At 37.7% G+C, this 144179-nt stretch overlaps 1 protein-coding gene across 1 annotated transcript; it reads right to left on the minus strand.

The window, feature by feature from the left end:
- Positions 1–16867: 16867 nt before the first annotated feature.
- Positions 16868–99547, minus strand: LOC145669503 (G1/S-specific cyclin-D2-like). Its single transcript, XM_081737684.1, has 4 exons — positions 98918–99547; positions 94860–95075; positions 73502–73658; positions 16868–22927 (listed from the first exon to the last, which is right to left on the minus strand). Exons 1-4 carry the CDS (start codon positions 99110–99112, stop codon positions 22599–22601), a joined length of 897 nt encoding a protein of 298 aa, XP_081593810.1. The 5' UTR covers positions 99113–99547; the 3' UTR covers positions 16868–22598.
- Positions 99548–144179: the final 44632 nt, after the last annotated feature.

Below are 144179 nucleotides of genomic sequence, written 5' to 3' on the forward strand. Positions count from 1 at the left end.
CAACTCTACAGACTTTTAGAAATAGTGATACTTTTTAGCCATGGTATCTGTAAACTATTGGGAATAAACAAATGTAAATCAAAGGGAAAAGATGAACTGTCGTAGGGGGCACAGTGGATCAGTGGTAGAGCAATTACTTCTGGTGCATGGGGTCCCTGGTTCGATCCCCGATCATATAAGTTTATGGCGGACAACATCCTGTCCGTAGGTTTTCTCGGGGTATTCTCGTTTTCTTCCACTTTCTCATTTCAGAAATTCTTCCATCATCATTCACTTGCCTTAATCATCTTCCTCCCTGAGGCGAGAGGACATATACGTGGGACGTTAAACTGAAAGATAAATTGTTGTAAATACAGTGTAGAGAAACAGAAACGAACGTAGGGAGTGGGTCTTTGGGGGTCCGAACCCCTCCTTCCGAAATTCCAACTTAAAAATTTTTAGTCTAATTTTTAGGGGTAATTTTTCACAACTTCTAACATAATTTATCCTCATATTGAAAATGAAATGAAATTTTTGAGTTTTACGTCCCACGGTTATGCCGGTTAGGCTAAAGGAGACGTTGATGATGAGTAATGAATGAAATGGTGGAATGAAAAAAGTGGGAGAAAACGGGAGAACCCCGAGAAAACCCACACACACGGTGTTTGTCCACCACAAAGTTCACTTGGCGAGTGCTGGGATCGAACCGAGGACCCCAAGGACCTATCCTCATATTGAATTTAGACTCCACGGAAAACCTTTGGGTCCTCCCGCAATAAAATTTCGATGTACGTTCCTGACGCGGAACTAAAGGTAGGGCTAATGAACTTTTAGCAGTAAGGAAAGCAAATTCCTTAATTATTATTATTATTATTATTATTATTATTATTATTATTATTATTATTATTATTATTATTATTATTATTATTATTATTATTATCTTTCTTTTGAATTTTATTTTTTAAAAGAATTAAACATGTTCTCTTCTCAATGTCCTTGCTATTTTTCAATATTATTTATTTTTTTTATTTTATTTTATTTTTTTTTTATTTATTACTAGCTGTAAGGATCCGTTGTTGCCAACTCGAACATCGTAATATAAAAGAGAGGGGAAAAGTCCTTGTTCTCTTTCTCGGTATTTATCCTGTAGTATTATATAAACTGCTCATCCACGAGGTGATGGGTGTTGCATACAAGGAAGGCGTTATCTAAAACCGCAAGAAAATGAGAATACGTTCTCGCGTACATTTTCAGCATCCAGAATATGGCAAAGCAGCATCTCGACGTGCAAAACCTCGTAACTCATCAAAACCAAACTTTTGAGGAAAGCAATAAAATCGGTCTGCTTTTACAATATCTTATATGCGATACGAGGTTTTAAAAGTTAGTTTTCCTCGTTTTTTATTGGATTTTCGTTTACGAGCTTTTCCACACATGTAGATTCATATGTGGGGAATTGAATGCAACCAAAATCTAAAATTCCATAAAAAGCGAAGATACGAGGTTTTGAACTTTCGCCATCTTCTGTTGTTGTGTGCTCGTCGTATATTTTATAAAGCATGAACGCATACTTTCACTTCTTTGTGCACTAGTGGATTGCATCCGTCAATTCAATCTTCAATAGGCGTAAATAATAAGCTACTCATTTTGTTCTCAATTTGAAACAGACCAAATGGAAAACTCAGAACTACGATTTTAAGAACCATACATCCTAGCAGAGATTCCAGTGTCATTATTAATTTTAATTTTCTGTTTTCTTAGGAATTTGATTTGTTTCACATTAAGTCTCTCCTTGGTCTAATTCTAACAAATTCCATTTCCTCAAAATTCGGCAATCAACTGTATGAATCGGTAGTGTTCTCTGATCGAACGTCGTAATTATAACTGATACTCTGTATTATTGGCGGGTCACTTGTCCCAAATATAGAAGCTTCCGTGCTCTACTCTCTTCAGCTAACCTCTTCGTCTTAACGTTCGATTTTTCTGTATTAATATCGTCCATCAGAGTACTTGTATTTTATCTTGGCACGCTTCCCGCCAGTGCACTTGGTTGACTTTTAAAGTACTTTCTGCTAGCACTCACGTGAACGTTTTAACACTACAGTACTCGCATGAAATTGTTGAAACATCAGTGGTCGCGCGGATTACGATTGTAGTCCATTTGATAAATACATATATCTTAGTGGTTATCCAATCGGTATTTTTTACATTATTTTTGTGGGTTTTCACAAGCAATAAAGAACACATTTCAGTGCAAACATTTTGTTTTTTAATACACAAAAAGAATTAGAAGACAAAATTTTAGAATGCGTATGCAATTTACTATATTTTTGTAAATGTTCGTTTATTTTCTCACTATTTGATTAAAAATTGAAATAAAAGAGGAAATTAGCATTTAAAGTGTTAAAAACGGTTATAAAAATAAAAAGAAGTTGTTAAATTGTTTGCAAGTTTAACTTTTACACTTCAAAACAAGGTCAAAAGTAGGCAAAATTTTGGATGTTTGTCATAAGAGTCAGTACAAAGAGTGTGCTTGTTGTCAGAGCAGATCCACTTACTGCACCTGAAACATCTTTTTCGGGTACCCATGTTTCTTCATCTTCCACAAAAAGGTTTGAAAGTTCCATAGCCACAGATTGCAGGAAGTTTCTATGGTTTATCATAGCATCATTGTTATTTGCTTTCAAAACAATGAGAGCGTTTACTTCAGTAACGTTTAACACGTGGAAGATGAGAGTGAGTGGCAATCTTTGCGAATTCCTGGCTGTATCACACTGGCGACACAATTTGTCCAATATGTTAACTCCAAATTTAGTGTTGTTCTATCTTAATAACTATACAGTGTAGGTATGATGTTATGACGCTGTGTTTGCGTATTTCTTGGGTGCAGTAGATCAATATACCATTTGGTAATTCTGTCCTTTCCAATGTAAAATTCTCCGTGAAACCTGTCTTCCTGGATAACACCGTTCCTTTCTTCATCTTCTATTTCTTCCAAATAGTCACTACCACTTTCTTCAGAGTCACTACTCGACAACATCTTCCTCTATTTCATCTTAGTCTTCTATACTCAAAACACTTTCGTCGTCACTTTCAGTTTCTGTTAGCCATTGTCGTATCTGTTCTTGCTCTGACATTTTAAACTAACATATATCACATATATTTGAGCGAATAACGCGAAATATTACATTCAAAACAAGAACAGTTAAAACGTTAGACAGAAAACAAACTATCACGTCAGTACTCGTACGGATTACAATAGTAGTCCATGCGAAAATAACAATCCTTATAACATCAGTACGTTGACTTTGGGTGCTATCACTCGACTAATGGTGTTCTAGAAATGGGGAAGGAAGGTAGACTACCGCTCAAGGTCGCAAGTGTTGTCAACCCTCAGATACCAGAAAACTGAAACCCACTGGACTACAATAGTAATCCGCGCGAGCAGTGTAGTGTTAATCCAATAGACGTCTTATTGGCTTTGTTGTGTAGGTGACGTTAGATGTCTGCCAGCCTATCAAATGAGGTCATTACTATTTGGCGGGCAGTTGAAATGCTTAGTTGCCACACGCGAAACAGTGACTTGTAATTGGGGTGGTGTTTCGCTGTTTCCTAGCGTATTAGAACTCGCAATTTAACTGTGGCGTGGCAACAACACGTTGCAGACAGATCCATCCTTTAGGCGGGAAGCGTGCCAAGATAAAACAAACGTACTCTAATTGTAGCTATTGTCGCCTCTCTTTTTTTTTTCTGACAACATATGTTCTAACATATCCCTCATGATACAGTTCCTTCTCAGCGAATGTCCCAACATGTATATTTCCTTCCTTTTAATTACAATTGAAATTGTTATTTTCTCACCAACTATTTTTTGGAGCGAAACACCTCCTTATTAGATTTAGCTTTCGGTTATCCGGATACTCCCTCGAGATATCTAAACCATTGTTAACCAAATTCGGAATAATGATTCGACAGCGCGTGCTGAGTATCGTAAAGGGTCGAATGTACCGATCGGACATACCATAGAGGAATAATCATCGAAAAACGGGATGCCAATAAACTTAACCTTGGAAAAGTATTTGGCCCACGAATTCTCGTTGTAAACCATGGACAATAGAATTTTAAGGATTAAAAATAGAGTGAAGCCCTTTTCGTTTTGTTCTGTGAGCAATTGTTCAAAGCGAAGTTTCTCTTTACTCGACTTAGGCGTTCATTTGTACTGATACTCCTGTGAGAGCCTAAAATGTTCTTAACAATTGTTCAAAGCGAAGTTCCTCTTTACTCGACTTAGGCGTTCATTTGTCCTGATACTCCTGCGAGAGCCTAAAATGTTCTTAACAATTGTTCAAAGCGAAGTTCCTCTTTACTCGACTTAGGCGTTCATTTGTCCTGATACTCCTGCGAGAGCCTAAAATGTTCTTAACAATTGTTCAAAGCGAAGTTCCTCTTTACTCGACTTAGGCATTCATTTGTCCTGATACTCCTGCGAGAGCCTAAAATGTTCTTAACAATTGTTCAAAGCGAAATTCCTCTTTGTTCGACTTAGGCGTTCATTTGTCCTGATACTCCTGTGAGAGCCTAAAATGTTCTTAACAATTGTTCAAAGCGAAGTTCCTCTTTACTCGACTTAGGCGTTCATTTGTCCTGATACTCCTGCGAGAGCCTAAAATGTTCTTAACAATTGTTCAAAGCGAAGTTCCTCTTTACTCGACTTAGGCGTTCATTTGTCCTGATACTCCTGCGAGAGCCTAAAATGTTCTTAACGAAATTTAGCATGGTAATCCGAGAGAGCGCACTGAGTGTCATGAGGGGTCGCATGTCCCGATTGGACATAGCATTGAGGAATAATAACCGAAAAACGGGAATAATCAATAAACGTCAATCGCTTCGCTCCATAATTGCAATTATTGTATGTATAGTTAGCAATTTCTCATTTGTGTTCCCTTTCTCCCAACTAGTTTTGTCCATTCATCTCCACAACCACATTTTGCAAATCAATAATATTTTTTTAGTCGCTTTAGCGTAATGTTCATGTTTCCTCCCCATTCTCCACACCAAATATTTTATAAGTCTTTTTCTTAACTCTTTTACAAAATATACTTTACTTCTTCTTCCCAAATTCTTCATCCGCCATTATCCTTGCAATTATTTCACGTTCTCACTTCACGTTATCACTAAATAGTACTCTTACTACCCAGCTATTGAAAGCTAACCATATGTCCTATTTATTTCCTCCTATTTCTATAGCACTGATAGTGGAGAACGAAAAGAATTTGAAGGAAGCACTTTCACACCCTGAATGACCAACTGGAAAGAAACGTGCAAAATGAATATAAATAAGAAGAAAACCAAAGTGATAAAGTGCACAAGAGCAGGACAGGGAAGGGCAAGCGTATGGCTAGAGGAAGAGAAAATCGAAGATGTTAAGACGTTCCCCTATTTAAAAAGTCTAATATCCTCGGATGAAAGAAGTGAAAAAGTCGCAGGCTAAACAATAGCGCAGACTAAACAAGCATTCAATAGGAAAAGAGGACTGCTAACATCAAGAAATTTGTTGTTGGACGTTCGTAAACGATTTATTAAGACCCTGGTATGGAGCGTGGGACTTTACGGATCAGAGACGTGGACATCGAGAAAAGTTGAAATATCCAAGCTGGAAACATTTTAAATCTAGTATTGGCGCAGAATGATGAGCATATCATGGACCGAAAGGTAAAGGAATGAAGACGTACTAAGGAAAGCTAACGAAGGATGACAGATCATGAAGATAATAGGAAAAAGAAGAAACAGCATGCTTGGCCATCTTATTCGACACTCTGATTAGATCACTATGCTGATAAAGGGAAAGGCAGAAGAAAAACCAGGAAGAGGAAGACAAGGATAGAATATCGAGATGCAGTTATGAAGAAGAGATCTTATCAACTCCCAAGAAAGAGGGAAGTTTTAACATTTCCATATTGCTTATTAACCAATGGTTGAGAAAAGAAAGAAGGACTTCTATACTTAATACCTTCCGCTTTGTCCCAATCGCCATTTCTTTTGTCTTTCTAACGTTTCTATTCATTTTCTTCGCAGCTTTTCCTCAAGTTGACTAACGTCTTATTAATTCCCTTTTCAGAGTAAACGCTCTTGTCTGTTATTTATTTATTTAACTCATATTGGCAGGGGCAACGCCCAAGGCGTTGGTTTTCCTTTTTCATTTGATTATTTCACTCATTACTTTACTTTCAAATATTTTGTAAAAACATCCTATCGTACGAAGAATGGACATTTCGCCTAGTTTTAAATAAAACAAAAATACTTCACCATGCATTGTAATTTTTTCAGTTTTTTTCTTTTTTCTTTTTCTTCCTTTCTTAACTTCGTTCACAAATTTAGACAATGTGGTTCTGCTTCAACCAACACCTATGCCACATCCTTTTTGGTACTAGCCCGACATTCGTTTCGACAACAGAAGTATATGTAACATGTATGCTCTCTCAATAAGATTGCATTGGACCTAGTGTTGCACATGAGACGAGACAAGATTTTTCTCATTTCGCCTGGATTTTTATTTGTCGAAATCTCGTCTCGTTTCGATTCTTGGTATTTCTAGTCTCGTCTCGAAATGTTTATCATTTCGTTTTGTAAATTTATGTACAAAATTTATGACTATTTTTTTTCGTTACTCTCATTTAGGGGCTATCAGAATCCTCCCAGGGCACTAAAGGTCCACGAAGGGTGTGGTATACCAACATGTAAACAATATTTATTATGGGATTATATTTTACAATCATTTGCGTATTTTTAAACTTTGGAAATCCTCTTCATTGTGTTTGTACAATCACTTTATCTATTTACATTTCCTTTACTATCAATCATTACATTTCAACCAGTGGCGTATTTAGGGGGCTATCGGGCTCAAGTCAAAACCCCGAAATAAATTTGTTAGTTTTTAACATTCCACGTACAACAACAATTCTCCTTACCATTTCTAAGAATTTCATTGACTTTCCATTTTCTTGTGCTCTTTCTTCAGAAATAATTCTCTATTTGACAAATTTCATTCCATGTAAGAACTAGGTTCTTTTTTTCTTTCTTTCGACCGTTCTACTCTCCTGTTGCGTTTTCTATGTTGTTACTTTCTTTCGTTTCTCTGATCATACTTTCGACCGTTGTTAGTTGTGATTCAAGTCGGCCGTCGTCAGTAACACCAAAACTAAGAGGAGCTGATAAGGGAAACTGGTGTTCCACAACAACTTCCACAGATATCAACATAACGGAACTTTCGTTATTATAGCAAACGAATATTTACATCGTTTAGTTATAAAGAAAGGTAAATATTTGAATTAAAAACATCAAGATGGGAAATAAGTAGCCAGGGAAATTAGGTAGGCCAAGGGGATACTTGCTTTTTTCCTCTATGAATAGAATAAAAGGTTAGATGCACCAGTAAAATTTTCTGTGTATCATATCACATAAGATTTATCAATATGCAAACGCCGGCCCAAACGCCAAAATACGTGTCTCCTACTTTGGTCTCCCGTCGAGCGAACCTTCCGTCCAGCGGGCGGTGCCCGTAACACATATCCCGACCCCAGCCAACCTCGTCAGTGTTAGAGTGTGGGGTCCTTCGTTCGATCTCAGCTCGCGCCAAGTGAACTTTGTGGTGGACAAACACCGTGTGCGTGGGTTTTCTCTAGGTTCTCCCGTTTCCTCCCTCTTTCTGCGTTCCACCATTTCATTCATTTCTCATCATCGTCGTCTCCTTTAGCCTAACCGGCAAATACGTGGGACGTAAGACTTAAAGATTTCATGAGCTCCTTCGTAGCTAAGCGGTTAGCGTACGCGCCTTTGGCGTGGGAGACCCGGGTTCGATTCCCGGCGGGAGCTCATGTGGTTCAGATTCCACGTTAATCAGTAGGTCCACGTCTCATATAGCGTCGCTGCTGAAAGGGACGCTAAACTAAAAATCAACTAAATCAATTAAAGATTTCATTTCATTTCATTTTCACATAATTACCGTAAAATTTGCTGTGTTTTAATTTCACCTTGATGAGGTCTCTTAACGTTGCCCAGGAAGCTCGAGAAATTTCTCTCTTCTTGTTTCGAATTTGAAAATCTACTTATTTGTCTCGTGAGCAATTCTAATTGGAACGCTAGGCAAATATTAAACTTTCTGAACAAATATATAACAAAATAACCAGGTTAACTTTCAAATGTTTTAAGTTTGGAAAGAGCTCTTACGTACAAAATTTCACGATTATCTTTTTTTTTTTTTTTTTTTTTTTTGTTTTGGTGTTTCGAAGCACCGTGTGACTCTGTCTTTATTCAATGACATTTATACAAGAAGTGTCAAAAGACTCAACGCAACTTCTTTTGTGCTGAAAAGGAAAGGACAGTGTCACAAAGAATAACAACAGGAAAATGTAAGAAAGGGGGGAAAAAAAGTTTTACACCTTTATTTTAAGGAAAGTTACGGCAACCAAGGATGAACCTGCGAGAGAATTGACAAGTTCATAGAAAAGCTTTTTTTGGGGGGGGGGGAAGGGGAGATGCCTAATGTAAAAGTGCACAGCGGGAGTCAAAACAGTGAAAAGGGGGCCAAGAAAGAAGGAAAACTTCATCTTTTCATGATTTTGGGGTATAACTGTTTGTGACCAGAAAGTTACAAAAAAGCAAACAACCTGATTCCAGCCAGACAGTTTCTCCCCTGACGCCGTGTGCCAGACTTTGCATGGTCAAAACAAGAAACGATGAGGTAAAAGAAACTTCTTTGGGGAAAAAAGATGACACTTTTCACATTCCATGTTTTTCTAAGTATATGAATATAAGTTTCTCTGGTTTCTCCGCACTATTTTTGAGGGTTCATTGCTCCGTTTGCCTATGTCAATAACACTTTATACAGCTATTTTGCAGCATATGTCTGTCACTGAAGAACATAAGCCATGCTCTTGATTGCCAATTGAAATAGCTCAAGAGAGCCTCCGAACTTTTATATTATTATTATTATTATTATTATTATTATTATTATTATTATTATTATTATTATTATTATTATTATTATTATTATTATTATTATTATTATTATTAGGGTCTATTATTATTATTATTATTATTATTATTATTATTATTATTATTATTATTTAGCGTCCCTTTTCATTACAGAGCTTATAATAAGACGTGGACATGCAGTTTGAGGAAGAATCTAAACTACTTTAATTGTTCCACCGGGAATCAAACCCGAGACCCAATACATCAAAGCTGCGCTTTTTAGGCACTGAACCCACTGGGAGGGAAACATAAGGAAATAGTAATTACACAAGAGACATAGCAAATACCTAATACACCGCCTGTTGATATTTATCAGACCTTGATGGTGTTCACAGGAGTGCAGACAGCGAGTTGCTTTTGGGAAAGTGCATTACTTTCTCAAGAGGCTGGTTTTTTACATTATGCTTTATTTTTTGTTTAATTATGCTTTATTTTTTTCCAAATTATACTTTATTATGCTTTATTGTTAATTTCAATCATGGTTTTACATTAATCGTATTAATGTATAAATATTTACTATACATTAAATATTCTAAATATCTTCAACAATTTATTAATACTTTATGCAACCAGTTCCTTTCATATTTAATGAACTTTCTACTTAATGGACTGTAAAGAGGTTTGCATTACTCGAGTCAGTTTTTTCTATCACTTGTGTACGCCTTAGAGGTGCATATATACAGAAAGGGAAAGTAAAAGATGCCACCATAAAGTACAGAAAGTGCTCAAGTTCAAAAGGTACACATAATATAACATGGAGTTCTTGTGTACTATTCATTGTTGGCGGAAAGTTTTCTTCTTTTCCTTTTTTCTTTTCTCCACATCAAAGGATTACAACGAAAAGTTTATGGAAATAAAAGTAATCTTTGGATTGTTGCATTATGTTCTCAATAATTTTGTATTGTAAATATTGGTTTTAAAAATATTAATACAGTATGTTAAACTTGCAGTTAAACAGAATTTTCCGGGATTAGTATATCTCTCCGGCGTTTGTATCATGGCCAAATGATAATAAAAAACCAAGGATATCCATTTCTCCAGTCTAAGATAGATCATTGTTGTTTGGAGTGATTTGCTCAATGAACACCTCATATCATTGACATAATTAATTGTGTGTGTAATGTATTTGCCAGAGTTGGCGTGGGTCAATGAAAACTTGACCCACGACCCACTGACCCACCACCCACCGTGACCCACTCTGACCCGCGACCCACCATGACCCATCACCCACCATGACCCACCATGACCCACCACCCACCATGAACCACTCTCATCCACTGTGACCTATTCTGACTAACCAAAATCCATCGTCATCAACTCTAAACATGATCCACGGCCTCTTCTGTACTGACTAAAGAGTTTACATTTGTAATAAAACAAGACAGTAAAATTGTCACTAATCGGAGTTTGAATTTCTAGTCAATCGCTCAAGCACCACTCTGTTAGAATAACGGTGGATCTGACCTTTATGATATAAAATGGTAAAGTGTTTGTTAGTGAAGAAATTGAAATAATTCGAGGTGGGGGGAAATTAGTGTGTGTAGTTAGCCCATAATATACTTGTACTAAGAGAGTATTCTTGCAAGTGTTAATTTCTGCACGCATTCCAAAAGAAACTTCTATTCGCAGGATAATACCCCTGTACAATATGGAAAAGGTTATGGTTTCTCAGTTCACAGTATTTCTCTCACAAAAAACTTGAAAAATCAGTTGTTCATAGTTTATAAAGGTGCTCGGGTACCCTATGTGAGAGCATCTTTATAAAGTATGCTCATAATTGTAATTTGTATAATCACTAAAACACCACGTTAAATTTAAGTTACAAATATGCATAATTGCAATTATTATGAATATTTATTCAAAGTAGTTTACCTAAAGCAAAGAAGAGACTTACTAAAAAATAGGTACAAAGTTCAATAACACAAATAAGCCATTAATAATACAAGTATACATTTTCTATAACTACTAACTTTCCACCTTAAAACAAATCTGAAATCGGGTTTATTTCCTGTTGGTAACTTTTTCGTGGTAAATCATCCGCAGCGGAATGATGTCCATCCTTCAGTCAATAAATAACTAGCTCGTGTACTTTGAGCTTGTCTAGCGGTGGGCCATTAACATTGATGAACAAAAAGTTAGACAATGTTTGAGCACTTAGTCTATTTCTAATATCAGTCATCTGTAAATTCATAAGGGGAAATCCCCGTTCGCACTGTCGTGGAACTTGATAATAATTCTACCCGATTTTTGCAAATCCTCATCGACAATCTGCTTGTTAGACTTAAGTCTGATAGCGATTTTCCTTAATCAGTTTTGAAATACTCAGCAAGAAGTATAATCTCTCTATCACCATACAACATCTTTTCCATATCGACCATGTCAGTTGGCAATGTCGACTCATGGAGAACAGAAACTTCATCTACCACGCCTTCAATAGGGAATCTTGTGAATAAATTATCAATTAAAGCCTGATAAACTGATGATTTCTTATTTGTTTATAAATTTAATTTTTGTAATTACACATGAAGGTTTGATGCCATTACCAAGTTCCCTCCCCTGTCTAGAAAGCGAAAGGGAACGAGGTTCCTGGAGTGTTCAGAGGTGAATGGGAATTTCCCTCCTTCTTCAACTTCAATTACCACACTGCTGTTTGCCATGTGCCAAATTACGATGAATTTAAATTAAATTATCATAGTATAATTATTTCCTTGTTGAATTATCAATACTTTTCAGTGGAAAAAAGGATGAAATTTGAAAGTTCCAAATCAAGGTAAGTAGACCAACGTAAAGGGAAAAAAGTGTAAAATTTTCCATATAATTATGCGTACAATCCAAACTTAAAATTTCCGTGTAATTAAGCTTACAGTACAAATTTTATGCCTATTTTAGTCACAAGTTTTTGAGTTGATTGCCCTGTGCTGTAAGAGCTCCATATAATAAACATAAGCTTCAGCTATTATTATAGTAGAAAGCAATGAATATATGAAGCCAAGCACTGTATTTTTTGTTTCTGATTTTTTTCTTAAATAACATCGATCGTTTTCGATCATTTTTACAAACCAACTCACTACCAATTTTCCATATATAGAAAGTGCCCTCTCCCCCACACACATATAAAGGAGAATTTTAAAAAATGCTAGGACACATTCTGTTTATTTTCAATAAAGAGTTAATACACTGAATTTCAGCTTCGTAAGTTTAACGGCTTGCGAGATACTCATTTTTTGGATCCTCACTACTTCCTTAGGATATTATGCATTATAATAAAAGCAATATAACACCCCAGTTTGGATTAAGGCCTAACTATATACCAAAAGTAATTTCATTTGACTTTGCAATTTGACTGTGATGATCAGGCACATATAGTTACATTCAATTTTTATATAATAATTTATATATTACAGTGATTCAAAAATGTATTTTTTCCAGTAGTTAGCTCCTCTAAAAACTCACAGATCTTGAAAGCCAAGTAGTACTAGAAGTCCTATTGCTATTATTACTATTAAAATACCAATATCCAAAAGTGCCCGAAGTTCTTTTTTCACTTGGTTAGATATACTCACCTCAGGTAAGTAGACAGAAACAAGTGGAAAAAGGAAGGGAAATGAAGGTCTTGAAAGTAAAACGAAGACAAATTTACCAGTCTTCAGAAGATACTCTCTACAATGCAGTGAGCAGAGAGGGTCGGTAGATCATACTGAGTCGGTGGGTCGCAGTGGGTCATGGTGGGTGGTGGATCGCAGTGGGTCACGGTGGGTGGTGGGTCACAGTGGGTCATGGTGGGTGGTGGGTCGCAGTGGGTCACGGTGGGTGGTGGGTCGCAGTGGGTCACATGCTGTTGACCCACGACCCACTGACCCACTCCAACTCTGTTACATACCATATGCAATATGAAAGAAAACACTGGTCACACATGAATTAGAAACTCCAACCGGAAGTAGGCTCAAATCTTGCAAATGGTGCGAGATATTGAAAAAATAATCGAAAAAATATCCCCTTTATCGTATCCCTTGCCAATTCTTATCAAGATTTCTTACTTACGTCTGTAAAGAGACATGTACAGGTGTTGTGAGGAATGACAAGGAGATTCATGCTCATACTTCAATGATGCTGAGCTCCGTGGCTAAGCGGTTAGCGTTCGCACCTTTGGCGCGGGAATCCCGGGTTCGATTCCCGGCGGGAGCTCATGTGGTTCGGATTCCACGTTAATCAGTAGGTCCACGTCTCGTATAGCCTCGCTGCTGAACGGGGCATTAAACTCAAAATCAACTCATTTAATGATGTTCTATGTAGAGAGAGCAGGTTCAACTAATATAGTAATATATTAATGGAAAGTGTGAAACTATATTTATGTCTGTAAACAATTTTGTTCGCCTCCGCTCACTCTCTCAGTTAATTCTGAAGTGACACTGTTGTTTTATGGAAAGCTCTCTGTTCTCGAGTAATAAAAATGTTTTTCTGAAATCTAAAAACACCCTCTTTTTTTCTCTCTCGAGTGTGCCCTATAATGCTAGGTTTGACGTCTAAAACACGTAGGTTTCAATTTTCTTCTCTATGAGTAGTTGTTTATGGTTTCTTTTCTGTTGATTTTTGTTTTCTTTTTAAGTAGTTGATTTATTTTTGTTTTCTTGTTTGTTGTTTTCTTTTCTGTATTTTACAGATAAAAAAAACGATTCTGTTGATTTATTCTTAAATTATTAACATACATATTTTTATTTTTTATTTTGCTTAACATTGTGAAATTGTAAGTACATAAGTAAGTATTAATTCGTTCGTTATTCAACGTTAATATACTCTTGGTCAGAAAAAAAAAGTGTCCTGTCCTTTAAATGCTGTATAGTACCGTTAACAAATTAGATCTGTATTTTTTCGGGGGGGGGGGACGATGTTGATAAATTACGTTTAAAGATAATAGTCAATATCACCAATATCTTCGTTGCATCAACAATACTGGTTATCTGATGAGATAGTAAGACTATTCATGGCTTTGGATTGATTATTTTATTAAAAAGAACTGACCAAAGCTTAAAATCCACTGTATTTTAAATTATAATATGTAATGGTTTTGGATATCTAACCGGAGATTTTCATTTGCGTTCAATAGGGTCTGAAGAAGGATATGCTAGATATCCGAAACCGTTACATATTATAATTTAAAATACAGTGGGTTTTAAGGTTTGGTCAGTTCTTTTTATTAAAATCTGACGAGATGTTTTGAAAAGTATAGCCGGAGATAATTGTTTTCATAATGTAAGTGTCAGGAGTTGTAAATGAATTCTTTTGGATTATTTCAATTTTTGCTAAGGTTTAGTCTTTGCAGTCCAGCTGTTTCAGTAGAATTGAGACGTTTCGGGTAGTAACTGTGAACTCAACAAAGATTTGCTTTGTAAACATCCATAATAATTGTCAATTTTAAAGTTATAATCGCTAAGGAGAACACGAATGTCTTCCTTGCCACAGCACAGTTTGATATTTCACTTGAACACCTCAGTGGTAGAGACCTGCACGGGCCGGGCTTGTGCGGGCCGACTCTGTTATTTCTGTGGGCCGGGCCGACACTAATTTCTCTTCAGGTCGGACCGGGCTGGGGCCGATTAATTGCTATTCTTTAATAATGATCGACTTTCGTTAAACGATAATTAGAATAAAGGCAAATATTGAAGAAGTGTGCCCGTGAAAAATGTTACAAAATGAAACTTTTAAAATTTATCGGGCCCGGGCCGGGCTTGGGCCAAGAATTTTTTTTAAAAAAGCTTATCGGGCCGGGCCGGGCCGAAAATCTCCAAAACTATTCGGCCCGGCAGGTCTCTACTCAGCGGGGGCCACGATGTCTGAATGGTAGAGCACTTTCCTCTGATGAGTGAGGTGCATGGTTCAATTCCCGGCTAAGTAACTTTGTGGTGGACAACTTCGTTTCCGTGAGTTTTCTCGGGTTACTATCGTTTCCTTTCACATTTACATTCCACCAATTCTTTCACCATCAGTCACTTGTCTTAATCATCCGTCTTTCTTAGTCTAAAGTGCTTAATAGTGCGACCTTAAGCTGAAATATTGCATGACAATTTCCGAGTTTAGATTGCACATAACTTTTTGTAGGGTTTGTCCTTACCATCCGAGATCGAACTCTAGACTCCTCACATTAGAGGTAAGCGTTCCACCATTAAATGTCTGTCTTCTACCTATTAGTTTTAATCTGTACTTAAGAGGCCTCATCCCGGCGAAATTAAAATACCGCTAATTTTACAGTAAATATGTGATATCTTTAAATAGATAAAAGATAATTTAAATATGGAACAAGAGCGCCCTAGACAATATTATTTTGCGTGAGGTACCGTTATTACAAGTCACCTAGTGGCTTTCCGTTTTCAGCTGTTTAGAAACGCGAAAATAAATGCTGATTTTCAAAATGGCTCGAAATCGAAAGCAGATAAGTGAGTCGTGATAACGGTATCTCATGCAAAATAATATTGTCTAGGCCGCTCTTGTTCCACATTTCGATTATCTTTTATCTATTTGAAGATATCACATAATGACTAAAATTAGCGTTATTTTAATTTCGCCGGGATGCGGCCTCTTAAATCGGGTTATAATACCCAGTATCTGACAACAGAATCTTGTTCATCTGAAAGAGTTGCTTGTGCCTCAGTTTGATCTCCTCCCTAGTACATATAGGTTTGATTCTTGAGAAACGCGAAAGACTTTACAATATAGTAATGAGAGTTTATTTTTTTTACTTCATTTGTAGGTAACCTTTGTTGCTATGTACAGTTAGGGATTAGCACGAGACAAGAATTGATTATGTGTCATAATAGTAATGACTCGTCTCGAAAAATGTATGTATTCCTATTGAATGAGTTATGTCTCATCTCGAAAAATGTATATGTTCCTGTTGGATTAGATGTCTCGTCTCGGAAAATTTAAAAATGTTCCTATTGAGTACGCTCTGTCTCGTCTCGAAAAATATATACGCTCCTATTGGCAGAGTTCTGTCTCGTCTCGAAAAATTCATATGTTCCTATTCGATGAGTTCTATCTCGTCTCGAAAAATGTGTATGTTCGTACTCTATGAGTTCTTTCTTGTCTCGAAATATTCATATTTTCCTATTGGATGAGTTGTGTCTCGTCTCGAAAAATGTATTTGTTTCTATTGAATGAGCTCTTTTTCGTCTCGAATCTCGGCACAAAAATTTTGTCTCGTGCTCAACTGTATTTCGTAGGATCTAGGGAAAGAAATTATTAAATCATTTAAGTCTAATAAGGAAAAAAAACAATCTTGTAAAATATATATATATATAATTTTTATTACAAATATATATATACTTTTTGAACATGTAATATTGAATCCACGGATATTCATTTCCAACAGTGTTTTCGCAAAAAAAAAAAAAAAAAGTTTTTTCATTCATATAAATAATTACCAGACTTTGTCTCACAAATTTCTCACAATAAGCAAAAAAACAACAATTTTTCAGGTTTGTTATTTAGATTGTACCACGGATACAGAAAAACTGGATGCAGAATTGATAAACTGAAGCTAAAATTTGCTAACACGGTTACAGAAAAGTTGTGTTGTTTTACCTTTTTCTTACTTTTTTCTGTTTTTTTTTCTCTCTTAGAGGTTTGCAAAATGTTTGCGCAGTTGTTTTCCAAAACTTTTTTTTTTCATATTTTTCACAAAGCTTTTTTTAAATAATAATATCGATTTGTTTGTATATATGCCAAGACGCTATTACTAATGCCGTAATGTATCTACGTGACACCGAAGAAGTTTTCAGTACCACCTAAACTACAGAACAAATGTTATGATTAATTAAAGAAATCTTTGCTTTCATTGGAACACTGTGTATATTAAAAATTAAAAAAAAATAACTTTATTAAATAGTCCGTAACAACATATCGGAGATCACAACACTGAATTATCTTCACCATTACAACACAACATTCAGTTTACCTGTTATCCATGGATTTGACAGAAAAATATTGTTCGCATACATATGTATGTTTTCTTTCTACACAAACCCACACAAATAAATGGAGAAAAAAACAACACAATTAATAATTAATGCAACTGTAAATTTCCAGGCTATTTTTCTCAGGAGATCGTTTTCTGGTTAAACTACTTTTTTTAAAAAAAGATCATTGGACAGATTTTGAAGAAATCACATATTTACGTTTTAACAAAGTTAAACAAACAAAAAATGGATACGAATTGTGGAAAAAAATTTTAAAAGGAAATTTTATAAATTATTACGTACAGTATTTTTTACCGTTTATAAATAGATAATAAAAGTTTAAAATATTATTAGACCTGATATACAGAGCGGTCCAAATGTCTTGCCATCCCTGTAACAGTATTGGAAACGTATGTGAAAAAGTTGTAATTCTGCACATTTTGTAGCAGCGGCGTATATTGTTACGAGAAATCTGGGTTGCGATGCGGAGCCTTTTGATATCATCCTATTTCTTTAACGGCCCTGTTAATCAGAATTTGTACCTCACCTTATTAAGGGAGTGGTTTGTTCCACAGTTCCAGATGTTATATATTAATGTGAATGGTTTTAACAAGATGATGCACCACTCCCATTGTGCTATTGCTGTCAAGGAATACCTGAATGGATATGGCAAGGATCATAATTTCCGTGCTTCGAAATGATATTCCTCTCAGAAGTCCAGATCTCGCGTTTTGTTACGAAAAATTTCTGTGGAATGATATCAAGGGACGTGTTTTCCAAGAGTGATACTACATAACTCAACACTTGAGACAGCCTTTGCAACAATTATCAAGGTAACGCTTCAAGTATCACATAAGACAGGATGCTGCATATTTTTTTTTAAAACCACGAAATGACTGTTCATTTCAGATATTCTGGGTATGTGACAGTGACAGTGATCAAGTAAATCCGGTACATGTGCCTGGTACTATTTTGAGCAACAAAAATGACTGTCTTCATTACAGACTTTCTGGATATGTGACAGTGACAGTGATCAAGTAAATCCGGTACATGTGAAATGAAATGAAATCTTAAAGTTTTACGTCCTACGATTATGCCGGTTAGGCTAAAGAAGACGGTGATAATGAGAAATGAATGAAATCGTGGAATAAAGAAAGTGGAAGGATACGGGAGAAACCCGGGAAAACCCATGCAGACGGTGTTTGCCCACTACAAAGTTCATTGGCGCGAGCTGAGATCGAACCAAGGACCCCATACATCAGAGGTGAACGCTCTATCACTGAGCCACCGCGGTCCCTCCGGTACATGTGGATGGTACTATTTTGAGCCACGAAAATGATTGTGTTCATTACAGACCTGCTGGATATGTGACAGTGAGAGTGATCAATTAAATCCGGTGAATGTGCCTGGAATCATTCTACACCTTACTACAAGGATGACAAGATATTTGGACCAGAGTGTAGATAATAAGTCATTACGAAGAAAGGAAAAAAAGATCCGTATTAAAATATAGACACAAATAACTAGATTCAACATACAATACAAATTAACTGCAATTATATAAAAGTTACACATACATTATACTTTATAGTTCACAAAAAAGACTAGATCAGGTACTTTAGATACCTGTATAAATTGTGTATACCTGCTGGTATGTAAATATATTTATAATATATTTTATAATATTATTTTTTCTTTTAATTCATCTTTTTAATTACTATGTAACATTTCATATAAAAAAAAGACATTACATAAAATTATTTGAATAATATTAATAATAAAAAATATTTACAAATAATATACAACATGAGAATCTTTCACGTTTTTTTCTATTATAATAATAATAATAATAATAAACGAGAAAAACACACTGGTTTACTTGGTTTCATTTTTTTTAAGCTTAAAAATAATAACTTTGGTTCAATCTGTATAAAGCTGATATACAATAAAACAAAATTGTCTGAGGGAAAAGAAAAGAAAATCTCAAAAGAGACACACATTCGTGGAATAACATAATGTTCCAACAGTTTTTTTTTTCTTTTGTGGAGTTACAAAATTGTATTAAAGATTTTTTTTTTTTTTTAGAAATATTTCATATAAGGCACTACAATAATAAGGCTCCTGAATTTCAAATTAGGGGAATCTCTTAATTATTTGTTGAATGCTCTGGGCACCCATGTATATAAGAGGACAGGGGAGGGGCAGGGCAGCCTCCCCTGTAGGTTACTGTAAGTTATGCTAACGGGGTAGTAAGGATAGGGATGCGCACGAGACAAGATTTGTGCCTGTCTCGTCTCGAAAATGTACTGTAAAAGTGATGTCTCGACTCGAAAAATGTATATTTCACTATTGGAAGAGTCGTGTCTCGACTCGAATTTTGTGAGGAAAATCCTGTCTCGACTCGTCTCGTGCGCATCCCTAATTAAGGACACAAAACAATTCCCATTTAAATTTGTTGAACTCCGAAATATTATTGTATGAATGATTGCAAACAGTGGCGTACGTAGAATTTTGTCAAGGATGGGAAAATTTAAGTTCTCAATTTCATTTCCTTTAAGGGAAAGCGTAATATTTGTATATGCGAGGGAGGATCAGAAAGTAAGGTTACAGGACCGATATTTCTGGAGTTTTTTTAATACATGAAGTTGGCAACTATGCAGAGTTTCAGCCATGCGCCATCTACGGCGTTAGTTGTAAGTAAACACAAATGGCGATTGGTTTGGAAGACTGATCCTGAGAAGTCCGGTCAGTTATTCGATTTCTGTGGGCGAAACATGTAACCGCGGCTAAAATTCACGGACAGCTGGTAGAGCTTTACGGAGAGATTTAATTTGACGTCAGCAAAATTGTGATTGTAATGTCGCAGAATTGTGTCGAAAGTTTGCGGCTGGTAGAGGAAAACGTCACTGACAAAGAGCGCAGCGGCCGACGCACCCGCCAGATTTGAACAGAGCTCGCGTGGAAGAGCAGATTGAGGACAACAGGAGGATCGACTGCAGGAAGCTACTTTCACCTGTTTGCGCAATTGGAGAAGCACTTAGGAGTCCGTCGCTTTGCTTCCGACGAGGAGGTGAAACACTTCGTGACAACGTAACTGAGTACGCAGGGACAGGATTTTTACCAGGAGGGAATCTTCAAACTCATCCCACGATGCGACAGGTGCCTCGGCCGATATAGAAACTACGTCGAAAAGTAACCTAATGTATGTACTTTCTGTTGGCTGTATTGGTTGTATGAAATAATATGTTTACGTTTCACTGCAGGCTTTGTAAACTTACTTTCCGATCACTTCCCGTATAAAAATAGACAAATTTATTTTTTTAAAAAAATCTTACTCAAGGGGATTTAAATCTCCGTAAACCCTTTCTTCCATACACCACTGGTACCACATCTAACTTGTCTTGACTGTAATACTTATCGTCGCATGAGAACCAGAGAAACGTAACTCCATTTTCGTAGATTTACAGACGAGAAGACAAAAATATTATTTTCTTAGAAAGATGTGTTTTTAATAAGATGGTAATTGAGCTACATTACAACAGATGATCGACAAAGAGAACAGACGGCGTTACGTTCCATTTACAACCAATGGGGCTTTCAAAATTATGTCCAAACATGAAGAAAACGAAAACCACATTTTTGGAGTTACGTTCCTCTCGCTCTCATGCGACGTTATTTAGTATACGGTAAGGCACACAATATTTTTTTAAAAATAACTTTCCATAAACGTTTCTCCAAATAACGAAATCAATAACCATGCTACGTTTGGAACATTACATCTTATAGCTGTACCCAAGAAAATATGTCTAACCTATCTCGTTTCGTAATATCTGCACGTAACTTTTCGTTTTAAGAGAAAAAGAAAAATAATCAAAAATTGTAAATTATTATCTGAGATCATTCAATAAATGCAAACATTTTTATACGTAGCATCAACTACGTAATACAACTTAAAATCATTTTTTTTTTCTTAGAAAAAGATCTTTCTTTTTCTAACTTATTACTTTTAAAAATCTTGTCATTAACATGTTTATAATTAAAATTAATGATAAACTGGACACTGAAAAATTGACAAATACATTTAAAAAGAGATAAATACACACTTAATAGATTGAGATCATTAAATTTGAGGTAACTTAATGCTTTTTTATTTTTTACCTTAATCACCTACCTTGTTCTTATAATAATTATTACAGCATTCTTTTACCTGTAATTATTTTTTTTCTTTCGTTTTCGTTCCCTACAAATATCTACATCACTGGTTTCTAAGTTTTCTGTACAAGTGATCAGCAGGCCCATATCCACAAGGGGACACGGAGGACCGGACCCCCATAAATTAGCATGGTAGGCTTGCAAATGAATTATAATATGGTTGGATGGGGTCCCCCCTAACTTCTACCAGCCTCCCTTACATTTTTGGGCTGGCTACAGGCCTGGTGATCAACCGCTCTATGTATGTATTAAAAATAGATCTACCCTGAAGAACAGTCGAGGTATATCTGACAGTTTAAACTATAATAATAGATATATATTTATATACAACATGATATTTTAAATTATTGGGCACAATTGTATTTTAAATTAATAGAGCCTCTAATTTACAGTCTATGTAAGGCTTTTTAAAAAAGGAGAGATAGAAAAAATATTTTACAAAGTTGTTATCCAAGTAATTTCAACACCATATCCAAAAAATTTCTTTAAATACTACGGTAAATTTTCTTAAGAAATTCGTCATGGAACATGGCTTACATGAGTACTATACACTGTTTTAAGTGTACTTAAATAAGTCTTTAAGAAAAAAAAACGAGAAGCATTTTATAAATTAATCTTAAGCTTGGTTGCCATGCTGCGAGAATCTTGTAGCTGTCATTAAAAAAATCTTGCATCTTCATTTTTCTATTTACTGGTTACACACTTAAAACTTTCTGAAAGCAAAAAAGAAATCTCCACCGATGCAACACTGCACTCCAGTGGACAAATAGTGAAGCGCTTCCCCTCTCCTTCCAAAAGAATTCGTTGTTTCGGAAGCGGCAAAACTTTTTTTTTTTATGTCAGTGGGAGGGCGATAGCAGGTAGCAAGCAAGACGATTCAGAGAATTGAACGTGGTTTGACTCCTCGCAAGATGAAAAAAAAAAATTGTTCCATGTCCCTTTCAAGGCTATGTTTACATGGAGAAATATTGAAGGGTTGTAAGATTTTTTTTTTTTTTTTTAATGGCAGATACAAGATTCTTGGAGAATGGCAACCTAGCTTTAGTGTCAATACTGGGAAAGAGATAGTTTTGTCTTTTGATAGAGAAGATTTTAGAATATGAAGATTAAATCGCAAAAAACAGCACCACGTATTTGAATAACATATTACAGAATATTACTGTTGTCACCAGGAGTAAAAGTTCGCCGTTCCCCGACTTCCAAAATATCTATGGCGTCCCTCCATTTCCTAAAGAATTACAATGGGCAAAGATAGACACGGGAGACGGGGTGACGTCATGCGTCCCCCTGCCTCTTCAGACCCACTTTTTTTACCCCCTAGTTATTACCATAATTAAACAGACCGCACACTTACGCTGCCAAAGAATAATGTAATACCTAATGACTGAAGCTGTCCACTTATCGCATGGACAAGTGTTATTTTCAGAAGTGGACATCTTGAATGTCTGTCGGTGTCTCTGGCTGCCCATTCTCTCCATCCAACGCCGAGGTCTGATGCTTTGTGGTAGGCACTGACGACAATTTTGAAGATGACACCGTTTGCTGTTCTTGTTGCTGTAAAGTTGCCATCTCCGTGGCTACCAGACATTCGATGCGTTTCACGACGTATTCCACTTGGCTAGGATCCACTTCTGTCATCGCACACACTTCCACAATAGCTTCAGAGGCGTAGGGCAGATTCAGTCCTCGGACGGCGGAGCTGATGCTGGCTGTTGCAAGTAATGACGGCAGGCTTTGGATGAAGTCTGGTTCTGGAAAGACACAAATTAAGAAATGATTAATAGATTAATATATAGTGTATATAAAATAATAGCAAATACTTTTATATATGTTTCTTTATCTAGGTTATCGCAAACACAAAACGGCTAAGAAACCATGGCTTACAAAATAGATATTGCAGAAAATGAGGGAAAGGAAGACGTGGAAATAGAAGATACAGAAGAGGACAGAAAGATGTACAGAAAATTAAACGATGAATTACGAAGAGAAACAGAGGACACACAAGAATTAGAAGGAGTTGGGAAATATGAGGAAATGTACAAGGAAGGGAAAACTATGGAGCTTCGGAGATATTAAGGGATATTCTGATGGCAGTAGAAAATAAGAATGGGAAGGTAGTCAGCGAGCGAAGGAAGTCTTAGGAAGATGAAAGGAATATGCTGAGAACTTATATAAGAGTGGGGATAGATCATGTGGCTTAGATGCTGAAGTAAAAAATGAAGTAAGCGAAGATTATAAAAGATTTTGTACTCTTCGGGATGGCTTTGAAAAACCTATATCTGAGATTAAGAATGGAAAGGAAACTGGGATAGATAATATACCAATCGAATTCATTAAGAATATGGGAGACAAGGTCAAGAAAGAATTATTCCGACTCTGCAATAAAATATATAAAGCAGAAGAGCAGCGAAAAGACTTCCTGACGACGATCACCATACCGATGGCTAAGAAACCGAATCCAAAGAGATGTGAAGATTATAGAACTATTAGCCTCATATACAGCAAAAATTTTGCTTCGAATTCTAAACAAAAGTTTGTAGGGAAAAGTAAATCCAAAAAGTTGAGGAGAAATAATTTAGGATCAGGAGAGGTAATAGCACAAGAGATTGAATTGCATTATCAAGTGTGATCGGAGAAAAGTGTAGAAAAAAAGGAAAGGTGTATGTTGTATGCATTGATATAGAGAAGGCCTTTGACAGATTGATTGGGAATCATTGTTGGGTGTTCTAAAGAAGTTTGGATTGGAATGGAAAGATCGAAGACTCATAAGAAACTTATATATGAACCAACAACTAAGTGTTGGAATAGGTGAGAAAATAACAGAGAAGAGTGCAATTGTAAGGGGAGTTGGACAAGGATTCTGTCTTTCACATACATTATTTAATATCTACCTAGAAGAGATAGTGAATAAAAGCCTACATAATCAAGACGGTACTTCCGTAGAAGGTAGAATGATGATATGGCACTTGTAGCGGAATATGGAGAGAAAAATCAATAATATGTTAGAAAACTTAAGGAAGAGCTGTGAAGAATATGGGATGAAAATAAATGTTGGAAAGACAAAAGCCATGGTGATTAGTATGAAGTGGTGGCTGTCAAATATAGAAATAGGAGGGGAGAAAATAGAACAGGTGACTAGTTTCCGATAGTGATGATATGAAGTGTGAACGTGAAATAAAAACAACAATAGGAATGGCGAAAGCCTTTAGGAGGAAGAAAATACTATTTTGTGGGACCTTGAATAAAGAGTTGAGAAAAAGACTACAAAATGTTTCGTGTGAATTATTGTACTGTATGGGACGGAAATATGGACATTACACAAAAGATAAAAAATGACTGGAAGCTTGGAAATGTGGATATGAAGAAGAATGGAGAGAGTTAGTTGTGTCGAACGGAAAACGAATGAGAGGGTTTAGCAGAAACGCTATAAATTGATAAAGTAATTACCAGTATACAAACACAATGAAAAGTATCTATCGAATTTTAAATATACACAAGTCATTACACAAATGTACTCCAACAATAAATATGATTTAAATGTTGTTATACCACACCGTCCGTGGACCTCTGGTGAAATGAAAAGAAATTTTTTAGTTTAACGTTCTACAGGATGGTCCAAAAGTAGATATACACCCCCTGCATTGATCAAGTATAACATTCTATCTTATAGGTTTATTTGCTTCGGCTGTTCCGAGCTTAAGATAAAAGTAAAAAGACATTAGGAACAAATAATAAAGTAACTAAGTCTATCTGATCGATAGCAATAAGAAATGATATAAAAAGCAATGAGTTGATCAGCACGGAACTGTATACCTACTTCTTGGCCACCCTGCATGATTATGACCTTTAGGCTAAAAGAGACAGATGACTGTGAAATTAAAATGTTTGTGTTTTCTCACCGGGAATCGAACTCATGTCCTCCAAAGGTAACCTCTTGTGACGCGAAAAGATTCTAATAACTTATAAATGAAATTCAGAAAAAAAAATCTGGGTTTAAATTTTGTAGATAAATTTTCAACCTGACAAGAAATAAAATTAAGACGAGAGCATGAAAAAATAAGCATTTTACAAAATCGAGACGAGACCAGAGCTTATCTGGTGGGTAACAATAGCAACCAGTTGTAAACATTCAACATTCGAACGTTGTCTCACAAAATATAACTGATATAACTTACGTATTTTACAACTAAATGTTTTATGTAAGACAGTTACTCATCTCTTTAAAGTGCTTACAAAATCATAGCAGGAAATAAGATTCCCACACTTGTGTGTTGTTGGGAATATTTTTCTAGGCCGTCGTCCCCGTTTCACGTATTCACTTTTATATAGACGAAAACTTGTGTTTACATCTGAAAGTTTAAATCCCAGCGACTGACAAAAGGAACCGGGGGCCTTCGCGTAACAAAGAGCTGTTCCTTTCTTTGGGTCCCTGAAGCGTTTTCGAACACCTGCGCCACGCCAACACAAGAGATAGGTACACATACAAGACAGAGTAAGAGGAGAAGGAGAGAGAGGGGAATTCCGGCTTGGTCTTTTAAAAATGGCTGCCTCCTCAAGGCTAACCACGTGACAGCTGTGATCCACAGACAACGTTGCATTTTTTTCTCAGAACAGTTATTTAACTTCTAGATTTCTTTTTTAAATTTAAAAGAACGTATTTCTTCTTTTTCTTGAAGCTTCATTTACAGTATGTTCTGCAAATTCCCTTTTACTGTCAATAAAGTCTACTGAATTCATTTGTTTTATCCTGCAAAATACTGGGGTGTGTATAACCTAAACCACAATTTAAATGTATATTGTAAATTTATTTTACTAGACCGATGGACGGGGCTTAATGTAAATTCTCCTGCTAGTCTCTCAGTTTCCAAAAACATTATTGATAATTTTTAATGTTGTATTGTGGCGAGTGGTGTGTTACTCACGAGACGAGACATTTCTCGTCTCGTCTCGTCTCATTTTCAAATTCCAAACAATACGAGAAATATAATAATTCTTGAACCTGGTGACACAGCAAATGAAATTAAAATCTTTGAGTTTTACGTCCTACGGTTATGCCAGCTAGGCTAAACGACACGGTTATGTTGAGAAACGAATGAAATGGTGGGATGATGAAAATGGGAGAACCCTGAAGAAAGCCACGCATACGGTGTTTGTCCACCACAAAAAGCTCACTTGGCCTGAGCTGGGATCGATCCCTACCATTGAGCCACCGCGATCCCCGTGTAAAACCAATCTGGAGATCTTGGAGATCTGCAACACTGTTTTAGTGTTACTTGATGCATAGTGTAAAAATTGTACGATTTGATAAATTAATTGTACGAACACAACGAAAAACATTTATCAATGTTTAAAGATATACGCACACAAAGGGCATTAGTTAGATATTAAATCGTGCCCAATGCTTTTAATATATCATTTCTTCATTTTAGTGCATTTTCTAAATCACTTTTTATATATATATATATAATAAAATATTTTAACTTTTAATGTGTTTGTGATGTGCTTCTAGCTTCACAGTGAGAAACAAATCTAATTCACAAAACACCCCCTGGATGTTATACTGCACATGCCAACAACAAAGCAATTTTGGTTGCATAAAGAACAGGATGTGTAGTTTACTAGAGAGACTTGGAATTCATATTTAACAGTAAAACGTTACACTAGAGCGAAAAATTTGTGAAAATATTGTATTGTCGTGAAAGTGAAATTAAATATTTTAATTTAACGTCCAACCCTGTTAAGTTAAGGGAGACGATGATTAATGCAAGTGAAAGATAATGGAATAATTTGTAGAATGAGAATGTGGGAGGAAACAGGAGTACAATGAAAAAACCCACGGAGACAAACTGAGAAATACCCAACAAAAATTATTGTAAATACATACGAGCATTAAAAATATTGTATATACGCATAGTACACAAATTCTTTTATATATAGGGTGGTTCATTTGTAAAGATAATAGTAAATATCTCAGAAAATGCCAAAGGTAAAGAAGGGAAATTTAGCACCAAGAAATTATATGAAGGAAGACAACGTCCCAGATACTTTGTAACATCATCGGATGAACAGTGTTGCCAACCCAATATAAAGTTATGTTATTTCAATTCAACTTTACGTATTTCAATTCAACAGATCAAACGAAAATTTAAAATATTACATTTACTATTCAATGTTGCAAACTAAGGATGTTATAGTATCACAAACATCCAGAGTTTGGAAAGTTCTATCACGCGTACAGCACAATAAAGATAGACAAAATAATGCACATCGAAAGTACCTTGGCGTTTCATACCATAGTAATGGTATGACTTGTTTCGAATAAATAGGAAAAAAGTTACAAGGGCATCAAATTTTCATTTTTTTAGAAAAGGTTTGTTTAAAAAAATACTTAAATAAGTATAACATCTAATTACTTGTATCGTTTGCAATTGGCAAACAGATCAGCACCACTTCGCCGTTTACAGCGCTTCGATATCTCAAACCGTTCCGGAGATAAGCATTGGTAAACTTGCAACACCACAGAAAATGTGGCATATTTGTGGAAAATATTTTTAAAAAATGATTGTTGTTCACTTTTTCTTTTACAGAATTACAGTAATAGCTTTCAGTAGCTGTAATTACAACTAATTCTCGAAATTACATAATTTAAGCAATGTTACGGTTTTCTGAGATATTTACCCTTACTACTACCATAGTAAATGGAGCACCTTCTATAAGTTATCAACAAATTGGATATTTTGAGAATTTAGGGAAAGGGGGGAGGAATTTGCTAACTCAAATCTAAGAATTCTCAAAAGGGTAACTTCTTTCTTTTTATAACTCGTATTTTTTGCAACCACAAAGGCGGTGTTAAATTAGTGACCCACAAAGAAACGTAGACCACACTTCAAGATGATGCGAAAACACATGAAGAACAACGTACAGGAGAACAAAAAAAGACAACAGTAATTTTCCCATTCCCTGTTATGTTAGTGTTGTGCGTAGATTTTCGTTCTAATAAGATTTTTCTTGGAAGGTTATTAAAGTTCCGTTGAAAGGCAATACTTCTGCTGGATTCTTGTGGCCTCAGCCCTAACATAAATCATTAGATATCCAGGGCGTAAAGACGAAAAAGACATTCACTGCGTTTTAACGTTTCAAGGAAGGAAAACTTCTGTCATAAAATTCTCGTTTGCTTCGCGGACACAAAACCATCTTTTAAAGCATGAAACTTTTTTTAACCGACTACTAACAAGCCTTGATTCTGTGACATCTGAAAGCAAAAGATTAACCCCAAAATAATAGTGTTGACCTCCAAAATTTCAAAGATTATGTAGTACACTGCCACTGTTTTAGTGTTATTTTTTTAACTCCATTCTTTGAAACTACAGTATATGATTCAAACTTCTAAAATCAAAATCATATATTGCTTTCTAAACGTTGGGGAACAGGGTGGCCCAGTGGTAGAGTGCTTACGTCTAGAGCGTGAATCCCTGGTTTGATCCCCGCTCAAGTAAGTTTGTGGTGGATAAAATCGTGTCTGTGGGTTTTCTCGGGGTACTCCCACTTTCTCATTCCACTAAATCTTCTATCAGCATTCGCTTAATTTAAGAATTTTAAAAAGGAAATATGTATAGTTGTATGGTTACCAAACGTCAACATTTATCTATTCGTCTAGGGTTCCCTGAACCTGAAAGCAAAAGCCACGCATATTTTCAATGATGTCCACTCTACTTGAAATTTCTGGCGGTTCTCGCAAGGAGGGAAGTGAAGAAAATACATATCATGTTCCACTCTGAGCTTGAGTCTGAAATCAGAAATTGATTACCGGTATTTTTAATAACCTTTCTTGGGTCTATAACGTTATAGGCAGACCGACGAAGTAGAGATGGTAATTTTGCAAGTATAGCTCATTCAGGTTGAAGCTCTCTGTTCTCAATGGAGTTTGAGCTTGCACTAGCTACATCTCGAGCTCATAAGGGCTCAGGGGCTCAAGATGACTTAAAGTCAAACTATAAAAATGAAATGAAAATTTTCAGTTTTACGTCCCACTGTTATGTAGGTTAGGCTAAAGGAGACGGTGATGATGAGAGATGAATGAAATGGTGAAGTGAAGAAAGTGGGAAAAAACGGGAGAACCCCGGGAAAACCCATGCACACAGTGTTTGTCCACCAGAAAGTTCACTTGGTGGGAGCAGGGTTTGAACCCCGGACTCCAAACACCAGAGGTGAACGCTCTACCACTGAGCCACCGCAGCCCCCACAAACTTTAATGTGGGTCAATTACTGAATGAGCTCAAGCCCGAACGAAATGAAATCTTTCAGTTTTACGTCTCACGTTTATGCCGGCTAGGCTAAAAGAGACGGTGATGATAAGGAATGAATGCAATGGTGGAATGAATAAAGTGGGAGGAAACGGGAGAAAACCGAGAAAACCCATGAACACGGTGTTTGTCCACCACAAAGCCCACTCACTTGACGCGAGTTGGGATCGAACCAGGAACCCAACGCACCAGAGATGAACGCTCTATCACTGAAGCCACCGTGCACCTCAAGCCCGAACGAGCCCGGACTCTCGAAGTTGGACACCTCTGAAAAGGACACATAAATTTCATGTACGTGACGTCACTACTTTGAAAATAAGTGTGGGAGAATACATACATACAAACATACATACCTATGCTACATATTTCATTCATATACATATACACTATATCTATGCATTCCCTGTCTGAAACACCCCTCACCATTGAAAAATTGTAGAGATAAGCAACAGAATTACCATAACAATATCAGAAAATAAATAAGAGTCTCATTCTTATAACTCAGTACGCAAAAAATCTTTTTTTTTTTTTTTTTTTTTTTTCGGGAGCTGCATTGTTGAGCGAACGAGTTTCTGCGCTATTTACAAAACTAGAGCAGAGTTCTACACCAAGTGAATGGGTAATTGCAATTCTGTCTTTCTCTCGCATCCCGGATGATGAATGCTTCTCAAAACATCCCTTCATCAGCCCTTGTGGGCGTACGAGGGAAACCCAGCACATCCGGTCAACGCAAACCATTCGATCCTTCTTGTTAACGGGACAAGATGCGACAGAACCAGCTTTCATGGATTTCTCTATCTAAATGATTCGCCGAGCTTCATTTGTATAAAGGAATACATACATATTATATGTATAAAAATGATAGTGCGTATGGAGATTGTATGTTCCCATCCCGATACAGGTTTGGTGAGGGCCTAGAGCGTGAGAATGGGAGAAGAAGTTGGGTCTCTTCACGGCTCTTGCAAAGTGTTTCTTTCAACTCCTTTTCTATTCGCTTTCTTTCTTCACATCTTAAAACTACCTGCCTACCCAGTTTGGTCCCTTAGTATAGTAAATAGTACGGGAAAATTCATTAGTTGAAAAAAAAAGTGCCGAATACACTGTGTGTACAATTATTTGTTGAATCGACTACTCTTCTTGCGTTTTACTGAAGCGCATAAGCAATCTTGTCTGAGAAGCAATTTTAATTTTTTCGTTTCCTTTGTCTATCTTTCCTTCTCTCTCTCTCTCTCTCTCTGTCTCTCTCTCTCTCTCTATTTATCCATTTCTCACCATTCAATTCCTGTATACTGACTGGTCAATGCCTAGATAGAACTTCTTAAGTTTTACCTACAGACATGAAATTTTCACAGTTTATAAGGGTTTTAGAAGGAAGGGTTTCTACAAATTTCACCTGGAAAGGATGAAATGGGAGGGCTGTTGCAATTATTTATAATATGTCTGTATCTCGACATGTAATTTGGTTATTAGGACTTTTCATTTAAAATAATTAAACTAATGTTTCAGCCAGTGTTGCCAGATTTACCTACAAGTAGTTGATTAGCCAATTTTTTAAAGCGCTCTAGCTACCAAAATTTCAAATAGGGCGACACGCTACTTTTTGGGCTAAAGCTCTTAAAACTGCGTTATTTTATTATTATTATTATTTTCATATATAAAATCAAAAAAACGTTGTTAGTTCTATACAATACAACAAAAGTTTTGTTTATTCAGTATTCTATTTGCAATGAAAAATAATTTTACTAAAACCAACATTTCTATAATAGTTCAGTTCTTATTTTAAGTATCTTTTAATCTTCATATCTGGTAACATTGGACTTTTGTTGAGTTTGCTCTGTTGCAGCATTATTAACCATGTTACTATCTTAGTTAATGCCTAGGCTTGGTAGTTGAACGGAACTGAGTGAATGTGAACATTGCATATTTACTTGCATTACATCATTACCCATATTAAGAGACCCCATCACGACGAAATTAAAATACCGCTAATTTTACAGTAATTATGTGATATCTTCAAATAGATAAAAGATAATCGAAATGTGGAACAAGATTGCCCTAGACAATATTATTTTACACGAGATACCGTTATTATGACTCACTTATCTGCTTTCGATTTCCAGCCATTTTAGAAAATCGGTTTTTATTTTCGCGTTTCTAAATGGCTGGAAACGGAAAGCCACTAGGTGACTTGTGATAACGGTATCTCATGTAAAATAGTATTGTCTAGGGCGATCTTGTTCCACATCTCGATTATCTTTTATCTATTTGAAGATATCAGATAATTACTCTAAAATTAGCGGTAGTTTAATTTAAAAAGTGATTCGGGCTCATTATCACACGAGCTTGGGCCGGGCCCGGGCTGAAAGTTCCGGCCCGTGCAGGCCTCTATCATATAGCCACGAAAGACCTAGCTTAAAGAGTACTGGTACACGGTGTGTGGCATCCTCACAAAAAAAAAAAAAAAAAAAATCCACTTCTAAGAATAAAAGCATTTAAAATACATTACATTATGAAGTCTATCCCCACTTACCAATATATTGTATATTCCCTATATCAATACCTATTGCTACGGTAAATTAGCTCAGAATGGGGAAAAAAAGAGGGGCGCAATCAATCAGAAGGGAACTTATTTAAAAAAGGGGGGAAAGAAGTTAGATTATAATACGTGGGAAAAAGTCACAGAAGCTGTGAGGAAATAGAAACTTCACAAAAGTCGATTTTTCAAATAAGTTACAGGTAACAAGAGGAATAATTTCATCCTCGTAGCTATTTTTTTAAGTTCTGCTTATTCACTCAGAAAGAATCCCTCCACACATGACTACGTATGTTTGAAAGTCAAATCTTTGCCCATAAACGCAATGTTGCTTGAAGCAGAAATTGGGGAGTTACAACAGATAACCAGTGGCGGATCTAGAAGTTAAAACCTGGGGGGGGGGGAGCAGCCAGAACCGAGACTATGATAACTATATCATTCATGGGACCTGCAGAAGCTTGCAACTTAACTCTCTTCCGATGGATATTATGGCTAGATTGGATGTTGACATTGTGGACCTCAAGTATTGTTTTATACCTTGCATAACGGGAAAAGTGCAACTGAAAATATATCTAATGTTTCAAAAAATTTTCAATAAAGAATAAAACGCAACACTCACTATAAAATTTCAAAAATATATAAATAATAGCTTCAATTATTTCTGACAGTCAAAAAACTAAGGGGCCTAAGTACCCCCGGCCCCGGACTAGATCTGCCACTGCAGATAAGTACGTTTTTGTATTCCTAATTTACATTCAGTAAGGTTTATTTCCATTCAAATCAATTGTTCTTTACGTAGTAGTATGATATTTTTTTCACCTTTGTCTACCAAAGGGCTTCCCAAATAGAATTATAACACTTTGTATATAGCTCATGAGTAATGCAATGCAAGCAACAAGTATTGTCGTAAGATGTCTCGATTTTACTATAGTCTGTCCGTTATAACCAACAACCTCTAATATGATACTTAAGATGATAACAGTATAACGCGCTCTGGTTATGACACGCAGCCGAATTTCCAGAAAGAGGTAGATTGCTGATTAATTTGTCCTTGCCTGCTGTAATCTTCAGACTATGAGTTAAAACTTAATTTAGTTATGTTTTTATTTTGAGCATGAGTTAAATCTAACTCCTTCTCAAACTATGAGTTAAAACTTAATTTAGTTCTTTTTTTATTTTGAGCTAACTCCTTCTCAAACTATGAGTTTAAACTTAATTTAGTTCTTTTTTTTATTTTGAGCATGAGTTAAATCTAACTCTTTCTCAAAATATGAGTTAAAACTTAATTTAGTTCATTTTTTTATTTTGAGTATGAGTTAAGCTCGTGGTAAAGCGCTTACTTCTGATATGTGGGGTTCCTGGTTCGTTCCCCGGTCAAGTAAGTTTGTGGGCTCGTGGATTTTCTCACGTTGCTCCCGTTTCCTCCCACTTCTTCATTCCACCAATTTTTACATCAACATTCATTTGCTTTAATCGTCGTCTCCCTTAACCGAAAAAAGGGAATAACGTGGAAAGTTAAGCTGAATGATTTTTGGTAAATTTAGATCACTGCCGTGCCGTAGAAAATCAGCGCCCGGGGTGAGAGTATACGACGGCACTTCGTACATATAAGTGATGTCAACAAGCCCAATCGCGAAGTGCCAGCATGATTGGCGCAAAGTGTAAGAAAATTTTCAAAAATAAACCCTATAATTACTTTTCCTTGATTTTGAGCATTTTTTATTACTTTTTTCCTTCCATTTTATATATGTGTACAAGAATAAATCTGACCCTGGTCAAACTAAATAGGCCTATTAGATTGAAAAATACTGGTGTTGATCTAAAATTTTCAAAATAACTTCTCTCTCTCTCTTCTTTTTTCCGCCCGAATTTTGCGCCCCTTAATTCGGCGCCCGAAGCCGACGCCCTTTCGCTTCCCCCCACAGCACAACACTGATTTAGAGCAAACGAACATAAATGATTTTGAATAGTTTTGTAATTAACACTTTTCGTAATGAATTTTTATTTAACCATACATATATATACTTGTCGAACAATTTGTTTGAATGTTAATTATATGGAATTACATACACTGTAACTGTACTAACTGAAATATTTTAGAAACCATGTTTTTTGGGCTTCTCTTCTTCTTCTTCTTTTTAAAAAATAATAGAATTCAGTTCTCCTTCCAAAAAACACCTAACTTTATTATTTTGTAAGCTAGAGTGCTGTTCGAAACGTCTGGCCTGTCAAATACAATAATCAAAGAATAAAAAGATTACAATCTTTATTTGGTCTTTCTGAACTAAACTAAACTCAATTTCCGTTTTTTTCTAACATAACCCAGCATGTGGTTAATGGCGTTTCAACACGAGTAAAATTCCTTAAACAACGCTACTGCCATATTCAAGAGTGGTTTCGTGATCATTGTTATTATAAAAGTTAATAAATATTAAAAGATTTATAGCCCAATTTTTATTTATTTTCTTTAGAAAAGAAAAATAAGTTAACTTCATATAAATTTCAGCTAACGATACATTATTTTTCTCTAATTTGCCAAAACATCTTAAATATTACCCTGTGGATCACATAAGTCCATCATTTTTGTAATAATTTCCTACTGTTTTCCAACCCCCTCTTTTAGCTGCCGCTTAATTATGCTAAGGGTTGGTTATTATTTTTTTTCTTTAAGAAAGGACAGAGTAAACAGGTACACTCTCCAAACACACCAAAAAAAGATAACTTTTGACGAAAAAATATATAGTTAGCGTTAAAAAAAATTGGACGTGGAAAAAGTTTAGAATAATAGGCAAGAGTGAACGTACAACCAATCTAATGGCAGGTGTTTCGTTTACCAGAACAACCGGGTTGTTGTACACCACCACAACCAGACGGCCATTTCCTGCTCCAGGCAAAACTACTCGCACTCTGCTTTGCATGATCTTGATATAAGTATTACGTAGGCACGTGCCCCGTGAGGGAGGAAAGTTGTTATAAAAGGGATAAAAAAAAAAAAAAAATACACGGACGCACACACATACACGCACATATACATATATTTTTAAATCCTTTTTCTTCATATTATCAAGTGGTTATACGCACAATTTCAACACCGTGTCCATTCCGAAATGGTTTCTCTTTATTATTTTATGCCTGTTTCGAAGTTTTCTACGTAGCTTCTGGCTTTACATGAGAACTTTAAAACACTAATTTAATAGCTTTTCTTCTTCTTGTGCCCACGGCCCAAAATTATGTTTTGCCCAATTTTGGAACACATAAAAATGAAACGCCTCATAATTTAGATAAAAATCTGGTTCGGTATGTTTCATTACGTGTGTGATACAATAAACACCATTGTGATAGGTCATAATATGTGATGTACTGTACTGTACATAGGGAAAACGTATAGAATAAGAATTCATACGTTAAACTCCTGCGTGGGCTTTGTTCTGTAAGTACTTGAATTCAATTCCAGGTAGGGACATGAGTATTTTTGGTATTAACTCGTGATCATAAACACAAGTGGGGAACTAACTGGGTTTTATTTGTCTTTAAATAACGAATTCATTTATTTAAAAAGATGCAATAGAGTAGGGTTTCTCAAACAGGGCGTCGCGAAGATAAGCGGAAGAGCTAAGTGTAATTAGATACCGGAAAATATTTTTAAATATTATTTTGAATTTTGTTCTGATAAGCACATTTTTATTTTTATATATACTGTCAAGTAAAGGTCTACTAAACATTTCCAACAGGTGCAGAGTTTTTAAAAATCAAACCAAAACTTGTGACAGGTTCGCTAGCAAGCAAGAGGATGTGATAAAATGGGGGTCCTGATAGAAATCAGGTTGAGAACCACTGCAATAGAGTTTACGTTGGTAAGATTGTTTAGAATTTGACCTCCTTTCAGTTTCGTGGCTATACTTACTTGAGAACTGGACTTAACAGCTTACAATGGAATTCGAGCGACCGTAAGGCGTTCAAGTTTCACATGGCTGTCCCACTGGGAACTGAACTCGCAACCAAGTGCACCAAAAAGATTGTGCGCTCGCTAGCCAGTAAGCAAGTAGAGAGGGCCATAGAGTTTAGTAGTTGATATCCTTATTAGATCATTTACTGGATCGTGTGCTCTTTAGATGGCATGAATCCTTCACAGGCAAAACTCCGAAGATATTATTATTATTATTATTATTATTATTATTATTATTATTAGTAGTAGTAGTAGTAGTAGTAGTAGTAGTAGTAGTAGTAGTAGTAGTAGTAGTAGTAAAAAGAAATGAAGTTTGTAGTTTTACGATTATGAAAGCAATGGTGGAATGATAATGTAGGAAGAAATGGACACGATGTTGTCCTCCACGAACACACATGAGCTCGAATCGAACCCGGAACCCCTAGCTACATAAGCAAACGCTCTACTACTAACTACGGTTGCGAACACTGAAAAATAAAATTACCGGCGCCTGGTCATAATCCTAAAAATGTATTAAGAATAATTGTATTTTAAAACCTAGCCTGTCAGAAATACTGGCCGGCCGGTGAAATAGCGATCTGTTAACAACTCTACCACTGACCCACTAAATCCTTATTATTAGTAGTAATAGTAGTGATAGTAGTAGTAGTAAGTGAAATCTTTCAGTTTTACGTCCCACGGGTATGCTGTGTAGGCTAAAGGGAACGATGATGATGAGAAATAAATGGAATGGTGGAATTAATAAAGTGAGAGAAAACGGGAAAACCCCGAGAAAACTCGCGCACATGGTGTTTGTCCACCACAAAGGTCACTTGGCAAGAGCTGGGATGGAACCAGGGACCCCACGCACCAGAACTGAATCACCACTGAGCCACCACGGGCCCTAGTAGAAGTAGTAGTAGTAGTAAAAATTCTCTGTATATCATTTTCATATACTTGTAAACTGTAATTATAATTACATTGTTCTAATTATACTAAAATAATCCGTATATGATATGATACTATTACAAATGAAGACAGCATATTAATAAAATCCTTTGCACCAAAACAATAATGCCTTGCACTAAAATATCAGCCGTAGACGATAAAAATAATCCTGCAAAGTCCTGTAACCACATTAATATCCGGTGACGAACACCCAGGAAATATCCCAGACTTTTGTGTTTCCTTGAACTTTGCGCCACTCTCCTCCCACCTTCCCCACAATATGTCCTCAACAATTTTTTTTCATCTACCTACCTATGTACTTTTCTTTCTTTCTTCTTTTTTTTTTAAAAAAAGAGGGGCAAGCAGAAGAGAAGTTTATTTTTTGACCTATTCTGACATGTTTCATGCTTTATATATAAATAATTTGTCATTGTGTCTACTTCTGAGCGGGGACCAGGGAAGGAGGAGGATTACCGTAGTTGAAAAAGTGAAGATTGCTTATCACACAGTTGAGACAAAAGACGGACGGAAGTTACGCAGAGGGGAGAAGAGAGGGCGCCACTTGGCACGTGCCGTTGGCAGCAAACAGATGACTGACAACGACCGCCCTCAGGTATCTATAAGCATACTCCCTCGTTGTTGCAAAAGGGGAAAGAATATGTTGATAGAGAAAATTATGAGAGCAGAAATTTACAGTGTCGCCATCTACGACGTTTAGAACATAAAATTATGACCATAAAGCTGGAAACAGTTTGGTGAGAATTTATTATACATTAGCACATCACAGATTTAGTCATAAATATTATTATATACAGTAACATAATAAATTACCGGGGACAATACAAAAAAATTTTGAATTATTTACCAAGTGTGGGAGTATTTTGACAGTGGCGAATCTAGCCCATGGTTGGGAGTGACAAAAATAGTTTAAGCTATTATTTATTTAGTTTTGAAAGTTTATAGTAAACTCATTATATAATTGTCTGGGTTCTGACTGCCCCCCCCCCCCATCAGCTTTTGTCTTTTCGAGCCGTCACTGGTTTTGAAACATATTACTGTGACAACGAACTTACGAAAGAAAAAAAGTCCTGATTGCCGTATTAGTGAAAGGTTGGATTAGCGAAAGTATAGTATGTTTATCAAGGTTTCAGTTTTAGGCTTTCTTGCAGAAAATTTTGTCCCGGAAAAGAGAACAAAATGAAAAATGGAGGGGGCTGCACTAAGACACGACTTGCTCAAGTATATATACTCTGCACAAGAATGATATGTAATCGTCATTTTATTTAATCTAAGAAAGGGAGTTTGTTAACTCTGAGGCGGGGTAAAGGGTCCTTCGAAGTATGTCTGAAGGAAACGCTGTCCAGATGTACAGGTCTTGTAACTAATTATACTAAAATCATTTAACAAACTATAATATTGAAAACAAAACTGAAACGAAGTCGGCTAGAAGTACCATAACTGCATTCGCCTGGTAGAACCAAAGAAAAATCTTGGAATAAAACCTCTTACCGGAATCCGAATCCGGGACCTCACGTCTTCAAAGCTAAGACACTAACCACTACTAACTCGATATTTCTCTTAAAATTAATCATGCAATCTTTTAAAGTCAACGGACAGTTATGTTCAAAAATGTCTAGAACGTGTCTCTTAACTTTGTATAGGGAATTTTAATGCTTCGGCGTGAATCTCAATCGGCGCCAGAAGATTCACGTTTGCGTGAAGAATATAGGATTTACCGAAGATAGTTCTTGGGCCTACAAAGATTCGGCGTAAGAAAATTCGTTATACGGAAATTTCGGTGTGGGGAAAGTTAGATGTAAAGTTGATTCGGTGGACATCTAAAAACTAACATGTAGGAGTTATGAAATGTTAAAATCCGTCGAATTCTCAAATTCAAATTATTTCACGATTACATTTTTTCCCCTTATAACAGACAGTAAAAGTGTGTTCAACACAAAGTTTGAATTTAAATCTAATACGCTTCTTTATCCTCAAAGTAAAGTTTCTAATGGATCCTACGGTCAACTACAACGAATTTTTCTTTATACTTGGCATTCCCCACACCGAGTTTTATGCACACCAAATTTTCCGTGAAGCGAATTTTCTTACACCGAATTTTCATACACCTAATTTTCCTGCTCAGCAAGTTCTTTCGTTTCCTTATATGGTTACACATAATTTAGAGGCTTTTTTTTTAATACTCAAGAGCTTTGAATATGGCAACACTGCGAAAAACTTAAAAAAGTGTTTCTATTTTCTCCCCTTTCTTTACCCCCATATGACTCCCAAATTTTCTTCATCCTTCACTGAATTTCGTTCATTAAGAGTATTTTAAAACATCACGAGAGGAAGAACATGCCCCTTCGAAAGGGATGTAAAAGGAAGTATCCATACTATAAGAAGTGTTGTGAATATAATTCTCCACTCCTCCCTCTTCCCCATCACATATACACGCGTGCTTATACATCACACACTAACTGCAGATATTCCACTGTCGCTACCTAAGTAATTAGGAGTCAAGTTGAGAGGGCGAAGGTGGGGGTGGGGTTGGTTGAGGGAAGAGATACCGACCTATATAACAGCTGACGTCACATTTTACACAATTTCCCGTTAACAAAACTTACCCAGAGAAGTTTTTTGGTTATACATACGAGGGAAGAAACAGCATAAACAAGGGACATTTTGTATGAATTATTTTACACCTGCTTCCTAATTCTTACCTTATTCTAATATTACGAGAATAGGTAATAATATTAATCTTAATATATAATAATATAATGTTATGTATTATAAATTTTATTTATTCATTTATTATTTCTTTTTTTTATTTACAAACTATGCTATGCATAAATATAGCTATGATTTTTCTTTTATAGAACTGCTATGTTCGTCTGTCCTCTCAACAGGCATCCGAGAAAAAATGGCCAAGAATAGAGAAAATGAAATGAAATGTTTGTTTAACGTCTCCCACGATCATGCTCTTTACACCAATAGAGACGATGAGTGAAGCAAGTGAGCGATGATGGATGAATTGGTGGAATGATAAAGTGGAAGGAAACGGACGTACCCCCGAGAAAACCTACGGACACGATGTGTCCACCACAAACTTACTTAGCCGGGGATTGTAGACCTCTTGTGACGCGGAAGGATATCGATAACTTCTAGGTCAAATTAAGAAAGAAAATCACGATGTATATATATTTTGTACTTAAATTTACAAAGGGAGACGAGATGAAACGAAGGGAAAAATATACTTCTCGTCTTGTGAGTAACATTAGATGTTAATAGGGATTAAGAGTCTTCATCCCGGCGAAATTAAAATACCGCTAATTTTACAGTAATTACGTGATATCTTCAAATAGATAAAAAAAAATAATCGAAATATGGAACAAGAGCGCCCTAGACAATATTATTTTACATGAGATACCGTTATCACGACACACTTATCTGCTTTCGATTTCGAGCCATTTTGAAAATCGGCATTTATTTTCGCGTTTCTAAACAGCTGAAAACGGAAAGCCACTAGATGACTTGTGATAACGGTTCCTCACGCAAAATAATATTGCCTAGGGAGCTCTTGTTCCATATTTCAATTATCTTTTATCTATTTGAAGATATCACATAACTACTGTAAAATTAGCGGTATTTTAATATCGCCGGGATGAAGACTCTTAACCAATCAAAGTATCATACGATATGAAAATGTTTGTTTCAAGTTGCAGCAACTGTTTTCAGAGAGGTAAACTGCGTTTTAACATTGCAAACCTTAAGGTGCCATAAAATACCTCAAGCATCTACATACTAACTACAGAATGAAATGTAAATATTACTTTTTTTCTTATTCCTCATGTGTGATCTTTATTCCTTTGGGTTAAAAATTTCGAAGCAAAGGAAGAGATAACCGACATAGCACATGAACGTCCACCGGACGTCCGAGACTAATCCCGCAATGAACAACGGGACATCCCGGGATCGTCCGAATTTGCTCCCGGGACATCCACAGGATCTCCGCGAGATATCCAGATGTCCGCTACTATCCCCGAAAATGGAATATTCAACGGGTCCTCAAAGGGATATCCACTAGCAAATCGTGGAATAATGTGGTCCTAGGTATGTCCGGTATGGGATTTCCCTGGGATCTCCTGTCCCATCCGGGACGTTCCGTGGACATCCTACGTGGGAATCCTTTAGAACGTCTAATACAGGACGTCCATGGGATGTCTACTCATTGTCCCGATAATCCCGAGAACTGTATGGCATAATTGGAATCAAAATCGGAAGTTCTAGGGACGTCGTGTGCTATGTAGGAAAAAGGGAACAAAATGAAATCCGTGATCTTCAAAACAAAAACACTTCTATTTACATTTCTGTACCAGTACATTTTATTATTAAATTGCAAATACTATAAAAGCACCGATTTTCATGTTGTACATACCCTTTCGGCTCCTTACTATTAGTGCTATATTTATAAAAAGAAAAAAAAAGTATTCTTTTTTACTCTTATTGCAATCTTCCCTGAAGGTACACCTCACTCCGGACCGACATTACACACACACATGTATAATTACGTTTCATAAAAATGTATATGTGTACCTGTGTCTGGTTTTCCACGAAGGGTCAAGTTCATCGAATTTTCTAACATGCAGTCCTTTACACATACGTACATATTCTCGTCTCTCTCTCTCCCCCATTCCCCATCCTCTGAAATTCCCTTTTCTGTAGCGTGTTCCACTGACCAGGTGCACCATATCCAGACGATTTCACGTACGACTATATATGCTGGATTTTTTATTATTATTATTATTATTATTCCTACTACTGTACCACGAGCTGCCATGTTCATTTCATCATAACAATTATACTTACCTCTCCTTTCGTCTTCGTTAAAAGTATCAATTTATTATTATTATTATTATTATAACTATTGCTTCCTGTTCTGACGTTTTCTCTTTTTTTAAAAAATGCATATTAAATCCTTCGATTACTGTGAACAACTATTATATATGAAGAAAATTAAAAAGCTACCGACAGCCATAAAATTGTCTATCGTTTTCGGGACACGTGATCTTCAAAAAATAATGTTCTGTCTGTCAGAACAACCTAAACTGCTGGCTTCACTAGCAATCAATAAAGAAAATTATTATTTAATGCCATGTTGTATGAAAATTGAGCGTTCCACTATGTTAAACTCTTATATAATAATAATAATAATAATAATAATAATAATAATAATAATAATAATAATAATAATAATAATAATAATAATAATAATAATAATAATAATAATAAACGTCAATTTATTGGTTGATTCATATTTACCTCGTTCGTTACTAGCGAGGCAACATAGAACCAAATCTGCAGTTTAAAATATGGTCAAAACTACTAGATAGTTTGTATGTTCCCTCGCCGAGCATCGAACTCGAAACCTCGCAGGCAGCACGGTGGCTCAGTGGTAGAGCGTTTACTTCTGGTGCGCGAGGTCCCTAGTTCGATTCCCGGCTAAATAAATTTGTGGTGGACAACATTGTTTCCGTGGGTTTTCTCGGGTTTTTCCCACTTTTTCCCACAATTTTATTCCACCGACTGTTCCATCATTATTCACTTGCCTCAATCTAATCTCTATAGGGTCTAAAGCAGCGTTTCTCAACCTTTTTCCCTTTGAGGCACACCAAAGTACGTTTTAAACTTTCGCGACATCCCTGCACGTGATTTGTCTCTCGATACAAAAAAAAAAAAAAACAACATAAAAACACATACAATACATTTAAAAAAAATATGGAACGACCATAGGATACAAATCTCACAAGCAAATTAGTAAGACTCTTGGATAGAAGCATATTAACATTTTTTAATATATATATATACAGTGGCGGATCCAGGATATGATCAAGGGAGGGGCTAAACCATAATTTGCCGTTTTATCCAGTGTAAAGTAGAATTGAAGCCCATTTTATCCAGTGTAAACCTGAGCGTCAAGGGGGGGCTATAGCCCCGTAGTCCCCCCTTGGATCCGCCCTTGTATATATATATATATATATATATATATATATATATATATATATATATATATATATATATATATATATATATATATATATAACTCTTAAGCAGGAATATGAGAAAGAAATATTGGAAGACATTAAAAATCTCGCGACACAGAGGTTGAGAAACGCTAGTCTAAAGGGCATAATCGTGGGACGTTAAATTGAAATATTTCATTTATTTATTTATTTTTTTTTCAAGCTATCAACTACACCAGCAAGAAGGGCTATAAAAACAATTGCAAAATATACCGTTACATTCTTCAGCCAAGAACAGACAAAAAAAAAAAAAAAATCAGATGTACGAATACCCAAACTCCTAAAGGAACTCTTGCGAAAATACAAGAAAGAAAGAAAAAAAGACCCTTCCGCATTTGGTTGAAGTATTTGGAATTGTTCTTTTATTTTCCATTATCAACCCCCTCGCTTTCACGTCATTCTCTTCTGATAGAAAATTGTCTTAGGAAGAAAGAAAAGAAGAGAATAGACAACCCAACGGGAAGAAAAGCAGAATCATTAAAAATACACACACACACACACACGCAGGTATACGTACTGCCGGGGGAAATAATTTCAGCAGATGAAATCCTTTAAAAATTTTCCACTCAAGGTGGCCATAGGACCAAGAAAAGTAGGCCATCCACGATAATGCAATACTATTTTGCCACAGACCGTCTGGGTTTTACTTTCCTTGTTTTTCTTCTTTCCTTTAAACTCGTATCAACATTAATTTTGGTCAAAACATAAGGAAAGGGGTTGAGTGATTGTTTTACTGTTTTAACATCACTATAGTTGTTGTTTATTATGGTTATTATTTCATAAGTAGGACAACAAAACCCTTCTCCCCTAGTTTTTGTTCTTCGAGGAACGCCCACTCGCTAAGGCGGAAGTTCTTCAGCGGAAGTACCTTTATGTCGTTATATATATTTTCCTTTAATATTAGGAACCTATATCTTGATCTATTTAAATACATCAAAATGTACACTATATAGAAAGAGAGATTTTACATATAAAAGTATAAACTTTGCCATCGTGTTCATGTGTTTATAATTCTTGTAGGAAATGGAATATTCGGCTTACTCTGGTCTGAAATGTTCATATGCTTCAAAGATTAACTCGATTTTACTATAGTCTGAAATGTTCGTATGCTTTAAGAGTTAACTTGTCTTTGTTGTAGTCAGAAATGTTAACTCAGTCCTACTCTATCCGAAATGTTCTTATGCCTCAAGGATTAACTCGATTTTACTCTAGTCTGAAATGTTCGTATATCCTAAGGATTGACTCACCTCTACTATAGTCTAAAATGTTCGTACGCTTTAAGAGTTAACTTGCCTTTGTTGTAGTGAGAAATGTTCGGATGCATTGAGGATTAACTCGATTCTACTCTAGTCTGAAATGTTCGTATATGTTAAGGATTAACACGCTTCTAGTAAAGTCTGAAATGTTCGTATGCTTAAAGAGTTAACTTACCTTTATTCTAGTCAGAAACGTTCAAGTGCATTAAGGATTAACTCAGTTCTATTCTAGTCCGAAATGTGTTTATGCTTCAAGGATTAATTCGATTTTACTCTAGTCTGAAACGTTCGTATATGCTAAGGATTAACTCACCTCTACTATGGTCTAAACTGTTCATATGCTTTAAGAGTTAACTTGCCTTTGTTGTAGTCAGAAATGTTCGAATGCGTTAAGGATTAACTCAGTCATACTCTAGTCTGAATTGTTCTTATTCTTCAAGGGTTAACTCGACTTTACTCCTACCTATTTTTAGCTATTTTCAGTCCTTAAGGTATACTACCACTTCAGACTAGAAAGAGCCGAGTTAATGCTTAAGAAATACAGTCTAGAGTAAAATCGAGTTAACTCTTCATGCATAAGAACATTCTTTAACAAAGACAAGTTAACTCTTTAAGTACATGAACATTTCAGACCATAGTAGAGGCGAGTTAATCCTTAACATATACGAACGTTTCGGACTTCGAGCCCTTCTGCTCAAGTATGGCTCAAATACGCATTTATACGGCCAATAAAAATCGTATTTTCTAATTCAAAAGTGTCAGAAATGTGTTTATATATTATTAGACGTGTAAAAAATATTCCAGAATTAAAATAAAATGGCAGGTCATAGAAGTCCGAGCTTTATTACATAATAACATTTATTTTATATAAAACGAATATCATTTATGTAAAAAGAATAACATTTATTTTATACAAAACGAATAATATTTATTTTATGTAAAACGAATAACATTTATTTTATGTGAAACGAATAACATTTATTTTATGTACAACGAATAACATTTATTTTATGTAAAACGAATAACATTTATTTTATAAAAAGAAATGGCTAAATGAGTGTGAGCATTCCCACGGTATTAATTTGATTCAAACATGTCAGGAAAACAAATGTAAATTCATTTGAATCACTTAAGTTTATTTTAATATATGTCTTCAGTGTTTAATAGACATATTTTAGAATACACATTTCTAAAGAGATATAGTTACAGACCAAAATAAGATCTGAGGAATGAGGATCAGTATTAACAAAAACACATCGTTTTATTTTATATTAAAGAATAGTTTGAGAAAAGACAATCATTGAATGCGGTTTGCATAAGATAACCTGCTTAAGGCTCGTAGGGAGAACCATGGTTCATAAATTTACTTAATAAACAGATCTTATTTAAATATTACTGAACAGTTTATAGCCATTAAAACTACTTCTTTGTACCAAAAAAGCTATTACGGCTATTCATACCGTAAATTCTTTTAACTTAATACGTTTTACATATGCTCCATTACCATTTAATTTCTGCATAATTGACTTTGCCTCTAAAGGGATAACTTACGCTCCCCTTGGGAGATCGTAATATAACATAAAAATTTAATGGTTAATTAAGGAATTTATGCGGATGTAATGATAATCAACCAGAAAATATTATTTGCTTCTTTTCTCTTGATTCAAATAAGACTCTTTTTTAACTATAGTAGCAAAAATTGATCAAAGTTCATGACAAAAGGGGATGGTAAGTTATGTAATTACTTTGCGAGATTTGAAATTTGCTCGCGGGAGACAAGTCATTACATGTCGTAAAGGTACTAACTATGCCAGGCAATGGGAACAAGAACTTTGTTTCATTATATTTTATGGTGGGTACAGCCATTTTACATTACCAGTGGCGTAGACGAGGGGCGGAAGGGTAAGATGAGCGTCGGAAAGAAATTATGGAGGACTTCACCTATTGACTTGAGAGCATTCGTCCCTCATCCAAAGCGTAGACGACAACGTTTCCATTCTCTAATGGTAATTGTGACTTACAGAAAGAAGGCTTCCGTTGCTTTTTATATAGCAGGGACGTGAAAGAGAACCCATACAGAGATATGACTGTAGAAACGATAAAAAAAGGCAGACATACTATGAAGATGGTCCATTATTTATATCCACCATCTGGTGTCCAGGTAATTCCAATCAGTGCTGCCAGAACATGTAATTTTATTCTACAATATCGTTTATTTATTTATTTTTTATAATGTTTTTATTCAGTTTTGGAGTACGAAAGGCATCACTAATTGAAACTCACCCTAATAGCATTCTTTTCACGAAAATGTACTCATCTGGTGATCTTCAAACTTTAAACCACAATCTTCCACAATGGTGAATGAGGTTGTGGTTCCTCACATAGGAACAAGATTAGATATATTTTACAAGAGTAGAAGTGGTGTTGGGAGAAAAAGAGCTAAAATATCGATAAGTGGAACAGTACTGAGTCTGGTCAGAGGAAAGATGGGTGACAGTACTCACAAGATATTTTTGGCATTGTGACAGTTTAGGAGCTACTTACAAGAATGAAGTAACGTTTAGAAAGCCAGTATTAACGATAAGGACAGCCGATGTGATGACTACACATCATCCCCAAAGATATGAGTGCCACAAAGTTGGTTGCTAGGTCCTGGATTCCTCAGAGCTGTTGCGCCAGGAGTATAGTTGTTGTAGGGAAGAAGCTAACTCACTATCTGCTAGCCTCCATTTTCAAACAATTTATTTGCCCCAAACTTAACCTAACGTCCATCCGCGATCTCTCCGTCTTACTTAACCTCAACCTAATAGAATTTCTGAGTTCTCATTGTCTCACTGCCCCTAATGAGAAGGACAACTTGGTCTGAGTCCTATCTTGCAAATAGCCCAAGCTATGAATAAAATATCCTATTTCTGTTTGTCTATCACAGTTAACTTGGCGCAAGCTGGGATCGAACCAGAGACCTTACGCATCAGAGGTACTACATAGCCACTGCGACCTCCATGAGAAATTTCAATTAAAAATACATGTTCAAGATCCACGTAAATTTCTGAAACGAATTAATGACGTGAGGATTGTATTTATTAACACGCGTGAAACGAAATATTAATTGATGTATGTTAATTGGGTATTTTCCCCCTTAATTTTGCGTGGACTCTGTATTAGATTGCACTCATATGTTCACCATTTTCGTCTGTCTGGCATCATAATATGTGAAACTCTTGCCAACCCTGTTTTATTACATTTGAGTACGTAACAATTGAATTTTGCACTATTCAAAAAATTTTATGGCTAAAGATCTTTCTCTTTTATTATATGTACTATACGTCATTTCTCTTTTTCATGTGAAATGGCTGTACAGAACATTTTGTCTGTAGGAGACTTTTGTGTTCCTCATATGCTCGTCTCTCCCTTCCCCTCCCCGCCCCAACTCCTAGCTTCTCTGATTGTCGTCTTGGAAAAACAGGGCACGCGTTCAATGACATAACTTCTTCTTTGCCCCCTTCTTTGAGATTTTTTTTTCTTCTCTGCTCACCCCTGGGGTTCTTCGTACTGCTTATCTCACCACAAGCCTTCCGAATGGATCAAGGTGCTTGCTTCAAGAGACGGGACATATTACTGAGAGAGAGGGAGATCTTTTTTTTTTTTTTCATTTTGCTTCCTATACCTTTTGGAAATCTTTTATAAAAAGAAGTCTTTTGAACCCTAGCCCAGAGGGAGGAGTTGATAAGAAGGAAAAGAGTGGGGGGGAAGAGTTCTTTTGCTGGTTCTTAAGACTCGGTTGAGGTAACCTGAATAGCTCTTGGCGATACAGAAGGCCAGTGTGGACTTCAAAGAGGGGAGACTTGGAATTGTACTCCACGCAGGACGAGAGAAAAATCTGCTTTAGCATGATGGAGACCCGACTGCAATACCCGAGACGTCAATATTGCCAACTGAATAATTCATAAAATAAACGATGCATATTATTTATTTATTCAGAAAGATTTAGTCCATGTTCCATATGTTACAGATTAACTATATGTTTTCTACATGTTATAAAGTCAGATCATGAAGAGGCCTAATCACTGCGAAATTAAAAATACCGCTAATTTTACAGTAATTATATGATATCTTCAAATAGATAAAAGATAATCGAAATGTGGAACGAGAGCTCGCTAGACAATATTATTGTACATGACGTACAGTTATCATGAGTCACCTAGTAGCTTACCGTTTCCAGCCATTTAGAAACGCGAAAATAAATGCCGATGTTCTAAATGACTGGAAATCGAAAGCAGATAAGTGAGTCGTGATAACGGTATCTCATGTAAAATAATATTGTTTCGCGAGCTCTTGTTCCACTTTTCGATTATCTTTTATCTATTTGAAGATATCACATAATTACTGTAAAATTAGCTGTTTTTTAATTTCGCCATAATGGGGCCTCTTAAGATCTCCGTTTAATTATTAAAATCTTTTTCAAGTGCAGTAATTTGATTGATTTTTGCTTTGCATGGTTGTACAATACCGGGGTTATGAAGAACGTATTACTTAAGACGGGATGTTGAAACTTGAACTTGGTGTAGTTGGATGGTGGACAGATTATCATTCAAGATTACTTTGCCCAGAGTAGACCGTGCCCCACCACACTATTTCTTCTCCAAGACCCTTGATTTGCATATCAATATTAGAGCCACGATGGGTCTTACTACGAACATAAGGATCCGAGTTAATTCTCCTGTGGGAGCAGGATTTTTTTCTCGTTCTACCTTTGTACCAATGCAGCTCTGAAATTATCTCTAAAAAGGACACTGTTGGACTGAGGTAAAGATGGTGATGTATTTTGTTTTTGTACTAGAAGAGATCGTCTACAACACGTTACTCAGTTGACATACTACTTTGGGATGATTACTACTTCAAGCTCTTCCATAATATCCTGAATAACAAATGACTTAGCTGAACACAGAATCGGTATCATCTACAAGTCGAATACTAACTTCCATAACCTTCATAAAATTTCGTATACTTGTGTTTGCATAGCATAACATTCACCACCCTTTGCTAAGGCATGTGGCTACTTGTACACTAGGGACGTCATTATATTCTAAGCCTAAAGGTGGCGCAACTATCGTGGGGTGACAAAACATGGTGAAGCGATTGCATCATCCTTCCTTAGCATAAGAACAAAAGTATAAGATGTTTCCATAAGGTGCGGAACGTTGATACTTAGCCGTGTCTACGAAAGTTGAACGACTATGATCCTCTTCACAGAGCCACTGTTTCCAAAGCTGCTAACCAACAGTATGTAGTAATTTCAGCGTCTTCCCCATCTACTATATTGTCCAGAGGGTATATGTAGAAAAAGTTGGAATCCGCACTGTTGCATAGCAGTTTTGGAAACAATGGTTCCGTGCAAGGAGCATTGTCATTCAGCTTTCGTACGGATATCAACGTTCCGTATTTTACCAAAACCGAATAACAAATGGCAGCACGTTCTACTTTTGTTCTTATGCGAAGGAAGGATGATCCAATCCCTTCATTGTGTTTCGTCATCCAACGATTGTTGCGCCATTCTTAGGCTTAGAATATAGTGAACGCCACTGCGGTGACAGTTCTAGCCAACTCTACCTATCATAACTTAGTACTTCTTATGGGTCGACAAAGATAACGTCGATTACGTCATCTCCTTAAAATGTTGAAGTCGTGGAAGTGTGAAGGCTTACCCTTAGCCCAGTTTTTGAGATTCCAAGGCCTGTCCCAAATAGAGGACGACCTTTAGAACATTACATGTTGAGAAAGGATTCGTAGGTCTAACAATATAGTTGAACTGGGAATCAAAACAGATTTTTCTGCACGAAAAAGGAGAATACCAACTTAACCGCTACAAACATATCAAATGAAATGAAACTCTTAGTTTTTCGTCCCACTTTTGTAGAATTAAGGGATGGGGTAATTAATGAAAATGAATGTAAATGAAATAATTAGTGGAATGATAATATGGGAGAATCCTGAGAAAATTCGAGGATACAATGTTACTCATCACAAACTCACTTAACCTGGGTTCAAACCATGGACCCCGCGTACCAGGGATGAACGCTCTACAAAGAAACCACAGTGTCCCCGAACATTGTAACAGTTTTATCATAGTGCCATCATGGGATTCTCAGCCGGTGAAGGTCTCCTTCATTTCTAGTAATTCTTGTGAAAACACACTTCTTTTGGTTATTAATATTGGGTATTGTCAACACTGTTCGTCTTCCTTGTGATGCAGAAATAGTGGATGATGTAAAAACTCTCGGACGTTCCCTCTCTAGGTAAGAGAGGAAAAGGAGAGATTTGCAGAGAATGATTCCCATCCTACTCCATCTCTCAATCGAAGAATCCTCTCCTCGGTTGCACCACCAGCTGCAGACAGTTGGGCTCCTTCTGGTTGTGCCCCTCAGCCCCTTTCCCTTCACTCCACGAGTCTCACACTCAGAGAATCTTTTCTGAAAGCAGCAAGACTCTCCCAGAGACGAAAAAGACAAGAAATCCCTCTCTTTTCTTTCCGGTCTGCTGAGAGAAGTTGTCCCGGCGAGACCGGACCCGGAACTTGCTGTACAACTATTTTATTCCAAAGTTTTTTTCTTTCTTTGGTGAGGGGAGAGAAATTGTGCAAACCTCTCCCCTATCTCTCCGTCTTATACAATTTCTTATAGAATTCTCTCCGCACGTGGATCTCTGCACACAGATACCAACAAAAATATAATAATAATAATAATAATAATAACATATATAGGGGTAAAAATCTAATGGGAACAGCCACTGCTTACAAGTACCATATAAAAAGTATGATTGAAAGTTGTGATTAGTTTTTTTTTTAATATATTCCTACATATAATATATATAATTTATGAAAGCAGAAGAAGAAATGGGCTGCATTGTAAGATACACCTCCTGTGAGAGATAGATCTTGAGATTTATGCATGATTAATAAATCAAGATCTCAAAGAATAGCATGATTCATCTGTTCTTCTTTCTACTTCTTTTTAGTGGTATATGGCGGGAAAGGATCTCTGATAAATCTTTTGTAAAGAGGTACTTTGGAGTTTCATCTCTTTGGTATCTTATCTCCTTGTAGAATTGACATTGTGAAATGACGTTTCGAGTGTAGTTAATTTCTTTTTCAGAAGTATCATCTTTTGCACTTTTTTCCCCCTATAATACATAATGTAGTCAAGTGCTAAACTATAAAAGTTTCATGGTGTTATAGTTAATATTCTCAGGGATAAACACACAGATTGACGTTTTTCGAAAACAATCTTGCAGTGGCGGATCTAACGCGGGGCCGAGAGGCATAGGCCTTCCAGTTTTTTTGAGTGACAAAAATAATTTAAGGCATTATTTATATATTTTTGAAAGTTCATTGTAAATTCTGTTTACGTATCTTAGTCTGTGTTCTGGCTGTCCCTCCGCAATTTACCTTCTAGATCTGCCATTGTAGTCTTGAAATGAAAAATTAAATCTTCCAGTTTTACATCCCACGATTATGCCCTGTAGGCTAAAGAAGGTGGATGTTTAATGATAGGGAATGATTGTGAAAGAACTAATGGAATAGGAATATGGAAGGAAACGAGAGAACTCTGAGAAAACTTACAGACACGATGTTGTCTACCACAAATCCATATGGTCTGGGATCGAACCAGGGACCTCTCGTCCCAGAGTCGACGGCTTTACCATTGAGCTACCTTGCCTTCTTACTCCCCTTACTAGAGTTCGTAACCGAGCCAAATACTCCCATCTAGAACTGAACCCAGGCTAACGCATGCGAGGAAAACTTCCAGTCTATGTTGCCCTCTGCAATTTAGCGATCAACATCTATATCCATAAAATAGTACAAGCTGAATTTTGTTTCTATGTATTGTTATTTGAAACAAGAAAACACACAAAAATATGCCAATGTGGAGATCAGATGATACGGCCAAAGTTGTAATTCGAAGAAAAGGGAAAAAATTACGTTCGAGTTTTATTGTTGAAGAAATTTCACAGTCGTTATTTAGAGTAGCAATTGTATGAAAGTACAAAGGAGGGAAAAATCAGATCGGAAAGACAAGTATATGCAGTGCACGTGCTTCTTGCACCGGGCACTGATCGCTGGACCTACACAACCGGATCCAGCTGTACAAAATCAATTCAAAAACTAGATAAACACTTATTTTAACTTACTTTAATGCCTTTTTTTTTAATCTCTTAGTGTGTTTGTATGTCTGGTATAAATAAACACACTTTTTAAAACAAGTTCCTATTGAGCTCTATTAAAAAGCACACACACGTAGACAATTGAATATAAAATTGGACAATTTTCAGGAATCTATTGTCTTTTTTTGATGGCCGCACGGTTTCTTCAATTCCCATCAATCCTTCAGGCATTGGCAGATGTTTGGAGTTCGCTTTTCTTGAAAAAAATAAAAAAAAAAAAGTCTTGACAGTAGTCGTCTTAATACAATCACACTGTATTTGAAAAGAAATAAAGGGAGAAAAATAAAAAAAGGATGTGTATTTGTATAAAAGTACAAGATAACCACGGCCAATACAAACGGCTTCTGTATGGGAAGTTGCCGATAATAATCTCAGAACTTTCGCTACAACACGTCGTCTCTTCAGTATATTTCGGTTAACACAACCGTACCGTCTTCAGGGATAATACTAATAATTAAAAAAAAAAAAAAAAAGACGGTAAAAATCAACACGATATAGCGAAGGCGGGAGGGTGGGCTGAGTTTGCCGAGTCATTATTATTGACTATGTAAATATATATCGTGCGACTTAAACAATGGGATTATATCAGTTCCAGAAACCTAAAACAGGGCACGTGCTGAGGGCTGGCCTTGCATAAATGACCCTTATTTAGATTGGTTTCTCCTTCTTAAGTTAATCGACAGAACATGGTGATTTCGACGACCTCCCCTTCCTTCCTCTGTTACTAAATTTTTTTCTAAATTAAATTTCTTTTTCAGTCTTGTTGTATTCTGATATAACAACCTAAAGAAGAAAATCTATTAAGAAGTGAAGGGGAGAAAAAAAAGTTAATACACCTGTCCTTTTCGTGGAACAGTACATGTGCAACTTGCCTTGTGTTTGTTATAGTAAAGACGACCTACCTGTTACATGTTACTTATGTATTTCACGCCATGAACGGATACAATTGTTCATTGGACACGAATGCAAAGAAATGCCCTTGTGATAATATACTCAGCAGGACTTGTGCCCTTGCATGTTCAGGTCAAATTGACCGCTGAAAATATTATCTTCGCAATCTTCTTCTTTCCCTTTCTCTCTGCCTAAAGAGAAAATCATTATCTTAAATCTGCCTGCTAAAATTGGACTAAAATAACTCTATTTCTGAACATGAGACTTAGGAAAAAAAACCGTTGTTTTTCTTAAGAATAACGTAATCTTTTCTTTTTATTATTATTAAAGAAATGAACAGTTAAAACAAGTGTCAATTTCCAAATTTGCAAACTTAAAAGGTTTTGTTCCTGGTATTAGTGGCGTATCGAAAGGGAAGGAAATATAGACACACACACACATATATATATATATATAAATAAAATGAAATGAATTCTTTGAGTTTTGGGTCCCACAGTTATGCCGGCTAGGCTAAAGGAAACGGGAGACGGTGTTAATGAGAAATGAACGAAATGGCGGAATGAAGAAAGTTTGAGGAAACGGGAAAACCCCGAGAAAACCCACGCACACGGTGTTTATCGTGAGCTGGGATCGCACCAGAGGTGAACGCTCTACTACTGAGCTACCACAGTCCCACATATAAAGAAAGATTGCCTTTTTGTTGTTCTAGTGTTGTGTGACTTTGGTACATGATGTGCTAGGCTTGATTCCCCGAGAGGACAGTATCTAACGCACTACAGAAGTTCAGATCCTACTTTAAAATGTAAGGTATCGTCTTAAAAAGCTTCGCTGCTGACAGAGGAAGTAAATAAACTCTGGTAGAGATCGTGAAGAGGATCATGGGAAATACATGTAAGGGATATGGATAACCCCCTTTCAAGTCCCCGTTACCCATTAAGATGTTAACAGACTGGCTCCATTAACGAGTTATTATGTGGAATAACGGGCGTTCGGAGTAGCAACACAATCTAATAAGTGTTACTGCGTGACCCTAAGAAAATAATCAAAATAATATAGTTTAACATTTCAGAGAATGGATTGTCTGGCACCTAGGGATATCGAAGAAAATTCTTGTACTTTCCTGTATCCGTAAATCCGTACATATTTTCTCAAATACAATGAAAAATTCAATATCTAAGTACAGGTGTCCAAATATCGCGCGTTCAAGTCCAGAGCAGTTCAATAGTTGAGCGTGAACCCTTAAAGTGCAAGTAAGCCCGAACACAGTCCGAGCGAGCTTCAGCTTAAGAGTCTTCATCCCAGCGAAATTAAAATACCGCTAATTTTACAGTAATTATGTAATATCTTCAAATAGATAAAAGATAATCGAAATGTGGAACAAGAGCGTCCTAGACAATATTATTTCACACGAGAAACCGTCATCACGACTCACTTATCTGCTTTCGATTTCGAGCCATTTTGAAAATCGGCATTTATTTTCGCGTTTCTAAACAGCTGAAAACGGAAAGTTATTAGGTGACTTGTGATAACGGTACCACACGCAAAATAATATTGTCTAGGGCGCTCTTGTTCCATATTTCAATTATCTTTTATCTATTTGAAGATATCACATAATTACTATAAAATTAACGGTATTTTAATTTCGCCGGGATGAAGACTCTTAAAGAGGTTAGTTAAAGTGAACACAAGCAGCATTTACGACAGCAAGCACGAATCCAATGAACTTGGTGACTGTGTAATTGAGACCATTCTTTTATCTTATTTTTATTTTTTGGATCAAAAGATCCATTTCAGGCAAAAAATTTCTTGTAGGCCTTATATCTGGAGAACTACATATAGTGTAGCCAAACCCAAACTATCACTTAAGTCACTATGATGTAGGTATTACGTATAAAAAAAAAATTAGGGGCCGTTCAAAAATTTTGTGACCCCTAAATCAAAAATTAATTATTAACCAAGATCGCAATCTTTTGATTCATTTTTTTTAATCGTTTTTAAAATTCTTGTTTAGCAAATTTATTTGCCTTTTATCTTTTATATTTCTAGTTGTGTTTCTTAATTTTTGTTTAGAAGCTTACCAGGTAAAATTTTTCCTTTAAATATATTATTTAATATAGGATAAAAGAAACGCCAGGAAGATAAAAGCAGTGATGATTTGCAATTTCTATTTTTTGGGGTGCACAGTGATTCAGTGGTAGAGTGCTTATCCATAGTGCGTGAAGTCCTTGGTTCGATCCACGACCAAATAAACTTGTGGTGGGCACCATCGTGCCATTATCTTATAATTATCTTTCAATTACGGATAGAAATGTGTGGTTAGCAGAATTAACCATCATATTTCAAAGAATTAATAAGATTAGGAAAGAATTTAAAAAAATATGGCAGAAAACGGGAGAAACTCGAGAAAAACTCACGGACATGATATTGTTCACTACAGACTCCCATGAGTTGTGAGCAAACCAGGAATCAGAGGTGACCGCTCATCACTGAGCCACCGTGCCCCCCGCCCCAATGAAATATGTACCAAATGGCGCTAACAAAATTAAATTCACATTTGCCAAGCTAGAAAATTGTTGTAAGCCATTCCGGCAAAGGAAGATGTATTTTACAGTTTGGGAACCATTAGAACTAATTGAAAAGGAATTTTCCTGCTCTATAGGTACTATCTAGCACAATGGTTCTCAACCTAATTTCTATCACGATCCCCATTTTATCACATCCTCTTGCCAGCGACCCCCTTATAACTTCTGGTTTGTAATAAGCTTGTGTGGGATTTTTAATATACCTATTGCGGAGATCTCACGATATCCACCTATTTCTATAATAGCAGAATCCATTTCTTGTGTGTAGTGAATACAATAACTTCCCTAAAAACGAATGAATTAAAGCCAAATTTGGTATTACAAATATCGAATCCGATCCGTCATACTGTTTCAAAATGAATAACATTGACCGGACAAGGATCTAATAAAATAGAGGATCTGCCTATATGTATCTTCATCCTATTAAATTAATGAAGCCAAAAAAAAACAACCGAGCATCGGCAAGTCTGATTGGCTACTCTCGTTTTCGCCATCGTCTGATTTGCTACTTTCGTCTCCGCCATGATTGTTGGCTGAAAACATTGCTATCTTATTGGACGGAGTAGGCAAAGTAGAGGTGACGTATGGCTCCAAGTTTTTGTAGTAAGGGCAGATCCTCTATTTTATTAGATCCTTGGACCGGAGTGTTTATTTCTTTTATGGTAAGCATAAAACAAAGACAAGAAATCTCTTATCAGTTGAAAATGACTTGATAATGTGCGTCACGAAGATTGAACCAGACGTTGCCGCACTAGTGAAATCACACCATGCTCACATATTTAAATAGCTTTCAATTTTAATTGTATTTCAATATGCATGTTTTGTTGCATTTGTATTTTTGTGGTATTTCAATATGCAGTTCTCATTAGTTTCATATTGTACCTCTTTCATTTAAATTGATTTTTAAACAACTCTGCATCTGTTGAAAATGTTTAGTAGACCTATTTTTTGTTGTTCTTAACAGTACGTATAAGAATAAAGTATGTCTATCAGAACAAAATTCAAAATATTTAAAAATATGTTCCGGTATTAGGTGCTAATTATATTTATCTCTTTCGCTTATATTCGCGACCCCCATGAAATCCTCTGGCGACCCCCATGTTGAAAAAACTTGACCTAGCATATAGGTAAATGGGCTAAAATGAACTATTAAGCAAAACATAGTTTTAACTGCATGAAGGTCTGGAGAAATCTAGATAAATGTCCATCGATGACTTCTGGAAACAACCGAACCACTTTCACCTTCGTTAACCATTCTTTAGCGATGAATTATTTGTCCAGAAGCTACTTCTTTCTTTGTTGTTTTCCAGGAAACAATTTACTGCTTCATTTTGTTCTAACTTTTTTTTTTTATCAGCCCCCATCCTCCAGAGAGATCTTTCCTTCATTATTAATCTTTCTACTACTACTATTAATTGTACTAGTACTACTACTCCAGCGAGAGTAAGATTACGGTAAAGAACCAGTTTTAAAGTTCCAACAACCATCCGTCAGGCAGCCCTGGAGAAGTTCTTCTCCGGTAGCACAGGTGCGAAATGGAAGAAAAAGGATTGGCCAATGAGCTTAGCACGAGCAGTCTTGTTCTCTCCAAGGGCAAGGTCTTTAAAAACCTTTCAGACTAAGAAACAGCGTTAAGAAAGGTGCTGGAAGAAAGTTTTCTTCAGACAAACGTCTTGGAAATGAAGGCGTTTAAATGACCCAAGAAGGAAAGAAAGAAAGAAGAAAAAAAAGATTTTTCTTCAGGGTTCTGTGCTCTTTTAAGATGATCAGGTTTTTCTCCAGGACAGCAGGTGTTGTTCTTGTAAGAAGTTATACGCGCGTGGTACAATCACCTTTCTTATGTAGCGATGCAGCTTGCGCTATGATTAGATGAAAATGTCGTAAAAAGATTTCTACCCTGCTTCTTGTCTTTTCTTTTCAAAATTTCTTCCAAGATATCTTTTCCAGGTATCTTATAAGGGAGCAAGGTATCTTTCTTTGCTTCCTAGTTTTGTTTATATGTGTTGGTGACTGGGTTTAGAGATGAATTGAATTCAAATCTAGTTTGACCAGAACGGGACTCTATAGAGAATGAAAAGCCAATGGGCATTCATAATTTTCTTGCTTCAGCAAATTTACATTAAGCTCCCCTGCTTTTCCTTTCATCCGCTCTCCGCCCGGTCGCAGCTTTGTCCTATTCTATGCCTGAATATGGTGGTGTGGTTCGCTGAAATATCCGATGGGACACGATTTTTTTTTTAAAATATATTAGTTTCCTGTAGCCAAGGGTTCTTCTCATCCCCTCGATGCTACAAAAAACCCCTTTGGTTCACGGGAGAGGAGGTTGTTGTGTTGGCGAGACGATTTTACCTACCTTTTCCTCTCGGAGGGGATGTCGAAAGAGCACACACCTGGCTTCACTGTTAACCAAACTTGGCTCGTGCCGTCAATGTCTCATATGGCGGCTGGCGTGCGACGTCGATATGTGGGGGTGTGCGTGACGCAAGGAACACCACTTCCTTTTTCTTAAGATCTCTCTCTCTCATATACACACACCCCTCTTTCTTTTTCTTATATTATTCAATCCAGCTTTCCCTTTTTCTCACTTCACTTCTTGCGCGTGGAGGGTCAGGGAAAAGAATTGCCACGCGTCTCTGCACCTTATCCGCCCACCCCCATGTGACCCTACCTACATCTTCCGCCAATTTGCGAGCAAGGGGAGAGAGATATTGCATAAGGAATTCCGTTTTCTGCACCCAAGTGGTAAAAATCCAGTTCCTTGTCCACTCGGTTTATGAAAGTAAAAACGGAAATACTACGACTTCTGCCCGTATATCTTTTTATCATGGATGAATGCCTGAAACAACTCGATGGATAAACCATGTACCTACGCATAATGCCTTTTCTTACAATGAAAATTCTTTGGCGTCGTTTGAGCCCCTTACAAAGAAGTGGGGGAAGAGAGAAATAGTATTTGTGTTTCCTGATAAGACAAATGGAATTTGAACATTTGGTCGATGACAGAATTTCTCAGTCAAAAGGTGGGCATATTACTTTTCCACAAATAACATAACATGAAAAAAGAAACAGACAAATTTAAGAGGGCAAGTTGGTACAGTTGTACAGTGTTTATTTCTAAAGTGTATGATTCCTGGTTTAATCTTACGGTATGCAAATTTTTATGTGGATAAGATTTTAGGCTAATTCTCCGGTCACGATTCGTTTGTAAATATCATATTTTCTTCAATCTACTGATGTAACGATGGAATGTTAAACTGAAGACAGTGTTGGGTCCAGGGGGCGATCGGGGTGATTGTGTTCCCCTCCCCAGAAAAGAAAACTTATTTTATATATAAATAAAAACCCATCCCAGAGTTTGGAGCTGTTAAAAGTAGCTCTAAGTAGGAGTATTACAACCCACCGCCCCCCAGAAGTCCGTCCTGGGTCCGCCCCTTAGTGAAGATAAACATTACAGAAACAAAAGCCTGTTACTACTAAAACAGTGGAATTAGATTTTATTTTTATTTTTAATTTTATTTATTTTTAAAAAAAATTGACCTCCTTAAGACCAAGTTTTTTTTAATCATTAATTTTCTTAGCACACTCACAAATCTTTACCACAAAGGTTTCCTAACTACAGTAGAATTCACGGGAGGCCTGGTGGCTTACTGGTAGAGCGCTTATCTTTGGTTCGATCCCCGGCCGGGAAGTAAATTTGTGTTGGACAACATCGTATCCGTGGGGTTTCTCAAGGTACTCCTGTTTTCTCCCACATTCTCATTCCGCTAATTATTCTTCCATCAGCATTCACTTGCCTTAATCATCCATCTTCGTAAAATTAGCGTTATTTTAATTTCGCAGTAATTAGGCCTCTTAATTGCCCTATTATATATAATAGAATATAATATATATAATAGAAAAAAGATACACGAAATGTATGACTTACATATATTCAGCAAACCGTCGCTGCAGAAAAGGAACCAGAAAAATGAAAAAGGGTCCTCTCAAGTCCAAGGGCGCCGATCCTGGGGGGCCAGGGCCCCCTAAAGCTCATGTAGACCCCCTCATTCTATTTGTGAATATTTAATATTTGGCATAATTTGAATGCAATTTGTCTTAAAATCCTCATATATATATATTCCCTCTGCATATGAATGCCCCCCCCCAAATTTACAGAGAAATCGGCGCCCTTGCTCAAGTCCCAAATTTCATTCTCATTCTGTCCTACACAGTAGTGCATTATAAATTGCCATTAGCTGCTCTGGAGTGTCGCGTTATATAGAAAAACCTATGAACTACAATTCTCATGCTTTCAGATAACATGTAATGAGATAACGGACAAAAGAAATGAACTACAACTGTCATGTTTTGTTTCCAGATCAGATGTAATGAGATAATGAGATAACGGATAGAAGAAAACAAGAATTAAAGAAGAGAGGAAACGTAACGAACGAAGAGAAGGGGAAACCCACAATAAATATACCCAGAAAAAAAATATTTGTCACAAAGTTGTAAATTAGTTTTATATTTAGAGGATAGACTCTTTCTAAAACGATGACAACAGAAGGAAGACCAGAATCCAATTGTTGGGAAGATTAAATCTAGCCGTGGACTCAACGTTCTTAATGAGACAGAAAGAGAACCGTTAACAAGACAGAGCACAACAAATGCCTGAAAAGAAGATATATCCTTTCTTTACCTTTAATCACCTGTACAAACGTTATTTATTAAAACTGTTAATTAGGTGGTCAGTTGCTAAATAAGCACCCACAGAAATTATCTCGGTAGATTTTTTTCTGTTCTTCTGCTTTTGTCTTTTTGTAACATATCAAATTCATTAATTAACTGTTTGGCCTGGAGGTTCAATGCCGCGTTCACAAAAGCTCTCCATTGACTTCTGTCTTTAGCTTACTAAAACCAGCTTCTACTTTGTATTCCTATTTCTATAAGATTCGTCTTAATATTGTCTTCCCATCTGCGCCTAGATCTTCCTAATGGTCGTTTTCCGATTGGTCTTCCAGTTAAAACTTTCAAGGCGTTCCTACTTTCTTCCATTCTGGCTACATGACCTGCCCACCCGAGCCTCCTACACTTGATGACCCTAATAATCATAGGCGTCTTTGGCGGGGGGGACGAGGGGGTCGCGACCCCCCAATATTTTGAAGTACAAAATATTAAATATTTCATTCTAATTTAATTTATTTACTAACGACAGAATAACAAATAAATAAATCAATAATAATAATAATAATAATAATAATAATAATAATAATAATAATAATAATAATAATAATAATATTTATTTGGAATATATTATTCAGGCTGTGGAACGATTATATCAGAGTTCTTGATATACCTTAGGGGATCCGTGAAGGTAAGCAGAAAGGTAACAACTGGAATCGAAGATAATAAATAGGTTGGGCTAGGTAGCACCATTTTAATCACTTTCTTCGATGTCCCCCCCTCCCCAAATTTTACATGCCAGAGACGCCAGTGCTAACAATGTTCGGTAAACGGTATAATTTATGCAGTTCCTCGTTGTGAAGTTTCCGCCATTCACCATTTCCGTTCCTCTTGGGTCCTAATATTCGTCTCAGGATTTTATTGTCAAATAATTTCAGTCTGCGTTCTTTTTCTCTGAATAAGCGACCATGTTTCGCAACTATACAGTCTAAAATTGGTGAAATCAGACAGAAAAAAAAGTCTTACGTTATAATACAGATTATATAAAATACTACTGCCTTGCCATAATCCCTACTATCTTTGTACCTTTACAGTAGACCATATGCTTTTGATTAGTTTATTACAGTATTGTGTGTACGTTGCTGGATCCGTTTAGACGAAAGAAAACGTAATTATACCGCGACATTTGCTTTCAAATCAGTTTACCGGTAAGAATATGTTCTAATGTTTATGTAACTTCAGTTGTCACGTTGTTTGTTGGTTAATAAGAATGTAATAAAAAGTGGTTTCTTTTGCAACATGCGTATGATGTATTACAAAAGAATACAGTACTTGAAAAAATAATAAGAGATGCCATCTGGCGGTAATTAAAGCTCACCCTTCCATTTCAAACCTCCCCCTGTTCTCTCTTTTAACATCCCAGAAGGTAAATATGGTGACTATGTATATCTATTGGTTCTGCAACAGCGTTTACATAGTCTCTGAATTGGCACCAGAACCAAAGGAGTGCAACGTCCGATCGTCACTTGTTATTCCATCTCTATGCACACACACTTTTCTTCATACTTCACTGATCACGTGTGCGCAACATTTGTGCAATAGCAGGCAGGCACACGTCACCACAGGTGGCCATTTTGAATCCAAATCTCAAATTCAATACTATTTTGCCAGATCCTTAACGTCACTCAACTTTAATTTGAATATTAACCTTGAAATAAGAAATTGAGGTTTCTCATCTATGACAATGAACATTGAGAACAGTAGCGTAGCCAGGATGTATGTTTGGGTGGGGGGTCCAAGTGCTGTTATAGGTACATATAGAAAAATTACAAACAAAAAATATATAAACATAAAAGTATGTAAAGAAAACTACAAACATCAAAGTACCAAAGTACATGGTCGGACCTCTTTGGGGGGGGGGGGGCGGACCCTCTGGGCCCCCCTTCCCTACGCCACTTATTGAGAACAATCATAGATTTGAGCAGTGGAGTACACAAGAGGGAGCATTTTGCTACTTTTACCCCCTTGTGCAAAAATAAACTAAGATATGTATACAAACACCCGAATTTATATGAACTTGGGAGCTTGAACCATCTCACCTTTAAGAACCTCTGCCTACGCCACTGGATTTGAGGTTTTAGCGATATATTGATTTTAATAAACTTCGTCCATTCTCAGCCTCATTATACTTCTGGATCTTAAATCTTACCAGAACTGAGTTTCGCGGTATTGTACTTACAAACGGCACGCAATTCAAGACTACAAAAATTCATGATTAACATACAAATAATAATAATAATAATAATAATAATAATAATAATAATAATAATAATAATAATAATAATAATAATAATAATAATAATAATAATGGTACATAATTCAATTCTATTACAATTCAATTATATTCTTATGTGTTATGGAAAATATAATTAGTGAATTTGGCGAGAAACATGCTTTATACGTAGAAATGAGTGTTATGTGGTAAATTGAATGTAATTTGGTAAAAAATTGTAAGAGTTTTATAGCTAGTTTCCAGTCAATTTCAAACAAAATTCTCTACAAAGTTTTTATTTTATTTTATTTATTTTTTTTTTTTAGAGGTGTAAGAAATAATTTAGGGTGGATACTGCCCGCTTTAGTTCTTGTTTGACTACGGGCCAGAGTAAGCATGGAAAAGGGATCCCGCCTATTTTTTCAAAATTTGGAAGTAGGTACATTCTTGGGTTTGGATATCGTATAATCAAAACATCGTTTTAAAAAATTTGTAAACAGAATGTTCAGCAGAAGTATTGAAGGAATACAACGTAACAACTTTTTACTAAAAACTAACTAACCACTGGCATGACAGTCCTTGTGGGTATAAGAGTCGCTCCAACGCTTCTCTGAACGATCGTCTGAACTATGAAGCCGCTCCAACGCCATCTGTTAGCAATAGGCTGAATTACGTCTAGCCTAGCGACGAACACACGTAGTCAGCTGGCTGCGTCACTCTGTCTAACAGTCGCATCAGGAGCTTTCTAGACCTAGTAGAGTCATGTCTTTTATTCACGTGACTCCCTAGTTTGCATCACGACACTGAGTGAACGCCGAAAATTGAATCAAACCCGCGACCACACGGACGTGAGTCCAACTGTGTCTCCCCAGAACCTTTTACTACCATCAGAAATTAAGAGGCCTCATCACTGCGAAATTAAAATACCGCTAATTTTACAGTAATTATGTGATATCTTCAAATAGAAAAAAGATAATCGAAAAGTGGAACAAGACCACCCTAGACAATATTATTTTGCGTGAGATACCGTTATCAAGACTCACTTATCTGCTTTCGATTTCCAGCCATTTAGAAAATCGGCATTTATTTTCGCGTTTCTAAATAACTGCAAACGCAAAGCTACTAGGTGACTCGTGATAACGCTCCCTCATGCTAAATAACATCGTCTAGGGAGGTCTTGATCCACTTTTCGATTATCTTTTTTCTATTTGAAGATATCACATAATTACTGTAAAATTAGCGGTATTTTAATTTCGCAGTGATAGGGACTCTTAAAGTGGACAATATGATTAGGGAAAATTGCAATGTTAATGTTTATGCCATTTTGTGTTATGTGTTTGTGTATGTATGTTATAGGTTGTGAAGCGTCACTTCCGGTTAAGGCATCTGTGTCACTGATGCTACCCTTCTTATCTGCCGTCATTTGACAAAACCTGGTATGTATATATATTCCGTTTATTACCCTCTATTTTTGTGCAGGGAAATGTCATACCTTTCCTGCCCTTCCGATGTTTGGAAAATTCTTTTTTCCCTTTTATTTTTAGTAGTAAACCACCTGGATTTTTCAGGCACGCGATACTTAACTCCCCTACAAATAAAACAGAAACCAGCCTTTTCCAATATGGATTATTTGCTTCTGTCATTATTATTATTATTATTATTATTATTATTATTATTATTATTATTATTATTATTATTAACGGGACACTAAGGTTTCACCTAGGGGTGTTGAAAAGGAGGAAATGGGAGGAGAAGAAGGGTCACCTTTCGTCCCACTTCCAAACAATCTTACTGTGTACAATGTTATAATCAAATTAGGGAATGATAGTTCTAAATTTAATTGTTTTAAATTTAATAGTTTTAAATTTAGTAGTTTTAAATTTAATAGTTTTAAATTTAGTAGTTCTAAATTTAATAGTTCTAAATTTAACTGTTCTAAATTTAGTAGTTTTAAATTTAACAGTTCTAAATTTAATACATCTACACTTATCAGTTCTAAATTTAATAATTCTAAACTTAATAGTTCTAAATTTGACAGTTCTAAATTAAATAGTTCTAACTTTAACAGTTCTAAATTTTATAATAAATTTCTTTCCGTACTACGGCACTTCTTTTATGTACTTGTGTAACTAACGTTTTCCTTATTGTTCCCAATGAGATGATAAATTTTTCGTCTGTTCTCGATTCTTACCTCAAAAACGACACGAGAGTTGAGACGAGCCCGTATCTTTTTAAATTTGAGACGAGACGAAAATTGTCACGAGTTTCTTGGCATCACTAGTTCACCTAGGTCTTATATGTCAAATTCTGTTTAGTGTCACATGATTCCTAGCGTAAAAACTATAAAATTGATATTGTACGAATAGAATGAAGACCATTTTTGGGGGAGCACGGCGGGTCAGTGGTACAGCCAGTGGCGTACGCAGGAATTTATTTCGGAAGGGGTTCAAACTCAATATGAGGGTATTTTATATCAAATTTCCTAAAATTGACCATAAAAATAGGCTAAATTTACACGAAAGTCGAAATTTTGGGAGGGGGGTCCGGACTCCCAAGACCCACCTCCTGCGTACGTCCCTGGGTACAGCGCTTACCTCTGGTGTGTGGGGAGCCTGGTTCGATCCCACGCCAAGTAGGTTTGTGGTGGACAACATCATGTTTGTGGGTTTTCTCTGGAGTACTTCCGTTTTCTCCCACTTTCTCATTCCACCAATTCTTTAATCATTATTGTCTTGCCTTAATCATCCTTCTCCCTTAGCCTAAAGGATATAATCGTGGGACATTAAACTGCAAGATTGCATTGTATGAATATCATTTATCTTCTATTACACAATTCATGAAACCTCTCGTGACACAAAAGCATACTGATCACTTCTAGTATAAAAATAAGAAGAAAGTCAGGTCATGAATTTTTTGCACATAAATCTACAAAACAAGACGAGAAAAGCTATTCGAGAATCGATCTGAGACCTTAGAGAATCGATCTGAGACCTTAGAGAATCGAGACGAGACGAGAATTCCGCAAAAAATTACGAGACGAGACAATAAAACTATTTTTTCCGTCTCGTCTCATATAGTGAAGAAGTCTAGTAACAGAGATTTTGGGATTTGGAAGCACGTGAGCTAATTCTCAGCAACACACAAAATAAAAAAAATAGTGAAAATCAGAGGCGGATCTGGTCCGGGGCCGGGGGTCCTAGTCACTCAGTTTTTTGAGTAACAAAAATAATTTAAGCTATTATTTATACGTTTTTGGAAGTTTATAGTAAATTTATGATAAACTATAAATTTATCCGTCTGGGTTCCGGCTACCCCCTCCAGTTTGTACCTTCTATACCTGCCACTGAATGGAATATTGCAGATAACATTTATTTGTCTCCTGCCTTTATAAGGTCTTTATATATACATGTAAAAAAGGACAAAGTCAAGATCGCAATTAGAATATCTTTTCCATCTTTAATACATTGATATTCTGACATGACTCTCCAAGTTCATTTACCGTAAAATTCTCAAGGTTAAGTGCACGTAACACGTAATTTGCGGCAGATGTATTGAGAAAATGCAAACAAGAAAAGGAGAGGGTTGGCTGAGGGGAGAGGTAGTTAGGAGAAGAAGAAGAAGAAGAAGCAAAGAAAAACGGGAAATTAAAAGAAAGAAAAAAAGAATCTCTCTCCTCCAGCACAAAATTTTAAAATATTAATAATAATATTAACAGCAATAAATAACTTGTTAACGGATATTCCAGTTTAGGAAGTCTTAATCTTTGGTTCTGGTTTGGTACATGATGAGATACAGAGTAATTTTGTTTGCAAAGTTGGTTACAGGAATTAGGAATTAAGGTTCGGGGCTTTCAGCAGCCGTCACGTGTCACGGATGACGCCTTTCGTCAATCACAGTCCCGCGGAATCGGAAAGAAAGAAGGTCCCCTGGGACCATTATGTTAAGATACAATTCCGGTATTCGCCTAGTGTGAATGAGAAAATAGCCATGTAAAATACACTCAGGATGCTGGCCGGATATACTTACACTTCTTCGACCGGGACCGCTCGCACCAAAGGTGAGAGAACCAGCATGTATCCGTATTGTCGGGTTTGATGCTCAGTGTGGGTACTGGATATAGACTGATTTTCCATGTTGACTCCCGAAATTGTGGTAAAACTTTAAAAAATATACTTGAATTAAGAGATAGCGAATTGCTGTCTAGAAGGCCAAAAAACAGAGATGAAAACCAATGTTCTGCTCATATATTATCCACCTTAAAGCTTCCCGGTTCAGAGAGTTTATGAAAATAAGTTTATTTATCAGATTTTGTAATGAACGGTCAATACTTACACTTTTTTTTTCATATTTTTGCAGATAAGTATAATGTTTATCCATAGATAGCGTGAGTGAAGGATCGCGTTCTCATCTCAGCTTCAGACCCAGTTTTTGACCATGATAGTAACAGTTTTTTCACAATGGTTTTTCTCCTAAACCGCAGGAAGCTAAGACCAATGGTTGAACCTGCATGATGTTCTGTGCATTAAACTTAAGCTTTCTCGTCTCGAAAATATGTCGTTAAAGTGATGTATCGTCTCGGAAAATATATCAACTTCTATTGGAAGATTTCTGTTTCGTCTCTCCTTGTCCAAAACTCTCCTGTGCACCCTCCGAATGTAACTGATTTAAGCCCCGGTCTTGATTTAAAGTATATGTTAATAGTTAGGTCCCGTCCCAAGTAACTTCGGTGTTGACTAAGGACTCAAAACACACAAAAAATGGAATGAAACGAAATCTTTAAGTTTTACTTCCCACGTTTATGTCGACTAGGCAAAAGGAGACGGTTATGATGAGAAATGAATGAAATGATGGGATGAATAAAGTGGAAGGAAACGGGAGAACCCCGAGAAAGCTCAGGCACTTGGTGTTTGTCCACCACAAAGTTCACGAGCTGGGATCGAACCAAGGACCCCATGCACCAAAGGTGAACGCTCTACCACTGAGCCACCGCGGCCCTTCCGAAAAAAGACAAAAACTAGAACTTGTAACCAGCAGACGAATGTCGTGATGGTACTCTTAATACATTGTTTATGTATTCTCTTGTACAGCATTATTGATGTTTTCAAACCCTGATATAGCTGTATCCCGAATTTTGTTAATTAATTAATAAAAATTTGATTAGTGTCACAAACGAATCAAAACATTTGTTGATGACTGTACATTGGTAGTTGGTTTACTTCTACAATTTTTTGTCTTCTCTGCTTGCGTAAATGTGTGCAGACATCTGCATTCTCTATCTATCTATGTATGTATATTTCTGTGCGTGTTGGAACTTGCAGTCACGTGGGGAAATTTGTATACAGAGGAATACTTGGTTGACGAAGGAGTCTCCAAGAGGGAAGGGAGGGGGACGAGGGGAAGAGTTCATTGCATTGGTATCCCGCATGCTGCTACAAATGAACTGGTATTGGTTGGCAAAACCTTCCCAGCTGTTCGATTGCACGGTTCTGATTGGCTGTTACGTTCCACCAGCTGCTTCTGAGCAAATAACATTACAAGTCTGGTGTTTCTCCTCCTGGTTTTGTCTTCTGGTACTCTCTTCTCCCCCCCATCTAAAACTAGTGACTGAGTTTTTCATACTCAAGAGAGAGAGAGGGAGAAAGAGAGAGAATTGTTGGTTTGCAAGCAGCCTGGAGCAGAAGGCATGGATGGATGTAGGGAGAAAGTCTGTGTCTTCCACAGCATTCCATTGTATCTCTGTCACACATGTATGGTTATGGATGAAGAATTCCCTCATCCTCATCCATACATCATTCAATCGATAATTTTTCTTGTTCTTTTTTTTAAAATAACATTTGTTCTTTAGAAGCTCTTCACGTGTAACATGGCTGTACATATACTATATGTATATACGATCGTGATACATATATTCCACAAACCAGTATGTTTTTTGGTTTGATGAAAATGAAATATTTAAGTTTTACGTCCCACGATTATGTCGGCTAGGCTAAAGGAGACAGAGATATTAAGAAATGAAGGAAATGGTGGAATGAAGAAAGTTAGAGAAAACGGGAGAACCCCGAAGAAACCCACGCACACAATGTTTGTCCACTACAAAGTTCACTTGGCACGAGCTTGAATCGAACCAAGGACCCCATGCACCAGAGGTGAATCTTTTTAGTTTAATTTTTTCGTGGTTTGATTTAGTTTAACGTCCCACGGTTATGCTTGTTAGGCTAAAGGAGACGTAGACCTACTGATTATAGTAGAGTCCGTACCATTTTGGTCGTTCAACTGTACCCCCATCGGGAATCGAAGCCGGGATGACGCGAACCAAAGTCAAGCATGCTAGCCACAAGACCAAGCGGGGGTTCCAGTATTGTTTCTTTAACTTACATTATCTATCCAATATTTAATTTTCAACCAATCCACAACCATATCCTAATAATAAACAGTGAGGGGTCGCGGTGGCTCAGTGGTAGAGCGTTCACCTCTGGTGCATAGGGTCTTTAGTTCGATCTCAGCTCGCGCCAAGGGAACTTTGTGGTGGACAAAATCTTTGCTCGTCGGTTTCTGTCGGAGTTTTCTTGTTTCTCCAACATTGTCATTCCACGATTTCGTTCATTTCTCATTATCACCGTCTTCTTTAGCCTGAACGAAATAACCATGAGACGTAAAAATTTAAAAGATTTCATTTCATTTTCCTAATAATAACAAGTAATCTTAACAGTGTGTGAGCCATGATAACTTCTAATAGGCCTATATTTCACTATGTGCGCTACCGTTTCCCTGCATAACAAAGCCCTTAATTATGTGCATAAATTTGGCGTGGTTAATTGGCAAACTCAATAATAATAATAATAATAATAATAATAATAATAATAATAATAATAATAATAATAATAATAATAATAATAAATTAGATAAATGTAAACGATTTGAGATTTAGTTAAACACAATTTTAATCTATAATGTAAAACAGGTCGAATGCTCGGGCGGAACAACTAAAGCTGCAGTAAGTTTGTGGTTGACAAGACCGTGTCCGTGGGTTTTCTCAAGTACTCCAATTTCCTCCTATATTCTCATTCCACCAAATTTTCTATCATCATGCACTTGCCATAATTATCGTCTCCATTAACCTACGACATATTCGTGGGATGTTAAACCTATATGTATAATGTGATTTATAGTATGCAACCCAGCTGTACCTGGACGTCAGGTTGGTTGCATACCCTATACCATTCAGTTATTTCCAATTTTGGCACTACTACTTGTTTCTCCCTAAATACTTCTTTCGCCAAAAAGAACGTAAGGTTATATCATTGGACATCCACTGAACACCCCAAATATGAGATGATCATCGTGGACGTACGCGACGGGAAGCATTCAAATTAACCGGAACCATCATACCATCAGCTATATGGTAGACAGTTTTAACCTTGAAAGGTACAATGCTCTTGTTCTTAGGAAAAGTGGACCAGTGGGACCCAGCCTTGAGTTCTGCAAGGTGTTGTTGTTCGTAACAGGAAAAACCATTAGTCGCTACATTTGGCTTTGTTCTCTGTACTTCCCTTGTCCTTGAAAACATCTTCGCACATACACACACACACACACACACACACATAAACGGTAGTTCCATATGCACGAATACGTGTATGGTTACTTACTACATACATAGAAGTCATATTAAGAACATAGGCACGTCGCGTCGGCTGCTAGAAAGAATTAAACCTTTTTTCTCTCTTTTTTAAGGGCAATGAACGCGTTGTGGAAGGTGTGCAACAGCCGGAAGGCGTATCTTATGATCCAATTAGATACAAAAAAAGATAGTTATATGGAGTGGAGAATGGGGTGGGGGGATAGCGGACTTCCAAACAACAAGAAGAAATATTAAGCAGGAACCAATGAATATTCTAACTGTCGAAGAGTAACGGAATGCTTAAGTTCCTTCTGGTTTACGATATGTGTATGACCCATATGTCTTTTTTTTAACTCAAAGACAGTACATGTGTAGCGAGAAATTGGGCCAATTTCGTTTTTTAAATATCTTGCTCTTTCATGTATAACTCTATACGCTATGCACTACCTTCTAAATTAAAGGATAAAGTTTATTTAAAAACACTAGGTCAGTGATACAGTGTAGGGTGTTTCAGCAAATTTATAAAAAGATCACTAGCAAAAGTTTTTTTCTTTTCATTTCGATGTTGTAAAATTGACAGCATGACACAAGGAATGTTGTCATATTGAAGCATGTATTTTTTTTTAAATAATATTCAAAAGTATATACTTTTCTTATTATGTATCATGACATTTTACAAAGTGGTGACTACAGGATTTTGCCAGACACTTATTAAAAAAATTTATGCCGCTAATTTTACTGCAATTATGTGATATTTTCAAATAGATAAAAGATAATCGAAATGTGGAACAAGAGCGCGCTAGACAATATTATTTTGCGTGAGGTACCGTTATCACAAGTCACCTAGTGGCTTTCCGTTTTCAGCTGTTTAGAAACGCGAAAATAAATGCCGATTTTCTAAATGGCTGGAAATCGAAAGCAGATAAGTGAATCGTGATAACGGTATCTCATGTAAAACAATATTGTCTAGCGAGCTCTTGTTCCACTTTTCGATTTTCTTTTGTCTACGTACTTGAAGATATCTCATAGTTATCTGTGGGGCCGCAGTGGCTTAGTGGTAGAGTGTTCACGAGATGCATGGGGTCCTTCGTTCAATCCTACCTCGCGCCAAGTTAACTTTGTGGTGGACAAACACCGTGTGCGTGGATTTTCTCGGAGATCTCCCGTTTCTTCCCACCTTATTCATTCCGCCATTTCATTTATTTCTCATCATCACCGTCTCCTTTAGCCAAACCGGCATAATCGTGGGACGTAAAACTTAAAGATTTCATTTCATTTCATTTTCACATAATTACCGTAAAATTAGCAGTTTTTTAATTTCGCCGTGACGGGGCTTCTTAATGCTGCCCACGAGGCTCGAGAAATTTCTCTCGACTCTTTTCGAATCTTACCACATTATGGACGTTGAGCATTGCAGAATTACAGGATTTTTACCTGGTTTCTTATGCAACCCACAATGTTCCGGTGTGGAACTGATTGTCTAGAAACAACATTGGTGGACAGTCTATTGTCAAAAATTAAACTTAGAAAGTAAATCAAACATTTAGGTAAAAACTGTGCGATATAGACGTGTGGATGAGGACATCTAAACTGGATTTTAGTAATAGATCGAAATTAAATAGCATAAAAATATCTAAAACTACTAGGAATGATCGATGTATTAAATTGAAATCTGTTGGTAGAATGTCGTATGCCAGTAGTTCTCAACGTCGTGATTACGTAGCCTCAACGTAGTGTTACCGTACTGATTCCAGCACATTCACTTGATTCTTATTACCCTGGACTCAATTACGTGAAAGGTTATTTCTACTTAAGTAACGATTCTTGCTACCATCACAAATGTGCACTTTTCTGAACAATTTATGTACATTCACCTCATTTCGAGAGTGTCAAAATCCTTGTCAATTGAAAATCTAAAGGCATTAACCCTATATATTGTAAACGCTCTTGCTTTGCAATCAAGATATTCCAGGTTTGAATCCGGTAAACAGCTATACTGACTGAAACTTTTAAGTTTTTTTTTGTCACTTCACTAGGCGAACGTCCTCATGGTATCTTTAAATATGGCGGGGCACGGTGGCTCAGTGGTAGGGCGCTTACCTCTGGTGTGTGGGGTCCCAGTTCGATCACCGCTCAAGTAAGTTTATGCTAGACAACATCGTGTCCGTGGGTTTTCTTGTGTTACTCTCGTTTCCTCCCACACTCTCATTTTGCCAATTCTTCCATCATCATTCACTTGTCTTAATCATTAATCTCCCTTAGTCTCAATGGCATAATCGTGGGACGTTAAACTCAAAGATTTAATTTAATTCCATTGTTTTTAAATATAGAGATCGTGGCACACCTTTTCCCAGTGTATGTTAATGACTAATGCCAATTGACTTCTCTGAAAGATGACCTAACTGGTCTAGTGGCTAGAGCACCTCTTGATGTATAAGGTCTCGGTGGGAAATTATCGAACCCACTCCAGTGGTTCCGACTCCAAACTATGTTTCGCTTTATGTGTCCCCTGTTATCAAAATATTCACAAAAAATATGTGGTCAGCTCATCGATTCCCGTTGGGTATTATTTCTGGCACTTCAGATCGCAGCTCACTACCTCTTAACTTAAGTAACACCCCAATTGTTTCACAACATTTGATTAACACAGAACATTCTGCCCCTCCTAAAAATTGAACCCACGACCATATGCTATACTAATGCCTCATTGACTTGATCAATAGTCTTCCGTTGTAAGCGCTGCTATCGGCTGAAGGAATTCCACTCGCTTTCTCTGACGTGATCCCTAGTCTTCCATTGCAAGCGCTGCTACAAGCTGAAGAAATTCCACTCACTTTATCTCGCTTAGCAACAGCTGAACCCTTATTGGCTCAACGCGTGGGTGTGTGAGGGTGTGAGTTTTAGTTCGCATTTTTGCCATGGCTCAAGACATTTTGGCAGCACAATAGTTATCTGAGTGAAGACAAGCACTTTGAAATCAATATTATGAAAATAGTTTTAAAATGGCATACACACAGAAAGAGATGAAAACTTACCAGTATAGCAGAGAGCGACCAATGTGTGTGCATGTCTTCTGATTAATGGATTCTGTTTCGCCCACGCCACTCTTTCCAAAACATGGTCCACGTAATCGAACCCCGTTACTGCTGTTACTTTCCACTGAAGTCTTGCTAAAACTAAAAGCTCCCAACTCTGGAAAAAGAAAAGTCATAAAATCGTAGCATATGTAATACTTTTTCATTATTAGACCAAAAACTAAACACAATAAACATATTAAACACAACAAACACATTAAACGTAAGAAACACACAACAAATTTTATTACGTATAACAATATGCAGTATTAATTTTAAATTCAGCATAACAAAAATAACTACATTGCTAGAATATGTCTAGGAAGTTTGAAATTTTGACATACAAATATGTGCGTTTGGTCTACAGTGCGTGCTAAGTGTGCTTTGTAGCGGACAAGCACCATGTGTGTGTATTTTCACGTGGTTCTTCCATCACCTCCCACTTCTTTCATTTAACAAATTTCTTAGTTCTCATTCATCATTTCCATATTCCTTAGCTTCGTTAAACTCAAATATTTAATTTAATTTCAGTGGAATGTAACCATTGGCAGGATAATAGATTGATATCCTAAAGGTATCCAGTGATCATCCCATAAATAACCCTGAAATGTCGCACAGGAAGCCCACGAGACGTCCACTTGAAATGTTGGATGTCCTGTGTAGATCCCAATGTTCCGCTCTCTGTGCTTCATGGAAACATTCAGAATCACATGCAAGCACCCGAAAGTTAGGAACTAGGATATCATAGTTTTGAATAAAATTCTTTAAACATATATTTTACGTCTAGTATCTATATATTAAAATGCTAGGTTTATGTTTGTGTCCAAAGAAAAGTTTATATGTTTGTCTCCAATCCTTTCGACAATATCTCGAACACCGCAAGTGCTAGAAACGAGCCGTTTTCGCTGGTCGATTCCAAATTTTGGATAGATTGTCCAGTTCTAATTGGATATTTAAAAATGTGGCCGTTATTTCTTTTCACATTTTTAGCGGTACAATAGACGTGTTGAAATTTTACAAAAGCATCATATCCTACGAGTTATACATTCCAACACCAAATATTTATATACAGAGGTTGCATATCTCTCCGGCGTTTGTTTCATGGCCAAATGATCATGAAAAAACGAAGGATAACCATTTCTCCAGTCTAAGATGAATCTTTATTATTTGGAATGTTCTGCCTAATGAACACCATATATCACTGACAATATAAGTAACTGTATATGTAATGTATTTGCTCATTTCAGTCTGCATACAAGAAGAAAGAAAACACTGATTATACATGAATTAGAAACTCCAACCGGAAGTAGGCTCAATCTTGCAAACGGTGCGAGATATTGAAAACACAATCGAAAACATCCTCCCTTTATGGTAGCCCTTACCGATTTTTGTCAAGACGTCTTTCACTTGTGTCTGTAAAGGAACATGTACAGATGTGAGGAATAACAAAGAGATTCATACTCATATGTGAATGATGCGCTGTGTAGAGAGTGCAGCTTCAGCTAGTACCTATATATTATAACAGAAAGCCAATTATATATAATTTGTTACGATTGGCATACACGATGTAGTTCCTTTAGTCTTGCATTGAAAATAAGTTACACTTCGAAGCTGATTATTATGGGAAGGTTGTAATTAAGATACCAACACGTGTGTCTACATCATTAATTGTTCGGGACAAGCATTGGTTATAGAAGATCCCTTTTTTTTTAACCAATATGTGGCACGCGTTTGGGTATATAGGTGCGAGAGGAAATTATTTGTTTCCTTTTTTTTTTTCGTTCTTAAAGACTGAAACAATGGAATGACTCAAGAAACAACCCCTTACTTTCGTAAACCAAAAACAAAATAGTAAGAGTAAGAAGATGGCGAGGGGTTGGCTGAGCAAACGGAAATAAGGAATACAAGGTTCAAGGAAGGATGTGGAAAGCAATGTTGCCAAATCTACTAGAATTTCCCTTTTCATGCAAGAATTTTCGTTTTTGTAGAAAGTAACAAAATTTTCAAAATGCTTAGAAAATATTATTATTATTATTATTATTATTATTATTATTATTATTATTATTATTATTATTATTATTATTGCAGTTTGATTCTAAAGTCCAGTTAATGTGCCCCAAAATATTGGGGGCTGCATAGCAGGCAAGTGAATAATGATAAAATCATTGGTGGACTGAGAAAGTGGCAGGAAACGTGAATACCCCGAGAAAACGCACGAACACAATGTTATCCACGACAAACTTACTTGGGCAGGGATCGAACTAAGGACCCAACGCACAAGAGGTAAGTACTCCACCACTGAGCTACAATGCTCCCTCCCACCGGGAATACGAAACCGGGAACATGTGAACCAAAGGAGGAGGAGGGGCTTTAGGTTATTGATATGAGTATTTAAGTATAAAAAGTCTGCTAACACTGTGTTAAGAGTCTTCATCCCGGCGAAATTAAAATACCGCTAATTTTACAGTAATTATGTGATATCTTCAAATAGATAAAAGATAATTGAAAAGTGGAACAAGAGCGCCCTAGACAATATTATTTTGTATGAGGTACCGTTATCACAAGTCACCTAGTGGCTTTCTGTTTGCAGCCGTTTAGAAACGCGAAAATAATTGCCGATTTTCTAAATGGCTGGAAATCGAAAGCAGATAAGCGAGTCGTGATAACGGTATCTCATGTAAAATAATATTGTCTAGGGCGCTCTTGTTCCACATTTCGATTATTTTTTTTATCTATTTGAAGATATCACATAATTCCTGTAAAATTAGCGGTATTTTAATTTCGCCGGGATGAATACTCTTAAAAAGAAAGTATCGAAATACCATCATACTGTATCTGTTATAGTATATATATTTAAAAAAAAAAAGTTTTCGGGAAAGAAGAATGTGACGTGTACATAGAGGTGGGGGAAGCATCCGGCATCTTGAGACGTAACAGGTTGCTAACGTAACCCTCAGCACAAGCACCGGACATGATAATTGCATATTAAGCAACGGGAGTCTGTTCGTCTGTAAAGTACAGCAACAACACACAAAGATAACATTAAGGGAAGGGGGTAGTCTTTTTGGATAAGACAAGAGGATGCAAAGGGGATGGGGGGATAAGTATAGAAGTGAAGAAGAGCGCTGTATTAGTTCCAGCGGGATCAGGGAACCGTGACAGTTAGATTCGTTCATTAATTAACAACGGAACTGAACCCTCCCCCTCCTACCCCTTAACAAAAACCTCCTTCTTTCCTTCATATGGCCTTCCTTTAAACGGAAATGGCTCATCCTGATCACCTTTATATACATTAACCAACCCTCACCCCATCCCGAAAACTCACGCATATTCGCGCGACGCACGCATATCGCAAAACCCACAAAACACATGCGTTCGCCGTGTACTAAAATACTGTGTTAATATTCTCATATTTTTTCTCTTTCTTTGCTGAACGGTACTTAAATTACCTTTATAGGTCAAGGATGATCAAACTGATAAGCAAAAACTAATGAAATGAAATGAAATATTTGAGTTTTACGTCCTACGGTTATGCCGGTTAGGCTAAAGGAGACGGTGATTATGAGAAATGAATGAAATGGTGGAATGAAGAAAGTGGGAGGAAATGGGAGAACCCCGAGAAAATCCACGCACACGGTGTTTGTCCACCACAAAGTTCACTTGGCGGGGTTGGGATCGAACCCGGGACCCCAAGCACCAGAAGTGAACGCTCTACCACTGACCCACCGCGGCCCCAAGCAAAAACTAATAAAGAATGGAAGAGATAATAATAATGATTCTTATTATGAAAGAGAAATGTCTCAATCTGTGAGTAAATCATAATAGTTGAGCCTCGCAATAATATATGTCGCCTGACGCTGGTAGATGTCTCCTAACGCTGATAGATGTCGGTTGGTGCTGATAGATGTCTGACGCTGATAGATGTCACCTGACGGTGTATATGTCACCTGATACTGATAGATGTGGACTGACGCTGATAGATGTCGCCTGACGCTGGTAGGTGTCGTGTAACGCTGATAGATGACGCCTACCCTGATAGATATGGACTCATGCTGCTAGATGTCGCCTGATACTGATATATATTGCTTGACGCTGATAGATGTCGCTAGCGGGCATACAATTTGCAGATTTTAATTATTGTGACATTTTAGTTGTAACTTTAAAACTACAGTGTGTTTCACTCCCCCACATATTTTTAGATTTGGATACATAAATTATAATGTGATAATTTAATTGACGACCACACTATCCGAGGAAAGGGAAGGAACAAAAGAACCATCATGTTAGGTATCATACCGGCATTAGCCTGATGTAATTGAGGAAAACTCAGGGAAAACCTCATTTAGGATGGGCCGGCCTGAAAAACCTGTTTCACCTTTCCGACCGAGTGTCCGCCACCTGGAATCGAACCCGGGAGCCGCTCGTATGGTCTCAGTTTCCAAAAATGCAGGCTTACAAAATCTGTTTCTGTTTGGAAGAGGCTTGTTTCGTCTTGTGCGCAGCCCTACTCAAAATACTTTCATATGTTTATTTTCTAAAAAGTATGTTTTTTGTGTTTTTCTCAAATAAAAATTCTCACTGTTCCTATGCCTTAATTCACTCCCTTTTCTTATAAATTCGTCCAAAGTTTCTTTAAGGCATTTCTTTTTTTTTACTATTTTCTATTTTTTTATGTACTATCTGTCCGTCTTCTCAGCATTATTATTATTACTTTTTTTTAAAATTAATAAATCATAAGGTCGCTCAACTTTGTAGTGTCCATATGTACCTACAGAGGGCAGGTGTGTTCTGTCAGGAGTCCAGTCAAACAGACAGACATTTCGAATATAATATTATCACCATCGTAATCTCAAAAAAGAGAAATACTTTTCTTTTATGTTATGCATATAGTTATTATGAATGTCCACGTGCTTCATGAAGTCCGAGAGAACCGAAGAGTTAAAAAAAAAGAAAAGAAAAAAAGCACTTGCAGCTCAATGCCAAGTCTATCGGCCATAAAAACAACTCGTGACCATTTTTATTACTTTTACGTCTTTCAGTGGCGTCTATCAATACAATGAAGGAGGCGGACATTTAAAGAAAGAAGAACTAAACTGAATACTGCTAAATCTTGCCGATGCGCTTGCAATTTCTTTTACAGAGGGAGAGAGAGAGAGAGAGAGAACTAAAAATATTCCTCAGACAAGAGTCTGTGTCAGAAGTTGTATGATATTAATGCACAGAGCATTTTAACTTGTAACACAAAAGTTGCATTTTATGATCCATAAAACGGATACTTTGTTGTAACACTGCTAAAGTCAAGATATTCATGTCTGGTTGGTGTGTGTGTATAAGTATATAACATGTTTGAATCTTATTTATGGCAAAAAGTTTGACAGCTGTCTCGCGCCTCATTCATAAGGGGGGCTTCATTTTATGGGCGGGAGGGTTGGTTTCGAAACAGCAGAAGGAGAAAAGCGTTACTTTAAAGTATGACTTGTATATGAAAAGCGACGGGTGATAAATAGAAATAACTGATGAATAAATAATTGATAAATGTATTGATTGGGGGGGGGGGACAACTCCAATGGACTATTATTAAAGTCCTTGTTCTTAGTTTAGTAGAACAACCTATGGTGAACGAAATCCCGTGTTCGATTCCCGTTGGGAAAGTATTAAATGCATTACAATAATCTATTATCCTACTTGAGATTGTAGGTCTGTCTGACAAAGTCTTCTATTGAGACCAGTAGCGTGATGAATACCTTCTGGTTAAGTACCCTTTACTCTAAAAAAAATCTAATCACACCTTGCACTTCAAAGTTTTGATCATGTTTCTTTGACCAGCCACTTTCCAACTGATACTAGAGGGCGTGATGCAACAACTGCGTCATCTAACGACTGTATGAGAAAGTATTGACCACTTGATGAGGCCTGGCGGGAAATTTAAACAAAAGAACATAGTAATGCTTTTTTGGTTCCATTACTTTTTGAATCACCTTCGTATTATAATACAAATCAGGCACTTTCTGATGTCATTCGGGACGGCCAGGAGAATGCATTAACGCTCAAATGCCATTCGGTACGCCCTTAACCTCTAGGACTGTTTCCTCCATCATTGTAGCGTTGCCCACGACGTAAGAAGTTTTTCATCTCGTCTCGATTTTAGTCTCGTAAACCCGGCGTGGAAGTCCCGGGTTTGATTCCCGGTGGGAAGTCATATGGTCTGAATTCCACGTTAGGATACAGGTTCTCTTTTCATATAGCTTCGAGCAGTTGTATTGATCCAATAGCCAGGTTGTTGGCGCCCCCTCCCCTTCTACTCACTCAATCAATAAATTGTCTCATATGGCCTCTCTGTTGAAAGGAATACCAAATATTAATCAACCAACCAACTTACCCAAACTCTTGCCCTTAATAACGACCGGCATGACAGTCCTTGTGGGCCTGAACCACTCCAATGCCATCTGTTAGCGACCAGTTGAACTAAGTCGAGACTAACGACCAACACGTGGTCATCGTTCCGCGTCGCCCTGTCCTTAATAGGTGTATCGGGAGTTTTTTTAAGAGTCTTCATCCCGGCGAAATTAAAATACCGCTAATTTTACAGTAATTATGTGATGTCTTCAAATAAATAAAAGATAATTGAAATACGGAACAAGAGCGCCCTAGACAATATTATTTTGCGTGAGGTACCGTTATCACAAGTCACCTAGCGGCTTTCCGTTTTCAGCTGTTTAGAAACGCGAAAATAAATGCCGATTTTCAAAATGGCTCGAAATCGAAAGCAGATAAGTGAGTCGTGATAACGGTTTCTCATGTAAAATAATGTTGTCTAAGGCGCTCTTGTTCCACATTTCGATTATCTTTTTATCTATTTGAAGATATCACATAATTAATGTAAAATTAGCGGTATTTTAATTTCGCCGGGATGAAGACTCTTAAGACCTAGTGGCCGTCACATCTTTTATTCACGTGACTCCCCAGTTTGCCTCACGACGCTGGGTGGACACCGAAAAGTGCGAAGCCTCAGCCAGAAATCGAACCCAGGACCAAGCTCTTGCCCTGCCCTTCCCAAATGACACCCCTCACCCAACTCCCCCCACCGTAACAAATATGAGAATACCAGCCTGAGCAATGTCAAAACGTATTTGAGCTTTCAGTTGCTCAACCTATGTAAGAGGCCCCGATATCCACTGTTCTTCTCACATTAACTGTCCTTGTGTAAGTGTTCTTTGAAATAAGAAAGAATAGGAAACTGCCAATCTAAATACAGAACAATCAAAAATACAAAAGACTGCTGCAGTGAATCGTGAATCAACACATTATTAAATCTATTTTTCTTAACATAAAGAAAGAACAAAATCGGAAATGATAAAGCAGAGAGGGTAGTTAAGAATCCTCCATTCCTGGTCTAAAAATCCAACATTTTTTTTTTAAACCCTCATATGAACACGTATGTCAACCATCATTATGGTCCCAATGACTTCCCTTAGTAATGATACTGCATATTTTCCCCCCTGCTACAAGGAAGAGAGAACATTTTTTTATATATATATATATTTCGTAGATAGATGCGTGTGTACTACTTGTTTTTTCTGATTACCGTCTGCCGTTTTTTGGACTTTCCGCTTCTTGACTTTAGGAGAAAGGAAGATGGGTTTTGGAAATAAAGCGGAAGTGATGACCACTGGAGCGGTACTTCATAAACACTTGGCACATATACATTCTACGCAAAGAACAGGACCGTCTCCTTCCGAAGTAGCATATGGAGGATATACGTATATTTAACAAAGATATCAACATATCTACACACGGAAATATTATTTGCATTCCTTCGTCCCATGGGAACACCGATACCACAGGATCTCTCACCTTGTTTTTATGTACGGTTGTTATCTTTCTTTTTTTTTCCTTATTTGTAATCATTAGCAGTTGAAAATTCGAAGAATAACTTCTATAAAAAACCTTTGTAATTACGAGGGTTGTTCACAAATAAGAAACTCACTAGCGTCAATTAACCACTTCGCCGTGTTAAAATGAGATAAATTAGTAATAACGTTATGTTCCGTTAGTTAGTTACGTTTCTGTATTACTGAAGCTCTCTCGAATCGATAGAAACAAAGAAAATATAATGAAAAATCAAGAAAATAATGAGTAGTATAATCTATAAAAAAATTAACAAAATAAATATTACTATAGTGGGCTGAATTTGGATTTAAAAGGGGCCGCGGTGGCTCAGTGGTAGACCGTTCACCTCTGGTGTTTGGGGTCCCGGGTTCGATCCCAGCCCCTGCCAAGTGAACTTTGTGGTGAACAAACACCGTGTGCATGGGTTTCCTCGGGGTTCCCCCGTTTCCTCCCACTTTCTTTATTCTACCCTTTCCTTTATTTCTCATCACCATGTTCTTTAGCCTAGCCGGCGTAGCTGTGGAACGTAAAACAAAGATCTCATTTCATTTCATTTTTATGAGAAAGTGGGAGGAAACGGGAGTATTCTGAGAAAACCTAGGAACACGATGTCGCCCATCACAAACTTACTTGATCGAGGATCGAACCAGAGGCCCCATGCACCAGAGGTAAACGCTCTACCACTGACCCACCGTGCCGCCTCTATACTGAAAGATGTGAATGTACTAAAAAAAAAGTGTTTGCTCTCTCCGCCCGTCTAGTGGCTAGCACGTGTTGTTTCGGTATACAGGTCCCGGGTTCAATTCCCGGTTTGAAAGCCTTGAAAATTTTCAATTTATTACAGTGGTTCGGATTGCACCGTAAACTGTTGGTCTAGGTCTTCTATAGCCTCGTTGCTGATAGAGGGCGCTAGACTGGAATTCAACCAACCAGCCAATCAAACAGTGTTTGCGCTTACTAGGCTGATTCGACATTGTACGGACTAAAAAAAAGCCAATGTAAAAGAATATTTTGAGACAAAGAAATGGAAAAACATTACTTAAAGTGAGGACAGAAGAAAAATTATAATTCCCAGCTGTCATCGCTTTTCTCTTGCCAATTTTCCGACCGTTCAATGGATGAAAACAAATGTAGAACCTGAAGGGTTGAGTTTTGTAAAGCATAAAAGTTAGAAAAACAGTTAATTCTCTAGAACAAATCTATGCATCATGTGATGCTTTACAAATAATTTGATTAAGCATGCGTGAAACTAAAGTGTCTATGTAATTCTATGTAAGGGCGTACCTTGTACAGAAAGGTATGAAGAGATGACATATGCATGGACATATATACATACAGTATCTCTTTCTGTTCATCGGTGGGAATCTCTCATCTGAATGAAGGCAAAAACAACGTAAGGAAGATCTATCCAGCACCGCAAACCTAATCCGTAGGCATTCGAACACAGAAGATACTTTTAATAATTATAATAATAATAAAGGGGAAGAAAAACTTGTCGTGAAGTTGTCTTCTCCTCCCTGTTTTTTGACTCCCGCCCTGTCTCTATATCTATCAGAAGTTCTTAGAATGGTAGTCTCCCTCCCCTCTACATTTTATCTTCTGTGGAAATAAATATTCTCCCACCGAGGTTTCTCACAAGGACTTGTTTTCCATCTCGTTTCTCCATAGGTATAGGACGTAGGCATATACACTAAGTATATGATTTCCCATGCTTCTTCGCGAGGAACTATATTAGAAAACTTTTTTCATTGCTTGAAATTCTGATAGTCGATGTATGATTATACTTTTGAGATATTGGAGGAAGCTCCTTAAGTTTGGTTAATTTGGTGTTTAGTGTTCTTTTTTTTTACGTTTTTCTAAGATAAACAACAAACAAGAATTTTAGGAGTGGTCCAGAAAAAAAGCATCAAAAGATTGTGATCTTGGCCAATAATTAGTTTTTGAATCAGGGGCCACAAAATTTTTGAACGGCCTCTAAATCGAATTTTCTTATTTTTTTACGGAATAAACACATAATACCGCTAATTTTACAGTAATTATGTGTTATCTTCAAATAGATAAAGGATAATTGAAATATGGAATAAGAGCACCCTAGACAATATTATTTTGCGTGAGGTACCGTTATCACAAGTCACCTAGTGGCTTTCCGTTTTCAGCTGTTTAGAAACGCGAAAATAAATGCCGATTTTCAAAATGGCTCGAAATCGAAAGCAGTGATAACGGTTTCTCATGTAAAACAATATTGTCTAGGGCGCTCTTGTTCCACATTTTGATTATCTTTTATCTATTTGAAGATATCACATATTTACTGTAAAATTAGCGGTATTTTAATTTCGCCGGGATGAAGACTCTTAATGATAATTTGAGTTTGGATACGCTATATGTAGTTCTCCAGATATAAGGCCTACAAGAAAATATTTGCGTGAAATATATTGGATCTTTTGAAATATATGTTACTTATAAACAGAACATAAATAAATAAACCGTACAAGCTGAATACACAGTATCAAATATATTAGGAATAAAGGAAACACTTTTCATCGCCAGGGCGAGCCACCGTGGCTCAGCGGTAGAGCGTTTGCTTCTGGTGCATGGGGTCTTTGGACTGATCCACGAGCAAGTAAGCTTGTGGTGGACAAAATTGTGTCTGTGGGTTTTCTTGCAGTAGTTCCGTTTCCTCACACTTTCTCATTCCACCAATTCTTCCATCATCATCATCATCATCATCACTCACTCACTCACTTGTCTTAATCATCCGTCTCCCTTAGACTAAGGGACATAATTGTGGGACGTTCAACTGAAATATTTCATTTCATCTCATTTTCTTCAGCGCCATAAAAAAAACATTATTTTTTGAATTTTCTCAAAAACTACTCATGAAATTTATACTCACTCATGTCATTTTGTTCTGTTCAATCAGGTTAATCATTTTGCTCCCGTCAAATGCTAATAATGTTGTTGAATTCGGTTACTTGTTTGTTTGTTTGTTAGCAAATTAAATTTTACGCACTTCCATAATATATTGAGACCTTATACTAAATTAGGTGCAGATATGTAAACCCAACGACAATACAATAGTTCCACATATATATTTTGTTTTTATTTCGGCTATTTTTACTAATTATTATTATTATCAGTGCTATTGTCTGGAAAACAGTCTCTGGTACCCACCATGGACGACGCCAGTTTCATAATAACGGGCAAAGAAACGTTTCGGAATGGGGTCACTGAATTCTGGAAGGCTATCGAAAGTGATAGTTTAATGTTACTTGACCTACCACAATACTAAATACAGCAATTTTTATTCCTCAGATAATAGGCTGTTTTCTCACCAAATTTCGTCCAGATGCGTCCAACAGCTACCGAGAAATAAAGTAATACAAACACATCTACTCCTGCAGTGAAATTAAAAGTACTCGTCTGCTTACGCCAGGAGATAATAAAATCGATCATATCCTTTCATGAATGCCACCCAACTATCATAAAAGAATTGTTGGTTGCATATATAGTAGGGGCTATATAACGTTAAATATCCATCCAGAGTATAAGCACCAGTATGCTTACGCCAGGAGATAATAAAAACGATCCTATCCTATCATGAATGCCACCCAAATATCACAAAAGAATCGTTGGTTGCATACATAGTAGGGTTTGTATAACATGTTAAATATGCATCCAGAGTATAAGCACCCATATGCTTACGCCCCGCGCCGGGAGGTAATAAAATCGATCCTATCCTATCATGAATGCCACCCAAATATCAGAAAAGAATTGTTGGTTGCATACATAGTAGGGGTTGTACAACATATTAAATATCCATCCAGAGTATAAGCACCCGTATGCTTACCCCGGGAGGTAATAAAATCGATCCTATCCTATCATGAATGCCACCCAACTATCACAAAAGAATTGTTGGTTGCATACATAGTAGGGGTTGTACAACATATTAAATATCCATCCAGAGTATAAGCACCCGTATGCTTACCCCGGGAGGTAATAAAATCGATCATATCCTACTATGCTAAAAACAATTCACGGAATACAAGTGCATTATACGTTTCATTATCTTTTGTGTTAGAATGCTTCGTCTATTGGGACGGCGTTGAGACGCTTATACATATTATTCGTGTGAACATGTCTGGAGAACGAACACTTGTCGACGAGATCTCAAGATAAAGATAAATGAATAAAATGAATACTGAAACAGAAATCATCCGTCCATGGCGAAAAAATACAAGCGTCTTCCTCAACTGGTTTAACTGTGCATGAAATGACATGTATTTGCAATTCTTGAAAGAATACAATGGTTGATTATTTCTAACACAGCTGTGAAAGTCTTTTTGTAAAAGGAAAAAGAAAGAAATGTTGGGTATGCTTGACCAGTTTGTTGGTAGAGTCATCAGGAAAAACAGAACAAAACAAAATACTTACATTCTCCTTTAGATACAGGTTGTTATCAATAACTTCTTGATAAATGTACGTATTTGACTGTGGATATTGGGAGCTAAGGAAGCAGTGTTGAATGTAGACCCTTCTCACCGGGAGAAGATGGATAGTGGTTCTTTGGAGAGAACTGCTTTGAAGTTGAAGGATATTCTTGATTCACTACTTCTTCGTTTTATAATATGCTACAAATGTGAATTATACTTTTTGTTTCTACTTCAGTCCTCTGTGCTAATGCACCTAATCAAGTATTGTGCTAAGAAATCATTCCACCATAATCATAATTCTACAGTATTATTAACGTTTGTTTGATTGACTTTCAGTTTAGTGTTCCTTTGAGCGGCGAGGCTATATGAGACGTTGATCTACAGCTTAAGGTAGATTCCAAACCACATGAGCTCCTGTCAAGAATCGAATCCGGGTCACCCACTAGTAACATTTAACGAAATAAAAACTCATAACAAGAGACATATGTTAACCAAAATACTTCATTCAGCTGAATGGCGTGATATATATGTGCAATACCTCGTGCGTAGTTCTCGAAAAAAATCTTTTGTAAACTTAAAAATTGACGCGGTATGATAACAGTGACACACATACTCCTCACAAGACTCAGATGCTCCTAACAGTGACAGACCTTCCTAACAGTGATACATATTCGTAACAGTGACATACCTTCCTAACAGTGATACATACTTGTAACAGTGACAGACCTTCCTAACAGGACTCAGATGCTCCTAACAGTGGCATACCTTCCTAACAGTGACACATACTCCTGACAGTGACACATACTCGTAACAGTGACAGATATTCCTAACAGTGATACATACTCGTAACAGTGACAGACCTTCCTAATAGAACTCAGATGCTCCTAACAGTGACAGACCTTCCTAACAGTGATATACACTCGTAAGAGTGAGATACCTTCCTAACAGTGATATACACTCGTAACAGTGAGATACCTTGCTAACAGTGATACATACTTGTAACAGTGACAGACCTTCCTAACAGTGATACATACTCGTAACAGTGACAGAACTTCCTAACAGTGATACATATTCGTAATAGTGACAGCTCTTCCTAGCAGTGACACATTCTTCTAACAGTGACACATTCTTCTTACAATGACATACATTCTTCTAACAGTGACAAACATACTGCTAATAGACATATACTACTAACAGTGACACAAAACCTTTTAACAGTGACGCATATAGTTTTAACTGTGACACACATAATCAAAAACAGTGATACCCATACTCCTTCTAGTCGTAACCATAAAAATCATTCTTGTTACCTACAAGAAGTTACCTAGTAATAAAATCACTAAAGAAACTAAAAATCTGTCAATGATAAATAACTTATTCAATGAAGAAATTAAATACAAACTGCACAATTTCATCCCGAAAAGCGAAACAGTCAAGGTCCTATGAGAGTAATATCGTAAGAATTGAGGAGGAAGATAGTTTCCTTCTGTGACTAAAAAGTTGGGAAGCAAAATCTATACATATTGTTGTGTTGTGTCCAGAAGCATTGAGGCTGAAACACGACGTTTTGGGGTTGGATAATATGTATAATAATCTGACTTCCTGCCCTGGCTTGGTCCGTCTCCATCTTTTGTGTATAGAAAAAGCTTTTCAGCTGTTCCTTAGATGAAAACTATTAGCTTCCGGTAGGCGCTTTCTCTTTCTTTAGCTTCCTTCTTTATAGAAGAATCTATTCAATAGCAACGCCACGACATGTTCATTTTCTCTTCTATACCAGAAAATAATCGAAAAAACTGGAGCACTTTTTTTCCTCTTTTATAATTTATCATTAATATTTTTGACATATAAAAGAAGCCCTGACTGATTGATCCAACGTTGAAGTGAAACTGCTGAAGCTATAAATTTGAAGTTTGAACATTACTTAGGCTTTACGGCGTAAGGTACCACTAAGGAGGGAACTTTGGGAACTCCACGTGAAACACAGAAAAATGATCGTTATAGTTATTGTGATAAGATGTCTACATTTTGGAATCCTTACGGTAGACACATGAAATTTTGTATTTGAGCTTTTCGTTTAAAATAATTAAATACTTGTTTCAACTTTTTTTTTAAATATTTGGCCTAGAGGGTAAAAACGAAGCTGCAAGATAAAAAGATTGGGGATGCAGTTATTATATTAAGGTATCATTCTTTTCAAATTCATTAGTGTTAGATACAAGAAATTTGGCATTTATACTTTTCACTTAAGAGTCTTCATCCCAGCGAAATTAAAAAACCGCTAATTTTACAGTAATTATGTGATATCTACAAATAGATAAAAGATAATTGAAATATGGAACAAGAGCGCCCTAGACACTATTATTTTGCGTGAGGTACCGTTATCACAAGTCAACTAGTGACTTTATGTTTTCAGCTGTTTAGAAACGCGAAAATAAATGAAGATTTTCAAAATGGCTCGAAATCGAAAGCAGATAAGTGAGTCGTGATAACGGTTTCTAATGTAAAATGATATTGTCTAGGCCGCTCTTGTTCCACATTTCGATTATCTTTTATCTATTTGAAGATATCACATAATTAATATAAAATTAGCGGTATTTTAATTTCGCCGGGATGAAGACTCTTAAAGTATGATAATATTACAACACATGTTCTTAGTGTTTCTTGATACATGAAATGAAATCTTTTAGTTTAACCTCCAACCATTATGTCCTTTAAGTTAAGAGAGACTATGATTAAGAGAAGTGTATGTTGATGGAAGAATTGGTGGATGACAATGTGGGAGGAAACGAAAGTACACCGAGAAAACCCACGTACACCGATGTTGTGGCCGGGGATCGAACCAAGGACCCCATGCACCAGAGGTAAGCGCTCTACCACTGAGCTACCAGGCCCCCGATTGTGAGAATACAGCAGTTATAGGCTATCTACCAATACGGCCAATCACAGCGGAGGGAGCAAAGAGGGCAACTGCCCACCCTAAATTTTCGAAAAGTATTCAGTTCTCGGATTGTTTGTTTGATTTGAGTTTCAGCGCCCCTTTCAGCAGCGAGGCTACATGAGACGTGGACCTACAGCTTAACATGGGATCTGAACCACATTAGTTCCCGCCGGGAATCGAATCCTGGTCTCCCACGTCAAATGCGCGTACGTTAACAGCTTATAGTCACGAAGGAACTCGATTCAATTCTTGGAAATACATGTGAAAACAGAAATTTGCTCTCACCACTTTACCGAGCGAAGTAGCTCAAGTGGTAGGGTGTTCGCTTCGCATTCGGGAGATCGCGGGTTCGATTCACGCTGCCGACCATCCTGATTGGGGTTTTCCAGGGTTTCCATCAATCCTACCAGGCAAATGCCAGGATGGTACCTACTAAGACAGGCCCTGGCCGTTACCTTCCCAAATGCTTTCCATTGTTGTTGTTGTTGTTGTTGTTGTTGTTGTTAAATATCCAGTATAAAATGGCCTCTGAGCTGTATCTGGTGATTGTTAAATAAATAAATAAATATATTAAATACTATAATGCTATATTTTTTTTACTGTTGTTAGTAAGGATATGTTATTTTGTGTGACTTAGGTACTAGGTGAACACATCAAAGTGTGTGTGGTTTCGAGACTGTGCTTGTATATCAGTCTTTCCCTTGGAAAAAAGTCCTGCAAGCGTCCCCTGTCCATCAGAAATCCCATCCTTCCAGAAAAATGCAAGAAGTCCAAAAGACATTAGTTATTATACATAAAAGGAACAAGCATATCAAAACGAAATTACAGGAAACAAAAAGGTACATATTAGAAGAAGAGAGACAAAGAAGAATAAGATAAAGCATGAAAGAAAAAGGGGACAGGAAGAAGTATGAATGAAGGCACCGGTAGCAGGAATCAGGGTTTGTGAACAGACATTCCCAGAAGGGTGAGGCCATCAACTTCTTGCAGGAAAGCACTAACGTTACGACCAAGCAAATACTTTTTCAACGATATATATTTTTTTCCCTCAAGAGGAAAGGAGAGAGGGGAATGCCTTGTTCTCTGTTTTGTTTAATGTGCATGTACGTATGTATACTTAATATGAGCCAATTGTGATAGAGTAGATCACCACCACAAAGCAACAGGTGGAAACAGGTGTCTTGGAAGGTAACCGCCAAATAACCACAGGATCTTCGGACCAAGGGCAGTCACGGGTTGGTGGAGAGCCTGAGAACTTGAGAACCTTATTTATTAGGAAAGAAAAGGTTTTATTACATTCAATGAATACCCATTAAGATTCTCTCTCTCCTCCTTTTAAACATTCTAACAAACACAAACAAAAATTTCACAAAACCTCATTAAAGCTAATTTCGTGAATAACTGAATTTCCGTTCTTACGTACTGCCTTCTATTTACTTTTCCTGATACCGCTTTTTCGAAACAAATCTTCACGCCGCTTGGGATCGAGCTAGAGACTTCACACGCCAGAGGCGAGATCTCTACCACTGAGCCACGACAAACTCAAAAAATCTAACTAATAAGATTTTTTGGGTTTGTGGTAGCAGAATATCTAACGTTGAATACACTTCTAAAAATTTTTTGGTATTTCTTTCATCTTTGGTTGCTTTTTATTTTAATGTAATTTTAGCATAGACTAACATGGGCCCTACAATTTAACATGAGTTTTGAGCTTGCAGTATTTCGATATATCGTTTAAAGTATTGAATTCACGAGCGCGTGTACCGGGTACGATTCCCGGCAGGTGCTTCCCAATTAGGGATGCGCACGAGACGAGTCGAGACAGGATTTTCCTGACAAAAATTCGAGTCGAGACACAGCTTTTCCAATAGAGAAATATACATTTTTCGAGTCGAAACATCATTTTTACAGCATATTTTCAAGACGAGACAACCACACATCTTGTCTCGTGCGCATCCCTATTCTCAATTTTTGGCGTCCACCTAGCATTGTGAGGCAAAATGGTGAGTCACGAGAATAAAAGACGTGACGGTCGCCGGATAAGAAACCTTCTGAGATATGTTAGAGACAGGGCGACTCAGCGCACTGGTCACGTGTTCGCCGCTAGACTGAGGGTGTAGTTCAGTCAATCACTAACAGATGACGTTGGAGTGGCTTAGGCCTACAAAAAACTGTCATGCTAGTGGTTAGATTTTAGTTTTATATTTCAATCAATATATACTGTACGTATAAAATCAGTGCGGTAACAAATCTCTTCGGGGACTCGGATCAGTGAGTTGACCCTGGTAAAGGATTACATTTCTGGGCTCTATGAGTTATTTTGAAGATGTGCCAGTTGACACTTGCTACTCTTGCCAGAAATCATAACTAAAAGTTTACTTGAATTGACTTAGAAATTGATTTATTATTACTATGTGGATCTCTGGTTGATTTTGGAGAGACCTCTCTCCTAGGGGTCCTCCCATCCTGAGAATTATGAACAGATAACATCATTAAAATAAAACAAGTCGACCTAATTGTGGTTTCGAGTTTAACAAAGACATATTACATACAAAGTTTTGATATCGGTTTCGCCGTCATTTCAGTGATTTTTTTTTAATGCAAAAGCTAAGTGTAGGAATACACCCACAGGGAGGGAGCCCCCCAAAACTTCCTAACGTAACGTACATGTGTACACTTTCTCAATAAGACAATACTTATTTAACAGGGAAATGATTGATGTAGCATGAAAATTTTATCTTAACCTTCTTCTGTACCCTTCCTTTTATAAAAACAATCTAGTTCCAAGAGAGCCGATTTCTCTGTAAATTTGGGGGTCCTACTTAGACACAGAAGGTATATATATGAGGATGTTAAGACAAATTGCATTCAAATTATGCCAAATATTGTACATTCATAAATACACTAGGGGGCCCGCATGAGCTTTAAGAGGCCCGGGTTCCCCAGCCCCCCCCCCCAGGATCGGCGCCCTTGTCTAGTTCTATCATTTTCCCCCTGAAAACATAGGTGGAAGTATTTCACAATTACTTACAGTCTCTTTAGGTGCAGAACAATGCCCGTTCAATAATACATAGACGTATGGCTTGTATTAATGGATCGCCCCCCAGAGCTTCGACCCCTCCCAATAAAGATTTCTGGGTGTGCACTTGGCTGGTGCTGGCTTATCACCGTCTCCGTTAAGCTCGATGCAGAACCGTGGAACATTAAACTAGTGATTTAATTTCATTTGCATATGATTTCCCCTACCTATGCACAGGCCCGCAACTTGAGCGGGCAAGGGGGCGTGCCCCCCTAAACTTTTCATGGCCCCTCCAGACTTCAATACAAAATGCTATTATTAATACAAAAATCACAATTTAGATATTTGTAAGAGAATTTTTAATGACTTGCCCCCCTATCTTATTCATACCCTCCCAAACTTCTGTGTCTGATTGCGGGCCTGCCTATGCATAACATAGCCTAGACTGAAAGTCTGAATCAGTTCTTGAGAAAACAACTAGGAAAATTCATTCACAACCTTCTATTGTTTCCCCCTTTGTAATATTTTTTTTTCAAAATTCAAAATTAAACCGACAATAGGAGAAACGGTTAAAAAAGTGCTACTATCATCACATTCCCGCTGTCAGGTAATTTAACATCAACCGTCGTGTTACAACGATTTTTCTTTTTACACCTGTGGCCCATTGTTCTTAGCCAGCGACTGTGCAGTGATTCATTCCAGAAATGGAAATGAATGAGTGACATCCCTCCCAAACGCCCTTGACCTTTCGGAAACAAGTACTCGTGGCTCTCTCGTGCTAGACGCAAGCCACGGATAGAAAAAAAAAAAAGCATAATTACCAAGACGCGTTGCTCACAATATCTGTAATAAAGGAGTGATAGTACGTTATCTTAACGTTCGTGCGGAGGAGTCTTTTTTTTTAACTTGGAGAAAATACGTTAAGTTTTTCTCATCGTGCATCCGGTCTCGGTATATTTTGTTCTGTCATGTTTCGATTCGGTTTGTGGACACTTTATGAGAGATGTAAGGCTGTGATTGTTGAATCACAGAAAGTCAGAAGAGCAGGTGCAACGGAAGTCGGAGATTTTTGCCTTGTTAAAAGGAGGCAATATCATGATGGACTTAAAGACGAACCAACGGACACAAGGCAAAGAGATTGGGACGCTTAAAAAGATTTAAAAAAAGGGGGTAGAAAGAAACGTTAACGTATCCTATGACAAACAAAAGGCTTCATGTAAATGTACAACGGACAAAGGAAACACGAGAATCATTCATGCGGCCACCATGGAACAAATTGTATTGTACACTTTTGGAGGGACACAAGAGCTCAGCTTTCTTTCGAGAAGCTATTTAGGTCATCATCATCTTCATAGGTATTTTACCATTATTGGCAAGTATGGAACCGCGGTGGCTCAGTGGTAGAGCGTTCGTCTTAGGGGGGGTCTCTGGTGAATCGGGTCCTGGGTTCGATCCCAGCTCGCGTCAAGTGAACTTTGTAATGGACAAACACCGTATGTGAGGTTTTCTCGAGATTCTTCCGTTCCCTCTCACTTTCTTCATTCCACCATTTCATTCATTTTTCATAATCACCGTCTCCTTTAGCCTAGCCGGCATAACCGTGAAACGTAAAATTATATTATTGGCAGATCACTTGCCGCAGCTGAGAAGCTTCCATGCTCTTCTGCTAACCTCTTCGTCATGACATATGATTTTTCCGTGTTGATATCTCCGTTAATTGTAGTCCCCTTCGTCCCCTCCCTCTCTTTCCTGCCCTTTCGTTGTTTTTATAAGAAAAGAAAGAGTACAGTTGAAGTGTTAGAACAAATCTTTAGTCTATCCCAATTATTTCTCTGCTAAGCAAATATAAAGTTATTTTTTTAAAAAAAATCTACACATGTATGTCGCATTACGAAGTTTTGAAGAAGGGTCGGACCCGGTGGATCTCCCGCGTAGGTACGCCCCTGGTTTTATAACTACGTAAAACAATAAAAGACTAAAAATTAAAACTAAAAATAAAATAATAAGGAATCTAACTGAAGATTTATGAATGTGGTTGAACTTCTGTTTCATGAACTTACTAGCATCTTTTTTTTTCTGAAAATTCTATACAGAAGATTGAAATTGCTATTAGCAGTTTGCTAAGGAAAAATAAATGAATTTATTTATTTTTAACTTGGCTAAAAGGCTTGAATTCCCAGAATCATTCCTGAAAACAGGACAATATTTTGCAGGCAACATGATAACGCCAGACAACATAACAATTTGATGACCGAGAAACAGATTTGCCATCTTAATTGAGCTCTTCTTCATTCACACAAAATCCCTCGTGGCTATCTGGTTAGTGAACGTAGCTTTGGCGCGGAAAACCCGTGTTTGATTCTTGGTGGAAGCTCATTTGCTTCGGATTCTTACGTTAAACTGGAAGTCAACGTGTCATACAGTCTCGCTACTGAAGCGGAGGTTCAACTCTAATCCAAGCTACTAATCAAGCCTTCATCCATCGTATAGTCCCAATTTAGCTCCATCAGATTTCGATTTGTTCGGGTCAATCAAAGATACGTTGCATGAGTAATTATTATCTAACAGCCGTCATGACAGTGTGAATGTTGTTCAGATTGATCGATAATGATTTTTGAGAGTCAGGCATACAGATGCTTTTTTATTGCTGGTAGCAATGGATGCTGAGAGAATATGATTAAATAAAAAATAATGCTTTAACAAATGACATATTTATGCTCTCTTTGTATTTTGTCTGAAATAAACAAGTAACAATTTCACGTGTACACCACGTGAAGAAGTTTGGTTAAATATCAAAAGTAACTGAATAATGTGCAACCAACAGAACATCCACGTATAGTTGGATTGCATACCACCAAGGAAAAAATCGGTTATACTATTAAAAGTAACTGAACTATTAAAAGTAATTAAAAATAAAAGTATACTATTAAAAGTAAGTTGCAGGTAAAAAGAAAAACAAACGAAAGACGAAATTCCGAGGCATTATTTTAAGAGCAACTTTCGTGTCGTTTACATAAAAATACATAAAGGTTATATACTTACCCTCATTTCTTCTGGTGTAACACTGTAGTCTGTGTAGTAGCAAAGGACCTCCACCGTCAGAGCGTGACACTGACGAATTTTGGACGCAAGAAGAAGACAAACTGCCCCTGTCAACTGAAGCTGTCTCCTGTTAATGGAACAACTGCATAAGAACCGGTCCAGAAAGTTGACCGCCAACGGGAATACTTGGTCCTCACAACCCTGTTCTTCGCATACCTGAAAAAGACAAGTAATACAAATTATACATCTGTATCTATAAATAATATATATCAAGAAATATTATGATTTTATGTCTATAACAGCTCATGATGTAAATATGTCATTCAAATTCAAGATTTTTTTTTTTTTTAATGAAAGGTGAAACATAACAGTTTCTAAACAATTTGTAAGATAGTCATAATAAAACAGTAAGAAAACAGGCTTTATGGAAAGCCGTACCCGAAGATGGGACAGAATACGGTAGCTGAGTGGTAGAGCGCTCACCTCTAGAACGAAGGGTTCCTGGTTCAATCCCAGCTCATGTAAGTTTGTGCTGGGCAACATCGTGTACGTGGGTTTTCTCTCTTGGATTTTCTCCAGCATTCTCACCAGTTCCTCTTGCAACCGTTCACTTTTCTTAGTCAACCGTCTTCTTTATTCTAAATGGCATATGCGTGGGACGTTAAACTAGACATTTCATTTCATTTTCTTACATAATCTCGGTACTGACACAGACATCAAATTTAAAGAGCAGCCAATAAGTGCGATTTATATTTTCTTGAAAAGTATTTTCAAAAATAGATTTATCGGTATATTTGTGTCCTTTGGCAACAGCGAGTCTATAGAACAAGACTTACAGTTTAAAGTGTGATATGAACCACAGTCATGCTTTATGTTCTCCCACCTGGAATTGAACCCAGAACATCGTTACTTTGTATTCCTATTTTTGCGAGATCCATCTTAATATTATCCTCTCATCTGCGCCTAGGTCTTCCTAATGGTCGTTTTCCGATTGGTCTTTCAGTCAAGACTTTGAAAGCGTTTCTACTTTCTTCCATTCTAGCTACATGACTCGCCCACCTAAGCCTTCTAGACTTGACGACCCTAACAATGTTGGGTAAACCATATAAATTATGTAGCTTCTCATTATGAAGTTTCCGCCATTCCCCATTCCCGTTCCTCTTGGATTCAAATACTCGGCTCAGGATTTTATTCTCAAATACATTCCATCTGCGTTCATCTCTTAGATTAAGCGCCCATGTTTCGCAACCATACAGCATAACCGGCATGATTGTCGTTTTATATAATTATATATTTTAAGATTCAAATTCCTTGAGAGAATTCGCGACGACAAAAGATTTTGAACTGAATATTAATACGAATTTTCTGCTTTCAGTAGACATTTAATTGCAATCTGTGATAATAAAGCATCGTTGTAGCCAATACTTTTTTTTTTAAATCAACATTTAAAAAACTCAATTTTTCTCACTTTGTTTCGAACTGATATTATCTGTAACGATACGTTATTATTTTCTCTGGTAATCTTTATTCTATTGTGTCACATTTATGTAACCGACTGGGGCACAAAAAATAGAAACATCGAGGACAGTTAAAAAGTGATCAAGCTCTTTAGAGGGATTCGAACCGATGATTGTTTGTGCCTCATACTGTACAGCTAAATGATATAGACCTCTACGCTATAATCAACGCCTAGAATGAGAAGCGCCATCTCTTTTCAAAATTACACACTACTGCTACTCTATCAACTTGCGAAGAAAATGTCTCAAAACATTATTAATGAACTCTTGAATTAGCTCACAGTCATTCTCCTGCTACACTGAGAGGGAAAAAGCTTAGGCCTATTTTTAACCTAGAAAATTCGGAGAGGCGATATTTAGTAGGATTCTGTATCACATCACATATAAGTTTTACTGTACCAGGCAACGTCGACACATGCAGGATACAAAGAATCAAGGTCAGGTACTTTGGTGCACGTTAACTGCTTCTATAAGAACACACTACACAGTGCAGAAAATCTGCAGTACAGCGCAGATTTTCAAGGATTCCAGTTCTCCGACCGCGGCAGGAGCAGCGTCAGGAAAATCACCTGTAGCCGGAATCTACGGATTTTCCTTGTAAATGCACTCCATTTTTTCTCTCCGTGTAGTAACGTAAATAGTCCGACAGAGACTCACTCAACAGCAACATCGTCACTTTTATGAGCATGGTTACTTATTCTCCGACTCTCAACTAACAAGATACCAGTACTTTTTGATAATTTCATAGCAAAACTTTTAAAATTTGTTTCAATTTTTGGGTAATTATTTTTTTAAAAAAAGGGAGTTGAAATTTGACCTGGATCGTATTTTAATTAAACGCATATTTAACAAATGTTTACTTTCAGTACAAGAGGGCGTTGTCTTACCACTAGGAATGCCCACGAGACCAGACGAGACATCACTTTCATCGACATCTTTTCCAGAAAAGATATTACTTTTGCATCTTTCTTTAGCTCAACTCTTTTCAGTACGGCATGTAAGTGTGTCAACACTAGAGAAGCTTTTTTTTTTTTTTTTCATTGCATCGTCAGGCATGACTTGACGAAATGGCCGCCGAGGTTTCCAGATCTCACTCCTATATATTTTCTCTTTGAAAGTCAGCTAAAAAGCTATATTTATCAGGTCAAAATTCCTTCTGGCGATAGTTAGATGGAAGGATCACAGCTGCTCTGACAAAGACAATGGAAACTATTGTCACATATTTTCCGTGACTGGAAATACACGATGTCCTGTTGGTAGGCGGCGTTGCATATCGAGCATACCTTGTGATCTGCCTTTGCACCGAGACTTTTACTCACCCTGTATTTGAGCTTAATTAAATATATTTACATGAACACAATACATAAATAACTTCAATTTCTGGTTTCGTAAAATAAATTTATATGGCAAGCTTCGTTTTGAAATGAATCTTTAAAATCTTAGCATACAGATGGCAACACTACTACTACTACGAAAATAATAATAATAATAATAATAATAATAATAATAATAATAATAATAATAATAATAATAATAATAATAATAATAATAATAATAATAATAATAATAATAAAACAGCGGTAATTGATAAGGATTAGAGATTTCGAAAATAGTATATTGAGACCAATGGCGTACACAAGAGGAGTTTCCCACTCCATCGAACAAGATATTCTCAAAATAAATATTTACTATATTAATATCTATATTCAAAAATCATACTTGTCCTGAAATGTTATAGGATTGATTTTTGAGCCCCCTTGAAGAATTATTCTTTGAACGCCACTGATTGAGACAAATATACAGGGTCTTCGTTTACCTGAATCAAACTTTCGACTAAGCACATAAGAAATAAGCAAATTGAATTTTATATTGTAAACCTAACTAAGGATCTCTTTAGCAAAGGTGTCGGGCCGCGGTGGCTCAGTGGTAGAGCGTTCATCTCTGGTGCATGGGGTCCTTGGTTGGATCCCAGCTCACATCAAGTGAACTTTGTGGTATGTAAACACCATGTGCGTGGGTTTTCTCGAGATCCTCCCGTTTCTTCCCACTCAAGAGACGGTGGTGCGTTTTAATTTTGGTTCATCTGCCCTTTATTGTGCATTTTCCAATAAATATATATCTAAAATGACAGTTTATAAATATCTTATGAATAACAATATCACGATGTACCCCTTCGCTCTCTAGATATAAATATTAAAAATGAGTAACTTATCGTGCTATATAATGAAAGAAAACGAAGTGCCCTATAATGGAATAAAACAAAGTGCCTTATAAGAAAGTAAAACAAACTGTCTTATAATGAAATAAAACAGACTGCCTTATAGTGAAATAAAACAACGTGTCCTATAATGAAGTGTCTTATAATGCAATAAAACAAATCTCTGAATGTAGCAGAATTGCTACGTTATCCTGTCAATGGTCTGACTACAAAGAAAGATAAAAGTAGGAAAAAACTATATTCAATCCGATGTTTTTTGAGTCCCTTTTGATTCCATACAAATGTAAAAAACAGTTTAAAAATAACCATTACACGGTACTTACCTCTAACATCCACGTTGAAACAACTTTTCTCATGTAAGGCTGAATGTCCTTTTGAACTTCGTGGAAGTAATTACACGGTGGCACATACAACCTTTCCATACTTAACATATTCCGTATAACACGAGTGTCCTGAAACAAAACATTATCCCTTTCTGCTAGCCTACAGTCAGTCATTTCAACACACAAAAGTTCCATTCTAAGAAAAAAAAAAGTCTTGTTGTAAAGTTTTTGGAAGTTGTCAATGGGATATGTCTTAAGAGAAGTCAGAAAGAGATTCTGTAATCACTCTAATAAAAGCACAGTTCACTGTTTTTCCTTTTGTCAAAAATTCTGACTTGACGTGAAATATATAAATGTATAAAAATTTTGTTCTTTTTCAAACACAAATTTCACTTTTAATATGTTTCTCCATCCTCACACATCACACTCAACATATTAATCCTTGTGAACACAATAAATACATATGCACAAAACGCTCTTGTAGTGTCCTTTTGGGGAAACACGTTGTCTTCGGGGGAATGTAAACAAACGTGGCACCGTGCGTACGTAACCTTCTCACGCTCAAAGTCTGTGCTCAATCTTGTCTGTCGGAACTTTCACCGCTGTCTTACGGAATCTTCTGCTACTGTAGGCATTTTATTCCAGCGTTACACGCCATTCACAGCTGCCGGTACATCAGCGCGAGCGAAAGTCGACCTTATAGACACAGGAACAGGGTTGGCAGACACAGATGTCGGAAATGTTCCTTTAGTATTAGGCTTACTCAGACAGGAAGCACTAATAATAGATATGAATCACCCTTATAATTAGTCATACAAGAACCTCTTTAAGGATTCTACAAAGAGATATGATTGGTCATATACAGTAGGTTGAATTTTAGTATTGTATAGTCAGGAAGTATATTGACGCTCATTGCTGCGGAATGGGTCATGAGTCTGTGACCCGACAGACCAAGAGGAAATCAGACCCACCCAGACCCGGCGACCCGGACGACCCATGACCAGGAATTTTCTGGTGGCTCGGACGGCCTGGTCTAACCTGGACAGATCCATGGTCCATGAGATCCGGACGGGTCCATGACCTAGAGTGACCTGGTCTGACCCGACCCAGACATACTCATGGTCCGGAGACTCGGGTCTCGAAGATAAGGAAATGAATCCGTGTAGCGTAGTCGCTAACGCTTTCGCTTTCAGTGCAAGCGGTCCGGGGTTCGATTTCCGGTGGGGGCACTCGGTCGAAAAAGTGTAAAACGCTTTTTCAGGCGAGCCACCTTGAATGATGTTTTTCTCATTCACACCAGGCAAATGCAGGGGTGGTACCTAACTTATAGGTCCCAGGTCGCTTCCTTCCTTTAAAAATCGTTTCTTCCTTCCATTTCAACGGATATCCCTCAAACGTGAAGGACTATTAGATATTCTACCATCAATTGTATTCTCCTTCGCCTTCTCCCTCTCTTTCCTACAACCATAACCTCTAGCAAACGTATCTCATGATACAGTTACTTCTTATCTAATATCCCAACGAGTTTCTCTCCTTCTTTTTAATAATATCTAAAATTATTCTTTTCTCCCTCACCATTTCGAACACCGTTTCATTCATTTTCAACTCGATCCACCTAATTCTCTCCATTCTTCTCCATACCCATATTTCGGAAGCTTCCAGTCGTTCTTCATCATTTTTGGGTATTGTTCATTTGCTGTCCAATACAATACTTAAAGTGATTGTACGAACACAATGAGGAATATTTATGAACGTTTAGTAAAACGCAAGTCATTAGATAATATTCTTCCATTAAAAAATATGGTTTAAAAAGTGTCACAAGTATATTAAAATATTCATTCTCCTCTCGTGACGTGAAAGGATTCTGATATAACTTGTAGATCATATTCCAAAAGAATAGATCATAAATTTCGTATATAAATTTACAAAACGAAATGAGACGTGAAAAACTTTCCCGAAATCGAGACAAGATTAGAAAGAATTCATGGAGAATCGAGACAAGATTAGAAAGAATTCATGGAGAATCGAGACAAGATTAGAAAGAATTCATGGAGAATCGAGACAAGATTAGAAAGAATTCATGGAGAATCGAGACAAGATTAGAAAGAATTCATGGAGAATCGAGACGAGATTAGAAAGAATTCATGGAGAATCGAGACGAGACCAGACTTCTACAAAATTTACGAGCAAAAACTTTATTTCTCGCATCGTGGCCAAAACTACTGGTGACCATTGCACTGATAATTAAAATATGTTTGATTTTAAGAAGGTTAAATATACGAAGCGAGGAGAAGAACGAATTCTTTCTTTGATCGTCGGAAAACTTCGTCGTGAGTGAAGTGAGGAACTGAAAAAGAAAATAATATATTAACGTCTTTAATTTAACGTTCCACGATTATGACTTTTAGGTTGAAGGAGACAGATGATTAATTATAGCGAATGAGTATGAAAACATTTAGTGGAATCAAAATTGTGGGAGAACACGGGAGAATCTCTTGGAAAAACAAACGGATACAATGTTGTAGACGCGTCACACAATTCGAAGTTCTGACCACCCACAGATTGATTGCTTTGATTTAGGGTTTAGAGTTCTGTTGAGCACTTAGGCTATGTGTGACGTGTACCCACAGCTTCACGTAGGATACGAAATATATAACCTTCCACCAGGAACAGAACCCGGGACTTTGACGTTTAAGGAGAGGACTATAACCGTATAATCACAACGTCCACCTACAAATTTTGGAAACTGTACAAAAAAACAAATTTTTATTGTATTGTATATCTAATGCGTATTTACAACATTCAAAATATAATTATTACATGTATATATCAATATGACTTATCAGCTGCCAGTCGTGTGTACATATATCGCCTAAGGCGTTAAAGAAAAGAAAAGTTGCAATTAAAAAAAAATCTCTCCAGTGAAACGCATTTCTCACATCGGGCATATACTGCTTTAATACTGCCGAAAAATGGACTTTTTATTGCCTTTCTAAATAGATTTCACCGGTAGTGCAGAGACTAGTACGTCTTACTTCGGTATACAAGGTCCTAGATTCGATTCTGAATGGAGGGGAATTGAGTGTAGTGCAGCGGTTTAGGTCCCATTTTAAAGTCTAGTTTTCATCCTATACAGCCTTCCTGTTGAGAAAAAAATCTAAATACAAAACAATTAATTAACCAATCAAAAACTGGTCAAATATTAATTCTGACGTGAAAAATAAACAAATAGGGATGTCACATGCACCACCTGACTAGTGTTGTTGGCGAGACGGAAAGAGACGACAAATCAGTAGCGTAGGCAGGATTTGTGTTTGAGGGGAGCAAGTGCTGTTGTAGGGACATATAGAAAAATTACAAACATAACAGTACCAAAGTACATTGTCGGACCTCTGCCCCCCTTCCCTATGCCACTGCGACAAATTAGACTTTCTCGTCTCGTGCTTTTTTGGTTAAATCTTCGTCTCGTCTCAATTCTCGGAAAGCTTTTCTTGACTCGTCTCGATTTCTTTTTCTCATCTCGTTTCGTAAAATTCGGCACAAAATGTATTCTCTGAAGTTCTTCTGAATTTAATCTAGAAGTTACCAGAATCCCTCTGCACCACAAAGGGTGCAATGTAACAACATTTAAATCATATTTATTATTGGATTATTTTGCATAATGGTTTATGTATCTTTGAAAGTTGATAAATGCTCTTTATTATATTCGTACAAAAATCAATTTATACTTTTTATACTATGAATCATGGAAAACTACAAAAAAAAGTGTTTAAGTTCTAAGACAAATAGGTGAGCTGGTTTTACCCAGAAGACTTGAGAAACTTCTCGATTCTGGTTCCGGAACCGAGACAAAAATAGTAAGTTTTCTTATCTCGTCTCAAATTTGAAATTATATTAATCGTCTCGATTATCGTTTCGTTTAGGAAAAGAAAATCAACTATGCGTGAAAGAGTTTGGTTTGTATGACGTAATATTAAAACCAGAAATGGTAATATATTTTAACACAGCGCCGTAACTTAGATTTTTCTTGGGGGGGGGGGACCAAGCACTAATACGCGTATTTGCGCCCCCTGGAAAAAGTTGTTTTTCTAAATCTTGGGCCTCCCTCTTTCCATCTTTCTCTTAGTCTTTATGGGCCCCCCGCAGCCTGTGGGCTCTCCCGCACCGCAAGATCTTCGGGCCCTTAGTTACGCTCCTGGGCCCGTTCCATACATGACAAATTAATTAAGAGGACAATATTGCCAAATCTCAAAGCCACACGAATAAATATTATTTCTAGGACCTCTCATAGTATGCATTTTTTTTACTGAAATGGGCCCACGGCTCATTTTTGTTTTATTTACCCTTTGTGTGCTGTTTTGTTTATGTAATGTAGTAGGTGTACAGTAGGCTAGAAAGTAGGTATACAGTACCGTTCTGATCAGTTCATTGCATTTTATATAATTTCTTATTGTTATCCAGTAGGTATACTTAGTTTCTTTATTATTTGGTCTTAATGTCTTTTCACTTAAATGTTAAGCTTGGAACAGCCGAAGCAAATAAACCTATAAGCTAGTACTTTATACTTGATCAATGCAGGGGGCGCGGTGGCTCAATAGTAGAGCGTTCACCTCTGGTGCTTGGGGTCTCTTGTTCGATCCCAGCTCGCGTCGTGTGGACTTTGTGGTGGACAAACACAGTGCTCGTGGGTTTTATCAGGGTTCTCCCGTTTCCTTTCACTTTCTTCATTCCACCATTTCATTCATTTCTCATCTCATCGTCTCCTTTAGCCTCTCCGACATAATCGTGGGACGTAAAACTGAAAGATTTCATTTCATTTCATTGATCAATGCAAGGGTGTATACCTACCTTTTGGCCACCCTGTATTAGAGTAGAGATGGAATATATTCTTGGAATGCTTAATTCCTTGTTGAAAATCACCTCTCACTCTCTATTATAGTTTTTATTCAAACGCGATCAATTCATGGGGTCCCGGGTTCAAACCCTGATGCCGCTAAGTTAACTTTGTGGTGGACAAACACCGTGTGCGTGGGTTTCCTCGCTGTTCTCCCGTTTCCTCCCACTTTTTTCATTCCACCATTTCATTCATTGCTCATCATCATTCATTTCATTTTTTCAAACGCGATCAACGTTACAACCGGAAGTGGTTGATTTTCTGTCACTTCCGGTTTGAAGAGAGGGTTAAGAGATAAGATGTTACCTATTCTTAGAAAGGTAAATCGATTTCGAAAAACCGGTTCTCGCTATCTGTTATACTTTTTTGCTCTACGTACCGGAAGTTATAGTGAATTTCTACCACTTCCGGTTTTAGTAGAGAGTTAACGATGGTTATGAAATTTATTCTTGGGCAGCTAAATCGATAGCAGCAAACTACTTCTCTCTGTCTATGGCTGTTTCTCCTGTTCAGTGATGAACGTGGAAACGGAAGTGGTTGATTTTAACCACTTCCGGTTTGCATATAACCTACATCAACGAACTCGTTAAGAACTTCTAATCTCTACATCCTGCCCAAAATTAATAGTGTTCTAGACTGTTTATCCCCAATTTTCTGATTTGTTCGGTTATATAAAACATTGTTCTTTATCAAAATGGTGTCAATATTACAGATCTTGTGTAGATAAAATCTCTAAGTAGGAAAAGAAGTACTGAGAGGCTGAGTGATCAACATCCAGGTCAAACTGCTTGAAATTTGCACACTACATAAGATTTGTGACGTAAGTTACCTCTATTATTATTATTATTATTATTATTATTATTATTATTATTATTATTATTATTATTATTATTATTATTATTATTATTATTATTATTATTATTATTATCAGTGGCGTATTTAGGGGGCTTCCGGGCTTAAGCCCCCCCGAAATCTTATTTACTATATTAAAGTATATGAAATATCTTGCAGAATTTTTACATTTTCAGGCAAACCCCCACCCCCGATAGTTAGCAAAGCCCTCCCCGAAACAAAATCGTAAATACGCCACTGATTATTATTATTATTATTAGTAGTAGTAGTAGTAATAGTAGTAGTAGTAGTAGTAGTAGTAATAGTAGTAGTAGTAGTATTAATAGTAGTAGTAGTAGTAATAGTAGTAGTAGTAGTAGTAATAGTAGAAGTAGTAGTAATAGTAGTAGTAGTAGTAGTAGTAGTAGTAATAGTAGTTGTAATAGTAGTTCTAGTAGTAATAGTAATAGTAGTTCTAGTAGTAATAGTAATAGTAGTTCTAGTAGTAGTAGTAGTAGTAGTAGTAGTAGTAGTAGTAGTAGTAGTAAGTATTCTGCCTTTTGATGGGATAATGAGGTTTTTTTTCAGTTTTAGGTTTGAGCCTGGAAATGCTCCTTCCATGCTTCCCTATCTTCAGCTTCCTCTTTTAACTTCCAATATTTTCTTCTGTTTCCCAAATCATCTATCAGTTCTGTTCTTCTTCTTCCTATTCCTCACTTTCCTTCCATCTTTTCTTATACGGCGGTATAAAGAAGACAATTTCTTCGCAAGATGTATTGGCCTTCCTATTGAAGGATGCTGGCTAAAAACGTTCCTCTTCTCTCTTATCAGTTTTAAAACATCTTCGTTTGTTGCTCTCTCTGTCTATTTTAACTTCTTCCATCTTCCTCCAACACCACATTTCGAGGCTCTCTAAATATTTCTTCTTTAGCTTCCGCAATGTCTGTGAATAATACAGTCGAATGCTCCATATATGCATCACCTGACCAATCAAGTCATCTCTAAGGAAAGATTTTTTGAAATCAGATGTGGAAGTAAAGAGTATTTGGGTGTTCAATTATTATAATACCCATATCTGATAATACTCATTAAGTCCACATATCAAAGTCCTTTAAAATAAAGAATAAGAACGGTATAGAAGTCGGAGGTGATACGAATTAATAATAACTAGCGAACCCACACGTCCTGCGCAAGCGCAGGACACTATTGTTGTCCGCATGAATAAATTTTTATATATTAATCTTTCCTCCCCTCCCCTAGAACTTTTCAGGCTCGAACGTCATCTATGTTGAAAATTTGGTGGAGATCGGTCAGGTGTTCAAGTGTTATTAAGTTTTATTTATTTTTATATATCTCTCCACTCCCCTCCTTTTACCCTAAGTTCTACCGTCAAAGTGAAATGATAAAAACAATCCCAGGTCCGAACCTCATCTATGTTGATAATTTGACTAAGATCGGTTAGGTGGTTTAATCGTGATGAAGTCAAAAAGACAATCACTTTTTTAAATATATTTTTTACGTATATGTCAATCCCTTCCCCTCACCTACATTGTGCCGTCAAAGTAAAATGATGAAAACATCCCAGGTCCGAACCTTATATATATGGAAAGTTTAATCGAGATCGGTAGGGTGATTCAAGAGTTATTCATTTTCATATATTTACCCTTCTCCCCTTCCCTCTCCTAAGCTCTACCATCAAAATGAAATAACAAAAAACTTCCCAGGTTTGAACTTCATCTATGTTGAAAGTTTGATTGAGAACGATCGGGTGGTTCAAGAGTTATTAACTCACGAACATGGTCACTTTCATTTTTATATTTATTGATTTTTGTATATCTCCCTCTCCTCCCTATCCCCTACGTTATTCCGTCAAAGTGAAATGATAAAATACATCCCAGGCAAGAACGTCATCTATGTTGAAAATTTGATCGAGATTAGTCGTTTGGTTCCAGTTCCTCCTCCTCCTCCTCCCCACGCTCTACCGTCAAAGAGAATAGCTAAAAGCACCCCCTGGCCAGAACTGCATCTACGTCAAAAATTTGATCGAGATCGGTTGGGTGGTTCAAGAGATTAAGAGTCTCAAACATAGTCACTTTCAATTTGGATCTGAAGTTTATTTTAATTCACAAACCCCGCTATTAATATATAGATGAAATGAAGTGAAATGATTATTCTATTTAGGCTATGGGAGACGATGATTAAAGCACGCGAATGATTATGGACGAATCGGTGGGATGAGAAAGTGGGTGGAAACCCACGGACACGATGTTGTCCACCACAAAATTACTTAAATTGAACCATGGACCCTACGCACCCGAGATATGATCTCTACCACTAAGCCACTCTGCTCCCGGAATTAATAAATTGATACCGTTAACAGGGAAGAACATTGTGTCTTCTTAGAGACATGAAATTTAGTGTTTGGGCTTTTCATTTAAGATAGTAAAATACATGTTTCAGTATTTCTGGTATTTGATCTAGAAGGGAAGAAGAGAAATGGGAAGAAAAATATATGGCAGCTAAAATTATTCATATTAAGATGCTAATATCTCGGAATCCTTTAAGGTTAGATATATGAAATTCGGTATTTAGTTTGCTAATTTAAAATAATTAAACAGACATTTTAGCGATTCTCTCTGCCCCCCTCTCTCTCTCTTTCTCTCTCTCTCTCTTTATATTTGACCTAGAAATAAAGAAACTCAATGCAAAGAACAGGAACTTCTAGTATGCTTTATGAATGAAAATCAACCTACTACCGTGGGAATTCCCTAGGGAGTTGACAACCAAACAAGCAGCATGGTGTGGTGGGTTGCGGATCAGTCAGGCGCTTCCACTGACAATTTGTCGTAGAACAAATTGGATGATATTAAAAACACTGAGCAGAACGATCTAATGTGTAGTTGTTTTAGTGACGGAAGGCTAATGTAACGTAAAGCTGGCTAAAGCAGATGATGAGCCAATACATCATTATCTCAAAAGACAGCACAGATTACGCACTAAAGACATACATGTATATAATTTTACACATACTTATAGATGAGTTTGATAAAAGCTTAGAAATTCTATGAAGTCAGAGGAACCAGAGACATCACGTCTTAATTGATTGTTTGAAATTTAATCGAAATGAAATGTTTCAGTTGAACGTACCACGATTATGTCGTTAGGCTAAGGGAGACGGATGATTAAGGGAAGTGAATAATAATGGAAGAATTGAATAGGATAAAATATGGGAAGAAACGGAAGTACACCGAGAAACGATGTTGTCCACTACATACTTATTTTGACTGGGATCAAACCAGGAACCCCACACACAGAGGTAGATGCCCTACCACTGAGCCACCGTGCACCCACTAGTCGGTTATTTGGTTTAATGAAGTTTAACTCCTTTTTTTAACACCCGAGCTACATGAGACAACAGAAGAGGTCATGGCATTCATAAGATTTACAAAAAGGGTCACAAAGTAAAGAAGTTCGAGAACCTATATTTCAAATTATCTCAGTTTAAACCGTTTTCAAAGCTTGGACGAGGCTATAGTTATCTAATGCGCCTTTGGCATTGGAGGCTTGAGTTCGATTTTCAGTAGGAGTTCATATAGTTCCGATATTCCGTTAAGCTATAGGCTCAGGTCCTATAGAGCCGCGGCGATAAAAGGGAACGTTCAACTAGTCAACCAAAATATGTAAAAGTAAAATAATTATTTTTTGGTTAATATTAATATATGCCACCATTAGCTAGGTTTAGCCTAATATGATCAATATTTTATATTGAAAGGGAAAAGTTCGCCACTTCTGGCAACCCTGACTTGCCGTAACTAGTGAAAACAGCTGTAGAATTATTCCCTTCAGTGTGTGTACATCCCCCTTCCCCTTACATCCCGTTACACAATGACAGACAGAATAGTCCCTTCTCTTCCCCCTCAGCCCACCTTGTATTCTTTTTTTCCTCCCCATACCAGTACTACAATTTATTCCTCTCCCACCTCCCGTCCCAATGTCCTGTTCCGCAACTCTTCGTTAAGAGCGAACAGGGATCACTCGTCTTTTTATCTTTAAGTGATTTAACACGACGCAGGCAGAAGGAGTGAGTGACATTTCAAACTTTTAAGAGGATGACAGTTTTCAATTTCATTATTTTTTTCTTTTAATATTACAAGTCTTCTTCCCCTTTATTCACTGAACCTAGATCTCTTGTTTTTTTTTTTACTTTTTTCTGTGCCTCTCCTCTTCTTATTATCATGATTAGTATCTAGAACAAAGTCAATGGAAAGGGAGCGATTAGAAAGGCAATTTCGTTCACTAAGAGGGTTGTGCGGGTCTTAGCAAATAAAATATATTTAATTACTAGTGTCAATTACCACCTTCGCTGAGCTCAACTAAGAAAAAATAGTAATATGTTTAGTTAGTCAGTCGCTTCTTAGGCCCGTAGCCAGCCCCAAAATTTAGGGGGGGGGGGGCGGTAGAAGTTAGGGGAGCCGACCCAATCGTATTATACTTCATCACCATATTATAGTTCATTTGCAAGCCTACCCTGAAATTTTATGGAGGCCAGCTAAAATTTAGGGGGGCCCGGCCCCCTCTTGCCCCCCCCCGTGGATACGGGCCTGTCGCTTTTTACTATTCCTGAAACGCTTTCTGATATCGGTCATTTTCGATCATTTTTATATCTCTCCCCTCCCTCTCCCCTAAGTTGCGGGCTAAATTTGAATATAAACGGCATCGGAAGTATCAATGTTCATCTCAGCGATCCCGAAAACTATTGATTCGAGACTAATATCGGTCATTTTCGATCAGTTTTATATATCTCCCCACCCGCACTCCTTCCTTAAGGTTATTCAGAACGTCCAAACAGTTTGTGTCTAAAGCGATAGATGGCGCCACCGTCATCAATGTTAACATATACAACTGATAAAATTAAAACAATCAAATATAAAATAAACAGTTCAAAAATTAAGCAAAAACGGATATAATCTGGTTAATGGACGTTACAAAATCTAGGGAATGGTACGTGTCGATTTCAGTTATTGTTATTAGTTTCATTGTTAGAGGCCAACATTGTTAAGTAAACAATCAACTTTATCTGCCGTACTTTATTCCAGAAACTGACCAAACTTTGCACACCCATTTAAGATTGAGATATCTAGGGAATGGTACGTGTGGATTCCACATATTGTTGTTAGTTTCATTGTTAGAGGCCACCATTGTTAAATGAACAGTCAACTTTATCTGCCATACTTCCTACCAGAAACTGGCCAAACCTTGCACACACATTTAAGATTAAAATATCTAGGGAAAGATATGTGTCGTTTTCTCATATTGTTGTTAGTTTCATTGTTGAAGATCACCATTGTTAAATAAACATTCGTTGGATTTCTCTATTGTTAAATAAACGATTAACTTTATCTGTCATAATTTCTACCACAAACTAAGCAAACTTTTCACACTTATGAACGATTGAGATATCTATGGAATGGTATGTGTCGATTTCACATATTGTTGTTCTTTCATTGTTGAAGGCCACCATTGTTAAATAAACAATCTTTGGATTTCTAAATTGTTACATAAACAATCAACTTTATCTTACACTCTTTCTACCAAAAACTAATCAAATTTGGCGCACTCATTTGCCATTGAGATATCTATGAAACGGTACGTGTCGATTTCACTTATTTTTGTTAGTTTCATTGTTAGAGGCCACCATTATTAAATAAAAAATCAACTTTATGTGCCACACTTTTTAACAGAAACTGACCAAACTTTGCACACCCATTTAAGATTGAAATGTCTAGGGAATGGTATGAGTCGATTTCACATATTGTTGTTAGTTTCATTGTTGAAGGCCACCATTGTTAAAGAAACAATCAAGTTTTTCTGCCACACTTTCTACAACAACCTAAACAAAATTTGCAGACTCATTTAAGATTAAGATATCTATGGAACGATATGGGTCGATTTCACATATTGCTGATAGTTTCATTGTTAGAGGCCACCATTGTTAAATAAACAATGTTTGGATTTCTCCATTATTAAATATACAGTCAACTTTATCTGTAATATTTTCGACCACAAACTAACCAAACTTGGCACACTCATTTACGATTGAGATATCTATGGAATGGTGCGTGTTGATTTCACTTATTGTTGTTACTTTCATTGTTAGAGGCCACCATTGTTAAATGAACAATCAACTTTATGTGCCATACTTTCTACCAGAAACTGGCCAAACTTGGCACACCCATTTAAGATTGAAATATCTAGGCAATGGTACGTGTGGATTCCACATATTGTTGTTAGTTTCATTGTTGAAGACCACCATTGTTAAATACACAATCGTTGGATTTCTCCATTATTAAATATACAGTCAACTTTATCTGTCATATTTTCTGCCACAAACTAACCAAACTTGGCACACTCCTTTAGGATTGAGATATCTAGGAAATAGTACGTGTTGATTCCACATATTGTGGTTAGTTTCATTGTTGAAGGCCACCATCGTTAAACAAAGAATCAACTTTATCTGCCGTACTTTCTACCAGAAAGTGAAGAAACTTTGCACACCCATTTAAGATTGAGATATCTAGGGAATGGTACGTGTGGATTCCACATAGTGTTGTTAGTTTCATTGTTGAAGGCCACCATTGTTAAATATACAATCAACTTTATCTGCCACACTTTCTACCACCAACTGACCAAACTTGGCATACCCATCGGATTACAACTGAGATATCTTGGGAATGGTACCTGCCGATTTCACAAATTGTTGTTAGTTGCATTGTTATAGGCTACCATTGTTAAATAAACAATCAACTTTTTCATAAGTTCTACCAGAAACTGACGAAATTTTGCACACAAATTTAAGTTTTAAATATCTAGGGAATGCTACGTGTCGATTTCATGTATTGTTGTTAGTTTCGTTGCTGAAGACCACCATTGTTAAATACACAATCGATGGATTTCTAAATTGTTAAATAAACAAACAACTTTACCTGCCATACTTTCTACCACAAACTAACCAAACTTGGCACACTCATTTGCGATTAAGATGTCTATGGAATGGTATGTGTCGATTTCACATATTGTTGTTAGTTTTCTTGTTAGAGGAAACCATTATTAAATAAACAATCATCTTTATCAGCCATACTTTTTAGCAGAAACTGGCAAAACTTTGCATACCCATTTAAGATTGAAATATCTATGGAATGGTATGTGTCGATTTCACATATTGTTTTTGTTTCATTGTTGAAGATCACCATTGTTAAATAAACAATCATTGGATTTCTTCTTTGTTAAATAAACAATCAACTTTATCTTACATACTTTCTACCACAAACTAACCAAACTTTGCACACCCATTTAAGATTGAAATATCTAGGAAATAGTACGTGTTGATTCCACATATTGTTGTTAGTTTCATTGTTGAAGGCCACCATCGTTAATCAAAGAATCAACTTTGCTATATTTTGTACCAGAAACTGACCAAACTTGGCACACCCATCGGATTACCACTGAGTTATCTATGAAATGGTACTTGTCGATTTCAGTTGTTGTTGTTAGTTTCATTGTTAGAGGCCACCATTGTTAAATAAACAATCAACTTTATCTGTCATACTTTCTACCAGAAACTAACGAAACTTTGCTTACCTATTTACGATTGAAATGTCTATGGAATGGTACATGCCGATTATCAAGGGCTAACAAGCCCTAGCCAAATTGTGTGTAATACGTCATTATGCTTGGGATCAAACGATAATTATTCGTGATCAAACGAGCTGGCCAAATTCCGATTGAATTTGTTTTCATGGTGGCTGTGGTGGAGGGGCTAACAAGTCATCGGTAAATGTTATTGTTCGGAAAATGGAATAGTGCAAAAAAATAAACATATTTCATTCAGAACTTTGTTGTGCCTGCTTTGTAACCAGTGTGAATTAGTTGTGTGCCGCCAGATTTCTTTTCATTCTTTTTTTTTTTTTTTTTTTTTTTTTGTCTCAGGTGGAGCGGGATGGCCCCCTACAGCGTTCCTAGAATTACGCTCTAAAAGCCCACAGTGTTCCTAGAGCTGCACTCTAAAATCCCCTCCCATATAACTGACCTTTGTTTCACAGCAGACACCTCACATTTGAACTCTGTTGAGATTCTGTGTAAGTTTGTCGGTTGTACGCACAAATTGAGAGTATAAACATGTATTAGGGAATGAGAAGTTCTCGAAATAAATTTGCAAGCTGAATATTTTTTCGCGACATAAGTGAAGAGTAATTGTATATCCTTGAAGAGTACCCTCGAGAGTAAGAAAACTCTAAGCAAAATAATCATTGAATAAATAGCAATGTAATCACAGTAATGTTTATATATGGCATGTTGTATTTCTACCAGATTGTCAGAGCACTAATTCTCTCATTTTTTGATGTGAGCGGTCTCGCTATCGAATCTCCAGAAGGACATTAAAAAAAAAGATGTATTTAGGTCTATTCCATTTTAAACAAACGAAATAGTTGCGTAAAAGAACTTTCCATGTTAAAATATTTGATGGTTAGAGTAGTTTGTGTGGGATTTGATTGTTATTGCATGTATCTATTGCATGCTGATTGGGTAGCTGGGAAGGCAGCCAAGATATTCATTCTGACGGTTGCAAGCCCGTGAAAATACAGAGCAACAGTTACTCCAAGGGAGTAGATAATAGATAAAAAAAAAAAAAAACTACCGTGAGGGAGAGAGCCGAAAAGAGTTTATAGTATGAAATTTTGTCCGCAACTAGGGAAGTTCCGCCAGGAACGCGGGATCACCTGTATATGGCTCTCATTGTTGAGACACTAAAATTTTTCAATTAATCGTATACGGAAGATAAACATTAATAAACTATTTTTATTTATTTACTTATTCCTCGGGGGATAGTCTATCTCAGAAGATTACGATTATCATAATTCTATGTTTCAGGGGTGCGCTTCCAATCCACCTCCCAGAGGCGGTTTTTGGGTGCGCGAACCGGACCTTGTCCTTAGATCCAATTAAAGTATATGTAACACACATGTACGTATGTGTGTGTGTGTGCGTATGATATGTGTATATGTATGTATGCTAAATGTAAAATATTTTTGAACCAATGTTTCCAATCCAAATAATAGAGCCCCACGGCTCCAACTCGCCAAAAACAAATTCCGCCTGTGTCATCTTCTACACATCAGCGGCTATGCCCATAGTATATTCTATGATAACAATTGACTGAATGTGCTTTTCAAGTTTCTAGCTCATTTTATTGGAAAGATAATGCGTAAGACTCTCTTAGTGTTGCAACGAGACGAGACAGGACTCTTTGAAGCGAGACACGATACAATACGAACGTTTCGTAAAACGTCTTGTCTCGTGTCTCGAAAAATACAAACACAGTTTCTGAATTTGCTTAAAAATTTATTAACTCGGAATAAATTATTTGCCTTCGAAATGTATACCATCTTTTATTATTTCAAATGATCCAAATGATTCAACGTTTCAAACCCTACAAAGAACAGGAAATACCTAAAGCACTTTTTAAAAATGATTCTTACAAACAGCTTTCACTTCCATTTTTCAATCGATTCAAGTTTAATTATTTTGTGATAGTGCTCCAGATTCAAATACAATGTAAAGCGTTCATTGAGATCAGTGTTTCAGAAGATTTTATTCCGGGGGCTGGTGGAGATATCTACGTATAAAAATCCTTTAATAGAAGTACAAGTATGCGTAGAAGTGGCAATTTTATCAGTAACTAACTATTGTTTCATGGTCTTTCTCGTTCCGAACCAAGACAGAAACGTGTCAGCCTTTCTCGACACTGAGTTTCGAAAAAGATTCTGATTTGACAATAAAATTTATCTTTTTTATCCTTTTATGCTGTTATTCGAAGATAAACCATTTTTTAAATGGGAAAGTTACATAGGCCTCCTTATTTGTTGAAGTGGCGCCAGGGGTTCTGAAAAAAGGATATCAGAATAAATGGGGAAATCTTGCCTTTCGTCTGTACTGACGCTATTGACAAATGTTCCTATCGAAGTAATTACGGGTTCAGTCGAAACTAAGCAGTCGTTGCTGGAGGATTGCAGTCGTGTTTTGTGTTGTGCTCTGTTAACCAAACTAGGTTAAAAGTTATAATTTTAACCACTTGGTTTAACAGCTCTTTTGTGGGCCTTAGCCTTTCTGGTGTTGCCACGAGACGAGACAGAACCATTCGATACGAGACGAGACGGACACATCTTTTCTAGACGAGACGACACAGCCAGAAGTCTCGTCTTGTCTCGTTTCGTCTCGTGGCAACACTAGACTCTAGATATATCAGTGCAAGGTATGACAACGTTCCTCACGGAGCACATGTTAGTTCTCAGCCTCCTTCTTTCACTGATGTTTGTTTACGTAGTAGATGAATATATAGAGAGTAACAAAAGGATGAGATATGCAGATTCTCCTGAAACCACATTAAGATTGTAGCAGTATTTGGAGCTTGTTATAAATGGATTTACCGGGGAACTAAAATAATTCTGGGAACTGATCATACAGTATTGATATAAATAAACATGGAAACAAGTAAATACAAAGAACTGAAATCGTGAATTGTTTTCAAAATACAGAAATCTCGAAGGAATATCTGTTTAGGCGGCTTTAATTGTAAAGGAATTTTGAATAAATTTGCATCCCCTGAATTCCTATACATAAAAAATAGAAATCTTTCTTTTAGCGTACGAATGAGATGCTTTAGGAAATTAGGTTAAGATAATTAAAATGATACTGTCCTTTGCAAAATTTAAGAGGAATACCATGATCGAAAAAGCATGAGTCAAACTATAAAGGTCAGTGGTAGCTTTTGCCATTTCTTACGACCACTATACGCACCTTATTGCGAAAAATTTATTCGTATTATAAAACCGATATCATTCAATAAATGTCAAATTTAACAGATCTTGAGAGATGAAATGACAAAAATTGTCATTACCTCTGTCGCATAAGATATTCTAGCTTTGTGACCCATGTTATTATATGACTTTCACGATAAGTGACAAGGAGAATATAAATCCCAAGTTCAAAACGTAAGGAAAGAAACCGGCTGTTCGCGCTTCAAATTATGAAAAATGTACCAAAATGGTTGAAATTATGATTTTGTATTTCTTTACGAGATAGAAGAATAAAAATAAAAATTGAAGCAATTCTAATCATGTATGTATAAGTCCACTATCTTCTTCAAGTTACTAAACTAACTTCAAGTGTTTCAACCATTTTTGACACATAGGGGAAAGTCGTCTGGTATCGGACACCTTAGCTTTTTTTAGTTTGTCAGGCTGAAAAATAGCTATATCAAATTACTTAATGCACAAAATGATACCTTGGTATCTTATACACAACGTGTTAAAGGTGATTTGACAGGTAAAAACTAATAATATATATTTTTGTAAAAAATCAAAGGAACACAAATTAGCGTTCTTAAAAAGTGGAGGGTGGTATCGGACAAGCATAAAACTATAGAGAATTGGTCTTTTGAAGTAATTTAATAACAAAACAAATTGCAAATATTAGCTGTTTACTTACAGGAGTTCATACACACAAAATAGAGTTTTATTACGCTTTGAAGTACAGCCTAAAATAAGAGTAAAAAATATATCTTAAAATTCTTAGTCTCATCAAGAGTTGTTATTTTTTATTCTGACATAAATCACAATGATAAAACAGTCTGTCTTCAAAATTTACATATTGTTCATGGACCAAATCCTTACATATATATTGCGCTGTATCCAATTATCAAAAGACTCCCCGCAGATTATAATGTTTAGTTTTTCAGCAGGTTTCTAAACTAGTTTTAAAAATTCTGATATTCTTAGGGCATTAGGCTAGTTAACTATACAAAGCATTTACATGATTGTATAGTATTTCTTCTTGGTCACGTTCTATTAGATGTGACTTTGTTGTCCGAGCAGCGAGGCTTAGCTGTTACCTCTTTCCCTTCCGACACGATCTTCTAATGTTATCTAAGGAACACCATGTCTAGCACTGGCCACACGTGCTTCTTGGAAATAACTTTGTCCATGGCCAACTTCATATTTCTTCATTCCAATTGCCACGTATTTTCCCCATAGTTTCCTGAAAAGGTCAGAAACCATTAAAAACGTCAAGTTTACTTACCAGTGTTGTGTCCGATACCACCCGATTCCCTTTTGTCCGATACCAGCCGAAAGACTTGTAACTTATGAATGGCTATCTACCAGCTTGTAACAACAGGAAGGCAACTATATGCCTAAATTATAATATATATACACCCTAATAAATGCTGTGATAGCAATAATATATCAATACATTTACTTTGTGAGAAGTTGCAGGCACACAAATCTATCTCCGTGCACCTGATCACTCGCAAAAATACAAAAACCTTGAAGCACGAGATACACTGTTCATCGGACAAATCCACTATGGCATGGACTTGGCTAGTTCATTTCGATCAACTAACTGTATGCTTGACAGGTGCCGCCTTAAGCAGGAAATAACGAAAATTGCTTTTGTCCGATACCACCCGCTGTCCGATACCAGACGACTTTCCCCTAACTCGAAAACTTTTAGAGATATTAGAGGCAAGAATACGTGGTTGATAATGAGCTTTTTAATTATGTCACAATACTTTTGAACTTTACCTTATGAGAAATGGCATATTCCAAAATTAATTCAGTACCACCCTAACCTGAATTTTACCAAATGATTAGCGAAAGTGACACGGTGTGCATCGTCAAGGGATTAATTCCCGGTCTGGCACTCAAACATTTCTGTGTTGACCAAATATCGAGAGAAAAGTTGGGAAACTAAAAGATAGCGGACTTCAATCTAGACAGCCGGCGACGTTGGGTGTGGTTGTGCTTACTACTAACATAAGCCCGCTGCAGGCTCAGATCACAAGGGACTGTTACGCCAGGATTATCTATCTATCTATCTATCTATCTATCTATCTATCTATCTATCTATCTATCTATCTATATATCTATATCTATATCTATATATATATATATATATATATATATATATATATATATATATATATATATATATTTGTGTTATTATTTTACCTTACATTCTCTCAGTAGCGTAAGTAAGGACGAATGGGCCTTCCCGCAAAAATGTTAAACGGACCCCCTCTTTCCACATTCATGAGTCACGTAAAATTTACAGAGAACAGTTTTGACTTTCTATGTTCTATCTAGTGAGTCACAACTTGCTCATATGCAAAAAAATGCACATTATTATTATTATTATTATTATTATTATTATTATTATTATTATTATTATTATTATTATTATTATTATTATTATTATTATTATTATTATTATTATTATATTGTGCTATAGTTTTCGTCTATTCTGCTATACCAAATTCGAGAGTCTACGACATCCGACATTTTTAATGAGGTGTGGTCGTCCCACTTTTTGTTGTTTGGTTCGATGCTGGTTTCACTGTTCCTTTCCCATCTTTGAAATACATAAGCACGGCAGATCGCGAAAACTCGACAAGTCGCGTTGTTTCCGAAATGAAGCTCCCAGCCACTTAGTCACCCTGATATATCGTCGTCCTTCCCCATTCAAGGCACAAGCATCACACTGACTAATCGAGTGAGATTCTTGTCGTGTTTGGCGCGCGGTTGTGTTATGCCTTGTAGCTCTTATCTCAGCCCGATGATTTCGTTCAAAAAGTAGCGAGTGGTCATAATGTTTTCGCTGGTCAGTAAAAGTTTTGTTGGCATTTAATTTACTAAATAATCGCTCAGGCGTTACCGTCTTCATAGGTAAAAATGAGATATAGTTGGAACATCACATAATTTTTAACATCTTAACATTATAAAGTTTAACTTCGAAACTGAAATGGGCCTCTTTCTGTTCTGGGCCTCTCAATGTTGCGGGCCCTGCAGGCCCTTTAGTTGCGCCACATCATTCTCTCTACTCAGAAGGATAGGGACAAATAGAAAAGTCAAAATTCATTTTGTCCATTTTTCATGCATCATACACTTCAGAAAAAAAATCATATAATACTAATATGTAAGAAAATATTAGTATTGTTTGTCTGTTTTCTGTATACAAAGAACCATTTAGGTTCTTTTTATCTCATATTCTGGTAATAATAAAAAAAGAAAAGAGTTTCGTTGATAAACGTACGAAAGATAATTTGTCAACGCGATGTGAATGACGTTCTCTGCAACCTAATTCCCGTTTTTCGTACAAAACTCTATTCCTACCTGCAAAAAGAAAAGATTTATGTTACTCATCAATGGTTGAGGTTTTGCCCTGCGGCTGAACAACACGGCTTGTATAAATAGACTCTGACTGACTGCAGGTGCACGAAAAAAAAAAAAAACTGTTGGATTCCTCTCCCCGCCCACTTCAAGTGTGGATATCCTGGACACATTCAAACTGAGCGGTACGATCTTTCAGTTCTTCCCAGTAGAGGTACCAGCAGTGATTGCTAAACGAAAAAGTGAGCATCTGGTGGCGAAAAGGCGAAGTGCTCGGACAAGGGGGAGTTCACAGGAACCTTAAGTTGCGGGACTGAATGTGGATTTAAATGGCATCGGAAGTATCACTTTTCATCTCAGTGATCCCGAAAAGCATGGATTCGACACTAATATCGGTCATTTTCGATCATTTATATATATATATATATATATATATATATATGCTCTCCTCTGCCCCACGTTGAAGGGCTGAATTTGGCATTGGGAGTGTCACTGTTTGTCCCAGAAACCCCAAAAACTATTGATTTGACACTAATATCGGTTATTTTCGATCATTCTTATATATATCTACCCCTCCCCCAAGTTGCGGGGCTGAATTTGGATTTAAACTGCATCGAAAGTGTCACTCTTCGTCTGAGAAACCTCGAAAACCATGTATTCGATACCGGTACTAATATCGGTCATTTTTATATATCTCCCCCTCCCTCCACCCCCTAAGTTGCACCGTCAAAATAAAAAGATAAAAACCATTCCAGTCACGAACCTCATTTATGTTGAAAATTTGATCGAGATCGGTTGGGTGTTTCATGAGATGCGATGTCACAAACTCACTTTCAGTTTTATATATAGATATTAAAGTATTTTAAATTTATAAAAAATAATTATACATAATTTTTTTTTTAAAGCTAGCCAGCGGCTAGCACCCTGTTAGAGGGTTACGCCCTCTTTTAGGGAAGGGAATTTTATGGAGCATGGGTAATGGATGTATGAAGGATGGTCTATGGGAAGGTAGATATCAACTTATCTTTATTTAGTGATCTATACATAAACATAGGACTTAAGGCTTTTGCAGCCTTAACATTTGGGTTGGTAGACATACAAAATAATACAAAGTTAACATATAATATACATAACATATAATGTAGGTAGTATAAGAAGAAACATGTAAAACACATAGAAACAGGATGATAAATCAAGAAGCGATGGTTTAGAGATAATGAGAGTTATTAGTCAGATGCAGAAGGAAATAATTTATACACTATACCAAAAAAAGTAGCGATTTGTATAACGATGGAGGTGAGAGATGAGATGAGGTGCAAAACACGCCACAACACATAGGAAATGTTAAATAGACAAATGAGAGCATCTTCTTGCCTAGGGGCGGCTCTAGGCTATGATGTGGACAGGGGGAGCCCATATTAGTGAGAGGAGAATCACTGTGCAGTAGATGGAGTTATGAATGGGTGATGAAAATGAGTATGGAAATCATCGAGGAGGTTTAAGTCTGGGTGATTCGGTGGTAGTGTGTAACAATACAGGGTAAATAATAATGACAATGGCGTATGGATATATCGAGAAGGCGTGGGATGAATTGCTAAATGGTGCATGGCATCTAGAAGAAGAGGATGATGATCGTGGTAACGTTTAGTAAGATAAGTAAGTCTGAGTTTTTCGATATGGTACTGTAATGTAGGGAATGTGATAAGACTGTAAAGATGTTGGGTAGGGCTGGGTAATTTGATTCTATGTGCAATTCGGAAGGCATGGCGTTCAAGTATTAGGAGTTTGTTGTAAAAACTGGTTGGGGCAGATACCCAGGCTGTGTGGCCGTGTGTGAGAGTTGGGCGGAGAAATGCTTTATAGGTAGTAAGAACAGTGGCTGGTTTTAAACCCCAAGTAGTGCCAGTTAAACGTTTTAGTAAATTTAAGCGATTGTATGCTTTACAAGTAATTGATGACAGATGCTGCTTCCAAGTTAGATGACGATCGAATGTCACACCTAGATATGTTGCTGTCTTACTGACTTGTATGGGAATCTGGTCAACCTGAATGTCTAGTCTATTGGGGTTGCGGCGAATTCTAGTTGACTTTTTGGGTGGTAGAAATACGACCGCTTGTGTTTTTAAAGCGTTAATGTGAAGATGCCATTTTGTGCACCAGAGACAGAAATTATCTATAGCTGTCTGTAGAAGCGTATTAATTTGTTGCATGGTATTTCCCAGTGCAAGGAAGGCAGTATCGTCAGCGTATTGAAAAATGTGCACCTTGTCCGGTAGTGGAGGCATATCGGTGACAAACAGAAGGTATAGAAGTGGAGATAATGCCGAACCCTGTGGAACACCAGAGAGGAGAAAAATGGGATGAGATAATTTATTGTTGATAGAAACATATGCAAGTCGGCCAGTCAGAAAATTGTAAATGATTCGAATATAAAGGATAGGAATATGAAGGCGAATAAGTTTGTAAATGAGACCCAGATGCCAGACCTTGTCAAATGCTTTTTCTAAATCGAACAAAACGAGACAAGACGGTTTGATAGAATTATAATGATTAGTGATCAAACTAGAAAGACGTAGCAGTTGATCATTGATGGAGAAAGCAGGTCGGAATCCGGCTTGATAAATAGGGAGTATGTGGTGTTCGGCGAGATATTGATGAAGGCGTTTGACCAAGATTCGTTCCAGGATTTTACTTAATGTGGATGTGAGCTGTATGGGACGATATGATGAAACATCGTCCAATGGCTTGTTTGGCTTTGGAAACATCAGGGTTTTCGACATTTTCCATATACATATTTTTTTTTTGTCCCAACCGATTAGCCAGCAACCGTGAGAAGGTTGCGCCTTCTGTGCGGTACTAGATTTAAACGTATTATTGGAGGTTTATATTTTCGATGGGCTAAGGGATGTTCGGAGAGCTGGAGTAGAAGTCTCTAGTTTGATTGCATTAATAGGGATTTCGGCTGTATAGTATTGGTGCAGTGTAACGACATAACACATAGATAATGATTAGTGTGACAAGTGAGATCTATCTTCTGTCCAGAGGCGACTCTGGACGTAATGAAGACAAAATGGATTTCCTGTTAAGACATGAGGTTCTTACTGTGCAGTAAATGATGGTGCTATGTATGGAGGAACTATGAGTGTTGAAAATGCTGCAACTGCGTCCAAATCCGGATGATCAGGAGGGAGTGTATATCGGTAAAGTGCAAACAGAAGGGATAAAGGCGTTTCCAATAGCTTGCGAGGTGGATTGTATGGAATGTCTGCTTGCATGGTTGCGAGAAGTAATGGATGTCGGGACTCAAATCTGCTAGTAATATACTTCGATCGCAAAGCTTCAATATGAAATAGAAGGTGTGGAAAAGGCAGGACTTCATAAAGCTCTTGAGTAGGACTCGGGAGCTTTATTCTATAGGCTAGTCGTATGGCATGGCGTTCAAGTATCTTCAGTTTTTCATAATGGGGTTGGAGGGCGGATATCCATGCTGTGAAGCCATATGTCAGGACTGGTCGTAGGAATACTTTGTAGGTATTAAGAACAGTATTAGCTCGTAGTCCCCATGTAGTACCTGTGAGACGTTTGAGAAGATTAAGCCTATTATATGCTTTCTGTATTACATTCTGAAGGTGAGGGCGCCAAGTGAGGTGTTGATCAAAAATAATTCCCAGATATGTGACATGTTTAGTTGGATGAACCCGCGTGTTATGTACTTGGATGTTAAGTAGCGAAGGATTTCGATGTACACGAGATCGGCGTTTTGGCGGGAGAAAGACTATAGCTTGGGTTTTATCTGGGTTGAGTTTCAAACGCCATTTCGTACACCAGGTGAGAAAGCTTTGAATTGCTGCATTAATTTCAGTACTGATGCGATGGATTGTTCGGCCCAATGTAAGAAATGCAGTATCATCTGCATATTGAAAAATGTGTGTGTTAGGTGGCAACGGCGGCATATCGGCTACATATAGAAGATAAAGCAAAGGTGATAAGGCAGACCCTTGTGGTACTCCAGAGAAAATAAATATGGGGTGTGAGAGAGTGTCGTTAAGAGCGACATATGCAATACGGTTGTGAAGAAAATTATAGATAAATCTGATGTATGATATGGGAAGTGTCAGACGGATAAGTTTATATATGAGAGCTGCATGCCATACCTTATCGAATGCCTTTTCCAGGTCGAAGAGCACTAGACAAGATGGAAACTGTGTATTAAACTGGTTGGTAATAATATTAGACAGGCGAAGTAACTGATCATTGATACTAAAACCGGGGCGGAAGCCAGCCTGATGTAAAGGGATGATGTTACGTTCTGATAGATAAGAATGGAGGCGTCGGACAATAATTCGTTCAAGAATTTTGCAATACACGGAAGTAAGCTGAATAGGTCTATAAGAGGAAACAGTATTTGGTGGTTTGTGCGGTTTGAGGAACATGAGAGTTTTTGAGGTCTTCCACTCACAAGGAATAAAGCCTGTACGAAGGATGAACGTATAAAGGATAGCTAGAAGGTATAACAACTGATAGGGCGCTTCTTTAATATGACGATAAGTAATCTCATCAAAACCAGGTGCTGTATTTTTCTTGTTCTGGACAGTGCGAGTGATATCAGTTACGGTAATTGGTTTAGTAAGTTCAGTATTGTGAGAGATAGTATGATGGATGTCAGGTTGGAGACGGAAGGTGTCGAAATTAAGTCTCTCAACCGGATGATGACGCTTAGAAAAGGCAGGAGGAAGCGGAGTGAAGATTCCCTGGAGATACGCTGCAAATGCATCGGCTTTATCCTTGTCATTTTGTAGTGGAGTGTCGTTATCTATCAACGGGTATGAAGTACGGGTGGTTTTCCCTGTAAGCTGATGGAACCGCTTCCAGTATTGTGTAGGGTGAGCTGTTTCAGCAAGTGAGTTACAGGCTTTTACCCAGTTTCGGAGTTTATATGCTTTAAGGTAATTAGAGACTGTGCGTTGCATCTGCCGATGATGCCGAAGAGCTTCTTCGTTTCTGGTATGTATATATTCTTTATAAAGATCTCTCGAACGTCGTATGAGAGGTAAGTATTGCGGAGGTAACGGAGGACGGCATGGAAAGTTAGCCCTGGTAGTAGGGATGTGTTTCTCCCCTGCGTTTTTTATTGCCGTGCTGATAGCATTTAGTGTATCATACAGTGCCTCTTCGGTTTCAGGACTAGGAGTTTCTGCCAACGCAGTAGTTATGTCATTTCTATAGGCGACCCAGTTCGCTTTATCGAAACGAAAAATGCGTCGAGCAGTAGAATCGGATCGGATTTGAGCAGATTGCGGGCACGTGATTGTTAACTTAATTGGTAAATGATCACTTCCCAGATTCCCCAGAACTGTAACATTACAGCGAGTATAAAGGGAGGCAGAGGTAATCACTATATCTGGGGTAGTTTGAGAGATGGGTCGTGTATGCGACGGGAGTTGTTGTATGATGCCTGTCGTGTTTGTTTCAATGAAATTAATGAACCGTTGTTTCTCTCTCGCAGTTCTACTGTGAATGTTAATATCTGCCATAATGATATAATTACGAAAGCTATTGGAGATGTGTTGGAAGAAGGTAAAGGGAATATGGTGACCTGGGCGTATATAGATGGTTGCAAGAGTGACATACAGTTGGCGAAAATAGGTCGTAACTATAAGATATTCCGGAAGATGAAATGAAACGAAATGTTGTCGGATGGCAAGAGAAACAGGATAGCCAATAGCGACGCCGCCATTCGCACGTTGTGCTGGAACAGTGTTATCGTGACGTATAAGTTGATAATGTGGGATTTTACAGCTTTGCTTGGATGTAAGATATGTTTCATTCAATAGAAATGCATTAGCTTTTTCTTCAAGAAGAAGATGCTCAAACAAAAGTTTGTGCGTTAGTAGCGATCGGATATTTAGAAATATAAGTACAAGTTCCATAATCACGTTATGCTTAGACTGCTGTTTCGAGTGGTGCAGCATGGAAATAGACAGATTGTCCTGAATATGTAGCATTTAGGTTAATATGAAAAACATTTCGGGCAGCATATTGGATTTGTTGAAGAACATGTGGCCTATCGAACGGATGTATGTTTTGAAGAGCGATGGTTATGAAAGAGAGTAGCTGAGCCACAGTTACAGTTTGTTCCGTTTGTGTAGGAGGCATTTGAATTTGCTGTGTGGTATGAAGCCGAACTGGAACGACTAGACTTGGTTTTGTGGTGTCAGGTGCTGGGCATGATTTACATTTAAAGCTGTAGGTAGGATGACTCTCGGGACAGGCAGAACAAACAGGTGGCGTTTGCAAATTCGTACATTGATTAGTAGCATGGGGACCGGAACAATAACCACATTTCGAGGCGCTCTTACAATTAGCTGTAGTATGGTCGTTATATTTTTGACACCTCTCACACCGAATCGGTAAGGGTTGTGCAGTTCGAGAAGGTTCTACACGGTGGCGTTTCTTAAAGATGTATGCGCCATTGGAAAGTAGGGTGTCAATTGCATCTTGCGAATTGGTTAGCACTCTCACCATGTAGGTCGGGCCTTGGTTATTTCGAATACGCATGCATTTATGGATGTCAATGCCCTCTAGCTTTAGTTCTTCCTCTACTTCGCCATCTTGGATGATAGGGTCGACGCCACGGATAACTACAGACAAGAAGGGTGCTTTCCTAGGCGGCGGAGGTTGTTTAGCAGTTGGTGGTTGTAGCTTTTCAAGTTTGGCTTGCTTGCCGAAAATTTCGTAAGAGAATTTATTGCGAATGATGGTTGCAAAACGAGGATCAGTAGATCGAATAATGATGCCATTCCTGGTTTTGATAATTTCCGATACAGCTTCCCTTCGAAGATATTTAGTGATCTGCTGGAGTAGAAGTTTTGGATTTTTGAACTTAGTATCGTAGTTGGTTAGTTTGAATGGATACCACTTTGGTTTTAGAGTCGACTCAAGTGTTGGGAAGTCCTGATCGTTATCGATAGTGATGTCATTGGCTTCTCGATTGGTGTGATGGCGTTTTGATGGAGGTGTACCTGGTTGCACAAAATTATCGGACACAAGTGGTGATCGAGAACGCGAGCGTATCGAACACGATTCGGTATTGCATGAAGAATTAGATGATGTAGAATTTCTTCTGCGAGCTTTGCGTTTTTCACTAGCGGGTGGATCAAGAACCTGAGCAGGTAACCCTGGATGGAGTCCCGTTGCCATGATTGGAAGGATTCGTTAGCCGGTAGAGATGCCGAGGTCGTCAACTGATTTTCAGAAGCTCTGCCTCCTAAGAGGAGAGAATCAAAACTCAAAAAGCCAAAGGAATTGCAAGGTCGTCAATTTAGAATCAATCACGTCTGTTTACCTCCGTGGAGGCTTATAATCAATTCGACGGTTGTTTCCTTGAACTCAAAGAGCCAAGTAATCCAACCGTATAAGATGTTCGCGACTAAAAGAAACCAATGGGGATGGACACACTAAAGGACTTGCTTATTTTTCTCCGCCAGCTACGGATACCCTATTTTTTTACCTGGTTAGAGATTCCAGGTGGCCAGTTCGATACATAAATATTTTTTTTTTACATTGCTAGCTGAGGCTAGCTACCTTTGAGAGGGTTACGCCCTCTTTTAGGGAAGAGATGTGAAAGGATTGAGGGTTGTGAGATCGCTGGTTGGTCTAAGTGCTTTATTGAATTTCTTTCATGGCTGGAACGGACTTAAGGAACTTTGCGTTCCTTAACATTAGGTGGAGAAAGAGACAAATACATATAGACAACATAAACATACATACATAGCTGTTATGAAAGATGAACTTGAACAAAGATCAACGGTACAATAAATGAGAAACACTAGTTAGGTAACATATACAATAAACATAATCAAGAGAATAGATACTATGTGATAATAATGTAGTAGTAGAGTAATATAATTAATGAGGATGAAGTATGAGATGAGGTGCAAGCACAGGACAACACATAGGAACATATTAGTGGACGAATGCAGTTATCTTCTTGCCTAGGGGGACTCTAGGCTATGATGAGAGACATGATGAACCCAAGTTAGTATGAGAGAATTACTGTGCAGGAAATGATGGAAAAATGAGAGGTAAATGAACAGGAGTGACGTAATCGTTCAGAAGCAAGAGCGAGGGATCATCAGGAGGAAGAGTGTAATGGTATAATGTAAATAGAAGAGATAATGACGTATGATGATACCGAGTGGGTGTGGGATGTAGGGCTATGTAGTGCATTGTATCGAAAAGTAGTGGATGTTGGGTTTGAAATCGGCGTCGTATGTAGGAGAGTCGAAGGGATTCAAGATGGTACTGCAAGGTAGGAAAAGTAATGCGTTGATACAAGTCTTGTGTGGGGCTAGGTAATTTTATGCGAAATGCAATGCGGAGGGCATGACGTTCGAGAATAAGAAGTTTGTTGTAGAATCTGTCTGATGCTGCAATCCAAGCTGTGAAACCATAGGTGAGACTAGGACGGAGAAAGACTTTGTAGGTGTTTAAGACTGTGTGTGGTTTGAGACCCCATGTCGTTCCTACGAGACGTTTAAGTAAGTTGAGACGATTATGCGCTTTGGTCACAACTGTTTTAAGATGTTGCATCCAGGTAAGGTGTGTGTCGAATGTGATCCCGAGGTAGGTGACTGCCTTTGTAGCCCGTAATGGAACTTGGTCCACGTGAAGAGATAGGCAACGGCGATTGCGGCGAACCTTAGTTGTTTTCTTTGGTGGGATAAAGATGATAGCCTGTGTTTTTGTAGCGTTGATGGTGAGTTTCCAGGTCTGGCACCAAAAGCTGAAATCTGTGATGGCTGTTTGTAGGATATTATTTATGTGCTGGATGGATGTTCCTAGAGCGAGAAATGCAGTATCATCTGCGTACTGGAAAGAATAGACTTGTTCTGGGAGACGTGGCATGTCAGCAACAAACAGAATGTATAACAGCGGGGAGAGGGCAGAACCCTGTGGAACTCCGGATAGTAAGAATATGGGATGAGATAGATGTTCGTTGATGGCAACATAAGTAAGACGACCTGAGAGAAAGTTAAAGATTAGCCGGATGTATGGTGTAGGAAGCTGGAGCCTGATTAGTTTATGAATAAGTCCGAGATGCCACACTTTATCGAACGCTTTCTCGAGATCGAATAGGACGAGACATGATGGTTTCACTCTATTATAGTGGGTGGTGATAAGGCTTGTGAGTCGTAAAAGTTGATCGTTTATAGAGAAAGAAGGACGGAAACCTGCTTGAGTGAGAGGAATGAGATTTCTTGTGTTAAGGTAGATATGAAGGCGTTTGACGAGAATGCGTTCAAAGATTTTACTGAATGTGCTTGTGAGTTGGATTGGCCTGTAAGAAGAGATCTCATGAGGAGGCTTATGCGGCTTTGGAAACATAAGTGTTTTAGATGTTTTCCAAGGCACAGGAAAGTAGCCTGTACGGAGTATAAAGGTGAAGAGATTGGCGATGAGGATGAGTAGTGTAGGTGGACACTCCCTGATCTGACGATAGGTGATATTATCGAATCCTGGCGCTGTGTTTCGTTTACATTTGATGGTATCTGTGACCTCTTGAACAGTGATGGGTGCAGTAACATGTTGATCGATACTGAGTTCATGCATGGTATTGGGTTGCAAGAATGGAGAAGTGTCGGCTTTGTCTGCAACATGGGGTGTAATTCCAGGTGGTGGTGGCGTAAAAATGTTCTGCAGATGATTTGCAAATGCATTTGCTTTCTCCGTATCTGTGTGAGCTGCGGAGTTTCCGGTCAGAATGGGGTAGGGAGTTTGTGTGAACTTGCCGCATAAAGCGTTGAACTTTTTCCAAAATTTAGTAGGATGACAGGTGGTAGACAGATTATTACAGGTTTTTACCCAACAGCGAAGTTTATAGGCACGGATGTAGTTGTGCACAGTTCTCTGCAATTGTTGATGATGATGTAAGGCATCAGGATTTCGGGTGCGAATATAATCTCGATAAAGTTGGCGAGAACGTGTGATCATAGTCAGGTAATGTGGTGGCAGTCGAGGTTGATATGGAATATTTTTGGTGGTAGGAATGTAAAGAGTGCTAGCTTCCTGTATAGTAGAAGTGAGTGTATCGACAGTGCTGTAGAGGTCGTCTTCGGAAGTGGGCGATGAAAGATGTTGAGTGCGTTTAGTAAGATAAGAGCGATAGGAGTTCCAGTTAGCTTTATCAAACCGAAAACAGATGCGTGAAGGCAATTGAGGACGAGGGGAAGCAGAAGAGTGAAGATTTATTGTTAGTTTAACAGGAGCATGGTCACTTCCCAGGGTATCAAGTACTGAAACAGTGCTATGAGTGATTAGATTGCTGGACGTAATAACGATGTCCGGTGTTGTGTCAGAGATTGGCCGAGTGGGTTTTGGTAACTGATGAATGGTTCCAGTGGTGTGTGTGGTGATAAAAGCAGAGAAATCGGTTCGATCGTGATCTGAGCGACTGTGCATATTAAAATCTGCCATGATGATATAGTGGCGATAGGTGTTTGAAATATGTTGTACAAATTGTATGGGGAGGGGATGGCCAGGCCGGATGTAGACTGTTGCTATGGTAATGATAATAGATTTGAAATATACAATGGTTATGATATATTCGGGTAATGTTGTATTAGCACAATAGGATTGACGATAAGGCAAGTAAGGGAGAAAACCATCCGCTACGCCCCCATTAGCTCGCTGTGCGGACTGTAGATTGTCTGCACGTAAAATGGTATACCCCGGTAGGCGACATGGAGTTGCTTTGGTTAAGAATGTTTCGTTTAAGAGAAAGACTGTTATATGTTCCTCGAGTAGCAGCGTTTGAAACAAAAGTTTGTTTTTAGTGAAGGATCGGATGTTCAAATAAAGAAAGTTTAGAGCCATGATGAAATTAAATTCAACCGGTTTGAGTTGTTGGAGATGCATGAAAATGCACTGAATTTCCAGAATATGTTGCTGTGAAGTGAATGTGAAATGTTGTTTTAGCTGCAAGGGTTATTTGCTGTAAGATGTGTGGACGGATGAAAGGATGGATATTTTGCAGTGCAAGAGTAAGAAAAGTAAGCAGTTGCTGTATGGTGACTGGGGTATCTACAGTGGGCGGAGGGGTGGTAACAAGGGATGTAGTACGCAAGGGTACAACCAGTTCTGGATGTTGCGGCGTTGGGTCTGGTTTTGCTTTACATTTGTAGCTATAAGTAGGGTGGCTGTCTGGACATGTAGAGCATTTCGCTGGTTGGTGCAAATTAGTGCATAAACGAGTTGAGTGTGGTCCTGCACAGTAACCGCATTTGAAGTCGTTCTTACAATTAGCTGTATTATGCGTATTATATTCTTGGCAGCGTTCGCATCGAACTGGTAATGGTGCCATTGAACGCGATGGTTCCACTCGATGTTTGCGATTGTAGATGAAAGCTCCATGAGCAAGCAAATCAGCGATGGTCTCTTGATGGAGTGTGAGGATACGGACCATGAAGGTGGGCCCACGATCGTTGCGAATTCTAAGAACCTTAGAAATGGTGTATCCTTCGAGTTTTAGTTCATCATGAACTTCCTCGTCTGTGTAAGACGGGTCGACACCGCGGATGACTACAGAAAGAAGCGAGGGTCTCCGTGGTGGAGGGGGTTGCTTGCGTGTCGAAGTAGTAAGATTGGTGATTTCGGCTTGTGCTCCGAAAGTATCGATAGGCACTTTGTTTCGAATCGTCGTGTATAGATCAGGGTCAGACGTTTTAAAGATATAACCATTTCTGGTGTGCACAATTTCCTTGATGGCAGCACGTGGGAGATACTTCCTTAGCTGGAGTGCAACAAATTTCTCATTGGGGAACTTCGTGTCGTAATTGCGGAGGAGGATGGAAAAAGATGGCTGAACAGATGGAGGAGTAGAATCTGCTGGTGGTTCTATATCCATGGCGCTATTGGTCGGGTATTCAGTATGATGTTTTTTCTTCGGCGGTGAGTCTTGAACCCGGGCAGCATAGCTAGCCTTTGATTGAGGCGACCTGGACCGAACTGATGTAGAAGATTCGACAGATGCGCAAGAGGTCTGAGAATCTTTCCGTTGGCGAGAGCCAGAAACATTCGCTTGTGTCTTTGATGATCCCTTCCGTGGCCCCACCTTCGTGGGACAAACAGATGGTCCATCGACAACAGTAGGTAGGTTCGTATGTCGTCCGCTAGTTCGTTTACCAGGTTTCGTGCCATGATCCGCCATAGTGCAGCCTATCCAGTGGGCAGATGCCCAGATGCTGTGTATGTGATGTGATGTGATGAAATGCAGTGATCTGACAAGGTGGGACTACCCGTTTGGATAGTAGTCCAGGTAAGACAGTTCTCCTATTAATGCAGTGACACTGTACACCCTTGGCTGAGATAAGTCTGATGAACAGTGTCCTGTAAAAACGCAGAGAAAAGTCCAGGATCAGGAGTAGGAAGGTTGTTCAAAAATCGTCACCGTTCTACGTAGGTGGCGCTTCAGAGGCAGAACCTCTGGAAAAGTATGTACATAATTTTTTTTTTGTCCGCTAGCAAAAGCTAGCTACTGCCCGAAGAGGGTTATGCCCTCTGTAGGGGATGAGATTCAGAAATATTATGGCAGTCAGAACAACATACAGATGGGATATGGGTGGTTAAAGGAAATACTTTATTGATAATCAATTAATAGGTCATTATGGCCTTTAACCATAATCATTGTTAAGGTGCAATAGGTACAGATAGAGGAGAAGCATCAAGTTTGGATGAAAGATGAAATGAAGTGCAGATCACATCACAACACAGAGGTTCGGTTAGTAAGACGAATGTGTGTTATCTTCTCGCCTAGGGGCGACGCTAGGCATTAATGAAGACAGGGGTGCCCTGTTAAAACAGTAGGTGTTACGGTGCATATGATGGCCAGATATGAGGGAGATGAGCATCTGAAGAGTATGGTGCGTAATATTGGCTGTCAGGATGGTCAGGAGGAATGGTGTAACGGTACAGAGTAAGCAGTAATGAAAGCGGAGGAATGAGAGTAGCAGAAGGGGAGAGCTTACGGGCGTGTTCTTCAAATGTTTGCTGGAGAAGTGGATGATTCGATTGCAGACGGCGGGTAATATATTTGGTGCGAAGTGTTTCCAGATGGTATAAGATATGAGGAAATGTGAGTCGAGCATAGAGGTCCCGGGTTGGACTGGGCAGCTTAATGCGAAAAGCTATACGCAAGGCATGTCGTTCAAGAACGCGTAGTTTCTTATAATATGATGGTGGTGCAGATAACCAGGCTGTTAGACCGTAGACAAGTATAGGGCGCAGAAAAACTTTATAGGTATTGAGGATAGTAGTCGCAGAGAGTCCCCAGGTTGTTCCAGCAAGACTTTTCAACAGATTTAGACGACCATACGCCTTTTTTGAAATATCTTACAGATGTGCCGACCAGTTAAGGCGGTGATCGAAAGTAAGGCCAAGATATTTAGCAGTACGAGAAGGCTTGAGTGGTACATCTTGAACAGTGAGATTTAAGAGCCTGGGTTTACGGTGTATACGGGAACGACATGTTGGAGATTGGAATACAATAGCTTGAGTTTTCGTCGGATTTATTTTCAAGCGCCAGTGAGAGCATCAATCGACAAAAGTATTGAATGCTTCTTGTAAAGCCAAATTGAGTTGGTGGATAGTGTTACCAGTGGCGAATAAAGCAGTGTCGTCTGCATATTGAAATAGCTGTACTGTGGCTGGAACAGCAGGAAAGTCGGCAACATATAGAATGTACAATAATGGTGACAAAGCCGATCCTTGTGGAACCCCAGAATGTAGAAAAATTGGAAATGAGGAGCTGCAATTTATGTAGACGTAAGCCAGGCGACAGGTGAGAAAATTGAAAATGAAGCGAAGATATGGAAGAGGTAATCTGAGCTGTTTGAGTTTATATAGAAGAGCAGGATGCCAAACCTTGTCAAATGCCTTTTCTAAGTCAAACAGAACCAAGCAAGATGGATGTCCTGTATTAAAATGATTGTAGATGGAATTTGTAAGGCGTAATAATTGGTCGTTGATGCTGAAGGAGGGTCTGAAACCAGCTTGTGCGAGAGGAAGACTGTTGTGAAGTGCCAGATAGCAATGAAGACGCTTGACAAGGATACGCTCCAAAATTTTACAGAAAGTTGATGTTAGCTGAATAGGCCGGTAAGAGCTGACATTGTGGGCCGGTTTGCCTGGTTTGAGAAACATAAGGGTTTTGGACGTCTTCCAGTCAGCTGGGATATAGCCGGTGCGAAGAATAAATGTATAGATGAGAGAGAGCAAATATAAAACAGTGTAGGGACTTTCTTGAACGTGCCTATATGTGATAGAGTCCATGCCTGGAGCAGTGTTGCGCCTATGAGAAACGACAGAAGTGATGTCAGAAATTTGAACTGGCTCAGTAAGAGGATTGTTCTCAGGAAGAGTGTGTTGAATATTTGGTTGTAAATGCGGAGATTCAAGGTTTAGTTTGTCGACGGGATGACGACGAGGAGGCAAATCAGGTGTGAGTGGTGTAAATATGCCTTGAAGATAGTGTGCAAAAGCATTTGCCTTATCAGTATCGGTATGAAGAGGCGTATTGTTGTCTATCAGAGGGTAAGTTGTTCGTGTAGTTTGACCAGTGAGTTGCCGGAAACGTTTCCAATACTGCGTTGGATGAGAAAGAGAACCAAGATGGTTGCAAGTTTTTATCCAGCATCGTAGTTTGTAAGCTCTAAGGTAGTTATGAACGGTACGTTGTAGTTGTCGGTGATGATGCAAGGAGTCTAGGTTGCCAGTAGCAACGAAATCCCTATAAAACTGATGAGAACGTCTAATCAGCGGCAGATATTGAGGAGGCAAGGATGGCCGAAATATAGAAGCAGTAGACTTAGGAACATATTTGTCGGTAGCGTTTTGCATGACAGTAACCAGAGAGTCGAGAGAATGGTAAAGTTCTGACTCAGTAGTAGGTGGCGATAGATCAGAAAGATGGTCCGTGAGATGCGATCTATATGCAGGCCAATTTGCTTTATCATAGCGATAGCGGTAAGTAGTTCGGTTATGTGTATCCTGAGAAGTATTGGCTGAGCGAGTTGTAATAAGTAGTTTGATGGGAGCATGATCGCTACCAATGAGATCAAGGACCTCAACACTGCTACGATGATATAGGTTATTCGACACAATAACGATATCCGGGGTAGTCTGACTAGAAGGCCTGGTATGTTTTGGTAGTGGCAGAGTCACGCCAGTAGTATGGCTAGAGATGTAATTAAGGAACTGATCTCGCTGATTGGCTGGTCGGCTATGTAAATTCACGTCTGCCATGATTATGTAGGTGCGAAAGTTATTCGAGATGTATTGGAAGAAATTAAGAGGAATATCATGGCCAGGACGGATATACACAGTAGCAACGGTCACGTAAAGTTCCTTATAGTATAAAGATGTGACAAGATGTTCAGGAAGATTTGGAAAAGCTGGTGAATGACTGCGAAATGGAATGGAGGGAGAAAATCCAATCGCTACTCCCCCGTTAGCTCGCCTTGCTGCTATCGTGCTATCCTGTCGTAGCAATTGAAATCGAGGTATGCGGCATGTCAGTTTGTGTGTGAGATGAGTCTCATTTAGGAGAAATGCATGGATCTTTTCTTCGAGCAGAAGCGCTTCAAAAAGCGGCTTGTGTTGTGGCAGAGAACGTATGTTCAAAAACAAGAAAGAGAGCGCCATAGTGCAATGAAGAAAGATAAGATGGCTTTCAAACTTCGGTTTCCAATACATTTGAATGATAATAGACATTATTACCAGAATATGTAGGACGGATGTTGGCGTGGAAAATTGCCTTGGCTGCATACTGAATTTGTTGAGCGATGTGGTTACGTAAGAACGGATGAATATTTTGTAAAGAGAGAGTGAGAAATGTTAGGAGCTGATGAACAGTTACAGGCTGTTGAAGTGCTGGATTTGTAGGTGGTTGGATTTGTTCAGGTATGCGCAGTGGCACTACTGTTTCTGGTTTTGATGGCTCAGGAGCTGGTTTGGAGCGGCATTTGTAACTATATGTCGGATGTGAATTTTCTTGACATGTGGAACACGTCGGAGGTGATTTTAAATTTGTACAACTGCGTGTAGGGTGTGGACCTGAACAGTAACCACACTTAAATGGATTTTTGCACTGAGAAGTAGAGTGCTGACCATAAACCTGACAGCGCTCACAGCGAAGAGGTAATAGGGAAGAGGTGCGAGACGGTTCTACACGATGGCGCTGTTTGTAGATATAGGCACCGCGAGTAAGCAAGTCATCAATAGTCTGCTGTGAGTTAGTAAGGACGCGCACCATGTATGTCGGACCATGGTCGCCTTTGATCCTGATACATTTGATGATAGTGTAGCCTTCTAACTTGAGTTCTTCAAGTACCTCATCATCAGTATAGCTCGGATCTACACCACGAATAACAACAGATAGAGTGGGCGATTTTCTCGGTGGTGGTGGCTGTTTGATGCGTCGGTCACTCAGCTTGGTCATGGTAGATTTTACTCCGAAAATTTCGAAACTGAATTTATTCCGGATTGTACGGAGAAATTCCGGATCCGGTGTTTTGATTATCATCCCGTTCCTGGTCTTTATGATCTGATTGATATTGGCACGAGGCATGTACTTCGTGATCTGAACAAAAAGAAGTTTCGTATTAAGGAATTTCGGATCAAAGTTTTGAAGTAAATAAGAATAAAGAGCTGGTCGACCCGGTGGAGGCAGATTAGGAAATTGGTTACTGTCGTGAATGTCAACATGCATTGAGGATTCGGAACTAGCGTCACTGATCTTATGTTGTCTTTTAGCAGGCGGAAGTTTTGTTGATGCCACTGGGGAACGGGAGCGAGCTGAAGAACCCTGGCTGGCAGAAATTCGCTCCAATGAATGACATCTTCGTCTTATCGATGTCCCGGAAGAGCAGGAGGGTTGCTGTATAACTGGTGGTAAACCAGAGTGTTGGCCACTCACTGGTTGAGATGCCATAAGGCACGCCTGAGCTCGTGATAGTCTCCGTCCTGTAGTGAGTTGAAGTGAAAGTGAAAATGATGATGAAGAAGAAGAAATGATATATGAATGATGAAGCTAAGCTTCCAAAAATCTTGTACACTTGTGTGCACGGTAAGGCAGTCTCCACTTGGGTGAAACCCTTAGTCTCTCTCACTCTCTTGCCCGTAACTAAGACTTGCCGTGCTTGCGTCCACAAGCACGTAATAATCCTAGCCTAGACTTGACACTGCAAGCAATGCCTCCAGTGAGAAAGCTGGATACTACAGAAGATGATCCGTACATAAATCTGTCTGTCTGTCAGTCTGTTTATAGCTAGTCATAATGACTAGCACCCTTTTAGAGGGTTACGCCCTCTCTTAGGGAAGAGTGTTGCGTAAATAGAAGATTTAAGGGATTTAGTGACGGTCTCAGAGAAGTTCTTTATTATAATAATTGCTAAGGTCTTAAGGATCTTTCCGAACCTGAACTGGAGCATCTGATGTATCAAAGTAATATGAGTACCTGGTGAGAAGGCATACCATAGATAGATAGATTGTGAAATGAGCATGAAGGGTGAGGCGAGGCGTGCTATCACATCACAACACTAAAAGTGTTAGTTCGACAGATGAAATCATCTTCTTGCCTAGGGGCTGCTCTAGGCTTCAAAGTAGACAATGGGAGTTCTGTTAGTAGCAGATGGATTCAGCGTGCAAATGATGGAAATATGAGTGGAAGATGGTCATGAACTTGATAGTCTATGAGGAGTTCCTGGTCTAAGGCGTCAGGAGGTAGAGTGTAGCAGTAGAGAGTATAGAGTAACGATAGCGGTGTAGGGTAATATCGAGATGGAGAAGGATGGAGAGTTAAGTGGTGCATAGTATTCAGAAGTAAAGGGTGTTGGGTGTTATAACGAGAGCATATGTATGTGAGACGTAAAGTTTCAAGATGAAACTGAAGTGTAGGAAACTGAATTCGGTTGTACAAGTCTGCTGTGGGACTAGGCAAGTTGACTCGATATGCAATGCGGAAAGCATGTCGTTCTAATACTAATAACTTTTCATAAATTTTGCGGGTGGCCGCAATCCATGCAACGTTTCCGTAAGTCAGTACAGGCCGTAAAAAGGCCTTGTATGTGTTCAGAATTGTGTTCGCTTTTAGTCCCCAGGACGTTCCGGTCAGCCTTTTTAATAAGTTAAGTCTATTGTATGCTTTAGTTGTGACTGTTTGAAGATGTTGTTTCCAAGTGAGATGTTTATCGAATGTGAGCCCCAAGTAAGTTACAGTTGATCGTGCCTGGATGGGAGTTTGGTCTACTTGTAGTGAAAGGCTGTTAGGATTTCTTCTGATTCTTGATGTTCGTTTCGGAGGAATGAAGACAATGGCCTGCGTTTTTGTGGCGTTGATCGTTAGCTGCCATTTGTCGCACCAGCGAAGAAAATTGTTAATTGCTAACTGTAGAGCAGTGTTGATGGATTGGATAGTAGGTCCTAAGGCAAGAAACGCAGTGTCGTCGGCATATTGAAATAGGTGTATTTTATCAGGAAGTGGAGGCATATCGGCAACATAAAGAAGATAGAGAAGTGGCGACAGAGCCGATCCTTGAGGTACTCCACAGTGAAGGAAAATAGGATGTGAGAGGCAGTTATTTATTGAAACATATGACAGACGGCCGAATAAAAAGTTGTATATCAGTCGTATATATGGAACAGGAAATCGAAGATGAGCTAATTTGTATATAAGTGCGATGTGCCATACCCTGTCAAATGCTTTCTCGAGGTCAAATAATACAAGACATGATGGTTTGACCGAGTTATAGTGTTGTGTAACCATGGTGGTTAAGCGAAGTAGTTGATCGTTGATCGAATAACCTGGGCGAAATCCTGCTTGATGTATGGGAAGTAACTGGCGTCTTTCTATGTATACATGAAGACGTCTTACGAGAATACGTTCTAGGATTTTACTAAAAGTAGACGTTAATTGAATTGGGCGGTAGGATGTTAAGTTGGCAGGAGGTTTCTTTGGTTTTGGAAACATTAACGTCTTAGAAGTTTTCCAGGTGACAGGAAAATAGCCAGTTCGCAGAATGAAAGTAAAAATCGTGGCTAACAGAGTAAGCAATATAAGCGGGCTTTCTTTTATATGGCGATAGGTTATTGTATCAAAGCCAGGTGCACTATTTCTTTTGTTGCGAACAACTGTACTGATATCTTGAACTGTGATTGGCTCGGTTAGAGGTTCATTTTGCGGAAGAGTATGAAGGGCATGAGGTTGTAATGAAGGAGAAGATGGATTGACTGTGTCAGCTGGATGTCTATATGAAGATGTGGAACTGAGTGGTGTGAAGATGTCTTGGAGGAAATCAGCGAAAGCGTCAGCTTTGGCGGAATCTGTTTGTATAGGTAGGTCACCATTTAATAATGGATATGGTGTTTTAGCATGTTTTCCGCAAAGAGCATTAAAACGTTTCCAGTACTTGCTAGGATGAGTGACGTCAGAGAGTGAATTACAGGTTTTAACCCAACACCTTAGCTTGTAAGCACAAATGTAATTCTTGACCATCCTCTGAAGTTGCCGGTGATGACGGAGTGATTCTGGATTTTTTGTACGTTGATAGTCTCGATAAAACTGTCGAGAGCGAGTGATAAATGTAAGATATTCTGGTGGCAATGTTGGTCGATAAGGCGTTGATGTAGTTACTGGTATGTAAAGTGAATTTGCTTCTTGGATTGAAGTTGTGATGGTATGAATGTCATGATACAGTTCGACTTCTGATGTAGGAGGTTTTAATGGCTCTATTGCTGCCGATAGATATGTTCGGTATTGTTCCCAGTTGGCTTTGTCAAAACGGACGCTAGTTCTCTGAAATTCTGGAGAGGGAGACGTATATTGAGTACGGAGGAGCAGTTTGATCGGAACATGGTCACTTCCTAATGGATCGAGAACATCAATATGGATTTGCGAAACGAGATTAGCAGAAGTAATGACAATATCTGGTGTGCTTTGTGATTCAGGCCTAGTGGGTTTTGGAAGATCATGAATGATACTAGTCGTGTGAGTTGTGACAAAGGTTTGAAAGTTAGTTCTGTCTCTTTGTGATCTGCTGTGCATGTTGAAATCGGCCATAATTATGAATCTCTTATAATTATCGGAAATGTATTGCACGAATGCAGTAGGTAGCGGCTTTCCAGGTCTGATATAAACTGTGGCAATAGTTATGGCTATATTACGGAAGTATAAAGTAATTATAAGATATTCAGGCAGATCTGGCAGCCTACAAAAGTGTCGTCGTGATGGGATACGTGGAGAAAATCCCACGGCTGTTCCACCATTTGCACGCCTCCTAGGAAGAGTATTATCTTGTCGAATTAGTGTACGTACATATTTTTTTTTTTTTTAGTTAAGGAGGAAGAGACATTATAATTACTCTTAGAGAGAGTTCGAGTCTGTGGGTAATAGATTTTATCCTCCTGCCGCTCAGAGGGTTACGCCCTCTCTTTGGCATGTGATTCTTATATACAAAAATAGGTGCAATAAAAGGTAGGGGATGGGCTATGAGGTATTCTTTATTATCAGCTGAAGTGGAACATCTATTAAGAGGGTTGTGAACTCGTCATCATTTAATTTCATATCAACATTTTACATTTATTTTTATTAATGCTAATAAACATAATATATATAACTAGAATAACTGTAACAGTACATAATGATATAGTGCAAAAAACATATATATATGATATAGTGCAAGAGAATCAAAGATAAGGAATAGGTGCAACATGTGGCCAGAGAAATTGTAAAGTAATGAAGATGAGAAATGAGATGAAGTGCTAGAACGTCACAAACATAAATGCGTTAATCAGACAGATGCAGGGTTATATCTTCTGTCCCGGGGCGACTCGGGACTGATGAACACAGGTGGAAGCCCTTGTTAATGGTGAGGATCTCTGTGCAATAATGGAAAAAGATGAGGAATGTGATCACCAATGAAATAAATGTCGTAGATTTCTCGTTCGTCCGGTGTCAGGTGCGTGTTGTTGATATATATAGATATAAATATATTTAATGGTGAAAGTTTGTACCGAAAGGTGGAGTCGGTGAGAGCGTCGGAGTGAAGGATGTCTAAAAAGAGCGGATGACCTGTGTGTATGCGAGAGTTGACGTATCTAATACGTAGTTCTGCCAGATGTTCAGTAATTTTCGGAAAGGAGATGTATTCATAGGTGAGCCATGTGGGATATGGTAGTTTAAGGCGATAGGCTAGACGAATCACGTGTCTCTCCAGTATGGAGAGCTTTTCGTAATATGAAGCAGAAGCATTGCACCAGGCCGTATGTCCATAAGTGAGGACGGGGCGGAGAAACGCCTTATAGGTGTGAAGCAAGACATCCGCTTTGAGGCCCCAAGTTGTTCCAGTGAGTCGGCGTAAGAGATTCAATCTATTTTTAGCCTTATCTGTTAGTCTCTTCAAGTGGGCGTTCCAGGTGAGCTTGGAATCGAAGACCACGCCTAAGTAGGTAACAGTTGATGTAGGATGTATAAGATATCCATCTACGGTGACTCGGAAAAGAGTTGGGTTCCTGTGAATTCTGGAACGTCTTTTAGGTGGCAAGAACACTATTGCTTGTGTTTTTTCTTCGTTGATAGTTAGATGCCACTTCTTACACCAGGTGATGAAATTATTAAGTGTAGTTTGAAGAGCAGTATTAAGTTGATGTACAGTTTTGCCAAGAGCAAGGAAAGCCGTATCGTCCGCATATTGAAAAGTAAATACATTGTGCGGAGTTGGAGGTATGTCGGAAGAATAAAGTATATAAAGTAAGGGGCTAAGAGCTGATCCCTGAGGAACTCCAGTAAACGGAAATATAGGCCAAGAGAGCACATTACCAACAGTGACGTAAGCAATACGATGTGTAAGAAAAGAATGAATGAGCCTCAAATAGCACATAGGAAGGTTGAGTGACTGAAGTTTTTGAATTAGTCCATAATGCCAAACCTTATCAAAAGCCTTTTCTAAATCCATGAGTATAAGACATGATGGGAATGCTTTGTTACACTGGTTTGTGATTATAGTGCTAAGGCGAAGCAATTGGTCATTAATTGAGAAACGTGGTCTGAAGCCTGCTTGATGAATAGGTAGTATGTTGCGTTCTTCCAGATATGAATGAAGCCGGCACACGAGAATTTTCTCTAGTAGCTTACTGAACACTGAAGTAAGTTGGATTGGTCTATATGAGCTGACAGAATGTATAGGCTTATTTGGTTTGTGAAACATGCAGACCTTCGATACTTTCCATTCCAGTGGATAGTAACCAGTTTGTAGGATGAAATTGAAGATTGCAACAAGGAGGACCAGTAATGATTGTGGAGCTTCTTGGATATGACGGTAAGAGATGTTATCAATTCCTGGTGCTGTATTCTTTTTCCTCTTTAGTAAGGTGTGAAGTTCAGCAGTGGTGATAGGTGCTGTAAGAGGATGTTCCGGATCTATGACATGCTTTGTGGAGGGCTGCAGAGCAGGGATGCTAGATATATTTATCCGTTCTGAACGTGTGGAAGCGGCAGAGGGAGTAAATACTGACTGTAACTGAGTAGCAAAGGCGTTTGCTTTATCTTGATCCGAAAACAGAGGTGTGCCATGGTCAATGAGAGGATAGGTAGTTTTGGTGTTCTTTCCAGAAAGTTGATTGAAACGCTTCCAATATCGAGAAGGATGTGCATCCTCAGATAAGTTGGTACAGGTTTTAATCCAATTCCTGCGTTTATATGCATCGAGATAGTTCTTAACTGTGCGTTGCCATTGACGGTGGTGCTGAAGAGATTCACGGTTTCCTGTTCGATAATAATCGCGAAGATGTTGTCGCGCCTTCTGTGCAAGTGCGAGGTAGCTTGGAGGCAATTTCGGTTTATAAGGATGAACTTGTTCTATTGGAATGTGATGTTGAGAGCTATGTTGTATTGCAGTAGTTATAGTATTGAGACAAGAAGCGAGGTCGATATCATTCGTAGGTGGTGTTACATTATGAAGAGTATCCTCAATTTCTTGCCGGAATTCAGGCCAATGAGCCTTATCATATCTCAAGACAGAGCGAGGCGCAATAACAGGACGAGCTGGAAGTCCATATGTTAACGTTAGTTTAACTGGATGATGGTCACTACCAATAGAATCAAGCACTTCAAGCTGGCACTTATTTATGAGATTCAGAGATGTAATGACAACATCTGGTGTAGTTTGGCTTATAGGCCTGGTGTGCTTAGGAATAACATGCATATAAAGATGATGATCAGTTATATACTGTTGAAATTCATCTTTCTCTCGAGCACTCCGACTGTGGATATTAATATCTGCCATGATAATGATATTGGAAAGGGTATTCGCTATGTATCTAAAATATTCTAACGGTATAGGTTGGCGTGGTCTAATATAGATTGTGCTGAAATTTATGGTTATTGATGGGAAGTATATGGAACAAAGAAGGTATTCCGGGATATTATCGAAAACTTGTGGGGTATATGTTCTAATCGGATATTTTGGAGAATGTCCTAGTGCGACTCCACCTTGGGCACGAGCCATGTGGTCATGATAATCATGACGTAGTAGTAGATATCCAGGAATGCGAGCTAATATATTTGGTTTCAACGCTGTTTCATTGAGTGCAAATACATTGATATGTTCCTCGAGTAACAGAGCTTCTAATAAACGTCTATGTTGAAAAAATGATCGAATATTAACAAAGAGAAAACTAATCTTCATAATGAAAAGTATATATATGAATTTAGACTGCAGTTTCCAGAGATCCAACATGGAAGTGAACATAATTGTTGGGGTAGGTGGCATGAAGATTTATGTGAAAAATTGACTTTGCGGCAGAAATGATATGTTGCGTAATATGGGCTCTCTGGAATGGAAAAATGTTTTGAAGAACTAAACTGGTGAAGCGGAGAAAATCTTCTACTGTGAGTGGAGGTAATATGGACTGATTGGGTTGAACTGTAGTGTCTGTTGTTTTTAATGGCACAGTTAATTCTGGACGTTCAGGTGCTGGTGCTGGTTTAGCTTTGCAACGGTAGCTGTACGTGGGATGAAGTCCACTACCACATGTGTTGCATTTAGGTGGCCCTTTGAGATTAGGACAAGTTTTGGTGTCATGGAGCCCCGAACAATAGCCACATTTCGGTTGATTAGGACAGTTGGCTGTATTGTGGTCATTGTATATCTGACACTTTTCGCAGCGAATCGGTAATGGTCCGTTAGTCTTAGACGGTTCAACCCGATGGATTCGCTTATATATAGGTGCACCAAAACGAAGAAGGTAATCAATTGTGTCTTGTCGCTGTGACAGAACGCGGACTAGATATGTCGGGCCATTATTATTTCTTATGCGAATGCATTTGTCAACTGAAATGCCTTCTTGTTTAAGTTCCTCCTGAATTTCTGCATCTGTCAGATCGGGTGAAACACCTTTGATCACAACTGATAGAAAAGGCGGTTTTCTAGGTGGCGGAGGCTGCTTCTGTCGTTTGTCCGTTAGTTTCGACAGTTTAGCATTCTTACCAAAGATTTCGTAAGAAGCTTTATTCCGTATAGTTATTCCAAAATTTGGATCCTTCGATTTAAGAATATAGCCATTTTTGGTCTTAACTATTTGAGCTAGGGTGTCCCTTACTCGAGGAACGTACTTCATTATTTGAAGAAAGATCATTTTTGGATTTGTGTATTTAACGTCGTAGTCAGTAAGAAGGAAGTGATGAAGTTCGATATTAGCTTGTGTTGAAACAAGATTTGAAGACACCGCAGTAGTGTTGTGCTGTGGATCGACCTCGATATCCATTGAAGCGAGAGGTGAACGGGACCGTATACGTTTCGCAGATTGTGTAGACTCGTTAGATGGATGCCGATCTTTAGATGTGTTTGGCAAAGGCTCGTTTCCCCACGAGAAATGCCGGGTGCGAGTGGATGGTCCTCGGTATGCCGGTTGTGATAGTGAAGTGCTTGGATTAGTATGAAGAGTTTGAGGTAAGCCAGAATGTCGACCAAGATTCGATTGTCCAAGTGAATTGCCAGAGTCCGCCATAGTGATGATGAATCCTAGGGCCGAAGCCCAAATGAAGATGAAAATGAAAGAGAAGATTATTAATGAGATTCAAAAAGCAAGTTTGCCCTCCGAAAGTGAAAACTTCCGTCAACCCTCTAAGTGTTGTACGTGTGCTGTGCTCACAAATGCGTATGCTACACTTGGTCCTAGCTAGCACATTAACATACACAAGAGAGGTTAGGCTCCTTGGATCAGTATGTACATAAATCAGTCAGTCAGTCAGTCAGTCTGTTTA

The sequence above is a fragment of the Thermobia domestica genome, chromosome 14 (genome assembly GCF_964235325.1).
Source record: "Thermobia domestica chromosome 14, izTheDome1.hap1.1, whole genome shotgun sequence".
Lineage (NCBI taxonomy): Eukaryota > Metazoa > Arthropoda > Insecta > Zygentoma > Lepismatidae > Thermobia > Thermobia domestica.

What these genes read in the sequence shown, in the direction of transcription:
- LOC145669503 (XM_081737684.1), bottom strand. Translation starts at nt 99,112, where the DNA reads ATGGAACTTTTGTGTGTTGAAATGACTGACTGTAGGCTAGCAGAAAGG. An exon ending in TTTCAACGTGGATGTTAGAG is followed by an intron (nt 95,076 to 98,917) that starts GTAAGTACCGTG and finishes TGTCTTTTTCAG; the next exon opens with GTATGCGAAGAACAGGGTTG. An exon ending in GGTCGCTCTCTGCTATACTG is followed by an intron (nt 22,928 to 73,501) that starts GTAAGTTTTCAT and finishes GTGTCTTTCCAG; the next exon opens with AACCAGACTTCATCCAAAGC.